Genomic DNA, 144,179 nt, shown 5'->3' on the forward strand with positions numbered 1-144,179 from the left:
CTCCCGCCCCCGATTAACTTTCGTTCGTAGTGTGACGCCTGCTGTATGAACCCCCCTCCCCCGTCATCTATTTTAGTTTCGCACCGTCTCTTCCACGCCCCCACGATACGCCAAGCTCCCCCCCCCCCCCCACGTCAATTATATTTAGTCTATTAGACGTCTATTTGCATTCACATGATAATTCCTTGATTCAGGGGCGGAGTGCGGATATCATCACAGAGGGGGCGGAGCATTCTCGATGGGCCCTTATGAAAGTCTGCATCGGGTAGTACTACTTCACACACAGTGTCCTGTACACTCTGCGGGTTTTGTGTGGAGAGTGCAAAATGGAGAAAAAGATTATCGTTGCCGTTTGTGGACAGCTATATAACACGGCCAGCTACCAATACCGGGACAAGAAAAAAAGAGACCAGGCTTGGAGAACCGTAAGCGATGAGCTAGGTATACCTGGTATGTTTATATTTATTTTATTTTTAATTTTTCTTTCTTTTTTTTTTTTTTTTTTTTACAGCTGTTGAACTTTACCAAGATGCCAATATTGTTTGCATTAGCACAGTGTCGGCCACTTGATTGCGGTGTTGAAAAATGCCATCATCGTCTACTACCAAGCGAAGCCCGTCCCCCCTCCGCTGTATGTGAATCAGCAGCTGTGGAATTAACGTTTCAAATTTCCCGTGGTCAAACGCCAGTGAATGCGAAACGCTCATCTACGATTGGTGTGAACGTAGCATTAGCCATCTCAGGGAGCAGCCACTTTGTCACTTCTGTTGAATGAAAATGACATCACAGTTGCTTAGGGCTCAGGTAACGACCAATCACAGCTCACCTGTTTTCTGAAGCTGAGTCATGATTGGTCGTCAGCAGAGCTCTGCGCAACTGTGATGTCATTTTCAGTTGACAGAAGTGACAAAATGGCCGCCCTCTGAGATGGCTAAAAAAGGGTGGATTTTGCTGCTTAAAGCATGTTCCACAAACACAATATTAATCAGAATGCCTTGTGTCAACTAGTGGACCTGCATAGAACACATTCTTGGAAAAAAATCTTTGGGTTGACTTCCACTTTAAATATACAATGTGTGTATTCCTTTGCTGTGGGTTTAGTTTTACAATAAAATCCAACTGGGGTGTCATTAAACAGTTTAAAGCAGGTGTGTCAAACTCATTTTTGTCGCGGGCCACATCGTAGTTCTGATTTCACTCGGAGGGCCGTTACGACTGTTAACCTATGTAAATGTGTGATCGCCTCATAGACAACTAATTGATGATCACTAGTTTTGAAATCACAAGTCAGTAAATGCTTTGTTCAACTATTTTTCAATGTATTTTAAAGGAAGAATTGGTAACAAAGGCTTGAAATATCGAATATATATATATTGTGTTAACAGTGAAGACAATTTCAAAAAACATGTCAAGTTAACACATGATTTGTCTTCACGGGCCACATAAAATGATGTTGAGGGCCGGATCTGGCCCCCGGGCCTTGAGTTTGACACCTGTGGTCTAAACATGCTCAGGAAGGGCAGAATGAATTTAACATCACATGCGGTCTCAGGTGGTGCATTCATCGTATGTCAGGAACTTGGAGACACACTGCACCGTTAGGTCCAAAGACAAAGACAGCCTCGCATGCAAGCGTGGCTCATTCCCCAATCGATGATGAGGGATCCACCAGGGCTGCCGCGCTATCCGTCCCCCGAATCCCGCACAGAGGGAGCGGAGGGGACACTAAAGCCCTTGCGTAAGCTTATTTCGAGCCTTGCTGGGCCCATAAGAAATTAAATGAATTGAGTGCAAGAGGTGTTCAAAAGAGTTGAAATCAGATTTGCTAACGAATCTGACATCATTTTGTGACGGATTAGCAAAAACGCACTTTTTGCATTACAAAGCATTTGGCCAAGATTTGAGCATTGAAGAGTGTTTAACTCTTTAAATGAACAGTTGTCGCAGCTGGGAGTTGAGGACCTACTTGTCCTTTTTGTCATATATGTTGAGGCCCAGGGCGTCCACTCCCAACCAGAGCTCTGTTCCTTTCTTGTTCTTGATGCTGAAGTAGTTGACCCCATACATTTCTAGATCCTGGGCTATCTTCAAGTACTCCACCATAGCGTCTTCCCTGTGACAAAGAGTCATGTCATGATGACAGAATCACTTATTTGCAGGGAAGAGTGCGTTGTCTCTGGTTTACCTTAGCACTGCCTTGTGCTCTTGATGCCACACCTGAACTTTTTCCTCCCACTGATTTTTATTCAGCTTGTGCTGCTCTAAAACCCTGGGTTTATCATTGAAGGTGACACACAGTTAGAATCCAGATGAGTGAATAAAGTTAAAGTTTGTATCCATGGGATGGAGTGACTACCTTTGGGGAAGGAGCTTCTCTCTTGTTAGGTAGCCTGGTACGTGGTAATCTTTCCTGTAGTCTCCAAGTTTGACCTGAACTGTGTATGAGGCCAAAAGCACTGCAGTCTCAGGTGGACAATAAATGTCGTCATTTAGGATGCTCTCCTTAACCTAAAGCAAAAACAATAGCAGCTGCTCACTGTTAGTATTTATATTATTATTATAACACACACGGGAAAACCCATGTGACTTCTGGGGTTTATTTGACGCACATGGATTCATTTTTGTGCTCATGAACTCCCTTGTGAAAAAACGAAGATAATAACCTTTTGCCTGAGCCATTGGGAAATCCCCAGAGGTTTTTGTGGCATTTATTTTAGTTGAGGTTCCTGGTTCGTATGTGCATCTACAAGGTACCACTATAAAACTAAACTAACTAGTTGTAGGTTTTTTTGTTAGTCTTGAACTTGCAGCTTTAATTAACATGAATGTAAAGTATGTAAAGCTAGTCATTTGGAGTACACTATAAGGTATAAATATTTAAAAAAGAAATTGCTACAACTTTTTGAATAATGAAATAGTAAAGTTAAAAACCTTGTTTTTTATTTTGTGTGCTTTCAAGATCACTGCCATTGGTTTTGTATTCACTAACCTGCAGAAAGAAGAGACGCTGTGTTGCCTCCTGGATAAGTTCTTCTGCAACATCCTCTGGGTAAAACTTTGCCCTGAACTTTATCAACAGAGGGTTGTCCCTCTTCACATCTTGAGCGGTCACCTGGGATTGGCACCCCCCAACAAAGGGATTTAACACAGCAAGTAGCTAATTAACCTCAATGGATCAACAGTCACGTTTGTGAGCATCTGTCAAGGGTGTGGGTAATGGGGCGGGTCATGTAAGAGATATGCCAACAAGCTGACACATAAACTTTCTTCTCACCCTTTTGTTGAGCTTTAGCCAGGTGGAAAAGCCTTTGCTATCCTGGTACTGGAGACCAAAGAACCACGTCTCCCTCAGCCCGATTGTTTTCACTATCTAAAGTTTAGATTGTGAAAACAATTGTTTAGATTCTAAACAGTGGCAATAACAATAGCATAACATTGCTGGTTAAAAAGGGCCTATTAGCAGGTGTTATACAATGTACCTGGTCAAAAAGTTGTTTGCCAGTAGTGCTGGGCAGGATGGCAAATTCCAGCTCAGCGTCCATGCTCGTAACCCGAACATTTATCTGCCGGAAAGTAACAAGAAACAGGAGGAAAATATTGCTGTTGCATAATCATCTGTGCTGTGCCACTGCAGAGGCTTTGGGGAACATGACGAGCAACAAATGAGTGGAAATGAACACTACGTATCTTTGTATGCTCTTTGAAACTACGGTCAACTTGATGGTTCTTGGGCAGAAAAGGGACCAAAAAGAGTGTTCCTTACATTCTTCTGTTCAACCAGGAGCATCCACTCACAAGAGGTTGGTGGAGGCTACAATCAAAAAATGAAGCCCACAGTAGATTTTTAGATGGGGTTCATTCGATGATAAATATGCTGTAATGAATGGGTCAAAACTATGGGTGGGAAAATATATCCGATATATGTCTTATTAACAAATCTTACAAAACAGTATCAATGTGCCAACATGTAACCCATTTTAATATGCTTCAATGAAAGTAAACACAATCCTGCACTTTAATGACAATTGTGTGTGTGATTCTCCTCCGTGTACTATACTGTAACTGTAAAAGATCTACAGTATTGTATATGACCAAGAAAAGAAAAATGGTTTGCTAGAGCAAGATACTACCAACAACAATAACATCCAGCAAATACAGTACAGCTACCATGCAATTATTTTCTCGCATCAACATGCTTTATTATATATTTTACCTTGCTCTATTCTATATTACAGTGATTTATTTTTAACCCAACAGGTAAGGATGCTAATTCTAAACCGCTACTACTAAATACATAAACTTCCTCAAACATACATTCACAATGTTGACCCAAACAATGAAAAGTTGCTATACTCACAGTTGACATTTCTCGTTTTCTTGTCTGTAGTCTGTAGTAAAACAATTGTTCTTAGGGGCGCTTGTCTCCTTTTCTCTGTGGAGTCATATGAAACCGCTTGCAATACCAACAAGGATTAGACGGAGTGAGAAAAGAGCATTGTATTGTTCCCAAGTACCTACCTCTCATTTAATCCAAAGGCAGCCTGAGGCCCAAGCATTGCTCAGAGGCAGACGAAGAACACGTCTCCTCATCACATTTTGATCATGTGTCACCTTGGACTGAGACGTAATCTTTGTCTTCCACAACTGTTTTGATTTGAATTTCCACTTATTTAAATAGACAGATACAGTAGATGGCTCTCAATGGATCGATTGATGGACGGATATACTTGGTAATTTATTCATCCCGTATGGTTAATTGAGTTGTCACAACAGCAAAATTCACACATACACAGGTGCATGGCCAAAAATTAGAATATCAAGGGAAAGCTAATTTATTTCGATAATTTGGTTCAGAATGTGAAACATGTACAATATATTAGTTCACAATAAGTTGAAATATTTTTAGTCTTTTTGATAATTATGGCAAAAAGACACAAACCAAATAAAAATAAAAAAGTGTTTCACAAAATTAAAATACTTCATGTGACCAACAAGGAAACACAGAAATGTTGGCCTTTTGGAAAGTGTATTAAAGTAATATGCCTTCAGTACGTTGTTGGGCCTCTTTTTGGATTGACAGCATAAAGGCAACATGCATGGTGGCAATCACTCTTTAGTACAGTTCAGGTGCTATTATAGCCCAAGATGCTTTGATATTGACCTCCAGATGAGCTGCATTTCGGGGTTTCTGTTCCCTCATCTTCCGCTTCACAATACAACATAAATTTTCAATGGGGTTCAAGTCAGGCAAGTTTGCTGGCCAGTCAAGTGTTGTTATTTCATGGCTAGTAAAACTGGTATTCGGTAGTTTTGACTTTGTGGGCAGGTGCCAAATCCTGCTGGAAAATAAATTAAATAAATTGGGGAAAAAAAATAAAGCTTGTTGGCAGCGGGAAGCATGAAGTGCTCTAAAGTTTTCTGATGGCCAGCTGCCATAGACAATGGACCCAAACCAGCAAATGACATGGCTCACCAAACCATGACAGACTGTGGGAACTTCACACTGGACTTTAAGAACTTGACTTTCGTGCTTCTTCAGACTCTGGGACCTTCATTTCCAAATGAAATGCAGTACAGTATTGGCTTTCATCTAAATAGAGGACTTGGAGCCACTTGGCCCCAGACTTTTTCTCCTTAGCCTAGCTCAGGCCCTACTGATGTTGATTTTGGTTCGGAAATGGCTTGAGTCATGGAATTCTACAGCTGTAGCCCATGTCATGCAGACGTTTGTGGTGGTCCTTGAATGCACTGACACCAGCCTCAGTCCACTCCTTATTAAGCTCCCCCAGATTCTGGAATCTCCGTTGCTTGACATCTTCTCCGACTGCATCCCCATCACTTGTGCAACTTTTCCAGCCACATTTTCCACTTCCTCTTAACACTCTGTTCATCTATTTTGATATAGCGCTCCGGGAGGATCCAGCTTCTTTTGCAATTTTGTTTTCAGACCTTTTCTCCTTGTGGAGGGTGTCAATGATGGTTTTCTGCACAACCATCAAATCAGCAGTGTTCCTGACCATTCTGAAGCCTACTAAACCAGACTGAGACCATTTAAAGCCAGAAGAAATCCTCCGCAGTTGTTTTGAGTTAACTAGCCGGCAAGATTCGGACACAGGGAACCTACAATATTGAACTTTGGCATGATATTTTAATTTTGTGAAACACTGGATTTTTTTTTTAATTCTTGTGCCTTTCTGCCTTAATCATCCAAATTTAAACAAATAAAGGATTGAAATATTTCACTTTGGGTGTGGTGAACTGATATAACGTACAAGTTACCACTTTTTTTAAACACATTATTGAATTAACTTTACCTCAATGTTCAAATTTTTTGGCACACAACTGTACACTTAATAACATAGAAACAAATTCCATCATTGGGTGTAGATCCAGTCTCTCTATAACCTTCATGGCATGTGAAGTCGACAAATATGTCGTCAAGACCAGGTGACATGGCCTTCTTCGTTTCTGTATTAGACGGCATAGCACAAGCACCTTTTCCTGCTGCAGACTCAGGTTAAAGATCTCATGCTGGATGCTAGCTGGTAGGTACAAGCCTTCAAGACAAAAACACTGGTGCAAACAGGTCCGGTAGCCTTATTTCGGTGGAGTTTCTCACGCTCTCTTCTCGCCTGGTCAGCTGTCAATGTCATGTGAGGTCATATTCATTTAGAGGAGGAGGAGGAATTTGGTGGAGTCGTCATCAGTGTCACACTGGGATGGGGTGAAGTGCAGTAGTTGCTGTGAAGGCTGAGGAGAGGTGAAGGTAAGATTAGGTGGGGCGTACAGAACTGAATCTGTTGAAAAAACATTCAAGTGATCAACCATACTGACAACCATACAGGGGGCCGGGAGGAAGGCGTGAGGGCCACAGAAGAATCCTATTACCCCTGAAACTGGCGAGACAAGGCGCCAGCTTTGATGTTGTGCAATGCAGAAGGGTAAGAAAGGAAGAAATTGAAGCAGGTGAAGAACCGGTACCACCGGGTCTGATGTAGGCTCAGTATCATAGCTGTTTGGATGTACAGTATTTAAGGTTCTTTTTGCCAATCCATACCAAAAAACGTCATTTTGTCTCTTCAAACTAGTGCCTCCACACGTCTTATACACCAACTTAGTGGCCAGCGGCTCCCTGTGGCCACCTTTACCATTTCTCTCGGCAGGTAACAGTCACTGTGAGAAAAAGGCTAGGATGGAGTTTCTGGTCTGGCTGGTACAAGTTAGCCCCACTACCACACCAGAAGCATCCACCTCCGTAAATAAGTGACGATCAGGATCTGATACTGCAGGAGCAGAGTCCAACCAAGAGGGTCTGAAATGCCTCTTTGGCGGCCTGACTCTCACTAAAGGTACCCTCGGGACAGGTGAGATGTATGAGAGTTGTGGAACTTATATATTAAACTTATACAACTTAACTTATATACATATCTATATATCTATATATATATATTTATATATATATATATATATATATAATTTTTGCACAATTACTGAAGAGTAGGGGTGTAACGGTACACGTGGGTGTATTAATACGTTTCGGTATGGCATGTTCGGTTCGGTCCAACTATTAGCGCGAGTTTACGCACGGGCGCTGCTGACTGTTGCACGCGGGAGAGGAGTGTAGCGGCACAAAAGAGAGAGCCAGAAAAGAGTCAGAGCTCGAAGGTCCCCCGTACAGTGCGGTCTCCTGTTTGGGAAAGTTCTGGCTTTCCTGTTAAAATCGCAGATGGGGAAAGGTACGTGGAGGAGTCCCAAAGTTGTGTGCCGACATTGCTACATGAGATTGGCAGTCTAACATGCACGGAATCATCCGACTGTGAATGTTTCTTAGACGAGGGAGCAAAAACGTCAAACTTAAATAGCGAGATTTATCATATTGTAGCGTCTTCCAGGAACACGCCATCAGACGTGGTTTAATTATCACGTTTTTATTAATCCAAGTACAACTGCTCGCGCTCTTCTTTCTCCGCTGCTCCACTCGCTTGTCGTACAATGCATTCACGAACCTCGGAAACATCACAACTCAGCAACACACAAATCTGACCACAACACAGCTAACCCAATTCGTTACAATATGCTGTTCAACATTCAAAGATTTCAATGCCTAAAAAGTAAATACAATTTCATAAGGACTTTTTAAAGTTACTGTATTTTTTCATTATAAAAAGAGTTTTAATATAGTTAGCAATAATTGTAACTGTTATTGTATGTTTTTTTTTTCATCACAAAAAGTGAATATATGTACTGTAATGACAACTAGTCTTTAACTTGAACACTTTGATGTGTCATCGTCACAAGTTGTTGCTGCTGAGTATTTAAAGATTTCAGTGTCTTAATTTACAAAATTAAGAGATCTTTATTGTTAGTGTATTATTTATTCTGGTGTCATTCCTTAGAATATCACCTGAATGGTTCAATTTTTATTTATTTTTTCAAAAAAATGTACCTTTACTTCTCACCTTTTCAAAATAATCCTGTCAAGAGTTGGAGAAATTAATTAATTTAATCTGGAAGTATTTGATCTAATTCATCTATTTTTAATCTCACTTAAAAATTGCTGAGGAAATCACCAAAGCCACCATTGTCTGTATGTATCTGTATCTGTATCTGTATGGTGTGTATCTTTTTTTCAATTACCCAGTCATTTTCCATCTTGCGAAACTGTTTCACGCATTTATCAGACAAGTTCCTGGTTTCTGTTTTCACGACAATCAGTGCAAAATGAGTTGAAGTTCCACTCACCATCAATAAAGTGTCCAGTCACTCCCAAATAACCGTGGTTGCGTGTTGAGGTCCAGTGATCTGCGGTTATAGCAATACATTCAGGGGCAGAGCCAGAACGTGGCTAATGGGTGGGCCTGGAAAAATCAGGGTGCGTCTGAATATTTCTCTCACTGAGCACAATCCTCCTGTACCTGCACATCGTTTATTCAAATAAAATGACAAACTGAATAATAAGAAGTTCAGATCTTCCTTAGACAACCGCGATTATGCCATTATAAATATTCAATAAAATAATAAAATCACAACGAAACATTCATTCATTCATTATCCATACCGCTCATCCTCACAAGGGTCGCAGGCCCATCCATGCCTCCGCCCCTTAACACATTTGTCCAAATACCCCACCAAAACGTCAAGTTTGTAGTTTGATACACTCTCCACCTCCAAGCGGAACATAAAATCCTCAGTCGGAGTGATGAAAAGATGGTAGTAGCTACATTCCATGAACATTTATCCAAAATGTTGTAAGGAATATATTTATGTTTTTCATGGTATTAATAGTCTTGACTGATTCTGACAATTGAACAGACTATTGTGCATATGATGACTTACACAATGGAATCATGCTGAAATGTTTTGGATAGAACAACCATTCGACTGGTAGGTTTAGATCAGCAACCTCTATTTATTTGGAAAATTTGCTAAATATGGGCTCATTGTACACAACCATTTGCAAAGATGCACTGAGGCACGTAGACATTTGCAATTTGATGAAATCAATGAGAAATAACATTCTGTTGTGAATGATCGCAAGGTTTGGGGATTTGTCGTGCCATTTTGAGAATGTAATTTCTGTTTAAAGAAATTAGCCAAACCAATGGAGAAAAACTGGAAAAGAAAATATTTTTAAAATATCTTAAAATATAATGTTAAATAAATAACAATCTGACCGTTCCATTCAATAATGACCATTAGTAGTTTCCTGATTAACTACATTTTGCTACAACTTGTTAAATCTTATCAGAATGCAAACAGCAGTACTGTTGATGAAGCAGATGTTGTGATACTTTACTCAAGTAAACATTTTTCCACAGACGTCTCCTTTTAGGTCTTCTTAGGGCCTTTTTGGACCTTTGAGGACCTCAGCCGTGGCCAACGGAAACTTCGCTGCGCACATTGAAGCCTCACCGCGAAAATAGACAATAGAGGATCACACAGACGGAATAAATGGGCTACTGACTATGCTCAGTGTGACATTTCTTTTCAGTTTCCCATCTATCGTTTATCGCCTACAATATGGGCGTGCGTCATAGGCGGATATAGATGCACCGGTCCGTCATATAGGCATCTGTAAATGCCTGAGGAATTATATAATAATATAATTATAATGAGATAATTTTCTTTCACTGTGCCACGTTAAAAAAACAAATGTTGGATATAATTGCCACTTGCCGGTAAAAAAAAAAAGTCATAATTTCACAGTCTGTGCAGTTTCATTTATTTAGATGAACCAAATCAGTAGGCCTACTTCTTTTTTCTGTAGCTCTACTTTGAATGTCAGTAGGCCTACTGTTTCCACCTTTTAGCATTTTACTTGACTTATGTTTTACTTGTACAACAGTAATATAGACAACTTTTGTCTGAGTAACCGTTTTACGTGAGTGCAGACTACTTCCTGGCACGCTTCAGCCACACGGCTTCACCTTGAGCGCGCACGCTCTTGTGCGCCGTCACGTCTGCCATTGTTTTTTTTTTTTTTTTTTTTTTAAATAAACTCGAGAGACCACCGGACAACGCGGCAACACCAGCTGTGCGACAAGCCAAGGGATCTATCTCCTCATCATGACGGACGAACAAGAAATCATGTGCAAGTTAGAAAATATCCTGGAAGTACGGTAAGGCTGGAAAACACGTAAAGCGATAAAACCCCTGATGTTTGCGAAAGGTGAGCGAATGCAGCACTAGACTAAAGAAGAGCCCCCCTTCTCTTGGCTGCTTTGTTACCCTATTAGCTAGCGGGGGCTAGCATTGGTTAGCAGTGGCTTTGCTGCTACTCCGCGAAACGGACAAAGCCAACCTTTGTTTATTTTCAACACTTCTTGGCGTAATTGTATGAATACACATAGGCTGCAGCTGACACAAACGTTATAATCATACGTTCGTCAGCATTCCAGATGTGTAGGAAGATCCAGAAGAGGGTTACGAAGCAGAGCTGTGGTCGAGCTAGCTACAGTAATTAGCCAGCTGTAGTCTGTCACTTTGTAACTCACTGTCCATCACTGCTTGCTGTGTGACTGGTTCACCGTCCACAGTATTGTTTTTATATACGGTAACATAATGTAGAATATTTACAGGCATCACTTACATTATATACACTGTACTGTACAAAAACTATATTCCTGCAACCCATTTTGTAATAATATCCCGATTTCATGACAAAGCCACAATTCCAATACTATTGATAATTTCCTTTCCCCCTTACTTACTACTTCTTACTACTGTGTGTATGTATAATAAAATAATATACTCTGACAGACCTGCTGAATCTTAAGTTGTGGCCATTGTGTTTGTAATTAATATATACCCATCTGTGGTTCTCAACTGTTGTCACCTTAGGAACAGAATTTTCCTATTACTGCCAAGGCGTGACCCACTTCTATAAAGTTTAAGAACAATAGCCCAATTTAAAATGTTAATAAACAGTAGGCCCCAGGATACTTTCGGGTGGCATAATGCCAGTCACTACTGCTGACTTGAATTGAAAACATTCATTATGCGCCATATGTAACCTCAATACGTCATATGTCAGCACCATCGTAAACTGAGGAGTTGGACCGCCTGCAATTTTTTAATTACCTTTTAACTACCGACCCACTTTTGGGCCCCAATCTATTTGTTGAGAATCACTGTCCTAGATGGTGTTGTTTACAGGTTAACATTTGTGCTAAGTGTCTTCTTGTGCCTACAGGAACAAAACAGTCCAAATGCAGAAGATAAAGTCTCGCCTGAAGATTGAGTTTGAGGCTCTGGAGTCTGAGGAGAAGCATCTAAAAGAGTACAAGCAAGAGATGGATCTCCTCCTGCAGGAGAAGATGGCACATGTGGAGGAACTCCGGCTCATCCATGCAGATATCAATGTGGTAAGTGTGTGCCACAATTACTGAGTCAGTACCATTCTTATCATCATCATCATAGCATGCAGTGTTGGGAGAGTTCATCCCTCACCTGAACTAGTCAAAGTTAAGGCCTAGATAGACCAAACCGACGTCAGTGGTCGTGAAGTGTCGTGGCGTCAGAATGCGCTGTCTGATTGGTGTAGTGGCGTTTATGCATGTTGAATCGGCGTAGTCAGTCGTGACATTTTGTCATTCTGATTGGCTGTTAGCTACCCAATCAGCACCTGGAGCACCAATGGGAAGTGACAAATACGGATAAACAATGAGCACGCCTTCGCTGCCTTAAAGTTCAGGGTGCAAACATTTTTCAGAGTCTGTTAAAATTCATATTCTCATTGGTAATAGGTTTTATAATACATACAAGTCACTTCCTGCAAGTTGTCAACCACAGATCGATTAGAAAATAACTTTTAATTGCTCATTCCGAGTGTTTCCGAACCTCATGCTCGAGGAATCGTGGCTTCTGTCGGCTCGTATTAGACTGTTCATGATTCGTAGTCACTGAATCCTCCGGCTACTGTGATGTCACATCTGCGCAAAAAGCCGAAGATGAGGGGGTGCGAGATTCAAACGGCAGACGACACATTCTGAATTGTATTTAGTGATTTAACTGCTGTTTACCAACAACCTAATCACATTTTAATGACAGTTGTGCATTGTAAAGGGGGTTCTAGAGGGCTACAGAAACTTTTTCAATGTGTGCACCCTGAACTTTAATCTTACAAGTACAAGAGCGAGGGTTGACAATTTAAGTATTTGACAAAATACCGTGTCAAGAACGTGATGGTTTACTTCGCGTGGGAGTTCATCGTGAGTGAAGAATATAGCTGCATGCATTGTTTACGTTTTTATAATCCGCCCCCGGCCAATAGCTTTCCGGTTGGATTTTTCTAACAATGAGAAATAGTGACTACCGCTGCCGATGGCATGGAAGGGTATTACATCACATGCGCAGTAGGTACTTTAATGGTCAGCGTCGTTGCGGTGTATTTTTCCAGCGTGACGTCCTGACAGCCGGCCCGACACGACGCCACAGGAGGTAAGCGTCTGTCACTGATGGCCAACGTTCGATTAGTCTATCTAGGCCTTTAGGCTCACAAATCTTAAAATTAACTAGTTCAATTCATAGTTCATAATTGAAATATTTTGAAGTTTATCATTCCAATAATGAACTAGTTTGTAGTTCTACTTGGTTTAATTCATTGAACTTGATTAGGTATAACACTGATCGCATGTGCTACTTGACTCTACACTTAACTTTAAATGGTTTAAACTTTAAGAACATTAAAAGCTTTCCGTTTACAGAGTTCAGGATTTTAGGTGTATTTTTTTTTTCCCCAAAGATGGAAAGCACAATCAAGCAGTCTGAAAATGACCTGAACAAACTGCTAGAAACAACTCGTCGCCTGCATGACGAGTACAAACCTCTGAAGGAGCATGTTGATGCACTGAGGATGACTTTGGGATTGCACAGACTCCCTCACCTCAACGAAGAAGAGGAGAAGCTCTCCCTGGAGTCAGTATAACACACACACCCACACCCCTAGAGAATTCTAGTTTATAGTACGGTGGACACTTAGCAATTTTTCTTTTTTTTTTTTTTTTTTTAAACCCCTCAAAAAAATCTTCAAAAAACCCCGTTAACTTGGATATATGTTTCCAATTTGTGTTTTTCTGGGGAACCCCCCTGACCCCAAATATATTGAGCAGGGAAAAAAAATCATTGAAAAGGTGAATCCGCAGTGGCCGAACCTCTAGTATGTGGGGGTTTCAGTGCAATACTCTCATAAATATAAGGAATACGAGGATGTTTTTTTTCCTCCCCTGCTTACGTGACGTCAAGCAAAAGGCTTCAAACGAGATAAGAGAACTTCTCTGCACAAAAAAATATGCATCCGAACACAAGAAATCCCAATTCATCAAATTACTATACGGGTATTATTTAGATTTTTGAACTAGGTTACCAGCAAATAAGGGGGCTGTATAATACATGAGTACAGAGAGAAAAACTGCTTTTGAAGCCTGGCTTTGTGGGGGGTGTATAAAACACCAAGTGCGTGTAATTCTGAAGAAGTTATCGTAAATGCATTTAGAGTAGGGGTGAGCAGAATGGGCTAAAAATTTACTGTTTACACACTCAGCTTTAGGTGAGCTGGGATTGGTCATTACCTGAGCCCTTAGCAACTGTGATGTCATTTTCAGTCGACAGAAAGTATCAAATTGGCCACTCCCTGAGATGGCTAAAAACGGGTGGCTTTTGCTGCTTAACTCATATTCCACAAACACAATATTAATCAAAACGGTGTGTTTAGACTAGTGAAGGTGCATAGAACATTTTAATGTAAAGAAAATTTTGGGGTTGACTTCACCTTCAAGCTCGCTCCCGTTCACTGATTCACACATGACCTGCTCTGCATTTTGGCAACAGAGACTGTGCTCTTGTCTATTTTCAGTGGCACATGTTGAAATAAAAATACTGTTGGTACTACTCTGTTTTACATGGAAAGGTAGAGAAGAGGAAGCGAGACATAAAGCTGAGGTACAGGGATGGTAAAACAATGCCGTTATGCTGCTGAACTAAGGATGACCCAAGATGAGCCTGAGTCAGCCCTGACTATAAGACACGGCCAGATGCGGCCTACCACACCATTTTATGTGGCCCACAAAAGTAAACAGTGTGTTTCCTTTTGTTTTAATTTCAGCTCAAAATCTGTAACGAAATTGCAATTTTCTTCATGTTAACAGGCTTTGCAAGCATTTACTTTGACCAACTCCTTTCTTAACATAAATTGGACAATAGTTGTATGTAGGCTATAGTCAAATATTTGCCTGGCGCTATTTTCCATGTCTTCTCATTTGAAATTCTATTTGGTGTTAAAAATATATAATAGCAGTCAAATGCAGGGGCAGTTGTGTGTATGGAATAATTTGATGAGGTTATTTTACATTTATATGGCTCAGTCATTACGACCTTCTGAGACTACCATGTGGCCCATGACGACGATTAGTTTGACTCTCCTGCATAAGACTATAGACTAGAAAGTGGATGACTGGGTGGAAATCGCTGGTCATCCAATTCTTTATTCATTTAAGGCATGGCTAATGTTTGGATAACTGATTGCTTTCTTTCATAAATTAAGTTGCACCTCCTCGGCATAACATCATAACAATCTATTCTAATATTACTCCCTAAACAGCCAGACTAAAAGTACAAGCTCAAGCACCTGTGGTTTGCAATCATTGACAAGAGGTTTGAACGATATATTTCGTCAATATTTCTTTCACGATCTGCGATTTGCCATTATCGAGTAGTAACACTGTCTCGAAAAGTAAAGACAGACGAGTCCATTTACTGTCTGCAAATTAGGAGAACGTGATGAAATCCTCATTCGGCGAATCAGTGGGCATAGACAGCAAAGGAGGAGGAAGTGATAAATCCTCATCCTCTGAATCAGCAGGCAAGATTCAGTGATGTGCCTCTGTGGGACCAGCTAGCTCAAGACGGCATTGTGTCAAATTTAGGAAATGGAGAAATGGAGGAATTGTTTGTCTCAGCGAGTATTTAATATCAAAATGAAAATCCGCGTCCCTAGCCTGGAAATTATTTGGGGTTGACTGAACTCTGTTGGAATCACATTGTATGATGTGCCACGTGCCAAAAACGGTCGCCGTGAAGAGCAATTCACCGACAAATCTGTTCCACCACGAACCATGTGGATTACGAAGGAAACTTTGAAACACCACAAGCATGCTAAAGAAAAAATCATCACAGTATAGCTGCACAACACATTAAGAAAACCCTCACAGAGTTGGGCAAACACAGCCTGAACCATTGGCGAAGCAAGTAAATGTTGGAGAGACATCACGAAGGCCGCCATCACCTATGCTACGTATTTTAGGCGAGCAAGTAAAACGTGACAGCCAGGATATATGATATTCGCTTAATGTTCATTCAGGAATGTCGGAAACAACACAACTTAGCAAAACACAAACGTCACCACAATAGAGATAACATAATTCGTTCCTCTGAGACGTTTGACAGCACAGGAAACCTTTTTTTCCGTTTTTTTTTTTTTTTTTTTTTTTTTTAAAGCCCATATCACACACCTCTAATTGCCATATAAATATAAACTGAAATTGATCATACAAGAACTTTGTAAAATTGAAAACACTTCAATGCAGTTCCTGATGTCCACTGTTAAAAGAACAAGATGGTATATTGTATTGAAGGCTGTACCCATCTAACATGAGGACCACAGAGACTAGACATTGTTTGAAGTAACAAGGATGTTATAAGTTACTTTCACGAGTGGTGTCTCAGCACCATGATGTGTTCAAGTAAGTCCTTGTTTTGTAGGAAGTCATTGTTTGGCAATTGCGTTTTTTGTAAGGAAGATTGGCTACGGGTCTATAATTAGCTTGGTCATCTGGTGAAAAGTACCTTTTTAAGAAGGCGTTTGATTACAGTCAGTTGAAATGACTGTGGTACACAGCCTGCGATCTGACAAACAAGTTGAGTTGAGGTGCGAGAAGACGGCTCTGAAGGACATGTCCAGGTATGGAGGACTCATTATGACCTCTAGGGACACTGCGCTTGAAAAAATTGATGGCAGGAGGTGGTTACGATACCAATAACTTCCTGCCTCTCCAAACCGATACCGATAACTTTTTCTTTTTTTTTTTTTTGTATACTACAAATATATCTGTTGTTGCATTTCAAAAGAATAAAAGATTTAAATCCCGCTTCCTACTAATGTAGCAGGGTTCGAGGATGACATTAAACAGCGCTCAGTGACAACTACAGTCGCATGTTTTGGTACTTTATAAAATCATGTCTCTATAATAATCTAATCTCTCTCAGTGACATTTTAACAATGTACATTGCACACACATATACGTGGCTGTACCCCAAAAGTTTTAGTGCTACTGATCATTTTCATATGAAGATGTTTTCATCCATCCATCCATTTTCCAAACCGCTTGTCCTCACGAGGTTCGCAGGCGCGCTGGAGCCTATGCCAGCTGTAGCTTCGGGCAGTAGGCGGGCAATACCCTGAATCACAATCATACCTAGGGACAATTTAGAATGTTCAGTTAGCCTTCCATGTTTGTTTTTGGAATGTGTGAGGAAACTGGAGTACCCGGAGAAAACTCACGCTAACCAGTCAAGCACCGTGCCGCGTGAAGACATTTTCAAGGACCAAAATAAAAACAATAATGGAAAATATCACATACTGCGCTTCAAAGAGCCGTGGCCATTTGATTCCTACAAGCATTCATTCTCATTATTACAGCAGGAGACATTGTAGTGTCATAGCGTTTGTTATCCATCCCTCCATTTTCGGAACCACTTATCCTATTCCTCACTTGGGTCGAGAGCATGCAATAAAGTTGTCGTTAGCTGTCGTCTGCGCATATTGGACATAATAATCTGGCAACGAAGCTTCACTTTGTGCCGTTGCCTTTTAAGTTCTTGTTGCGCTGAAGCGTGAAGAATCTGAGCATGTAGCCAGGTTTCTGTGAGTGATAAAATGCAACAGTCCCGAACATAGCAAGTTCTTGCTAGTTGCACTTAGTATGGATCTGGCGCTGGAGAGGTAGAGAGGCTTGTCAACGAAGGGTTGAGTGGCTAGCCATTACTTTAGCTCGGCTGCCCTGATTTTATGTTCCCTGCGCTGTCTACAGGGCCGACCGGACGTGACAACACTACACGCAGATCTAACTATCTCGTCTGGGATGTTGAAAGTGTGGTGAAACGTCCCTCCAACTTGTCAATGTGTACTGTGATCCCAAATCCACACGGTTATAGTACCCAGCATCAAAGGTAAAAGTAGAGTTAAAAAGGAAAAGGCACGGCTCGTCGTCATCGCTGTCTGGCGCCCGAGCCCTGCGGTGGACGCTCGAAGAAGACGGTCCCAGTAGTTGTTTCTCAGACCCGTTAATGCGGCGTCGGTTTTTTCCCAATAATGATCAGTTCAGTAGTTATTGTCCATCCCTAATTCGAATGTGCTAATTTCCCGAGCCTGCCTCCTAACATGATTTGCCCCAGAGTTGCATTGAGCAGATCAATGCTGCTTAGAGGAGTTGTGCAATACCGGAGGTCTGTGCGGATGTTGGACGGAACAGTTCATCTGCAGTCTGTTTATCTAGAGAGTTTGGTTGCTGGTTGTCTTAATTGGGAACATTTTAACTACTGGTAAGCATCCCCTGCAAATTGTAATTTGGAGGCTGTTGACCGAATCTGTTATCATCAATCGGTTGTTGATCAGCTCAATGTGTTTTTAACTGCTAGGCTGCTGGCCATCACTCTTTTTCTGTTCTTGGTGCCGCAATGCTGTCAGACTCCTCAGCGGTAAATCTTACTGATAGAAAAGTAATTCTGCAATCTTTTTTTTTTTTAACCTTTTATTAAGGGCCTATTCGAATTGGCCTACGAAGGCATGATAAAGCAACTTTGAAGCAAATGAAATCACACCTCATACGCCTATTGGGTGTTAGGATTTTCAAACCTTCTCTGGGAGAAAGTGACACATTTGCATGAAATGAGCTCTAACGCAAAGAAAATCAGTTTGAAATATAAATTTAGACAAAAATACATATTTAATGATTAATTGAACGTGAAATATTGAGGTGCATTGTGTTAATGGAATGTGTTAAGTGGTACATTGCTGGGATATGGTTAAAGGAAAAGCAACCCATTAGATTTGTTCTTCAGTTAATTGTACTCCATCACAAACCCATTCTGAGAGTAACCAGAGAGCATCATGAAATGGGATATCACTTTTTGTTGGTACACGCCAGTCAGACATAAATACCAAAGCAGAATTTTTTTTCCCCCCAACCCTCCGGCCCATGCACAAAAACACTCACATTAACTCAGAAAAACACTCTCACTAGAACTAAACTTTGGCCCAGAGTTGTACATTTAAAAAGGGAAAAAAAGGAACGTGAGCTTGTATTCTTTTGTGTTGATGCTACTGATGCGTGATGGGATGGGGTTTGTAAGATCCCAAAAATGAGACTCACAGCCAGCCCTGTGCCTGTCTTGTCTTTGCCTTCGACAGCTACTTTGAGAAGCAAAAAGCAGAGTGGCAAAAGGAGCCACATGAGCCGGCCATCCCAGAATCCCTTGCTGCCGCTGCCGCAGCGGCACAGCAGCTTCAGGTGTCCCGGAAACAAGATGCCCGCCAGACGGCCACCTTCAGACAGCAACCACCACCCATGAAGGTATCTGCCAGCCCAAAAGCACTCAAGAGGGGAACAAGTCTATTGGTGGGATTGTGTTTGAAAGAAGTCTAAGTAATTACAGTGTAATTAATTGTACTTCAAAGGTGAAGTCAAGTCAAAAATGTTCTTCCAAGAATATGTTTTATGCGGCCCCACTAACAGGGTATTCAGGGGGCGGACAGGTTGCCCCTTGCTGTAGACTGAAAATGACATCACAGTTGCTGGGGACTCAGGTAATTAAACAAAATTGCTTGCGAACGTCACATGGCCAAACTCTGAAAACAGTTGAGCTGTTATTGGTCGACAGTTGAGCTGTTCTTGGTCGTTACCTGAGCCCTGAGCAGCTGTGAGGTCATTTTCAGTTGACAGCAGGTGACAAAATGGCCGCCCCTTAAGATGATTGAAAACTGGTGGGTTTTGCTGCTTTAATTCATATTCCACAAATGCAATATTAATCTGAGTACTCTGTTAGTGGGGCCACATAGAACATTCGTGTAAAGAAAATTTCCCTTTCAATCTTAAATACTGGATTTTAAGATGTTCTTTTTAATTCAAAATGCAGCGGTGCCTTGACTAACAAGTTCAATTCGTTTTGTGACCAAGCTCACTAAATGAAATTTAATTTAATTTTTTTTTTTTTTTTTAATTGAATTTATGGGACTAAAACAAAAAGACCAAGAACAGTAGCGCTCGGACTTCCACCCCAAATCTCCATTCCCTAATTGCTGGTTCATATGGAAATACGCTCGGAACCCGCACTGCTTCACTCTGACGCTTTTGAAATTCAGAGTGTTGTTCAAATGTGTCGTTCGGTTATTCAGAGTGCATCCAAAAAAGGAGTGCCAGAGCCTAGTGCGTCAGGCAGTACTGGTAGAAACAGTTTAAGCACAAGCTGCTGATTGGTTTATAACATTGGCCGCGTTTGGAAACTAACGGGAGTGCACTCTGCCTCTCCGAACACACACTTTTTCAGAGTGGTCTTTCCGAATGCATCCTGTTGACGGCAGTGAACAAGTTCCAGTCGCCGTAACTTCTGCTTCTCACTATGGAAAAGTTTTTCTTTTTAGTATAAAATGGCCTTTCTTGACTGGAATCCTGCGTTGCAATGCGGCCAAAGGTAGAATCTTGGCCGGCACCTTTTGGTGCCGTCAATCCTTGCATAGCAAGTAGGAGCCACACGCTTAACTAGCGATACGTCACACGTTCTTAGCCATGAACACTACTACTTCTTCTGCTTCAATTTCTACTTGTACTTTCTTTTGGCAGTTGGCAAATACTTTGGTGCATTACCGCTACCTTCTTTCCACCGGCGGTAATGCACCAAAAGACAGTCAACACTTTTAGGGGACGGAGATTTCGGGTGCCAGTCTGAGCTCTAATAATGTATACAAGTCGCACATCAGTAAAAAGGTTGCAGGACCAACCAAACTAGGAAAAAAAGACTGACTTGTATTCCAAAAACTATGGTCATTAAAAAGGTACAGAAATAAACTGTTTTTGAAATGTCTTGTACCTTGGTAGTTTTTTTTTTCTGTAATTAATGTCAATTGACGTCTTGAAGTCTCAGCCCAGGTTTTAATGGCTGGTTTATATTACACAAGCTCTCAGCTAGAGTTAATTGGCTTTCATTATTCCATTTAATGAAAGAGAACAGACTGTGATTTGCTACATGTTGGCTACTTGTGCTACGTCTTAATAAAAGGTAGACGTTAGTAAATAATTAAAACTGAAAGCACATTTATACAACAGTGATATGTATTTTTGGAAGTTTCAAATATGAGCAATGACAAAATTGATCTATAATCAAATTGACCTGCTAAAATGAGTAAAAACAAAAATTGATAATCAGAAAAATGGATCATTCATGTGAGCCCAGCAGGCGACTTCTATGTGTGTAAGAACTGCTTGTTCTACCAGGTGTAAACTGAAAAATGTCTTTGGTGTTCCATTCCTTGATGTACTGCTGTTCGCGGGGATTGGGACTGAGACCTGCTACGATTAGCGAAAATGTGCAAGTAATTGACCCCCAAAACGTTTGTAATTGCCTGTAGATGCCACAAGGTGGCAGCAAAGCAATACTTCTTGCTTGAACAGCAAACAGGTACAATTTTCAGCAAATGACAAAGCATAGGTTACCCAAAAAATTCTGCCACTCTTGAAGAGTGAATACGTGGAGGTTCAAAGTACTCGCTAAATGTTTTTTGTTTGTTTGTTTTTTAAATTGATATTGCAAATGACACTTAATCCTGAGTTGGGCACTTACTGTACCTTATGTTGAGCAGCTAACCTGATGAGCTGTTACCTTCCACTGCCAATTTGCAATGGAGACCTTTCTCTGCATCTTCTTGGGAAGTTTATCACCCTGCTCTCTCCGGTGTCAACACTGTGCCTCGACTGCCTTTAAGAATTGTCCAGGAATCTTTCATCATGCTCCTGTTGGGTGTCAAGCCGGCCAGCTACCAGCTGGTGGCTGATGCTAGCTACCCCGCCGCTAACATTGCACCTTGGAAGGCGGCATCATAAGGCATTTCAGAAAGAGCAAAAAATACTGCAGCTTTTTGTGCTCGTTCTTCTGTAATGCCTTATACTTGTGAATTGGGGTGTTTTTCAGCTAATGTTTTTATGTTCAGTACAGAGATTCGGCGGGGGCGTTACTGTACCTGTCTGTTAAATCTTTGCGTGGAAACGGAGGATAATGGTGTTGCTTTGCACTTTGAGACCCATTTTTCAAATGTCTGTGTTTTCAGACTAAACACAATCTCCTTTATCGTCCCTCTAGGCTTGCTTGTCGTGCCACCAGCAGATTCACCGCAATGCTCCCATCTGTCCCCTGTGCAAGGCCAAGAGCCGCTCACGCAACCCAAAGAAGCCCAAGAGGAAGCCGGACGAGTAGATCTGTTACTCAGTTTACTAAAACTGGCCCAGTGTGCTGATCATGCGCGTAGAAGTGACGGAGCTGCACATTAGCAAGGCTCCCACATAATTTGGCTAAATGTATTATTGGTACTGTACCTTATTCGATATCAGTCTACCACTGAGCCAGGATTGGGTCATGTCTGCATTGTGTGTTTCTGTCTGTGCTCTTCGTGTGTTAATATGTAACTGTATGACTTCCTCATTAGGTTTATTATCTCTCGATCGTGTTCCTGCAATAATATAACAAAACAGTCATTGTATTTGTCATGTTTATTGCCTTAGATAAAGTACTGTAATTTCTGTTTGGTTTTTAATTCATTGCAAGCATGCTTCTGTGGTTGGTTGTCAATTGTGATTTGTGCCCAAAAAATTAAATACAATAGGCTTAATTGCTACATTAAATTAAATAATGTTGTTTTATGTTTACAATGTTACAAGTGACTACCGACCCAAATAGGGAAAAACAGCCAGACGTATTTGCTTTAAATTGTGTTGTACGTTTTAATACAGTGATTTGAGAATAAATGTCTCTTTTGTACAAAAATGTACAAATTTGTATCATTTATATTAGGAACATCCTCAAAATACCGGAATTTAACCAAAACTTTTTGGACTCAGGTATATAATGTATTCCTTTTGTTAGCTGTGTGGCTGTACCATCCGACCAAAGTCCTTCTAGTAGCAATGGTCAAAGACACACACACACACACCACATTAACTATACAACTAAAGAGCCACTGCAGAGTATAGAACCCCACCAAAGCCCACAACACTTCCATCAACGGGTGTCAAATGATGAGAAAGCAAAAAAATCATACAAAGTAGATCCGACTCAACACTGAAAAATAGTACATTGAATAGAAGGGGCTATAGACACAACAGCAGTGTGAACTGTTTTCACCCTTTTTTAAAAAAATGTTGTTTCTGTAAACTTTTTGAATCAGATTTGAACCTGGACTACAACACACTGAGAATTCTTTCTAACCCCTTTGTATGATGCAGCGTACGTCTACACCAACATAAGCACAATAATATGGTGGTGGCAACCACAACTACTATATTTCTACAGGACATCACATTCACCTAATGAAGCATATGGGTGGGTTTCCAGTGGACAATCGACTTGGTGTATTCAGTATATTAAAAATGAAGTCATAGGGACATATTTGACTCCACCTTAACATTGTCCCTCACACTGTACAAATGCTGCGCCTGTCATGCCTGCTGCTATCTGTCTGAAAAAGGACAGAGAGGTCCTGCTAAATGAGTTCCTGTAGTGTTTTTGTCACGGTAACCCCTCATTTCATCTGTTGCCAGGGCAACTCCACGTTCCTTCGTAGTTGCTACGGCGACCACAGGTTGCTGTGACCCGCATATTTCCACAAAATAGTTCCTCCCAAATCCAGAGATGGGCATTGGAGGGCGGCGAGGCGTTTTCCACAAGCGCAACTAACATGCACACTCTTAAAAGAAAGGAATTGTTCAAAAGGTCCAATGGCATCAGATTAAACGCATCGGTGTCTCCAGGAGACGTCAATATCAGAGATGTTTGGACCCAGGCCATATAGCTCATGGGTGTATTTAGTCTGCCTTGCAGTGTCTGGTACTGCAATTGTGTCTTCACACTGATAAAAGTTTCCAAGGCCGTAGAAACCTGTTACTCCTCACACTGACCACAGTGGGAAACAGAAAGCATACGCACACGGCAGTAACATGAACCAGAGCACACAGAACTACAGGAAAAGGCCAGACTAGACTCATTTGCTTTTTCTAAGGTTATATCTACTTTAAACGGCTCTTCACCTTCTCTAAAGTATTCCGACAGTTTCGACCCTCAGTAATTAAATGAACCGAAGCGGATCAGGCTTCATTTCAGGACCTTGAGAAGGTTGCCAAAATTTAACCTCCATGAAGGCCTCGCACTATCGCTGGTGGGCTTGGTTAAACAACCAAAATAGTCACACCAGTGGAGTGGTTTGCTATCTGGGCTTTCAATACCACAACTATCATGTCACTATTATGGAAACCATCAACACCAGGCAAAAATTCTAAATACCAGCATGCAACTGTGCTACATACATCATCTGGAGGATTTCAGAACCCATCCATCCATCCATTATCTATACCGCTTCTCCTCACAAGGGTCGCGGGGTGTGCTGGAGCCTATCCCAGCTGTCTTCGGGCAGTAGGCGGGGGACACCCTGAATTGGTTGCCAGCCAATCGCAGGGCACACAGAGACAAACATCCGCACTCACAGTCACAACTAGGGGCAATTTCGAGTGTCCAATCAACCTACCGTGCATGTTTTTGTAATGTGGGAGGAAACCGGAGTACCCGGAGAAAACCCACGCAGGCACGGGGAGAATATGCAAACTCCACACAGGGAGGCCGGAGCCTTGATCGAACCCACGACCTTTGAACTGTGAGGCAGACGTGCTAACCAGTCGACCACCGTGCCGCCCTGATTTCAGAATCAATATTTATTTAACAACAAAAGACAAAAGAATAACAAAAGTATTAAAACATACATCATACTCACCAGTGATGTTGATAATGAAATATCAACATGTAGATCGCTATAGATGTACTGTATTTTGCAAACCGAACTTGGCTTTGACAAGTTTTGCTGAGACTAACCTATCAGAGGAAGTAAAAAACATTGATGTCATTTTGGATGTTAGCCGAATTTGAAATCTGATTGGTTAAAAAAACAGTCACGTTGCAATAGTTAAAGTTACTCTATATTAGCCAACACTGTGTTATTATGAATTGCAGTTTTCTGGGCAGGACACGCCCCGCTGCAATATGATTGGCTGCTACATTCAGGTAGGACTACTGCTTCCAGGCGGGAAAATAATTATGAATCCCACTAACGTTCACCCACCCTGACTCTAACCATAGAAAAGTGAATGTGTTTATTTCATACAGATGAGATGCATACTTGGCCATGTCGTTGCATCAGCCAGGATATGCTCCAACGAAACAGCTGCCAACCATATTGCTGTAAAATTCCAGTGGCAATCGTAATAATGCACCAGCACTACTGATTCTTAAGGCCCTCGGCAATTATAGTAGATGGACATTGTAGCACATAGAGGCTTAAATCAGATACCACCCCAAAAAAAATCCAACATCCACATTACATAATTACTTACTTAGGCTATATCGAAAGTAGTGCAGCCAAGACAAACGCTACAAAATCAAAAGAATGTACTCATTGGAATTAATATAATTTCATGGAACATTTTTTATAATTTCGTTTGTAAATGTTAAGCCATCAGATCAGGCCTTCCTGGCCCTGAAGGTCTTGCGATGACAGTGATTTGTCAGCTGTAGGCCTACTATCCAAACGTTTTTTCAGAATCTTAGTAAAAAAAAAAAAAACCTCAAGTATATTATCATATATTATTTGACAACAGGGGGTCTTCGGTTTATAATGGGGCTTCATTCCTGCAACAGATATGTAACCTGATTTTATACTCCGGAACACAATCTTTGTCTTGATCAGTATCCTACGCTAACCAGGAATAAAGTCAATTACACTCAATGCTTATATGAAAAAAAAAATGTCAAGCAGTAAAAAATAATCAAATTAAAAACTGTGAGAAAAACTCAATTAAACACTTCCTTGCCAACAAGAAGAAGCGAGGACAGCCTACTACAGACATGGAGAAAAAATGTGACCACATGTGTCCTCATTTTTAATGCCTGGTGCCACTAGAGGTGTCTCGTGACCAAAAGACAGGAAAGAAAACATGAAGTGCGTAAAATCACAGTTTTTGGCAGTACAATTCCATAGGTATTGATTTAGGTAATTATCAAGAAAATCCTGAAAATTGGCGAGGTACCAGCTCATTAATTAAACACTTATGAGTAATTTTTTGTCATAAACACACCTTTAGTTGTACCTGGCATTTACATGAAACAAGAAACGTAAGATACAAGGGTGGTGTAACAACTCATCCATCCATCCATTATCTGTACCGCTTCTCCTCACAAGGGTCGCGGGGCGTGCTGGAGCCTATCCCAGCTGTCTTTGGGCAGTAGGCGGGGGACACCCTGAACTGGTTGCCAGCCAATCGCAGGGCACACAGAGACAAACAACCGCACTCACAATCACACCTAGGGGCAATTTTTTAGAGTATCCAATCAACTTACCATGCATGTTTTTGGAATGTGGGAGGAAACCGGAGTGCCCGGAGAAAACCCACGCAGGCACGGGGAGAACATGCAAACTCCACACAGGGAGGCCGGAGCCGGGATCGAACCCACGACCTCTGAACTGTGAGGCGGACGTGCTAACCAGTCGACCACCGTGCCGCGGTGTAACAACTCATGAAATGAAATTAATTTCCAAATATGTACTTTCCCAACATGTAAGAGCCCCAAAAAGCACTTTGTCTTGCTATAGTGTTTAGAACAGGGACATTCCCAGAAATCAATGTGTCACTATCGCCATCAAGTGGAGTAAAAAAAAAAAAGAGGATGCAAATTTAACCCGATTGACTTTCATTTGTCTGCTGGATGTTTATGACAACGGTGAGATTGTTCATCATTACATAAAGATAATATGGACGGGTTGAATCGCAAATACTTATTAAATTTTCACGTCATTATCATGTACGTTTAATCTTTAGGCTTTACACATTTATGCACTCACTGTTTTAACTACCGTGTAATACAATATACAAATATTTGCTATATCATCTATTCGTCCTGCCATCCTACCATCCATCGATCCTATAGGTTCGGGGCTGAGGCGTAGCCTATTGCATCTGACTTTTGGGTGAGAGGTGGGGCTCACCCTGGACTGGTCGCCAGCCAATCACTGGGTTAGCACAGTGATTCCTTAATATTGTCATTCATTAATTTCCAATACCGCGTGTCCTCAAATCAACTAATGGCACTTAGTAGTGTGAAAGGCTCCCCCAAGGCCAAACAAGCTTAAATTGCAATGGAATTTTGTTGAAATCAGGTGATAATGTGCCCATGATGGAATCAAACTATGATGAAAACATATATAGGATTTATTCAAGCAAATATAAAATGCAGCTGACTTTGGTTGAAACGAAAGTCATCTTGGACAGGTCGTCAGGTTGTCTGGTTGTGCTAGCCACTAATCCACAATGATATCATATGTCTTTTAAATACTTATTCCAGCATTGTGTCACAAAACGTACTGAAACCAAATTACAGGTACCTACATATAACTCATGACATAAAAGTAAGGCACACCCTCATATTTTTAGAATTGCTTTATTATATATTTTCATGAGCCAACAGTAAAGAAATGACACTTTGCTAGTAGTCAGTGTACAGCCGCTAAGAGAGTAAGTATACAGTCTCTCAAATGAACTCAACACACCACCATTAATGTCTAAACCACAGTGAAAATTGAAATGAAAATCTGCCATTTTCTCTCCCTGATGTCTTGTGACTCACACTCTCTCTCTCATCGTGGTCACTGGAAGCTCACCGTGGCACCTCATGGCAAAGAACAGAGGATCTGCAAAAAAGAATTGTTGCTCAACTTGTAGTCTACAGGCCGCATGCGGCCTGCGACCATGCTGTGAGTGGACCATTAATTCCCCCAACTGCAACACACAACGTTTTTTTCTTGTTTTTTTAAAAATACTTTTATAAAAAATACTGATAAACATTCAATATACATTTTCCATGAAAAACGTGAGGGAAATTGGGTAAGAATCCTGAATGGGAAATGGGATAAGAATCCTAAATAAAACATTGAAAAATACAAAATGTAAAAGTTGGGTTAAAAGGCAAAAAAATTGTGAATTTACGAATCCATGGTTGCCATACTGCGAATATGCAGGGATCGACTGTAGTTTGAATTTGTTGTATCATCAACCACCGCTAGATGGCAGACATGTCTTTTTTTCAATGACACTGAGTCTTAAGGCCTAGATAGACCAAAAACACGCTGGCCAACAGTGACAGACGCTTACGCTTAGGAACTGTGTGGTTCTATGTAGTCCCCCCTCCCCGCCGCCTATATAACTTATGAAAAACTGTGGCCTCCTCCACCATTTCAGTTGCCCATCCCTGGCCTAGGCTATAAGAAGACCGCCACAAAACACAATCCCCTCCATTGGAAACTGGGCTACAGTATTCCAATATGATAAACACCCTAAACACACCTTCAAGACTGTCCCCTGAGCATCTATGGGGCATCCTCAAACTGACGGTGAGGTGCACCAGGTCTCCAACATCCTTCAGCTCAGCAATGTCATCATGGAGGAGTTGAAGGGGATTTCATTGGCAACCTCTAAAGCTCTGGAGAACTCCATGCACAGGGTCACTGCTGGAAGATAATGGTGGCCACGCAAAACATTGAGACATTAGGCACAATTTGGACAGTTTCATATAGGGGTGTGCTTAGTTTTGTTGTGAATGGTTTGGACATTAATAAATAAATGACTTTATTTTGAGGGGACAATAAACTCACACAAGCGGCACACTGACTAATTTACTGTACATTGGCGCAAAGTGACATTTCTTTAGTGTTGTCCCACTGAAAGATAAACCACATTTACCAAAACGTGAAGTGTGTACTCATGTTTGTGACATACTGTATAATGTGTATGTGTTCTCAAATAATTGAATATGTCTCTTCTGTGTATTCAGAGAATGCTAGCAATCTGGACTATTCACCATCTGCACAAAGAATGTGTTGTTACATTCTATTTAGACATGGTTGGGTTTGGCAAAAGAACAGCTGACTGATGAACCGTTTCACAGTCACGCAGCTGACACTCGAGAGAGAGAGGATGATGGCTGCAATGCCAGGATTGTCTGTGATTATTCAGCTTTTACTCACACGTATCCTAACTGTGGCAAATATATTAATGCAATTTTGTTTTGGAAAACTTTCTTTCCAAGGACAAAGTGGCCATCATGCAGGATAACATTCTTCACACATTTAATCCTGGCATACGGACATAAACACATCTGTTGACCTGGACACCAATGGCAGACGCATGCACACGCACACGCACACACCAATGATAGAGTGGCACTGGTCTATCACCTTTCTAATTTTAAGCCTGAGCTTCAACGCTCCGAGAATGGAAGTTTAGCCAGGCCCATCTGTGGCCTAAATTTAGCCTCCACCAACCCTGAAGTTATAGCCCCTTAAACACACACACATACACACACAAATGCATGCACACAAACACGCTATCAGGCACCTTTCACAACTCACAAGTCTTTGCATGCGTCTCACACACACACTCGTACACACAGGACTTTCCCAATGTGCTGTAATGACATTGCTTTTGTTAAGAAATAGCCTCAGCCGAATAAGGTGAGTCTCTAATGAATTCTTTTTTAATCATGCAAAATGTTCACGATAATGTCTTATTTATGATGTCAAACTCTTTGTGGCTTTGAAAAATATGCACAGTATATCATAGCTCAATTATCAAATTGCAAGTTATGTGCTCATTTATTGTGGTGTTGATGGTCTAGTGGCCTTTGCAGGTGGAAAAGCTTTGACTTGCAACAGCCTGGAGGTAAATATGGCCGTGGGTGGAACTGTGGATATGAATTTGATGGACATCTCCAAGATCTTCTCACTGCTGCAGCCCAATGAGGAGGATGAAGGCAACGAGCTGAGCCAAGGCTTGAATAACGCCGTGCGCAGTGACGATGTCATTCTTCTCTCGAAACTTCTTTCTCAGGAGAGTTACAGGAGGTCTATCAACACTCGAAGCGGGTGGGGGGTCCCCGTCACCCCCTTACGGACTGCTGCTGCTCTGGGACACCTGAAGTGCCTGGAGCTCCTACTGGAGCATGGGGCAGAGGTGAGATTTGAAACAATGTTCAGCCTCCAGCATTTTACACCTGTTTAATATAAGCATTAATGCTGCATAATTATGCCATTGGACACCGACTTTTGTGCTGGATCAGATCAGTTCGCCTGAGCACTGAATGATCTTCATTGATCTAATGTTATTAGCGTTATCGACTGCGATAGATGCAGACACCAAAGCAACACGGTGCACATAGATCTTGCAACAGATACGTTCAGCAGCTACTTTATTTTAGAAATAGAATATTGTTGAAAAAAATAATGCTTACTCTTCATATGAGATGATCAGAGTTGACAATGGAACAAAATTAGGTTTGTTCAAGACTCTGCTAAATATTGTCCTTACACTGAATAAAATGGTTTGCATTGTTTACTCAGTTTTATTTAATCAAGTGGTTGCATGAAATATAATCATCTGAATCCAGATAATTTTTTAAATAGACTTTACATCGAAAACATGTGTCTGGATCTAGAGGATTTCAATTTGTGCAACCACCTTAAGAAATATAATTGAGTAAATTCAACTATCATTTTTTTTTCAGTGTAGGTGTGAATGTGAGTTTGAATGCCTGTTTGCTTATTTGCCCCGCGAAAGGCTAAAGCAACCAGTAGTGTTGTTCCAATGCCATTTTTTGGCCCCGATACCGATTCCAATACCCAGCTGTGCGGTATCGGCTGATGCCGATACTGTACCGATACCAGACTTCTGAAAAAAATATATATATATTTTCTTGTAATTCTAAAGAACTGCATACTCACTTGGATGTAAAACCATTGCTATCATGGCTTGGTCGGACATGAAACAGGAAAAAAATAAGAAATAATATACACAAGGTATCTTTGAGAGAGATTGTGTCGGATTAATTACAAAAGCTATAGGACATAATTATAAAAGTTTGTTTTGAGTATTAGTGACCCATCGCAACAACTTCCGCTCCCAAATCCACTTTCGAAACCAAAAACAAGCCGTAGAAAAATCCAACAAGTTCAACTCCAAAATCCAAAATTGAGCAGGGTTTGTTGTTGCGGTCCATTCCCCTTGTTCATGCTCGCTGCCGCTGCCGCCGCTGTAAGCTCTTGGTGCTTGTTCACATGTTTCGTCCTCAAATGTTTTATCAGGTTTGACGTATTGAACCTGGCCACGTTAGTTCCACCTCTTTGTTCTTTTTGTTCTTGGTCATTTGTAACCCTGGCAGAGACTCCTATATTTCCATATGTCGTAATGCTACATAATGTCATTTACGCCAGTTGTCAGCGCCAATGCCTATATTTCACACTACGGTCTAGAGCAGAGGTGGGCAAACCTTTCGACTCGGGATGTAAAATTTGACAGAGGGGCCGGGCCAGGAACATTTGCATCGAAAGCGTTGGCAAGCACACGCAAATAAACGAACAAGCCAATTGACTACCAGTGTGCACTGAGAGCTGTACCTTTCAAACGTGCAAAACAGCTCTCATGCAGGTAGTACGTTGGTGTCGATGACTATGCAAGATACGGCGTTTACACACCTGTTCATACAAGTCCTCTCTCCTTCAGCGACTCCGTGCTCAAAAGCTCCTCAATTATCTCAAAACCTTCCGTACTTTTTTCTGTTATCCGTGGTAATAAATGTTCATTTATTTTACAATAACATCTCCCAAAAAAACGTCACTATATATAATGTGACTAATAACAAAGCCACATCAATAATTTAAATCAAATGAGCCATGGGATGGTGTTGAATTTGTTGCAGCTTAACGTTGCATTTGGAAGAATTGACGATGGATGTAAAGAGCTTCTTCAGCCAAACCTGGCGTATTTATTGCAAAGTGCGAACAACAGAGAGCACAAAATGCACCCGCTCCAACAGACTCGCTGTCTCTTAATAAGGAACAAAAAGATGACGCAAGCCCCATAGTCAGTGTTCCAGCGCCTCACAGTGGTACAAGCACAACATTACAACTGAGGACATCAACAGTATTCCCTTAACACCCTCACTTGTACTCATGTTGTTGTCATTTGAACAAACAAAAATACAATAACAATGTGGACCTATGTCTTACGCATTTCAAACTCCAAAAGTAACACTTTCAAACTTCTTCAGTTTTGACTTTGTTGGCGGTTTTGTCATGATATCAACAACCATGTTATCAGTTGGACAATACATCAAAGTTACTCTCCCCTCATTCACAGTAGACCTAATAAAATGATATTTTATGTCCACGTGTTTACATCTCTGTCTGTTGACCGGATTCTTGGCAAGAGCGATTGTCCCCTTGATTGTCATCATGTACAATTGTTGGTATGTACTCATAATTGTCAATTTCACTTAGAAATTGGTCTAAGTATAGGCATTCCTGTATGGTTGAAGCTAGTGCCATGTATTCTGCGTCACAGGTCGAAAGTGCCACCGTGGGTTGTTGTTTTCCATGAAACTGGAGAACTCATTTGACTTAGAAACAGACAGTATCCTGCAGTACTGCGCCTGTCGCTGGTATCAGCTGCCCAGTCGGTGTCACTATAGGCATGTAAACCTAGTTTCTCACTGTTGTTCCTTTTGAAGCTTAATTGTTTGTCAGAGGCGCCTTTGAGGTATCTTAGCACATGTTTCACGGTAACCCACTATTCCACTGTAGGTTCAGCTAAATACTGAGAGCTTAAGTCTGGCCTGGTACACGCAGTCAGGTAAATAAGGCTTCCCACAGCCTCCCTGTACATTCTGACATCATTCATTTTTGTAGCATTCTCATCATATTGTATCTTTTGCTCACATGGTGTCTCTCTGATTTTACTATTCAGCATATCAAAACGCTGTCGTACCGGTCTCTTGTTGATGTATCTTTCTTGTGACATTTTTACACATCCATCATATTGATTGAAATCAATACCCAGAAAATGTTTGAGTTGTCCTAAATCTTTCATTTTGAAACTTTCTGCAAGCATCTCTTTCACCTCTTTCAAAAGATCTTCATTGCTGGCTGCAATGATCAAGTCATCGACCCATATGATTATTATTGCCTTCTTGTGATTTGATACTTTGGCATAAACACAATGGTCGGCTGGGTTTTGTGTGAACTTTTTGTCTGTTAAACAATCATGCAAAACTTGATTCCAATTTTGCCCCGATTGTTTAAGGCCGTACAGTGATTTTTGTAGTTTATACACAAGACGTTTTCATTTTCTTCATAACACTCGGGTGGATCGATGTATATGTCATAGTCAATAGGAGCATGTAGGTAGGCCGTTTTCACATCCATCTGGTGTAGTACCGGTAGTAGATTTACCTGTGCTGCTTTTTGAAGAACTACTCTTACTTGTCAGGTTTGCCGTAGGTGAAAAAGTCTCTCCATAGTCTACTCCCATTCTTTGGTTTTAACCTTTTGCCACAAATTGTGCTTTGTACTTACCTCTTCCATCTTCATCTCTTTTAATATTGTACACCCCTTTACCCCCCGCTGTTTTCTTGCCTTTTGGTAGGGTTGTCAAGGTAAATGTTTTGTTTTCGTTTAGCGAGTTAATTTCTTCATCCATGGCTTTTACCCATTCTTTTGTGTTATCTGATGTCGTTGCCTCCCCAAAAGTTTGTGGTATATTGCATACAGCTCTGTAGCAATAATCTACTGTGGTATGAACTCCAATACTCTCATCCTCTTCAATTATGAAGTTTTCCAAGTGTCTTGGTTTCCTCCTTTCCCTAGTTGGATACCTTCTACTTTCGGGTTCACCACTTGTCACTGTGTCACTGTCATTGTGCCCGCTTCTATCTGGACTTGACTCTGGAACATGTTCTGTTCTCTTCTTGACTTCCTGCTTGATTTCTCTCGTCCTGGGTAGTCCTACATCGTCATTATCATTACATTGATTTTCATCATTTGTTTGTGTCTGTTTTTCTGTAGCTTCCTTGTTCACAAACCGAACTAGCCTGTGTTTTTGTACCTTGTCAGTGTCTGGATGATATATTAAATATGCTGGGCTGTTTTTATCATACCCCACGAAATGTCCTTGGTCGCATTTCGCATCCAGTTTTCCCTTATCTTGTTTGAATGTGTTACATACAGAACCAAATTTTTGCATTCTGGACACATTCGGCTTCTTGTCTGTTAAACAGTATGATACAAAGATAAATAATTGTATTAGTGTTCGTTCCTTGTGCAGTTGTTTATCAAGAACGCAAGGCATGATGACTTCGACTCCTATAAATATATATATATTTGAATGAGAACAAAAAGAATATTTGGGATACCTGACACGTAATGCTCGCTACGTTTTGGCCACAAGCTTTTTTTATGCCGAATTCAGGCTTCTTACTGTACTTTGCGAACCGGACGACGCATGACGTATGCGCGCTCTCACGGGGGGTTGCAGTTTACGGCAGGGGTGCTGTTTTCGGCACAAGACCGGCGGCGGACCAAAAAGTATTCCCCTTCACGCTCAACCAAAGCATGCCAGGAAGTAAGATCTTCACCATCGCTACAATCCACTTCATAAAGTTGATTCATTTGTGGTGGCGGCGGGATAATCTCGCTCGCTTCCAGATCCGCAAATGTAATTTTAGTGTGACAGCATGCACCCTGCGCGACTGAATGACGTCATTACTAATTTCTTTCGTGCAGAAAGACAGTGGATGTGGCTTGCCAGTGCCACATACTGCAGTCCACAAAGGTCCACCAATGGTCAGTACGCCATCTACTGGAAAAACGTGGGCACTGCAGGAACAGGATGAAATCATTGAATGATTCAGATTTCTTTTTTTTAGTTGGACAAGTTCGGTGGGCCGGATTTTTTTTCTTTTCATGACGGTGTTAAAAGTGATTGGTTTCTTTTTTAGATGCCACGGTACTGTAATACCGCCTGGCATTGCCGGGCCAAACAGCTGTTTTGAATCTCGACTGTGGTACGGAAGGACGTTTTTTGAAGTTGATTCCACCTCAATCACAAATAGATTTCCCCTCTATGAGTGCAGTCAGATTGGTTTTATTATGAAATCCAGCTGTGCGAGAGAAAAAACGGCAAAATCAGAATCAGCAGGGAAAATGCATCTAGAGAAGTTTATTTGCAGCTCTGATTTTAAAAATGTGAAAAAATTATTGAACAGTGTAATTTATATTTTATACATGTGGTTAAATATATTGATCATATTGTCACTTAAAACTGAACATTGTTGTCTTGTGATTGCCTCAAATCTTTTTTTTATTTTTTTACTGAATTGTAGTCATCTGTTGACTTGGCCAGAGAATCATGCATTTTTTAGTCCTGTTTTTAAAAATGCATGTTTGAAATGTTTAAAATAAGCATTGCATGGAATGAGTCACCAGGTCTTTGTCAAGCTGTATTTGCTGTTGTGATCGTGTCCAGGTAGACAGCCTTGATGTAAAGGCCCAGACGCCATTGTTCACAGCTGTCAGCGGTAAACATCTGGACTGCGTGGTGGCTCTGCTGAAGGCCGGAGCCGACCCAAACGGCAGCCAGCACAACAACTGCTCACCGGTGCTGACCGCTGCCCGGGAAGGAGACGTGGACATTCTCCAAGAGCTGCTCCGCTTCGGTGCAGAGGTGGACGTTCGACCAAAAGTACCAGAGTGGGCGTCTAATGCGACAGCATGCAGAGGGCCTCTTTATATCTCAGCAGTGTATGGACATGTGGACTGCTTTAAACTCCTCCTCCTCCATGGAACTAATCCTAACTATAACTGCACAGATGAGAAGATGCTTGCCCGAATAAAGCAGCCAAAGACTGTGCTGGATGTGTGTTTGCGTTACGGTTGCGGTGTGGAATACATCCAACTTCTTATAGACTTTGGAGCAGATGTGTATCTGCCTACACTCATCATTGACAAGACAACAAAGCAGAATGAAGCCTTCGCTTTGCTGCTCAAGGAAAGGGGTAAGACCCACATGATTATCCATTTATTTTGTAACTCAGAATTTCAACTCATCTCTTGTAACTTTGGGTGTCTTTCTGCACCAGGTTGTCCCAAACCTCTGATGTCACAGACTCGCCTGGCAATCCGCAGACACCTCCATTTTGCGAACAAAGAGCATGCCATTGAGAACTTGGATATTCCTCTCATCCTGAGGAACTATCTGAAGCACAACACACAACACTCTGAACTCACGGAATGTTCCAGTTAGCATCAGAACAGCAGCAGCTATCATTTTCATGCCTGTCTTGTTTATGAAGTCCTCATTTAAAGGGATGGTCGGTCAGGATGGCCATGTTTTCACGAACAAGTTCATTTTATATATTTTTTGATCAGGAGAATGAAAACAGTTGTCATTTTCTATCTCATCAATTCATTTTGGAGAAATTAGGAAATAAGTGACGACTTGAAAAGCACCTTCTTTTAATGAGGAAAATGGCCGCGCCCCCTACCGTTCTTTCCATGTTCGGTCAGAGTCACTGGAGGGACCGATTACAAACTCTCCATTGGAAACTCATTGTACTTTCAATGCTTATAACATCCAAAAACGGTGATCAATTGGCACCAACATTTACGTCTGTGTCCGTCATTATTGACAATCGATCGCCATCCAAAGCTTTACTAAAAGCATCTTATATTACAGGATCGGTAGGTTGCAGTTTTCTGTATTTGCAAGAGTTGGGACATTTAACTTGAATGTACATAGGTACAGAGAAGTTGGTTGTGTTTTTCAGTATGTTGCATATACCAGATGTGTATCGTGTATAAAGATGTCATGTTACTTGAATAAGTATGTAAATGTCTTGATTGACAAATATAATACAGTGTGGATGGCACCGGATAACAATGGGATGAGCAGGCAATTGTACATGTTTGATTGTTGTACTTCTTTTTTTTTTTTTTTGTGAAATTTGTAAATAAATAGCCGATGAGACCTGGCGAACGACAGTCTACAAGTGTCGCTGGCTCCACTTTCAAAACACTTGAACCTGTTTTCAGGCGAACACAACTGTTACTTGGTGCCGTGTCCTGTTACCTGTAACAGTTTATTGGGGGCTCGCCCGGGATCAGCACCACCTGCTGGTGGGAAGCTGATCCTTTGATCCTGATACCTTTTGCCGGGAGTGACCTGATGAGCCAGGGAGCAACATCCGACGGAAAAGTCCACTGGTGAAAGTAGCGTCTTCCAGCCGCACCGACTTATGCAAGCTGCTTCATTTAATGTAGTCTAAGAAAACCTCTGTGCCAATCACCACATCTGATGAAGAGTAAGGATTGTGCTGTGTAGAGGGAACCATCTATACCGGGGGTGGGCAATTCCGGCCCTTGAGGGCCGGTATCCTGCCTGTTTTCCAACTCTCCCTGCTGGAACACACCTGATTCAAATGATCATATAATCAGCAAGGTCTGCTGAAGCTGGATAATGATCCTGATCATTTGAATCAGGTGGGTATTGATCCCAGGCAAAGCCAAAGATGTCCAGTAAATCCACATTTGTATTGTCCCAAACTGCTGGAACGGTCATCAGCAAAACGTTTGCCTCAAAGTAACACATGTTTTGGGAGGCACATTTGCTTTATAAATAAACCTCAACCACAAGCCTTTCTGGGGCTCGGATGTAGAGAGAAGAACTAGGTTTTGTTGTCCTTTGTGGACTCTGGTACAGAGCAGCTCCGATGGGCTTTTCTGGCTTCCGTGTTGTCCTGCTGTAAGGTTTGTAACTGCACAATTGTATGTCGGCTGAGGGTGGAGTTCTACTAAAAGGGGGCGGGTTAGTGTGTGGTTAGTGACGTATGTAACGCTGAAACGATTTGTCAGTGCTGATTGAGCTATGTTGATACAAACGGCCATAGGAAAGGGAAACATGGATAGTTTCTCTCACAACTTTGGGCACTTAGTCAGGTTGGGGGAATGCATATTTATGACTAAAACCATAACAAAAAGAGATTTTCGTATTAGCGGCCCTTCAAAGAGAAGTGTCCGGCCGCTGTGCAGACCGCCACCGGCGTATTCTTCCCTCTTCCTCCACATACAGTCCCCCCCCCCCCCTCACGCGCCGGTGCCGGAGAAGCGAGGCCAGCACCGCGACCAGAACAAAACAGGGACGCCTCCGCTCCGCCGAAGCGAGCGACATCGGCCGGACTGTCGTTATGGGACTCCTCCCGCAGTCACTTGAGTAGACTGTTTGCCTGGCCATTAGCGGAGGGTGCTACTGCACGTAGTTTTAATACTATGTCAACCCATTAATGGGACGGTGGGTCCGGGATGGCCAGGTATTCACTGACAAGGTCATTTTATATATTTTTTGATCAGGAAAATGAAAAGAGTTGCCATTTTCTCTTTTATCCATTCATTTTGGAGAAAATAGTAAATAAGTGACCATGAATAACGCCCCTTGTGAGGAGAATGGCCGCGCCCCCTAGCGTTCTATTCATGTTCGGCTGGAGTCACGCGAGGAACCGATTCCAAACCCGCCATTGGAAATCATTGTACTTTTATTGCTTATAACGACCAAAAACTGCGATCAGTTTTATTGGACATTTATGTGGACATCTCTACTAATGCCCACTTCAACACATCAAAAGGATTGACCTCTCCGTGGCTGAATTATATGAGAATGAGGAAATGTGGAAGTCAGCAGAGCTACATAGATTTAGGCTGGGACGAGCTTTTTGTTCGCTGTTCGATGAGGGCTTTCGTCACTCTCATGCCGCTTCACTCAGGCAGGTCGCGGCTGCAAGCAAGCAAGCAGGGACACCGCGCGCGACTGTGTGCGAGGCGACATGAAGACAAAGGCTCATCTTCACCTCCACACGCTGGGCGGACAGTAAGGAGCTAATGTTGTTGTGCTAACGAGAAGAACTATTTTAATTTTGAAAAAATCGAGTGTTAATTAATATTCTCGATTCCATTACAAAGACGTCAATATCGTCATTGTCTCCAAACCATATATCATGTTTGACTGGTTCCACTGGTCGTTTGCGTCGTCTATATATCACTGCCATTACTTATCAGAGCTCCCGGCGATTGACGGCGTCCGTCTTTAGCCTGCGGCTCGAAAAAATTCCACGACATCCTCCACGGTCTCGCGACACCGTCACGTGTATATTCTGATGCATTAAATTGGCTAAGAGACGGAGAATTGGATTAAAAAAAAGACACGGACGTATCCTCTCTCCCGGCTTTAAAGGTGGAAAGACGGTAGTGGGGCCGACCCAAGGGTGTGTGTGTGTGTGTTTTATCTGCCTGCTTACGTTGTGTTCCCGCATGCCAGAGTGCAGCGTCCTAGTGTGCCGTGACAGTAGCCCGACACAATAGTGCTGTTTTATTTTTCTTTACTGCAGTGTTTTATCTTGTGCGTGTAAATTTTAGCATGCCCTAACCCGCTCTTGTTTTCTCGAGTGTAGAGTTGGGTACTGGAGTGACAGACCAGTGTTGCACGTCCTTGCCCCCGGGGAGAGCCCGAACCCCACACGACCGTTGGCCCGGCCAACCACTGCCTTACAGATTCCCCCCCTCCCCTGTTCTTACGTTTTTATTGTGTTGTTGTTCTCTTAGGACATTTTATTGTCCAGGTCCCCTTGTTTTAGTTTCTTTTACGGACCCACTTGTGGTCCATGTGGTTCAATAAAACATTGTCCATCAAATCAACCAGCATCCCGTGTCCACCATGCTGTTTCTCAAGGGTGCCACATGGCTACATGTATTTCTAACAAAAGACAATAAGCCTAACTATTGTTGATTAAGTGATTGTTTTTTTTTTCCAAACGTTACAGTGAAGTGTGAAGACACAAAATGAGTACTGTGCATATATTTCTGAGAAAACCTTGTGGGCTGAAATGATGTTGACAAGTGGTTTTCCTTATGTTGTCATTATACACAGGTTATTTTAAAGATACACTTAACGATTTGGTGTAAGTTTAAGTGTTTGTGAATGTATTTTTTGTCAAAAGCCAGTAGGCTGTTAGTATCTTTTTTTTTTGTTAAAATGAAATGAAAGTGAATTGTAAAGACAATGTAAGTACTGTGAAAATATTTCAGTGGACTGAACTGATGTTGACATTGATTGCTTTTCTTATGTTCTCTTTAGATACAGATTATTTCAAAGCTGCTGTTCAGTTTGAAGATGCAGTATAAGTGTATTTGTGAATATATTTTTGGCAAAATCCAAAAGGCATAACTATTGACAAAGTATTTGTTGTCGTTTTTATGTTACAGTGAAGTTCTAGTGAAGTGAGAAGACACAATCTAAGTACTTTGAATATATTTCTGAGAAAAGCCAGTGAGGTTAAATTATGTTGACAAGTGATTGTTTTCCTTATGTTGTCTTTATACAGGTTATCTTGGAGCTACAGTTTAAAGTGAAGATGTAGCAGAAGTGTTAAAGACTTTGTGAATATATTTCTGAGAAAAGCCAATAAGATGATCTGATATTGACAGTGATTTCATTTTTTCTATTTAATTTTCATGTTATATTTATGTTATGTACTGTTTTACAATTGGGTGTATTTAATTTCTGTATATTTTCATCTAATATTTTGTTATAACTTTGTATTTTTGCAGTTTTAATTGTATATTTTTCCAATGTTACTTGAACAATTTGTATTTGAAAAAAGTTTTGTTTTAAATAAAAATGTGATCTATTGTGAAATTGCATCTCCTGTTTGTACATGCAGAAGTATTGTCGACTGGAATAAAAAGCATACATTGTTTTAACGTAAACAGTTTAATTTATTTTCCCCCATGAACACGTATGTTTTCCTAACATATAGCTACCAGTAGTGCAAATATAAAAAGTAGAATTTTGTGTCCTAGTGACAAACCTCTGTCATTGTACTTAACGGAAGGGCATTAGTTGCAAAATTATCCAACATAAGTTACTATGGCGTCAGAGGCCAAAATGCTGTGTTCTCCTAACAGAAGGTTGTTGGTTAAAAAGTATTTCAACTTAGTCGGATGTGTTTAAAAAACATACACACTGGCATTAATATGAAGAAGTAACACCAGTTTGCACAACACTTGTTCAGTGGCAAGAACTCATACTGTTATGTTGTAACAATTTGTATTTATGTTATGTACGTGTACCATAGTTTCTTCTTTTGGTTAAACAGACTGGTATGTGCGAAGAACTCAGCGCATCATGGCAAATTCTCCATAAAGACCTTTATGTTGAACGACCTCATTTTTTTTTTACAGTGTATGAGTCTAAGTAAATCACTGTGATTCATCAGCGCCAAGTTGAATTACGGTACATATTTCAGCGCATAGGAGGAAGCCCTTTTCTGTTCCAGCGCAAGACCAGGTCCACAATGACATGGTTAGATGGGTTTGATATGGAAGAACTTGTGCTGGGCCACAAACCCATTTAACTGACTGGTCCTCTTTTGTAACTCAATAGTCTTTTGAATAAACGGGCCACAGACAATTCAAGAAGGGTTGTTTTAGTGCAAATGCCAGTACCATTTTCACCACTGTTTGATGTTAAGACTGGGTCTTACTTTAATTAATCAATCCATCCACCATTATCTAAACCGCTTAAATCCAAGACAAATGCTTCCATGACCTTGTGACGTGTAACGCCATTGATGAGCACTAGATGTCGCAGTTGTGCTACTAATTGGTCTGACTCACTCTTTGGACTTGCCAAAGGCAATTAAGATGATCTATTTTCGTCTTCAGTCACCCTTAGCCATCTCTTTTGATTTTGCAAGTATGTTCTCACTCATGAACAGCTAAATCCCTTCTTACAAAGAGTCACAACTGGAGCAAACCTTTCGAAAAGAGACACCCACGCCACATCATGCCAGTGTCTTAACATCTTGGCCGAAAAAGTCTTGCATCTGTGAGCTTGAAAAGTAGAGGAAGAGGAGCAGTCGGCTGAGAGATGTATTTGCATAAGTCTCATTAGTTATTGATGGCATTATAGTTGCAATATCCACTCATTTTTGGAGGGCTTTTTTTCCGACCGACTTTTCATCAGGATGGTGCTGCTGACGTCAGCTATTGAACAATTCCGAATATGTGGGCATTTCTGGTATTACCCACGATGCAACGCGCCTTAGTGAAAACAACCCAGCGTATTGTATTGCTTTTGCCTGTGACTAGCATATAAAGCTTGCGGAAAATCATGCGTAGTTGTTGTGCGGTTGGATATACCAATCATAACATGATGGAAACTAAATTATCATTCCATATTATTGTGTGGACCATGAACGTCGGAGAAAGTGTGTAAACGGAGTGAAGAGACGCTTTTATATGACCAATATTCAGGTTAGAATAGCAGTAACCCAAAGGTCTCATTCGGGTTTTTAAAAACCTGATTAAGAGCATATTTGGGTTTTTGCATGTGTTTACATGGCCTTTCAAAACCTGAATACTGCTAATATTTGCGTTTTAAAAGGGTTCTTGACTGCATGTAAACATAGTGAGTTGAGATACGGGCAATGCATTCACTGACACACAAACGCCAGACACCATTCTGGAGAGGTTTTATTGTCAACAAAAGTACAGCTATATCAGATATGGATTCATTTTTATTTATTTTTACAGCGAAGTACAACATAATTCCAGTGCTTCTGAATACACCAAAACATATAATGTACATACAGTTGACATCTCCACTCTCCCATTCACAGTTTCTGGATTGAATAGGCATTATTTTTCATTTCTACATCAAATAATCAAACTCAAAATGCCAGCAAGAACAAAAATGACAAATGTTTGCATATGGAGACACGGATTTTGGGTTGTGGGTTAATTTTCTGCGGTAGGCAAATCTTAGACCTTGGACTATATGGTATTATACAATGAAACGTGTGTTTCTAAAAGTGGGACGTCAGTCTTCAGCTCACATTGCTGTCATTGAAAACCACATCTAATATGGCTCATTGGACCCTGTGGTACCCTGACTGTTCGGGTGATTGCTAGTGGTGATGTCGTCATGCTCCATGTGAGTGCTTTGTATACACTTTGGAACAAAAACGGGTGACTGAAAGCAGTCTCCTATGCATTCTGTTCGCTAACTTGGCTGGTCTCAGTTCATGATTGGACAACAAATGGGATAAAAACAATCTTCATCAGCACTCTAGGCCTCGAATTAAAGATAAGAATATATAAGGTCAACAAAACCAAACTATACATTGTTTGAACAATTTAGCGCCAAAATTATAACATTTAACACTGGCTACTAATGAAATAAATAGTGAACACGTAAAAGTGAGAGAATATTTTTTACTGTCAAGTCGGGATGTCACAATATCGGCAATATCGTGATATCGCGATATTAAAATTGAGACCGCTCAGTGATGGTGTCTGTGTGTGTGTGCCCTGCTCATAGGGTTGCGTCAGGAAGGGCATCCGGCGTAAAATGCTTTGCCAAATCAATGATGCGAATCGAGCGTGCACTTGATTCGCTGTGGTGACCCCTGAGGGGACAATCCGAAAGGATACAACATATAATCGTTGTCGTGTCATGATCTTAATAGCAGCAAATATGTTTAAAAGCCCAAGTTGTTTTCCATTTGTGCAGTTCCAGCACCATCCGGTGGTTAGTTTATTAATGCAGTTTAATTTGATGCATGACCAGCCAAGCCTGTTTCTTTGTGAATGCTGTTATGTACAAAAAAATATTGTGATGTTTTTTTTTAATGAGCTTTTTTTTTTTTACAATATCATGAGCTTTTATACAGTATCGTGAGCTTTTTATATATCGCCAACCGTCCCACAATATCGTGATACTTATCGTATCGCGAGGTTCGTATCGTGATATTATCGCATCGTGACATTTGAATATCGTGACATCCCTACTGTCAAGTTGTTATACTTCAGCGCATTATTGGGAAACAAGAGCATGATATGCATTGCAATGAAGTACTCTGTGTGTGTCTTCAGGATTATGGTTATTTTTAGCACATCCCTATAGAGTTCCTATGCATTCAGCTCTTCTGCTGGACTAAAAATCTATACACTACACCTATGACCAGTGCCAACTCCTTTAGTGATATCATAGAAAAAATATACCCGTTTTGCCTCAGATCTGAGGCTCAGCAGTTACTGGTATATCCATAAATAACCAGCGATTAGAGCTATGCCAGTGTTGATTGGAGTAAAAAAAAAAAAAGAGAATACATCTTATATTTGGCAAAGAGAATGCCCGTGCCTTTCATTTGATCGATTAAGACCTCACTCTGACTCCGTATGAGGATAAGTCCCTTTCCTCTTCCTGACATGGAATAAGAACAAAGGCTACAAGCATAAATGCGACACAAGCAGGAGACAGGTGGAAAGAGACCAGAACTCCCTCTGGTGAGATGGCAGTGGGATCACAACTGAATGCTTCATGGCGGAAAGAGCCCATCGGAGGTGAAATGAAACTAAACAAACCGTAAAGAGTTGTTTTAAGTCTCATGCAAAGTATTGGATGCCACAAGCATGCATTTACCTGGTACTGAGCTCTACCATACGCTAGAACTGGAACAACATTCGTCTCCAACGCAAAATACCAATATCCAAATATATGATCTGTTCTTTTTACAGTATTTACAGTGTGTAGCTGATAACGTTAAAATAGATGACTTTTTCTTGTTTAATTCAGAACTCATTGCTTATAATATTCTTTGAACTGTATACTCTAACTCGACTAAGCAAAACTAATGATTTCTAATACATATTCCAAACAAATCCTCTTTCAACAATAAAGGAATTCTATGTCATTTCTATATACTGTATCTAAAATCAGAATAACTTATATTTGTGCAAGGTATTGCAGCTACGCAAGTGTGACATAGCAACAAAGTAAGTGTTTTGAGTGCGCCGCGTGCACAGCAACAAATCATGTGGAAGAGATCCGTCCGAGTGGATCTCGTGCGAGAGAAAGGAAGAGACCGTTGCAAGTCCCACACCGAAGGGAAAATACATGACAAATTCAAATCTGCCTGTGAAACGGAATAGATAATCACTAGTGGAATGCTGGAAGGCACTGTTAGATAGCATCACTCTTCTCCGCAGCACAACGGGCCAGTAAGTGCGCATGATTGTGTGTCTCTGTGTGCGTTTGCATCTGTGGGGCTAAGGAGGTGGGGTGGGCGCAGCACTGGACCTGAGGTTATCATGCTTGAGGAACCGTATGTTGTTGGTGAAGGGAATTATCTTCCAGAATAATCTGACTGGGAGAGACACCACTCGTCCATGTCGCAACTTTCTTTACTGTAACAAAACACACATTGTACAACATACAAAGAAATTCGACGGTCTTTTCCCAGGAAGTTATAAGGCCTATTTGAAGGCAAACAAAGGACATAGAACAATATACGGAATAACTCTTTCATATTGAGTAACAAAGTAATGATGGCACATTGCTCAGATACCTGCACGTGCTGTCCATTGAATCCAACATGAAATGTGTCCGAGGTCAACAGATGCTCACAAACCGCGGCCAGATGTTCCGCGCACATTCCAACTGTAGCGACGAAAACAAGCCTTCCCGAGATCTGTTCTTCTAACTGCTCTGCTGGAGAAGCATCTCGTTCATTGTGGGTTAAACAAATCCATCCGATCAGGCCACGGTCTTCCCAAATTCTGTTAGTACAGTAGTAGTGTGGAGCTCTGTGCCAGAACATGGATCAGATCTGAATAAACATGATGGGAGGGGAAAGCCGAGATTTGAAGCGGCAGTCTGTGGGGATGCATGAATCACAATCAGAAAATGCCTGCATGCTACACATTATATCCACCGTTGTGCCTCCGTACTCATATTGCACTTCTTTTCCACTCCTTTCATAATGTCAGCTTCTTTTGACCTCCTTGTGGTGATCAGGGGTCGAACTTATTTTACTACAGCCATCCGTGCACACCAATCTTCCACCCAAAAGTACTCAGCCATGCACTACCCTTTCCTAGTGTGAGCGATACAAAACAAGTCCAAATATTTTGAAAAGAGCTGCGAAAAACTAAAACAAAAACCCAAACGTTTTAAAGATCAACCTCGCTGCTCGCTGTCGGTGCATTTCCAGAGGTGGGCCTTGCTCTTTCCAAACAGTCCGTGAGCTGCCGGCACAGTGCTACGGGGGTGGTCTCTGGGGAGAGAGGGGAGGGGCTCTGGCACTAGGCGGCTGAAACGTAGCCTGCCTATCTCCTGCTCCCAGCAGGTTCATCTGAGCGGCAAGCTCCCCACAACCCACAGCCCTTGACCTTCTGCGTGATGGGATATGAATACCCTGTCGAAGCTACTTGGTGAAAGAATGTTAATACACTATACTTTTGACATTCCCACTACCGATCTGATCCTGGAGCCGTCATATCATGGTCGCTGGCAGGTTTCGGAAGGATTGAAATGCTCCCTCTGACTCAAATAGGCTGAGCAGGTGAGCAGAGCGATAAAGATGGCGGCATGACGAAGAGAGGGCCACGCTGCAGAGCAAGTAGAGAGCAGGTTCCAATGCGCGTAAATGGTCTGTAATGGGCGGCGGGAGAGGTGATGCCCAACAGGGTCGAGCTTCCGGGTACTTCGGACGCGTTGGCGAGTGGCATCGGCCTGTCGTTACTCGGACACACATTCACAAGAATGCAACACGCAGTCTCACATAGCAGCACGGCAAGATCTTGGACACAATCGTACGGCGACATGGCGACGCCCGCTTTGTGTCTTCAGACAATGGATTTAAAGACAACAATCTCTACGAATTCCTGGACATTCAGATGGTGTGTTGATACAGGTAAGTGTTGCGGAATCTGAGTGAGAGTGCAAGTGACGGTTGACTCAGCTGGCCAAGCATGATAACTAAGAATGTTTTCCATGTATGAATTGTTACGTTGGATCCCCAAACAGCCCACCCCCACCCCTTTCTCTTAAAGTCTTCAGTCCTCTTGCTGCTTTCAACCATACCCAATATTGACATTGGTCCTTAACTTTGAAAGTCTCAAGTCAGTGCGTTTTTGTATTTTCTTCATTGTGTGACACGATCATCCAGTGTTTAGTGCTTCTAAGAAAAAATAGCTGGTCCTTCAGAAGAGTCTCTATTTCTTAAATGGAGCTAATCTACTAAAATTTTGCCAGAAAGGAGCCTGGCCTCTTTTGGATTGACTGAATTCAAAAACCTCTCCTTGTGCCATGTCCTCCGTTACCTCATACTGCCCCGCACTGAGGGGTTCCTGCGGGGGCGGATATGAGGGGGGCGTGCACCTGTTTACACCTAGAAGAGCAGCAGGCGCAGAAAAGCAAGAAAGGGGTACGGGGGCGGGGGGACGGGGAGGCGGCATAGGCAGAGAGCAAAGAGAAAACAATTGTCAGAATGGTCACCGAATTGCTTGACAACACAACATCTATTCATGCTGCCACAGCACACAGGCGCACGCTTAAAAATGAGATTCCATTTGTAACATTCCTGCATGTTAACCCTGAAATATGATCATATGATGACTGTTGAAGAGGATGAGAAGTGGAATTCAGCGTCAGTCATGACACAAGGGAGACTAAAGGTGCTATTCAAGCAAAATCTGTTGCACGCATACAAGAGAACTGCCATCACATCCGATGCAATGCGCCGACAGGCTTTTGGACAAGAGACATTGTTGCTCCACTTTTGTTGACCGCATCTTTGTTTGAATAGCACCCTCAACACATGAGGAACACAAGAGTGGTGAAAAGAGAGCCCAACAGAAAGCTTTTTAAAGTGCAATTAACTCGATTCTACCATGTCATTTAGCTAGTCTACAAGCATCACAAGTATGCCGGGCTAGTTACAAACTACTACTGTATATTTGGAGATGAAAGATTCCAAAGTTGCCATGGCATCTCAGAAATAAACAAAATGATGAGAAACAGTGTGCTTTGTTACAGGTATTTTTCCAAACACTGTTTCAGCAGCAGTGAGAAGGGTTTGATCTATTTGTGACAGAGGAAGCTGTTCCTCTGAGACTCTTGCATGTGATAATGCTTATCAGCACATTGGAAAGTGACCGCATGCTCCAGGGCCAACGTTAATGACAACACCTCCCAATGTTGTTTTAGCGGTTGCCATGGCATCTTATTGTGCTAAGCTCGAAAGAGAACTCTTATGCATATACCTTTAGCATTTTCAAACCATGTCCATACAACATGGCCCTCTTTCTCAAGATGAAATCTATAAATGAATCTGAAATTCAAGAGAGTACTTCACCTTGTGCCAGCCATGTACACATACAGCACGTACACAACATTTACTTGGAAAAAGACATCTACGGGGAGCCGTCAAAAGTGACGCCAGAGAGAACATTCAGAAGTGGTCATTGGTTAATTCAGACTTTAATGGATGATCATGCGTACTGTGCCACTGGCCATAGCAAAAACATCAGTCATGGAAAAAAAAAACATCTAGACTAGCACTAAAATGTCTACAATGCAAAGGATGACACTAGCCGTTGTGACATGTGGGCCCAGTGTTTGTGTTGACAGGTGCTAGCAATGAGAAAAGAAAAACGTTTGGCATGTCTTTTTTCTTCACTGAGTTGTAACGCTGTCGGCTTTCACTCGTGACTGTATCTATTGTTCCATCAGACTAAATCAAGCAGAAAACTGTGTTTATTGTTTCAATAGGACTTTAGTTCTGACAAAGACAATAAAAGGATTCTGGCTTACATAAAGGATAAACAATGCCTTGAAAAAAAGAATAGATTCCCCTTGAATTTTTTTCCCACATCTTGCCACCTTTGAACCGCAAACTTCAATGTGTTTTTTAATCGAGCTTTTATATGATCAACCAATACGCATTTGCACATAATTGTCAAGTGGAATGGAATACATAGCTGTCTGAATTTTCGGAAAATACAAATCTGAAACATGTGGTGTGCATTTGTATTTAGCCGTCCCACCTTTCTCTGCCATTACAGGTGCAAGTCTTTCGGAGTATGTCTTGACCAGATTTGAAAATCTAGACGCTGACGTTTTTGTCCATTCTTCCCTCAGCCAGATTGGATGGAGAGGGTCTGTGAAAAGCAATTCTTGCCACAGACGGCTTAATGAGATTTAGCTCTGGACTTTGGACTACTCTATCACATTTAACATCACGTCTATTCTTTCGCAGGGCACACACAGACACCGTCATTGAGCGGGAACCGATCCCACGCTGCCCGCAAACAACTCAGGCGTGTGTACCACTACACCATCAGCGACCATGACCTGCTTCTGAAAAACCATTAAAAAAAGCCTACAACTTTTACCCAAGATGTACAAAGTCTTGAAACCACAGTCATTTGTATAAACGCTAATAATAACTAACAGTAATAGCTCAAATTGTGAATTTGTTCATGAGTTGAATAGTGTTTTAAATAAATGTGAAATAGGCACTTCTAACATGTACCCTTGCTTGTATGTACAAATGTAGCGTATGAGTGTCTCCGCTGCGCTGTCTGTTGGCGGCTGTCACTCAAGAGCACACCTTGGTCGTACACTGGAAGTAGTGTTGCATTTAACACCGGTACCAGTACCGTACCCCGATTTTTCGGCGTCAAAAAGGGCTCAATACCATTTTTTTTTTAACACCGATATTCCAAAAAAAAAACATGCGGCTCACCAACTCTGTCTTAAAGGCAAGTTTACATACGCGCAAAGCCGCCTGTCTACCGGAATGCGATTAAGGCCTTAAGTGGCACGCCTCCTGCATGTGTGAGGAAGACGGCTTCAAGCAGTGAAGCGCCCGCAGCTTCTCCGCTCCTCGTTGAAAAGAATGATGCCAGAAGTGCGATATGGATTTTTTTTGCATACATGCAGTCAAATAGGTCAAGAATATGGCATGTAACGTAAAAACTTGTAGAGAATAAATATATATATGTACATACATTGACGTATGCATTATGCTTATATAAACATACAGAATAAATGCAGGCATTGATCTCATTATTTAAGAAAATAATGATCTTAAAATCAGAATTGGCTAATTCTGTGTCCAAAAAGCACAGAGGCTATACAGCTGCATATCTGGCCATCAAAATGATCATAACCGGCTCAATCCTGCATTACAATAGATGTCACACTAATGGCTCTAGAAACCTTCTGTGCACATTTTCTATTAGTGACGTTTAAGTACAATACACACCACATTTTTGAGACCGATATTTGCTCACAATTTTGAAAACTGTCCATTTTCATTCTAAATCATATTATGCAATACTTTGTATTGGCCTATCACAAAACCTCAAGAAAATACACTCAAGTTTGTGATTGTAAGGTCAAAATGTGAACTAGGTGAAGAGGTACGAATACTTTTTCAAGGCAATGTACCTGTAATCTTTAAATGGTGGCTCCTACCCTACCAAAACACAGCAAAAACTGTATAGACGGCTGTGAAGTACATGATGAAGTTCTGGATTTTAAATTCAAATTAAAACCAACAAACATTCACTTTAGGTCAGTTGAAAAAAGAATGTTGCTAATCCTAACCCAAACGGTTGATGGAGGTTGGAAATTGCTTCAAGACAACTATGACACTGGATCCAGATGCCATGAAGACAAGTGTCATCTTTAAAACTCAATACTTCATGCAAACAGTCCCTCTGTCTTTTCATTGATGCTTAACAGCTGCTTTACTACGTGCGGCAAGTGTTCTTAATGCGAGCAAACAGACATTTAAGTCAAATGAGAGACCAAAAGTAAACTTTAATCTACTGTACTTTTCCAATTTACTCAGTGCACCCTTCAATAAAATGCATGTTTGTGTTTTTAAGGAAAGTCAATGAAAGGAGATAAGAAAAAGCAGGTTGAACGAATGGTAAACAACGATGAGAAGACAGAGCACACCAGCGAGGAAAAGAAAATGGAAATCACCTGATATCTTCTTGTTGCCTCACCTTTCTGTTTGGTCACCTTTCTCACTGTCATGGCTGCCTGCCGTTTCTGGTACTCTGAGATCTCAAAACCTAAACAGCAAACAACAAAGCCTGTTCTGAAAAATAAGCTGTGACACTCCAGCTTGCAGAGTCCCAGATGCCATGCCATGCCATTTCATATCGCGGCAACATCATGTCATAATTCCAAACAACTATGCGAGTCTGGGGCTGCAGAGAACATCTGAACAGTCTGATTGCATGCTTAGTAGGCGCCTTAAGTGATGTAGTGGCATCACTGTCATATGAGTGTTTGTCAATTATCCTTCCTCTGGTCTTGAAAAAAATGTTTAGGAACTGATACATTTTTAGGCTCGGAAAACTAAATGTAATTTGATCGTATTTAAATCATCGGAGCAATGGTACTGTTAAAAAGCTTGACACATACGGATAGTTTGATGAATAGCAACATAAATGTTTGTTTCACACGATTGATAAAATTGACAAATCTTTGAAGTTTACATTTATCATTTCACAAAGAAGCTGTAGCCTATAGCAAACTGTATCATTATGCATCCATCCAGCCATGATCCGAGCCACTTTCAGTACACTTGAAATAGTTTTGTTTTGCAGAGCAACTTGTACTATATAAGAGCAACGACTGAAGCTATACCTACTCTTGCCATTGTGAATGAAGCAAATGCTGTCAAAAGATGTGACTAACCGATTTTCTCATCCTCCTGCACCATCTTCCTCTCCTCGTGGAAAGCCCTGAGCCAGCGGATCTTCTCCTCCGGCTTCTTGGCCAGGAAGATGTGGATCTCGTCGCTGTCTTTGTTGCACAATTTGAAGGCGTTCTTCACACTTACATTGAAGTCATCGTCTCTCCCATCAATGGCATCCCGCACCTCATAGCGATCCATGTCGATGCGACCCTTATAGTACAGAATGTCCCGTCGTATCAGATCCTGGTGAGGTGCAGAGAAAGATGAGCTTAGTGTAGTGCAAGTATGTGGTGTGTGTGTGCTTCAATCTCTCCTAAGGTGCCAACAAGCCACTTTTCATTGATACCCTGTCTTATGAGACCCTTTCCATCTTCTGCTCAAATACTATACTAACACCCACTTTGCACAAAGAGAGATGTCAGTTTTCTGATAGATACGGAAAACTACACGACTTTAACACTGGCGTTGATAAGTATACTGTAGAAGCACTTGTACAAGGTAAAGCAGTTACTTAGTTCCAACTCTGTCAGCTTATAACAATGTTTGAAGTAAGACTTTACTTTTGATTGGGGATGGGCAAGTAACGATACCAGCTATCAGTATTGGGCCGATACCAGCCATATTTCAAGGTATCGGGTACTTGCGCCGGTGGGCAACCCCAGTATCGGCCACCCTTTTGAGGTCGTTTTACAATAACGACTAAGAGGAATACATGGTTAATAAAATGTTTTTCTCAGTAAACTGCAGCGTTAGTAATAACGCCGTTTATACTAACGGCGTTAGGTAACGCCATTTCTTTTTTTTTTAATTAATGGCGTAAGCTAAGAATTATTTTCCGTCATTGAAATGCTGTTACCTGCTATTGTACGTTAAATGCCATGCGTTACAATTAATTCATTAGTTTACGACTATTGTGTAATCCTAACACACTCTGGATCCACTAAAAGGGCTCATCTCATGTCTCTTAATCGCAACGTTCCCAGCTCCTCGCTCCTCCAAACATTGAACACGACCCTGTAGTTGTTCTCACGCCGCCATATTACGGAGCGTCTGAATTGTCTTAAACGCACATCAAGGTGCGAGGACCGAGCGTCGAGGAGCTTAAATCGAGGGACGTCCGATGTATCCTCCGTGGAAGTCCAGTAGCTCCTCGATGTTGACATATGAAAACGGACATGTACCATCAGGACTGTCAACAACTCCGGACATCAAATTAAATGTATGATTTAGTGTTATTTATTAATTTTGTTATTTCTGTTCCTCTTCGCATGTAACAATGTGCAGCCTGACTAGCAAAATAATTCCACAAAGGTTCACAATGTCCTCAAAGCAATTCTTTTAAAACCGTGTCCCAGGCAAATCTTTGCAAAGGTAGATTGAATTTTCGTCAGAATTCATTCAAGGTCACAAAAACGTTTGCCAGACATTCGCCAACAGTTATAATGGTCGCCAACACATTTTCTTGTCGCAAGGAAATTTTGAACGGTTGGCGACCATTAAAATTATTGGCGAACGTCTGACAAACGTTTGCGAACTTGAACATACCCTGACGAGAAACCAACATTCGCGACCTTCGCAAACACTTGCAAACGTTCGCCCCTCAGTGGGATATGGGCTTTACATTTGACGATGAAATCATTGTAATTCACATGATATTATTTTAAAGGTGAATTCAGTCACCTGTTCGGACTCGGATCATCCAAAAACAAGGCTTAAATATTTGGGTCACCTCAATATTTCAAAAGATGTTAAATTGTATTTCAGCTACACTACTACATATTGGTTGCATAGATCTGCAGATTGTCTTTTTTAATCAATTGACGTAGCGGAGTATTATATAACACACGCATTCACAATCTCAGAAAAGGCAGAAGCCAAAATGTGACCTTGCCAGCAGTGCATCCAGCGTAAATAACCTTAGCCAACGTAGTTTTATTTACTTCTATGTACACGTAAACTAATCGCCACAGCACTATTGCCTTAGGACCTAACGACATCCAGTCGCATGATGTGGTCAGCAGGGGTAAAATGAGAAACAGAACAGCTAATGAGCATGCAGAGATAAACCTGCATCGATGTAGAATACTGATAAGAACAATAGAAGAGGAAAAGATGGAGGGCTAACACCCCCAGAGGGCTGCCACTGGATTTAGAATGCTGGAGGAGGATGTATAGAAACAAATTGCGAAAAAAAAGACAAAAACAAATACAGTAATTCAGCACATCCTTGGGTCTTTTTTTAGGTAGCACTGTAAAAACTGAGATCTGCCCACATATTGGAATTGCTTTGTGGTGCCAGGAATGATCAGCAGTGATAAATAGAGGGCAGATGACGTCAATAAATGATTAATGAAGACATCACTAACAGTATGTAAGCCATACATGAACTATCCACTGCGTGTCTGCGTGTAAACGGTGAGATAATGGTTTTCGGTTCACATTTGGATGCACGTGAGGATGCGTTTCCTCCGCCTCGGTGAGACAGCGTGTCCAAGTGTCTCACTGCATTCGTGCCTGTGCCTCCGTGTACATGGATAGTTGAGTGTAGCCGAGCATGAACATTCGTCTGACAGGGGAGCACAGCCTCGGTGCATCGAAGCCCAAACCACCGCAGTTACATTTTGAGAAATGTGCTGAGTATTTGAACTTAACCGAGGGCTCATGCGTCTTGCGATGCCTGCTAATACAGTAAATTTCCAGCCTAGGCAAGAAGTCGCATTGACTTCAAGCATCCCTGCGGTCAGCATGGGACGCACAACCTTCAAGCAGCGGACTTGGTTTGTGTTCTCCCTTATCAGCTTGTGTTCGAGCAAACAGAATCAAAATGAAAGGAAGAAAGTGAACAAAGACGAAGACATTCTACCTTCTTACAGAGAACCAGCTGGTGATCAAAGAGGAAGAAGACTCGCTGCTGGCTGCGCCCATATGGCTGATAGATCCATGACAGCTCCCCAGTGTAGATGAGCTCGGAGCTTCTGTCCAAGATATCATCTCCCTAGACACATTCAAACAAATACAAAAATCAATAAATCAAAAGTTTCCTCTTTGAAAAAAAATAAATAATACGCAGCATTAATTATATTTGGATTCAACCCTATCCTATGTGCAAGGACTTGTGCTATGCAGCCTTTGGGCATGCTTCCAGTAAATAAAGAACCTACCCCCAAATTCTGAAACAAACTGCAGCAGTTGCATGTGGTTATGGCTTCAACCCCCCAAAAATGTTTCAAGTCACTCAGCAAATGGTTATTCGATAAAACAATTAAAGATATGCTTAACATAATTTTTACCTTATCTAATTCTGAAAAACAAAAACAATCATCTCTCAGGTCTTTCAGATTATGAGTATTGCACACTCATCTTTGGATGTCTTCTTTTTTTTTTAATTCTTCTATGCTGTGCCCAGAATCTGTATCTATTAATAAACACTTTGTACAATTGTGATATGCCAAGTGTTAGAAAACAGGCTGTTGAGAAAAGTTGCAACAAATCATATGACAGTAACTACAATTATAAGACAAAAAATTGATGTGTGCATGCTGTTAATGTCTGCTCTGTTGATGTCTGGAAGTGTGAGAGCTCATGCAATTAACTCTTATTGAATTGTGGGGAAACGATTTTATTTGTATGAAAATGAAACTGAGCACCAAGTCCATAACTTGTTGTGATCACAAGATGAAGAGGATGAAGACAGACAGAATGGATTTAGTACATAAACCAGCATACAGTTACAAGACACCACCAGGGTTTTAAATGATTAAATGATTTAAATTTTTTGAACACCAGCAAATGTGGCTCTGAAGTTACCAGCCAACGAGAGTTTCCACTAACCACTTTTTATTTATATATTTTTGCACTTTAGCTCCGCTGTTTTTGTCTCCCTCTCTCACACTATCTTTGTTTGTTTCACAGGCTGGTTGCACTCTCAACTGTTGTGGGAAATGCAGGCGTTTGCGCTGCCAATGGTCATTTTTTAGAAACATGACATTGTATTTACTGGAAATGTAGGAGTCACTGCCAGAAGTACAAATGACCAAGAACAAAACATAGCGTAGAGTAGGGTTGGTCATCGTTCGAATTTGAACGATTCCGGGGTCCATTTCCTCTCCATTGTTTTGATTCTCGATATCAATTCTTTTTGGGGTGTCCAAACTACGGCCATTCATTTTTAGCAGCTTGCACAGAGTAAATTAACATTTGATATGGCCCGTGTCATTTTCCTGCATTGTACTATGGTAGTTACACTGAGTGGCAAGGCAAAAAATCAGAAGATGTTGGTTCTCATCTCTCACTTACTTGTTTTCAACCAATCAGTCATCATTCGATAGGGCCACGCCAAAATCTTGAAAAATCATTGATGTTTTGTTTTATTACCTAGGTATTATTTTCCAACTCTAAACTACATATACAAATAAATATAGCTTTGCATATCTTTACCTAGACTTGCCTCCTTTGATTTTTCCCGATGTGACTGACCCTTAAAAATTCAGACACCCCTAGTGGTTGAAATGGAGATGCTAACCAGTTATTTATTTTACTTTTCATTTTTTTATTAACTACTATGAGTTTCTCAAAGGGTTATTTTTAACAAGTATAAATATCAAATTTATGAATGTGAATTTTTAAGGTATTCATTTTTTACTAAAATTGCGTTGATTTCATGTTTGGAATCATGTGTCCATTCAAGATGGCGACCTCCGAGTCAGATCCTTGTTGCACAGAGGCTAAAAGATTGCTTCTCTTTGTTCCTTATATTCTGGGGACCTGACACTGTTCAAAGCAGGCGTGATCTTGCCAATGATCAATTAATTTAACCTCCAGTAGAGCCTCCGAAGTGTACTCACTGGACGTCAGCATATTTGGTGTATGAAGAGAGCATGCGCCGTGGGTAATTGCAGTGTGCCAAAGGTTGGCTCCTTTGCACCGCACACTTAGCGCCGAAATTATCAAACATGTCTGATACTCCCCAAAAATGCCCCCAAACACGAGGTGCGGATGGTGAAATACCGAGCGTGGATAGCAAATGAGCGCCGCTGCCGCCTCGTGTTCAGCAGGCTTTATTGTAAGCGTTGCACTGGGGCGACTCTTCATTTTGTTTGACAAAGTTAAGCCACACTTTTGATCGGTGCCGGGCACCCCTGCGTGACCCATGCATGCGCGCACTTCTTCGGTAGTCTGAGCAAGTTGTTCTTCTGGTTGGCGGACGAGGCACCGCAACGTAAAAATTTAAATGTGAACGATTCCGTGAGAATAGTACCGTCCAATCGATTGTCAAGACTCGATGCCCAACCCTTGGTATATCTCTGACTGACACGATTGCCTCATGCATCACCGGCCAAACTGGCCGTTAAGTTTTATCAACACCTGCCAAAATGAATTTCAACCCGCATTTGGCGGCTAGGCGGGTGTTAATTTAGAACCCTGGACATCAAGCTGTCAGAAACAGGGGAGTATATTTTTTCCCTCAAGGTACGTGCTACACCGATGTACCCGACCGATTGTTGTGTTTCCACTTCATGGTACCAAAGCTGAAAAAGTCAAGTGTACAGGACACGAAAGCTGTAGCTCTGAGGAGTGTACAGACCCAGTGAGAAGACATTTGTACTTTGAACACACGCGCACACGCCCACGCCCACGCACACGCACATACGTACGTACCTCCCAGTCCAAAACAGATGCTTGCCACTGGGCAATTTTGTCAATGTTTTCCAGCCTCCTCTTCCTCTCATTGATCTGCTGGGTGACGTTTCGCATTACTGCCAAGGCTGCTGCCACGTATCGATAGTCGCTACAGACACAGACACAGTGCACACATATTGACTCTTGGGGAATTAAAGGGTCAAGTTAAGCTCTTTGAAAACCACTCTTTTACAAACAATTCTGGTGATGTTAAAGTAATGAAAGACACAGTCTGAAATAATAATGGTAAGCCTGCTGGAACAAGGTCCAATAGCAAGGCAGTGAGTCACTATCGAATTCTAATTAGCCACTTGGTCTAGCGACTGTAAAAACGACTGCATCAACGCTATCTGATTGGGGTTGTTCCCTCTTTGCCGCTGACTGCAATAGATCGAAATATAGTGCGTATGTGTTTGACAGAGGGATGGCCTATACTTGGCAGATTCTCTGAAGTCAAACACTGTGAATTGGCTGGCAGAGCTGGCACCTGTCCCTATCTGGCTGAACCGCGCCTCGTTTGTGAATGACCTGGCTGAGTTATGCTAAATCTCTTGCACTACGTTTCTGTGGGCTTGCACGCAAGGGTCTACACGTCTCAATTTTCATGTACCGTACACTAAGGGAGCCCTTCTTCAAATACTTTAGAAGAGAGCTATAAAGCGCCGATTCTTCAAATGTGCTAAAATGAACATTTGATAATATGCAACAGAACACAAGATAAATTCACAACAGATTATTTTCAAAGGACTAAGGACTTCTATCAATGCATCATACCTGTGCTCTTGTGCAGTGTATTTGAGAAGCTCAGCCAACTGGAGGGGATATTTGCAGATCTTCTGGACAGGGGTGAGCAAGAAGCCGTCTATGGCTATGTCAATCATTTGCTGAAGGAGTCGACAGGCCTCAAAGAAGTGCTGGTACCTGCCATCCCTCATCAACTTGCTCAGCTCCATGCAAGCGTCCAGGTGGTTATTACAGTATTCTGAATATATCCAGAAACCATCTTGCTGTAATAAAGAAGAGCAGTAATATCAAGTAAAAAGTCAAATGAATTAAAATGGTCATCTTCCAAGCTTAATGCACTCAAGAATATAGTTTTTATATTCATGATTTATTGTATGTTTAAGATGTGAGTCATGTACATTACTGCTTCCTACAGGACTGAAGCAAAATATTATTGCCCAGCACAATGAATTTTCATTCGAACAAGATGTTCAGGAGTCAAAACAGAATGTTTATGTCTTAATACTACAATGGCTCATGACTCATAGACAAAACAAAAACACAGAGCTGGCCATTCCGTCTATGTGATAGACCGGTTCGTCTCTCCGTCAAAGAAGGAGGCCCGTTTTGCTGACGGTTGACGAATGATGGGATAACATTTAAAATAGATGGACTAAGCATAGACGGAAAGCCCTTTAATTAGTCCGCCATTGGTCTGCAGTCCGTCATTAGTCTATTTTTTGCGGCGAGGCTTCAATGGACGTGGCGGGCGCGGCGAGGAAAATAGTGAGTTGTTGCTTGCGGGACAGATTTGAGTGAGAGACCAGGTTTTGAGCAGGCTGCACAGCACGGTGAGTCACTATTTTTGTTTGAATATCAGCCAGTGGGGGGTTTGAATTGATTTGACTGGTAGTTTGAAGAATGCACCCAGTATTGCTAATGTAATTGGCAGCTAATCAAGTGGGATGGGTGGGACTTTGGGGGCGTTTGCTTTGCTCAGGGCTCCGGTAACAACCAATCATGGCTCTGTGTCAGAAAACAAGTGAGCCGTGATTGGTCGTTACCTGCAACTGTGATATCATTTTCAGTCGACAGAAAGTGGCAAAATGGCTGGCCCACAGTGGACCACAAACGGGTGGGTTTTATTCCACAAATGCAATATTAACCAGAATGCTGTGTTTAGACTAGTGGGCCTGCATAGAACATGTTCTTCTAAAGAAAATCTATGGGTTCATTTCCACTTTAAGCAGGACAAAGAACAGGACAGGCACAGCAGAGTGAGATGTGAGCACATGTCACGTTCTTTTACTCTGGTGGTGCATGTTTAAGTCTACCCATTTGTATTTTAATTTAAAAACATATATTTGAAAAGTGCACAATGAACTCACATGTTCCAAAAAGCATGGTCCAATTTCAGAAAGGTGGGGCTCCTCTGTGTTGTACTGTTTCTCCAAGTCTCTAACAAATCCCATCTGGAAGCGGTAGATGTCCTCAATGTTTCCAAAGATGACCTTCAGTTGGTCATCATTAAACATGTCCACACGCTTCCTGCACTGGCGAAGGTAACCCTGCAAAAAAATAAAAAATAAAATAAAAATTATATATATATATATATACATATATATACATAACACCATTGATAAACATTCATTATGCATCATCCACGAAAAAAATTTAATATTCAACTATATTAAAAAATATTGAACAAAAATGGAGAATCTGCAGGTGCCAAACCTCAAGTATGCGGGGGTCCACTGTACTGTATTGTATTATATCTTTATTATGTATTATGTATTGTTTATTATCTTGCACATGTGTAAAGAGACCATAAATGGTAACAAGCATTATAGTGGCTATTGGTCACACAATTGTCAAACTATTCACTGACAACTAATATTCAAAACAATGTAAAACAGTTCCCAGGTGTTTTTCTGTGCGTCTGTGGAAGGCTTTTATCAAATTTGAATCTACTGGCTGAAAAAGCAGATCATTTAGGTGACATAAATTGTACCTGGAACAACCAGTGGAGACTTTCAAATGCACTGTAAATGCATTTTAGATTCTTGTGCCAAGGGTGTACCTCATACAGTATGTTTGGCACCCATTGATATTTAAAATAAGTGGAGTACACAGTTGTAAGTGTCCTTGCTGAAAAAAATCTGCCAACAATTGACATTTGCCATATGTTTCAATATTCAACAATATACATGTGCTGTTGCTGTACACATACTCACAGTTTAAAAATAAGTAATAAAATTGTCCTGAGTGTATTTAAAGGAAAATATATTATTCTCGACGGGGCGAGTGGTTGTAAAGGGAGAACCGGACTAGATGCGCGACAGTTTCGGCCAGCAATGGACCAGCCATTCGGGAATCTACCGAAATTCTCGATGGCCATCATAGATCCCTTGTATGTTATGCATCCACAATTTAAAACAGATCCCACGTGTCTTTATAAAAAGACGTGTTGAAAAAATGACTGCGGGAGGATTTTTAGTTTATAATTTTGGGAACAGTAGCTCATCTGTAACAGTGGGGTAGATGTACAGAATGGCCCATAGACACACTTTCAGAAATAGACAGGTAACTCAAGATTTTCCTGATAGATTGATTTTAAACTTGATGGGTGGGTATGCACCTCAAGAAACCAACATTAAAATGTTGATTTTCCATCATTTGTCCCTTTTAAAGCTGTATGTATTTGCTGTCTAGCAGCTAATAATGATATCTGATATTTAGCTAGTTTATATGCATTTTGTACCTCACAAATGTCCTTGAGGTGTTTGATGTAGTGTCTCTCCGTGCTCATGATCTCATTGATGACGTTAGCTCTCATCTGGTCACGGTTCTGGAGAGGCGAGCCCAGACACAAACAATCGTTGGCTGGGTCCAGGTGACCATTTTGAACCTCGCTCGTCCCTTCGGCTGGTTCCCCTCCTCCATCCTCTTGATTCACCCACAACTAAGGACAAATACATTTACACGCACAAACATGGACACGTGATGGCCAGGTAAATTGTGTGTTAACTACATTTGATGAAAAGGTTTTAACAGACAAAACTCACTCCAGACCCTTAATCCAAAATTGAATCTGACTTATCCCACATACAACAGCTACATCAGACACAGATACTATGGCGCACGTCATAGCATTTCAAAGATTAGTTCCCAGAGGACATCCTACTTTGTGTGTGAACCACCCCCCACACAGACACACCACTAACATATGCACACGTAAAAAGGGATATAGACAAGAAGTGACCACACCACTGTTAAGAGGATTCCTGAGCAAAAAATGCCATTGTAGATGATGTTTAAAAAATTCCACTGTACGTGTGATCTATAACCTGCTCAAATCAGTTGAAAAAAAATATACCGGTACTGTTTATAAAAACAACCACACTAAACCTGGAACTGTGGTTTGTTGAAGCACATTTGTTTCAATTACAATATTCATTTTTTGGGGTAGGATGTTAGCATTGCACTTCTTGACTAATGGGCCACGTTTGCTTGCAGAAGCATTCCAAATTTGTCCAAATGTAACTGCATCTCTTGTGCACAGCCCACCGCCCACATATTTTCAGTTGGATTTAGTTCTGGGTTCTGTCTGGGCCAATTTATATTGTCTTTTGGCGAAGCTATTCTTCTCTTAATTTGGATGTGATATAACGGACCAATCACGAGAGAGAATGCGCGCGGCGTCGTATACGCAGCAGCAATTTCCGACATGTGCGCGGCATGTGATGCAGACCTGTCGCCAACATGTCGCACAGCACAACGTGTCGGTCACGTGATGCAATGCGTCAGTTGTCGCTCGCGCCGACGCGGGAGTATAAAGAAGCCTTTAGACCACAACACGCTGCCGGGAATAATTTCAAAGTAAAGAATAAACAATTGTAGCGCAGTTAACTTGACTCCTTCTTCCTGACAGTGTAGGCTACACGTGAATATTCTTTTACCGATACTCAAGGCAGAAAAAAATTCCTCAAGCATTTGTTTTTAACCGAGGTACTCAAATTACTCGGGGGCGTTTCAACCCTAAATATGACACGATTACGGAGTAGTTGAATGTAGGGTTGTAGCTATCGAATATTTCAGTATTCGAATTTCCTATTGAAAATTATATCAAACAATCAAGTATTCAAGTATAATGTTGTATTTAGATACATTTTTAAAGTAGATGTATAGTCTACTTAAAAATTTATCTGGATCCAGATGATTTTATTTCGTGCAACCACTTGATGAAAATTCAACATACAATTTTTTCAGTGTATATCATTGCTTGGTTAAAGAGCAATTATAAATACAAAAGAGAAAATAAGACATTTAATAATTTATGACCAATTGGTTTCCTTTTTAATACAATCAACATTTTTTATTTCTTAAACTCACATTATGCTTAGCAGCAAACTGTATTTTTATGTCTATAAACATTCCCAGTAGGGAAATTTCTAACACAAATACAATTTCAGTTTAAATTTGCAGTTTAAGATTTCTTGCTTCAAAAACATAAGGCATTCATTAAAAAAAGTCATGAACTGTCCTTGTGCAACTTCACTTGAGCAGCAAGCATTTTAGGATGCGACATAATACAGTATTTTTATGGCTGTGCCTTTATGAGCTTAGACCACCTGACTCAGAATAAGACAAATATTCTTTGTACGACTATCGCTGGCGTCGGTTCAAAACCTTGTTTCTCCAAAATAGTCACTTTTCAGGAGACCACAAAGATGGAAAGTTTGTTCAACCATTAGCATTGCGTCGTGAAAGACAGCAAGACATTTTCAACACTTTACATTGGTCAATAATGTGTAAAAGTAATACCCACACGTGTGGACTGACCAACAGTATCGGTTTTTTTTTTTACCAAAATATGACTTATGAGGTATTGGCCTGAGGCCAGCGTTACACATTTTGGAAGTGTTTAAACTAGACCAGTCCTTCTCAAATATGGGGGTGGTGTGCGATGCCGGGGAGGGTAGCGTGTGACATGGGACCATGGTTTTTTTTTTTTTTTTGCCGTACAAAAGTAAAGTGTAATAGCACATTCACTTCAGCAGTTGAGAGCGATGGTGTTATTTATTTATCTATTTAAATTTCAAGCAAATTGATACATTTCAAATCTTTTCTGTGACAGACTGAAAACGTTAATGAAGTTATTCTTTGATGTAAGTTGGTCTATAATTCTTTCTTTTTGGTTTTCCTTTAAGGTAGAGGTGTAACACTTTTATAGACAAAAGATATTCTTTGTAGTTCCAGCGGAGAGTTGAGGGGGCGTAAAAAGGTTTTCTTCTTCCTGATGGAGGCGTAACAGAAAATAATTGAGACACACTGAAATAGACTTTGCACTGATCTGATTGGCTATTTTGGCTTGGCCAATTTTTCTCATTTTATGCACATTTTGTGATCAGCTGTAATGTCTTAATTCACTCGTCCGATGACACCATTGATCGGCTCCGCAAAATAAGACATTATAGCCGCAGTTTGCCACAAATGAATTTTGGCAGTCAGTTATAGATTTTGGCGCCACCTGTCAATGTGTAACTGTGGTTTTAACTTCTTTTTGCGGCACGGAGAAGCCACTCTGCTCCTTGGGTGGTCATTGTGTGAATCTGCTAATCAATACCCATGCCCCTTTCCTTTCTGGTACCATACAGCAAATATAGCGCCTCAACTGAAGCATCAAAGGTATAAATATCTAAGTTTGAGAATGGATCCTATTGGGATCAGAGGCATGGACAGCTCAAACAGTGTTGATGCCCCACACCACTCCGGCAGGTATTAATGGCCATCTCATCACAGCAACCTTGGTGCTGTCTTTGCGTGTATTTTTGACTGGACACACTATTCCATTGTTGGGCAAAGCCGACGTGCAGCAGTCAGGATATTCAGAGTTTTGGATTATACTGTAAAAAGGATATTACGTGAAGCGAACCAACCAGGAGCACGGCGAGTGTTTCACCCCACCCATATTTGAGAGAGTGTAACTCAGTTTCCCCAATTGTCCACAATTATACAATATTAAAGTTGTGTAAATTATCTTTGTGAAACAAATATTAATACATCTGTCACTAAATGTGATGACCTCGCTTCATAACGCTCTCAGTGCCTTCAACCAAAGCCCAATGTCCATCAATATAGTATAAGACCAGTGTTGGGCATGTTACTTCCAAAATATAATATATTTCATATTATTTGTTACTTGCATTGAAAGGAATAAGTGTCTTTATATTATAATATTACCATCTATGTAGAGTAATAAATTACTCATTACTTTAAATATTTTTTTTTTTTTTTTTTTTTTTTTTTTTAAATCGGGGATCAATGGATTCATGATTTCGACAATTTAAAAGGAAAATGCAAAATTTGCAAACATAGCTGGTAAAATTAACTTGTAACGAGGATCTTTAACTATATAGTGTGGGGTATAATGTTAATTGTTATGACTATGGTGGGCGATCACTGTCTTTGATTAATATATGTATCAATGACAAGATAAAAATACAAATATGGAAACTGAAATTTGGTCCAATAAATAATCCCAGACTTTACACCATAAATAAAATGATCAACATACTCAAATTACTTTACACACATGGGAAGATACGTTTATATTGCCACTACATGTTCCTATGAATTATCTATTGATAACGACAGAATTCACATTCGACCCCTGCTATTCGCAAATATCTCCATCATTTGACTTCACCAAAACCCTCCTCTAATGGGTACATGACCTCATTTACTCTGCAGTCCTCTCTGACCACCTTGACCACCTTCTGCATCCACATGACTCAAATTGTAGCCACTTACAGTACTGCACTGGCCATATGTCACAGTGCCTAGTGCACTAATCAAAACTTACAATGACAACTTACAACTCATTATGATTGCGGGCCTATACATATTGTACTTGTCACCATGGTAATAAACAAGCCACAATTAACAGAAACCTAGCCCACCACAAGGCAAAGGTTATGTAGTAAGGTACATTAACATTAATCTCACTGATCTGCACTACGTTATTGTTAGCTTGTTTTGTGCCCTACGTGGCTTCATACCGGCCGTCTTGGGTGGAGAGCAAGGTCCATGTTACTACGATTACACGTCACTGTGCTCGCCTTCCATTTCAGCCTGAAATGCTACCACACTTTGGCTATTTTATCTTTTTTTCCTGACATTGTTCTTCTTTTTCATGTTCGCACTCCGTCAACATAATACATTTGCTTCCGCCTCCGACTTCCCTGACGTAGGTAATGTAACTTATGTCACATAAACGCCCGTTCACAGTGTTGCTTTTCAATATTAGTATGAGGTTCAAAATAAAAATTGACTTTGCAATACAAATCGGATTATTTCAAGTCTTGGTATAGTAATCCCTTGCATACACGTGGGTGACTGGTTACAAAATGTACTCAAACACGTTTTTTTTTTTTTTTGAGGGTTGGCTGAAACATAGCCCTCACTATTTGCTAAAAAAAACCACTCACTTATGTTATAAAATGAGTCGGATAATTTGTGTTTCATTTTCAATGCAAAATATATTTTTGGGAAGTTTATTGTATTTACATTGTGACTATATAATAATAACAACACACTGTAAATAAAACAAAATATAAAAAGAATAATAATTGCATTGTATTTTTCTTTTATAAAATACCTTACATGGATAAAAATGGATGCATTCATCTGGTTAATTCTTAATCCTTATTCCACAAATGCAACATTAATCAGAATATTGTCTATAGACTAGTGGGGGCGTATACATAATATTCCTGCGCAAAATATTCTGCATTTCCTTACACTTTTAATGGTACAGCAATACTGTAAAATACAGTACACGAACCCCAATTCCAATAAGTTGGGACATTGTGTAAAAGAGAAATAAAAACTGAATAAAATTATTTGCAAATCCTTTGTCACATATATTCAATTGAATGCACTACAAAGACAGGACATTTAATGTTCGAACTGATGAACGTATTTTTTTTTTGCAAATATTCTCTCATTTTCAATTCGATGCCTGCAACATGTTCCAAAAAAGCTGGGACAGGGGAAACAGGAGACTGGTAAGGTTGAGAAATGCGAGAAAAAAAAACCACCTACTGTATTTGAAACATCCACACAGGTGAACAGGTTAATTGGAAATAGGTAAGTGATTATGATTGGGTATAAAAGGAGAATGCCCCCCCCAAAAGAATCAGCTGTTTACAAGCAAGGATGGGGTGAGGTTCACCTCTTTGTGAACAACTGCCTGAGCAAATATTCCAACAGTTTAAGAATGTTTCTCAATGTACAATTGCAAGCAGTTTAGAGATGTCATCATCTATGATCCAGAATATCATAAAAAAATTCTGAGAATCTGCAGAAATTTCTACACATAAGCATCAAGGCTGAAATCCGACATTGAATGCCGGTGACCTGCATTAAAAACAAGCAGTCTTTTATAAAAGATACTGCCACATGGCCGCAGGAGCACTTCAGAAAACCAGTGTCAGTTAACACAGTTTGTCACAACTATTGCTGTTATTGTATTTATGTTTTTTTTAACAGTGATGTGTTCACTTTCTAAAACCACTGTAGATCTTTGCAAATTTACTCACATGCACAACCCACACATTTATGCCCACAGGTTCACACACATAAGATACAATCCCGCTAATAGAAAGGGCACAGTGAGCGTGACTTTAAATGCCCAGCAGCCAACACCTGACGACACACACTTTGCCAATATAACACTGAAGAAGTGACGGGTAGAATGCCAAACACAAAATGAGAAATGCAGCGCCACAGACAAGCAGAGTGACGGGTGGGAGAGCACTGAACTGCAGAGACGAGAACCAGTAGCGCAGCCTTACAACTGAAAAATAGTCAGAGTCAACAGTAAATGAATTGTACTGAAAAAAATGATAAAAAAATAGCAATTGGCATCGATATTTATGTAAATTTTACATTAATAGTAGTAGTCACTCAAACTGCCTAATATCTTAAATATTTTGGTAAAAATCAAGAACTTTACTTTTGACTCATCACTACGACCTAGTATCTATGACACCTGTCAAAGGTGATTGGATGAGGTTAATGATTGGTAATGTTGAGGGTGCGTTGCGTGGTGGGTTGGACAGGCTAGATGGTTGGATGAGGCTGGTAAAAAACGCACCTTTGACGTGGTGTTTTGGAACCGTGGAGTTGCTATGGGGTTGATATAGAAAACCTGTTTTGTTTGGGGCTGAGGAGGGTGGGGTTCCACCTTGGAGAGAAAGAATGACACAACAGAAAGATACTTTTTGGTTGACAGTCCTGCCCTCTTGGGAGTGACAATGGAAGGGTGGACAGGTGGGAATGGCAATGAGGGGTGTCTGGAGGCGGAGGAGGTGTTCGGCTGTAAACCTCCACCGACAACAATGCTAAATCTTGCTTCGTTGAGCCCTCAAATAAATAACACACAGTTGCTTCATCAGACATCATTTCAAACAAGAGCTGGGTCAGTTCTGTTCAGATGTGGGTTATTTTATAATCACAACTCGGGTAAAAAACCAAAAACAAAATAAAAAATAAATCAATTTTAAAAAATAGCGTAAACCAGCCTGGTTTAGTTATGTTTTCATGCTGGTGTCTTACTGGGAACTCCAGCAAGACCAATGGAAAACAGCCAAGTTTTAAACAGCCAAACTTTCGGTCACTGGGCAACCCGCTCTATGAAGTGAGCCACAGCCGCGTATGTTTCTGGGGCCCTGTCTGGAGCTGGTGATAGCTGGTGACCAGCTGGTGTCTTGCTGGTGTCACCAGCTACCAGCAGGGCAACAACAGCACGCAGGTCTTGCTGGGTGGCTGTGAGCAGATTGCACAGTGACCAGCTCGAAAAGACAACAAAACCATGCTGATCTATGCTTTTATTCCTTCTTCTTTATTAGCAGGGAATGTGAAATGACGAAATGGTGAGTGCATTTGAGAGAGAAAAGACAAAAGGGACATCCTCAGCATTTATTTTTAGTGGGGCAATATGTATTACATGTATTCAAATAAATGATTGTTCACCACTGTTTATACAATATGTGTGAAGAGCCAGTATAGCAATGTTTGTTTGTTGGCATATGTTCATGTGCCTCCAGTTGTGTGTGTGGGTGTATGTTATGTCTGCAGTTGTGGGCCAGCTGTGGCTTCAACAGACTCACCCGCACAAAGCTGGCAGGGAACCATCCCTCCTCTTCATCAATCTGTCCCCACCACCAGTCCTTGTTGGAGGCATCCAGCACTTTTATGACGTCACCGGCCTTAAATGCCAACTCCCGGTCCGCCATGGTCACATGGTCCCATACCGCCTCAGCGTTGACGATTGACCCTCCACTTATCAACTAAAGAATAGGTGAGAATAGAGAATATATCTCAATCCATAGCTCATTAAAAATGGTCTACAACTGTGTTGACACCAATGACAAAACACTGCAGGATTAACAAATTGCAAGATAAATTTCATCTGAACTGAACACATTATAGACTAACATCTACACTCAGTGTATTATACCACAATCTGTTCCTCAATTATTTGTTCTATTATGCATCTTAAAAAAATAAATAAATAAAATTCACATGGTGTATGGGTTTAAGTTATTATACATCTTAAATCTCTTTTTAGGCTTCTTAAAGAATAATTTATTTATGAATTGTGTATCAATTGAAATAATTTATTAAAATAAATATTTCAGCAACTGCAATACTTATCCTTTGTGTTGAAACCACTCAGATTACAAATGAATTCAAAATACAAACCCCTCAAAGCCCACTGTTAGCGCTAAGGACTGTAAACAGCATTACCCAGTTGCTATACACAAACCACAGCACAATACAACAAAGTGCACCAACACAAAAAGGGCAAAACTGTGACAGGGTAAACAGACATGCATCAGTCAGTAGGGGGAGATCATGGCCTGTGAGCTGATTGTCATTCTTTCAGGGATACAGGTAGCTAAAAGAAACAGCGACACTGCTTAAGTGGGACCTAGTAAACAAATAATCCCAGACTGTACACCATAAATAAAAGTACCAAACATACTCCAAATAATTTACACACATGGGGAAGATAAGTTTATATTCCCACTGTGTTCCTATTATCACTAACATTTTTATTTTTGTGTATTGAAGTTATACTTGAACATTGGTCCAACAAATAATAGTGATAGATGAAGTGTAATTGATCATTGATGTAACCAGACAGATAGGGAATGTGTAGTAAAATTAAAAATATCCATTGATAACGAGAGATCCGAACCGAGCACATCTTTTCTTCTTTTCCTTTACAAAAAAAAAGAACAAAACACAATTCAAAGTTCAGGTAGTTGTCAGTCTCTTGACTACATGGAGACAAAGGTTCAAGGTGATTGAGCGAACAGATGGAAAAAATAAACAAGCAAGTTAGTCCAATTGGCGTTGCCGTACCATGAGGTAAGCGGCCAGGCGAGGTCTTTCGCCCAGAATCGTACTGATTTGCATTTTGCTTGCTAACAACCAATCAGAGTGGTCCCCATTTTGCATACTGCCATAGATGGTACATTCATTTAAATCATATCTAAAAAGCAAAATACTTCTTCACAATTCTAAATGCTGATTTTTACTTAGGTTTATTCCTGCTTGTATTTTGAATGTTTTGTATTTTTATTTCATGAAACCATGACAGTGATTGGTCTCTCAACCAATGACTTCTCAGCCATGTAAGATGCTGACTAGCCTGGAAAAAATAAATAAAGTGTTTGTAAGAAAGACTCTCTGAACTATATGCGCATTTTTTTTGCGATACTCTATAGGCAAGTAATAAATGAATGGTGATTGTTTCAATTAACAGCTTGTGTTGTAAATTAACTAATGGATCACTTTCTCCTATCATTTTAGTGGTTAATTTTGTCTTGTGGTCTCAAAAACGTAACCTGTTACAGGAATCGATAACTGAAATAAGATTGTAAAAATATAATGAGTAACTCATATTTTACTTTTTTTACTGCCTAAATGTAATCTATTACAGCAATGTGTTACTTTTGTAACGCATTGTCCCCAACACTGCTAAGCAGTGATCGAGTGTGAGTGTAAAGTGACATGATTATTGTGGGAAATGTGTAAAAAAAATATAAAGGGCAAGCAAGTGACAGGTGCAGATGGATCATTTTTTAAAAAGTCCTCCGGAGTTCCACAGGGTGCCACTTGCACTGGCAAGACTGTCACGCCAAATCCTGGCTTATAAGTAAATTAATATGAAAATGTTTACTTTGAGGCAGCATGGTGGCGACTGGTTAGCACATCCGCCTCACAGTACAGAGGTCCGGGGTTCGAATACGGGCTCCGGCCTTCCCGTGTGGAGTTTGCATGTTCTCCCTGTGAATGTGGGTGTTAGACTTGGGTGCTCCAACATTCCAAAAACATGCTAGTGTTAATTTAACACTGTAGATTGTCCCGAGGGAAATTGTGGGTGTGAATGGTTGTCTATTTTTGCCCTGCGATTGGCTGACAACCAGTTCAGGCCAGTGTACCCCGCCTACTGCCCGAATACAGCTGGGATAGGCTCCAGCACGCCCGCCACCCTTGTGAGGATGAGCGGTTCGGATAATGGAAGGACTCACTTACTTTGAACTGAGTGTAGTGTTACAATACAACAACTTTAGCAAACTTAAGTGCTACTTGCAGAGACGTGCTTATCACTGTCAGGAAAAAAAAGAAAAACAATTGTCGACTGGCGTAAGTGTGGGCCGATTACCAGAGCAATCAAAGGAATAACTGATTCTAAAAAAATTGTTGGTGAAAGCCCTAAATTTTACTTCAGTTAAAACTTTGCATACAGTAAATAAATAAACAGTGTATGATAACACCAGTTGGTTGCTGGAACTCATGCAACAGAACAAGCATAAAAAAGTTACAATTTGCTTTTTGGGACACATGATTAACCACCCCATCATATTGGAGTTCTAATGAAGCATTTAATGCGCAAAGTTGTTCACATTCTCGGTAAACTAAGGCAATGTATCTGGAGAAACTGTGAAATTCTTCCTTGCATGTCATGCAAAAAGCACCCATTTTTGCATGCAGGTTTTCGCTCAAAGATGTCACTGAGTAGGTTGATTAAATCGGCAATCACACAGGGCTGTGAGCCGCTGCAACAATAGCTCCAGCCTATATCGCAAAGCTCTTCACTTCAGGAAGAGAGGAGGATTACTGCAAAAACATGTGTCACGCTGCCATGGAAACAGCACGGATGGAGGCTGCTCAAAAAGATTAAAAATCTTTGTTCATTCAGGAAGAGAAATTGGATTTATATCATTCAGACTGAAATGATTACAATGCAGAAATACATCATGGCATGATCGACCCAACTTGGCCAGCACATACAGAACAGAGGTCAGCCTTGATGCTCCCTTATTAAATCTTATCAGGTTCACACCACTGCACTACACCATATTCTGCCCAATTCACCACAGTGCAGTTCCTATCAATCTGCTGTAATACAGGCAACAGACATCAGGAACAAGGGGGAGACAGCGATCCAGTCACTAGCCCAATGCTCCTTCCTATTCGGTTCCCTCCTTCCCCTCTTCCCATCACCCTAATGAGATCAGCACTCTCCAATATAGTGCATTCATTTCCCTACATGTCTGAATAAATTAAAAGTATTATGTAATCAATCCCAACAATTGCCCCTGCCTTTGCTCAACTCAGCCATACAGCGGCTTGATCAAATAACATCAGGACGCTCTTACACACAAACACTCATGGCCTGAGATCTGACAGCTGTAATGACCTATACAGTATGGCCAGTTGCACGTTGCAAGATCTGCATTTAGGTCAAAGCAAACCAATGCAGAGGAATGTCTCTCTTAGTGTGGACTCATGTGGCAAGTTCAAGCGACATGAATTAACACCGAGTTAGAAACACAATGGCTTGAGTCCTTCTATCTTTGCACCACAAAGCATCAGCATTCGCTGCGCCGGCGACGCCACTGCATTCTTCCTCCCTTTGTAGTTGTAGCATAGTTGCACTAAAGCACCGACGGCATTCCTAAGCAAATACATATGTCTCAACAAGCCTTACCATGTTCGTAGCATGTAACTGTAAGGAGAGAGTATGCATGGAGAAGTCCGGCTCACAGGATCATGACTGATGATCCCTTCCAATCGAGCTCAAAATTACGGTTGTTCACGAGAGCGGAGCCCAAGCTGTCTATTAACACGGTGCTATATTCCAGAAAGAGGCTTCTCTTTCTGACGCACAGAGTGAGTCTCGTGGTCCGTCCTCCCTGCGTCTGCCAACCTTGTTATGTAATACACATATACCCCGAGTCTGGGAGCCAATCAGAAATAGCTCTTCCTCAAATCAGTGAGAAATAGCAGCCCCTCTCTCACACACATGGTTTTGTCACTCACGCACGCTATACACACATTCACACTTTGCACAACATTTAACAGAAAGCTGTAAGAAGGCACCTGCCCTGGAGGGATTACAAACGTGTGAATGCCTTCCGATTCAATAAAAGACTACAGAGTCGATACAAAGGAGTTGTATTACATGCACAAAAACAAACCACTGCAGACATGGACTTGCTAACGTGTGAACACGTGCCGTGCTGCTTACTTTAAGATTGTGCCATAGCCACAACGGTATACAACATCATGATGCTCTGCTTACAACTACTGTGTGGCCTCTGCATGGAAGTAAGCTCAAGCTTTGTTCGACGGTGAAGAGAACATCGGCCCACATGCCATGACAAGTGAAAGAGTTACCTGCCCTTGTAATACAAATGGCTGCCAAGTATTTGTCGACACATGCAGTGAAACGTTTCCACCGTCACAAAACAAACACATATTATCTACAGGGTGAGAGAGCTATTACAGTATATCACATATCTAAAAAAAAAAAAAAAAAAAAAAAAAAAAACTAGCCTGCCCACCATCACTAATAATAGGAATGCCATGAATAACAGTGAGATGGGCTTTTAGCATATCTATTTATAAAATCCATTAAACATTTATGACACCTGCCTCCCATCCTTTATTGGCTCATGCTACTGCATGCGGAAGAAATGAAACAGGCATTTTTCCCTCCAACATGCCTTTTCACTTGGCGGATGAAAAAAAAAAAAAAAGAAGACCTGTGAGCCTCAGTAACATATGCATTGAAGTGCAAATATTACAGAGCTACAAATGGGAGCAGAGTTGAACTGCATCTAAAATAAAATGGGGGATACCTAATGGGGAGCCCTCCTTTTTTTTGGGCCTAGCCATTCTCCACAACTTATCAGTGTTCATGTACCATGATCTTGCAGCGTCTGCAGCACACATATCACTTGCAGGCCTTTGCTAGGAATAACACGTTGTCCTCAGTAGGGAGATCACATATTTGCTGCTATGTTGTGAATAATGAACAATAAAAATCATCCGGCAGCAGGATGAGGTTAAAAAATATCACCCAGTCGACTAATAACAGTGAGAGAAGTAAATAACTCTCATGCTCATAAGCCATGGAATACAACATGGAGGAGAGAAAAGAGAGGAGGTCGACGAAAGGGACATGTTTAAATGCGGGCATAACGCGAGTGACCACAGAAAAAAGGTTACAGCATCACAGGTCTAATGTGTCCGCACCACCACCAAACAACGTAATCTATCACAAACGAACGGTGAGGACACAATACACAACGAAGGATCGGGGGGGGGGGGGGAAGAAGGTTGGGGGTATAACACAAATACATTATGTTGTACCAACGTCATTCATTTCAACGCGTAGCCGTGATGGAGCGCCGGGTGTCCCCGCTCTCAACCACCGCGCACCGCCTGTCTCTCCTCTCCTGTGTGACAGTGAGGTGCGCTGCGAACCGGGCCCCGACCGCAGATCCATTAACGAGTACCGAGGATGAACATCAACAGCACGTTCACAAGCACCAGCAACGCGATCACCGTAAACACCGCGCAAGTCTGGACATCCAAGGCCATGGTGCAGCACTGCGGGCCGTGAGAGGCGTTCTCAGTCGGGCGCTATTCAGCTGTGAAGACCCCAGGCAAGCATGTAATCCACCTTTACGGTTGGGCAAAACGTGGAAAAAAAGATGCCGATACGCCTCCTCACACTGCGCCTTGTAATTCTTAATGGCACAGGAAGGGATGCATCATCCTCACCATCATCATCGTCATCAGTCTGCACCGCGATTTCTCCCTGCTGGTCAACACCTGATGGTGTTTTGCTCTAGCCGACAAACGAGCGACTCTCCGGGCTGCAGATGAAAGCAGGCGGGGGAGAGGCGGTGTGCAGGCTGTTCGCAGCTGCAGAGCTGCCTTCCTCGCGAGCGGGGACCAGGCAGAGAAGGGCTCAGCGTTGGAGAGGCGGTCCTGAATTAATACTCATCAGACTCCACTGCTAGACTACCGGCATCAGACATCACACCAGGCGGGGAGGGGCACGGCCAGCCCCTCGCTGACTTCATTGACCACCGACCACCGCTGAAATCACAACCATCTTCCCTTCCAACGTGCCATGCACTGCGACGTAACATTTACGGGAGGGTTTCACGACAAAGGACGCATCTTTGTTCAAAGTGTTGAACACCTTGTCATTTGACTTGATGTCAGCATTTTCCACCCTTCTGTTTGAAGCTAGTGTGGCTATATCGATCCCGTATAGTTAATTTTCGCATGGGGGAGACAAAAACACTCAGTTCAGTCCAACCCGTTTTTCTGTTTTTCTCTGACTGCCCTGTCACAACCTGTTTCGTGTGACCAGATGTGCACACCCAAATAAAGTGAAAGAATTGGCATATAAGAAGCCCTGTTTAGTGAATTTGCAAACACATGGATATTTTTTTTTCAAAATTGCTATAAACAATATCAGTTAAATATACAATGTGTGTAATTAATTTTGGTGTGCGTTTAGTTTGGGGTGTCATAAAAGAGCTTAAAGCACGCTCAGGGAGGGCAAAATCAAATGACGTCACATGCCTGCTGCACAAGTAACATTGTGCAGTCAGTGTACTGTACTTAGATAACGTCGGGTACATGCACAAACACACATCATGCGGCTCTGTTGATTAATCATTTTTCTTCAATTTGAATATTTTTAAGATTGAGAGAAGCCAAAATCGAAATCATGATTACATTTCGATTGATTGCACAGCCCTACTACAACATGGCTCAAGATGGCCCAACAAAAAGGCTTAGTGTAAGACCCTGAGCCATGTTATTCTGAAGTAACAGTACTATTACTGGAGTACAGTTTTTGGCTACTCTACCCACCTCTGTAAAGCACATTTCAAAGCAAATCTCAAAGTGCTACGCAACGTTAAAACCTTCAGCCATAATGATACATTAACAAACAATAACTTGGAATGTATTTTTTTTTTTTTTTACAGTTGAAGGCACACAAGTACCTTTTAATGCATATTAGACAGCTGTAACAAATAGTCCCACATTGAGGAGGGCGATATGTATCGTTATCGATATCATCGTCAATCTTGCTTTCACGATGTGTAATTTTACATGATCGAGTATTAATACTGCCTCGAAAAGTGAGTCAGCCGACGGCCGCAAAGTATGAGGAAATGCTGAAAAATCAGTGTGCATTGACGGCAGAGGAGGAGGAAGAGATAATCATTCGCCGAATCAGCGGGTCCCGGTCACGTGACAGTCCTCACTGCAGCTGATCTGATTTCCTCCTCATTTCATTGAGGAGTGTCGACTGTCGAGCGGGGATTCAGAGCGAGGTGCGAGTCCACGTCATCTGTAAATGGTTTAGAGTTTACAAGACTGATGCCGGTGGGAATAACATTGTTAGATGTGCCAAAACGGTCACTGTGAAGAGCAATTCTGTTGCACCACGAGCCATATAGATTACGAGGAAAACTTGGCGACCGAGCAAGCACGCTAAACAAAAGCTTAAACACGCACACACACTCAGAAAACCGTCACCGATTTGAACCAACAAATATAAACGCACGCACGCACTCACACACTCAGTACTTTAGCGAGCAAGTCAAACGTGACATCCTGGATTATCGGTTAACATTCAGTTTACACGCTTTTATTCCGCATCATTCATAACTAGCCTGTACTCCCGAGACACGTTGCACAAACTACGACGGTTTATTAGTGTGCCGCCACCATACACCCAAACACGAATAAAGTGACAAGCGTACATATCACAGCGATGAATGAGTGGGTAAATGCACTTTTCGGGGAATTTGCAGTTTTGTTATTCAACTTTATTCTGAATACGTTGGCCAATGTATGAGAATGGGTGTTGTCATGACGACGTCTTTTTTTTCTCTCGCTGGGTGACACTTCGTCACACGTCACCTATCAAATACATTTTTTCTCATTCTGATTGCTGTAGTTAACACATTTTTCTGATTCTGATTCCTCTAGTAGTTGGCAGTGGTACACCAGAACTTACTGCATCTGAAAATGTCATATCATTATGGAATAACAGCAGAGACATTTAAATGACATAAATATTCCCAAAAATCAATGTAAGTCTATACATATTTTTTTGAATATCATTGTGTTTTGCAGAAGCTGTATTTAGCAATTTAAAAGAGATGTTGTTCAATTCAAAAGAGATGTTGTTCACAAACGCTGTCTATTCACAATTGGTCTGTGAATCAAGTGCAGATATTTTGTAGAATATCGTCAAATTATCATTGAGTTTTTTTTGCCCATATCGCCCACCCCTTGTCCCATCTCATACTCATACTACCTATCTTTTCACAAAGGAAATTGGTAACTAAGAACTGAAGCCTTGGTTGATTGAGTAACATCATGTGTACATAGTCATACATAGTTATAACAACTGTTTAACCCGTTAAAGCCTAAAGCTCCTGGCTCAACAACTTCCCATAACCTAAGGTCATCTTTGGACTTACCCTTGAAAACCTGAAGTTTTCCCAGAAAATCAACACCTACAAAATAATTAATGTCTCAGCCCCTGTAGCAGGTAGAAACATAATTCCAAAAGATTTTGGGACTTTAGACATGTGGCTTTCACACAGGCCCAAGTTTATTAATCTTTGCTATTTCAAGAGAAGGAATATTTTTAATTTAAAAAATGGAGTGGTAATTTCCATCCCCTATTTTGTTACAAAGATGTCAATATTGTCGTTGTCTGCAAACATATACCTTAACCATATATCACATTTGACTGGTTCTATTGGTTCAAAGTCCACATATCACTGCCGTTACTCATATCAGAGCTCTCGCGATCAACGGCGACCGCCATTATGACTCGAAAGAATTCCGGAACATCCTCCGCGGGCTCACGACATCGTCACGTGTATATTCTTATGCATTTCATTGGTTAAGAGACCGAGAATTGTATTAAAAAAAAGAAAATTACGTATACGCTCTCCAGGCAAAAGCGCTCCCTGCTCTAGTGGTAGAAATGCGGTTATGTGCTCCCGGCCTTAATGGGTTAAAGAAGTTTCGAATCCACTATAACTTCTGAAAATCAATAGCAAGAGTACCTAGCTGATATCTTGGGCATGATCATTAGGTACTGTCCTAATATTTGTGTCCTCATTGTCATGAAGATTATGATGGGTGCTCACTGTGATTGTAAATAATTTCCAATGCTGTGTTTGGTTCAGTTCAGTCAAAACATTCCCAAACCAGTTATCAAATCAACCACTCAACACATCTTCACGTAGCGCTTTGGGTTTGGATCAAAGATCTAAGAATATGTTTGAAAGAATAACACCAAAAGGAGTGCATCAGTATTTTTAAAGCCATAAATAATTTCCTGGGCACTTTCCGCACATACATTCAGATAAAAGCAAAGGCTCATGAAAGTGAGGCTTTCAGTGAATTGCAAAGAGCTGTACGAAGCATCACAGCTAAGATATGACAACCCTTCTCAAACAAGATCCAGCTCTGTGCTTGCATATGTATGTGTGTGCATGTGTGTGAAAGGCAGAGGGAGCATATTACATAAGTGTGCCCTTCCACTGTGGGCTCACTCTCCAATCTCCCTGACATTTAGACAACAAAGGTCACATCTGAAAGTCTAAATCTGCACAGACACCAATGCTAATTTACTCATGCATATATATAGAAGAGCGATAGTTTGTAAAACAGTCAAATTGTTCACAGTATTACACCTGTTAAAATACTAAACTTATTTTTTGTGAACAACAGGCACTGAAACCCGACTCTACATGTTCTTCTCTTTGACTGACCTAGCCCTCATCTTGTTTTGACACATTTTCATCCTACTTAAAACTGGATAGACCGGTTTATCGTTTATTCAATCTACGTAAGTTGATAGGATTACTTGCAAAAGAGTATTGCTTGGCTATTTTCCAAGCAGTGGCTACTGATGCTGGGCTGTAGGCTATATTGAATTGCTAACAAGGGTGGTACTTCATATCCACACATTTGTCAGTGAAAATGAATAGAGTTTCATGAAAACAGCCCTTGCAGCAAACAAGACTTGTCTGTACATGATCTGTCTAGCATGGTACATTTGCTGGTCCCACCGATTCCTGCACCAGTCATTGTTCAACTATGAGGTCCTTCAACATATCATCACAGTTAAAAAGCATCGACTCATAATGTAAAGACATTCTTTTAGTTAAAAATCATATGCCTCAACAAGTCTGTAACGAGGACGACAAAAACACATAATAGCAAATAAATTGATTTTTGTTTAGTAAGCTGAGCCTATTTACTGTCTACACTTGTTAAAATAACCCTGAAGCCCTTCCCAAGTATCTGATCGCACAGCACAAGAATAGACCAAATTCATTCATTAAGGCATAACTCCAGTGCACAAAGCTTGGCACTGTCCGAAAACAGTGCCATTGTGATCTGGGAAAAGAAGAAGAAGAAAAAGAAGGAGAATGAGAAGGAGAAGGAGAAGAATCAAGCAAATCAGTTTACATCAAACTGGACTCTACAGATGTTACTGTGCTCAACATCCTTACACTGAATGTCACACAGACACTGTTATGCAGCTCATTGTTTACCAACAGATTGACTGGTGTACTCATATTGCTGCTGAGAAACACTAGCTCACATTATATTCCTCAGAGAAGCAGAGATACATTTACTGTATCCTCGTAAATGATATTGGTATTATTATCCATTACCACCTATACATTACCTACTATGGGAGCAATATAAGGACAGATGCACTTAACAACTCTTATCTTATGGAGTGAGGTGTCTAGTTAGCTCTCTATTAGGAATCAAACCATGCTTGGGAACATAAGTGGATGGCCAAAATAATGCCACACGCCTCACTAATTTCAACAAGAGTATCCATAAAGTGCAGACCTCTGTCAAGACAGCAATGTCAGCTAGTTATATATCTTTTGCTCCATTTTTTAATTTGAACAGTCTTTCACTGCAGTACATATGTGCAGAGGTGGGCATTCCGTCAGACTGAAAGTCTGACTGATGAATGCCCGTTTAGCTGACGATTGATGACACCTTTTACAAATGACGGACTGACGAATGTGTTTTTTCATCCGCCAGTGTAATCGTCACTAACCTCGTCCATCACTGACAGACCTTTAGTCCATTGCTGGCTGACGCCCGTTTTTTGGGCATTTTCTTGGGGGGACCGAATGACGGACCAACCTCTGCATATGTGCATCCAGTAAAAGTTCATCATTGGTTCACAGCTGCCAGAATAAAATTAAGAGGCCAAAAACAAGAGGAAGAAAAAAAACTTACCTTGCATTGTCTTATTTAGAGGTAGCCCAAAATGCTTGACGTGATAATGCATCATTCTAACCAGGGGCGATTTTAGGTTCAGAGCTTTTTCTGGGTGCTGAGCACCCAGAGTGTCTGGCTGGTTCAATTTTTTTTTTTCATTTCACTTAAAGTGATTTAGGATCATTCATTAGATATGTTCTAATTTTCACGTTAATGCTGAAACCACATTCACGTAAAAATAAGAAAAAATAAAAAAAGAATTTCACAGGACAGCGACTCACCTCATATGAAACCTCATATGAAACCACAATTTGGCTCTTTTCATCAAAAAACGGGTGTAAAAAATCTGAAATGTAAAAGAGGAGTGTGACTCACCAAATTGATTTTTTTCCATGGATATTTCTGGCTGCTTTTGACTGACTCAAGCAGTCTTCTGTCATTTTGCAAGCCAGAGAGAAGTCCTTACATGACAGGTGGAGTGATTGCCGCTTGTTCTGAGATTGACGCTTTATCTGATCTAGGATCAGTCATGTGTAGTGCCGAGAGTTTAAGAACCAGCAATGTATGTTCGAGCAAATATACAAGTAAAAGACAAGACATAGAGCTGCCAACCCGTCTATGTCCGTCGTTATCAACATTCTAAACGCATCTTATATTACAGGATCAGTAGGTTGCAGTTTTCTGTATTTGCAAGAGTTGATAGTCAATATGCAGGACATTTAAGGTCCCGTATGGGACAAACCAAATTAGCCCAAAATACGTGACGTCCCGGCTAATATGGCACAGTTGGCAACCCTAAACCACACACATAGCTGACACACACGTAACAATTAAGCTAGGCTGATCATTGTTGCATTCGATTCAATGCAGCTGAAATAAGGACTAATATCTGTTGATGATAACAAACTCATGGTATTGGGTGGTAAAATAGTTGTTCAACATAACCACTGTATAACATACTCTCACCGTAATACACCGGAGCATCCACAAGGCTCCGCCAATATGCCACATCACTTGCCCAGCGAAGGAGGAGCGGGGAGGGGGGCAAGAGCGGTGCTGGGAATCAATTTTGAACCATTTCGAGGCAGGGGGGTATTTCCGATGCTGCGTTGTTCACATTTTTGTTTTGTTTTATTTTTTGTGTAGCGTTTTTCATCATATTTAAGCATATCCTGTCCTTTATTAAGGAATAGAGTTTTAAAAATGCTATAATTTATGGGGGTGCTTGGGTTGAATTTGGGGGTGCTTGAGCACCGCCAAAAACGGGCTGGTTGCGCCTATGATTCTAACCCAAGAGTTTTTTTTTACTTGAGTCAGTCTCTGTGAAACCACAAACATTTTTAGAATGTTCCTCTCTGAATAAGAATGTCTATGTGATCAAATCTGTTTGTGGCCGGAGGGCATTTTGCTTATTGAGGCAATGGCCAACACACCCATTTCCACTCCAGTCTGCTCCTGTTCTTTTGTTTCCCTTCTATCCCCACAGCAACCACACTGATTTCCTGCTTTCTCCCAGGGCCTGTATGCCTCAGAATGTCTAAAATATGCATTTTCTTGAACCCAGGTCTTTAACCATTGTTCAGAAAGTAAAGGTATGAAAGCATGCATCTGTGCAGCATTTGTTGGTATTGCATTTTGCTTGGAACAAAAAGCTTTAGTACAGTAACAGTAAAGTAAAAAATGGTATGGATTATCAGACTTTTTTTTTTTATCAATGGTGCCTTTTCCTCTGCTTATTCATCCTCATACATTTAATTTAATCAGCATTTCCAATTTAGGCGAGCACAATTTCACAAAGGTAACTTCTGGGAAAAAAGTACAGTATGTTATGTTTGAATAATAATAATTGAAACATTTTATACGGCATGTGTGTTTGTTTTTACATAACCCCCAGAAATAGGTATTTATGAGGCAAAAGGAAATTGCATGACCTGTTTCAGCTTTGATTTGTTGCAGGCAAGCACTGCACTGCTGCACTTGCATTGTGCCAGTTATGAGTGTGTTTACTAGTGTCACAACTCATCAGAGCACTGGCAGCCACCTGGGGCCTTAAACATTGGAATCCTGGCTGTATTTGATGGTTTCTGGCTCCCTTTTTGCATGCAATGTCTGTTAGAATTTGGTAAATTGACTAAAACAGAACGCAGCAATGCATTATGCACGTTGCCAATGATGGTTACGCAGCGCAAGAAGAAGCTGCTCGTCCATGCCATGATCATTCGTATACAGAATAGTCTGTGAATAGAGGTGTAATTTTGCTTTGAAAATGTCGCGCGTAACCCAAATTGTTCCTAAAAAGGGCCGTTCGTAACTCAAGGTTTCACAATAGTAAAAATCAAAGTAAATTAAAAATGTGCTCTCATCCTCACATCCCTAAAATGAACGTACAACTAACACACACCCAGTCCCTTCCAAGAAGCGAATTCTGCGCTCTCACATGCCTGGAGGGAGGACCACACGGAGAGAATACAAGTGAAGTGAGCTAGTTGAAAAGGAAACATTGAGAAGTTATAAACAAATTGATGTAAGGAGAGAGAGAAAGAGGAGATGCTAGTGATTGAGCTCTAGCTCTCAATTTGGAACTTAAAGGGAGAGGCAGGGTGAAGAAGAAGCACTAGGAGTGAAGTGGTTGCATAATACGGTACGTGTGTGTGTGATGGAGAGCTTTCTTTGGTGTAGCAGGGAGCCTGAGAGGTCAGAGACAGAAAGTATAACAAAATAATGTACACAGGAAGTGTCAGCTGCCAGGAAAATCTACCACATATTTCACAAGGGCCTACAGGACACAACTCAAACTAGAACACCTTACAGCCAATTATATTTGTCTCATTATTTTAGAATAGGGTCATCACCACCACCACATGTGCACAATTCATTGAAGGGTGAGTGAGCTTGAACTCCGCAGAGAATGTTTGCCTTGTATGTTTGTCTAATAAGATTTGCATAGGTGTTGTGTGCACGTTGAGTTGTCTTGTGAATGAAATGTACTATATAAATGAAAGTGCCTTGCCTTGCATTGCCTACAGCACAAACCCTTCACATCAAACGTCCCTGGAGCAGTTGACTAGTGGCAGCATGAACCAACCACTTCTGATAGGTCCAAGCACCTTGTCTGTTACACAAGAGTTTGTCACAATTATAGAGCTTACTTAAGCAATCTCTTGTGTGGGAGGTTTAAATAATATATTAGCATCCACTGCCATGCCTTAATGGGATCATTGCAAGAATGGAATACATTTGCACCGTATAGTTGTGTATGCTATATTGAAGCAGATGAACATAGCTTTAACAGGGACGTCATCCATCCATTCATTATCCAAACCGCTTATCCTCACGGGGGTCACAGGCGTGCTAGAGCCTATCCCAGCCGCTAGGAGTGATACAACTCTCTGGGAGGAATATAGAAAACCATTTAAACATCTTCAAGTGATCTTTATATATCTCTCATTTCTGTGCGTCCAAGAGGTCAGCATTTGCATCAGTGCACAAACAATCTAAATGATCTTATCTAAAAGCGCCTTGTGTTTGCTAATTGTTAATCATCAACCACTTGTGCATTTTATTAACTGCTAATTATGTCTCACAATTAGCTTACTTCACATTTTTAGCTCCCATGGCATTCTGCCAATAAAGGTAAAGTTCCAGTGTGTCGGATTTTGGCCTGAGGGTGACCAGAGAGATGGCTGAGGCAGCATCCTAAATGTCAAGTACTTTGTGCACAGTCAATAAAATGGCAACTTTTAGATGATGACAACATTTTTGATGTTGTTTGCATATCCACTTAACATTGGCAAGCCCTGTGCCACAATACCCCCTCAACAATAATTAGAACTACCGGTACTTAAATCTGCATTAAGTATGTAATGAGCCGCTAATTATGTCAGAAAATGGGGGAGGGCGAAACAAACGCCACTGCATGGAAAAAAGTATGGGGACACCAGGCACCATTATCTCAGTCTTTTGAAAATGTTTGCTACAATATTTTGGAATGAGTCTGTGGCAATCTCTTTTGCACTTCTTCCTAAAGGAGTGGCGAGGTGGAGGTCGAGGCTCTGTGAGCTAATCCCATTATTTCACACAAACTACATCCATCCACACCTTTATGGACTTTGCCTTGTGCTCTGAGGCACAGTGATGCTGCTACAGAAAAAGGCCTTCTTCAATCGGGTCCCACACAGTTGGAATCGGCTGAATAGCCCTAATGACTTGGTAAGGGGGAGATATCGGGGGTACAATCGCAAAGAAGTAAGTCAAGACGGAGGTTAATTTTTGATAGAGGTTACCTAATCAAACAGGCAAAATGAGGACTGAGATACAGCCGATGTTGGATAAGTAGTGCTGCATGGTCTGAAGCTGTCCCAAAAGAAAGATTACATAACACATTTGTCACACCATCTACTGAATGTCCTCAATGTCCTAATATGACATCAACATATGATCGCTTCAGAGATGAGGCCGAAAAACAAACACACAGCCCTCTGGAAGCATATAATATAACGTGCAACAAGAAAGCAAAAAACACAAACATGCACTTGCACAGACATACAAGATCTTGAAAGCTATAGAGGATTATTGTAATAGAGTTACAGTAAAGCAGGCTACTCCAGTGAGTCAGATCAGAGAGTTACCACAGAGTCTCTGGCAACATGCAGCCACATTAAATAAATGTGGGAATGGCTTTCATAGGGAGCAAAGGAAACTCTCTCGACAATTATATAAGAATACGGCCCTGAGCCTCTCTGTCCGCCAAACACACACACACACAAACGCACGCACACAAGAATACACAACATAAACACATGCTGTGCATGCACCAACAACACACATGAACACACCTGACAGGCATGAACCCAGTCAGAAGGGGAAACAGCCTCGGGAGGCTGTGACACAACTACCTGCTTAGATTCTATCAGCAGCACTTTATAAGAACGGTTCCAGCTGGTGGCTGCAGGAAGTCACAGTGCATATGGGTTTGCACCTTGCTAGTGCGGTGTTGCTGAATAAACACCAATGACAGGTTCGAGAGCACGCGTGGCTTGCATTGCACGTTTGTACTTCTTCATTGATACACTTTCACAGTGTTTGACAGAGACATCCCGATTTTCTTCTTAAAACACTGATGCCAGTGGAATGAGTCATCTATCCTAAACAATGCATTTGGAATACGTTCGATCTGAAAAAAATGTACTTACTCTCTATCTGAGTGTATTGTGCTTTTGGGTATATCACTGAGGCTGAGGGCTAGGCAGCAAGTCTTGTAAACATAGTCATTTAAATAATGTACGCTGAAAGAGCAAAGTCAACATATTGAGAACTGGTGCCCCAGCATGTGTCTACCGTTGCGTGCACAAGTAGCGCCTTCCATCACTGGCCTCCTCTTTGCCCAACTAACCACTGCCTGCTGACTCATGCGTTCATAATTAATAGACAGCGTTGCATAATATGATTATGACCAAACATACCCGGCTAGGTCTTACACTTAATCATGTAAAATTTCGGACTTAAGTTTTAATCAGCGTGAAGGCCGTAATAAATTTGCGTCTCTCACAACTAGTCAGTACAGATGCTATCACAGCATCAGCACCAAACCACAGCAAACTGTCCCCTCAATCTCAAGAAGAATTAACAGGGGTGAGGAGAGGAGAGAAAAGGGAAAGTGAAAGGAGAGGGGGCAGTGGCTGGGAGGGAGAAATCCATTTAAATGAAATGAAGAAGAGAGGCGTCAGCATTAGCAGTTAATCCACTGCAGTGAGGATGCATTCTTTCCGCCTGCGGCCTCCGGGCACAAGTAGTCATCCTAATAGGAACAGTAGCACACACTGTAGTGTACTTAAAAGATTTCCGTCAAAGCCTCAATCCGTGTATGCTGAAATAAGACGTGAAAAATGTGTAACATCTGCAGATGCTTCACATGAATGTCTCTCACCATTCAGCGACCTTTCCAGCGGCGCGTGTCCCTACCCTAGGGCAGGCTACGACACAAACATGCACACAATAAAGAAAACATCTCCCGATTTCTCTCCCTCTCTTTTTTCTCTACCGCCCCCTTTTCCCTCTCTCTCACCCACACACTGTCTTCTTTTAGCGCTTGCTTAAAAAGGCTACCTAAAATAGAAGCAAGTAGATGAACGTGAGACAGCCGGTGTCATGGCAACATTGTGCAGTGGTTTGCAAACACCATTTAACATCAAGCGCTCCTAATGCTTAAGTCAATCTTGAGACTTCATGAAAGATATCACAATCTTTTTTGAGGTCCCAAAATATGTATATCAATGATCATTAACAAACATTTTTTAGAATGCCGATAATGTGGATCATATTGCACTTCTCCCAGTTTTGAATTTCAAATTAAGATAACCAAGTAGATTCAACTTGAAATGTTGAATGCCCTTGCACAGAATTTCCTCCCCCAATGCCATTGCCTCTCCGCAAAACCCACCAACCCACCCACCAACATACATCCACACACCTACTGTTCACCCACTTTGTATCCACTAACCAAGAATTCTCCCAAGGCCACTTGCACATCAAAGCAGCTATTCTGCTCTCTGATTTTTTTTAATTGCTCAGAAGGTAATTATATTTCAATAATAAAGACTTGAGCAGAGTAACAGCAAGATGTAAGATATCTCCAGTATGAGATGAGGTGAATTTCAAGTCAATAATAAAACCATTGTCAAGTCACCTTTTTAGTATAAACTGCAACGTTAAGTGATATAGACTTCATGTCAGTAATAAGCAGAGTTACGGTTGTTCCTGAATTTCCTTCAGTATCAATTCAGTATCTACCATGAGTAAAACTTGATTCTAAAGTGCAGGTTATTAAAACTGAAAAAAAAAAGATTATGCTGAGAATACCCTGTGCATGTGCATTTATATCGAAAATTGAATTTTAATACCACCCTAGTTGCCTAGTTTAAGATGAGTAGTGGCTTGAGAAGATTGGAAGAAATCAATCTACACAACAATCACCACATTCATGCATCAGTTCCTACACTGATGATGAAGTATTGACTCCCCCCTCGTGATCTCCATATTACAACATGAAGTGAAGGGATAGTTATTAAAATTGCAATGCGCACCCACAGTTTGATGTACAGTATCGTGGTAAGTCAAAATTCAAATGTCACAAAAGTCTTAACGTTAATCAAACCAAAGAATTCTGAGAAAAAAATATGATGCAAAGACTTCTACAGTACAGTGTTCCCTCGCTACTTTGCGGTTCAGTTATTTCAGCTTCACTATATCACGGGTTTTTATTTGTAACCATAACATCGTCCATTGCAGTTTTGCCTCGCTATTTTGCAGGTTTCTTGCTCATTTTCTTCCTTTTAAGTCAGACCAGTCAAGAAATGCAGGTTTTTGTTTTGTTTTGTTTTACAAAAACCAAGACCATTGAGAATAGGGGCGCTTTCTGAAATTACTTGTCTAGAGTGTGCATGTTCGGAGAGGCGGAGCACACTTCCCTTTCATTAGTTTTCGAACGCAGCCCATGTTTTAAACCAGTGATTCTCAACCAGTGTGCCGTGGCACATTAGTGTACCGTGAGATATCATCAGGTGTGCCGTGGGATCTATCCAATGTCAATTATTTTGTGAAAAAACATATTTTTTCGAATTTTTAAAAACTCTTTTGTTATTTATTACAATAACAGGCAAAATAATAAAATGTTCTTCCACTAGATGACAGAAGGTACATAATGACCCTATATAGCAACTTTTTGTGACTTGTTTTGCTAAGTGATATGCCGTGAGCCACAGTATGTGCCTTGGCTCAGTAAAGATTGAGAAACACTGTTCTAAACACAAATCAGCAGGTCGTGCTTGAACTGTTTCCATCAGGATTGCCTAATTGTGAGAGAAATCGACAGTTACAATGATAAATAGGAGGGAAATGTGAGAGAAATCGACAGTTACAATCATATCAAGTTTATTTCTTTGATACTCCTCTTGTGACATTTAGTTGAACTCACCCACTCAGTTTCCATCTGAGCAGAATGTGCTGTGTAAAGTGTGAAACAGGATGTCTGAAATAGAAGACTGTCAGCCCACAAACAGGTGCAATGTGCAGGAAAGAGGAAGTATCACTGGTTTCGCATGTCTGTATTTCAAAATGCATGTTGCCTGTACTGAATAAAAGGCGAACGAAAGGGCACAGAGGCGATGGTCTGGAGCAACCACTTTTTTGCTTCGGCCGCCCCTCGCGAGAGCGAAAAAGCCAATCTTGGCTGGTCTTAGTTGCTTTTTACAGTCCTCTAAAAAGGCTTGTCTTGGTCTTCCCAGTTGAATTCCCTGTCATTCTAAACGTGGTCCTTCGAGCCGGAGGGTTACGCCTTCTCTTTGGTGGACGATCGACGACGACTTAAGAAAACGGTACAGTCGGGATCCACTGGGTCCTGGAAGTCCTCCTTTCCACGAGGACAGAAGTCGGACACCGCTCACTGGAGGAACGCAAACGCCATACAACGAACCAAAGTGACTCGGCCAGTGGAGAGATTGCAGGAACCTAAGGTCAGTTTATGGTCAAACTGACAGGATAGTAGGAATCGTTAGAGTTAATAATTCTGAAGCAAGATAGTAAGGTGAAAACCTGGAGATAGATAGTAGGAAATGAAGCTAATTTCCGAAGAGAAAGCTTGGGTTTCAGGACACAGAAATCTAAAACTGGTGAAACGGTCGCGAGTATAAACACCCAGAAAATACCCACTCCAATTGGGAGCAGAAGCTCGGTATTTGACACGACACCAGGCCCATGGCATTTTTCTCTGAACAAAGGAAAAATACATAAGTAGAATGGTGAAATCAAATAAGTCCTCCGATGAAGGGGTGACCCCCAAGGAGGCAAGTGAGTCAACAACTTGTTGTTATAGTAAAGAAGAGTTGAAGGAAAAAGTATGTTGTGCAAAAGTGGATTATAAAGGGTCAACACAATTTGTACAGAAATGGAAAAATAAATAAGTTTTTTCGGGCGAGGTAGATGATTGCGAGGAATTCGGAAAAGTATTGAGTAAATTGGCAATGAAAGATAAAAAGAAAAGAAAAAAACAATGAACACGGAAAACAATGGTATAAATGGGAGGCCTTCGTTGACCGGGCTAGACAAAAACGGTCTAAGAAAACATCAGAAAAGAGGAAGAAGATGGATGAGGATTTAACAATGGCCACAACAACAGCCACAGCCCCAGCCCAAATTGACCCATTAAATACTACGCCATCATCCTCAATAAAAGGAGGGCTGTATCCAACCTACCTTCATATTCTCAAATAACAGAAGAACAAAATTCATTATCTACTACATCCTGGGGAACAAATCAAACCCCTGTAACATCCCCTAATCAGAATTCAGGAAGTAATTGGAATCCAAACACTTCCTTCAAATTGCAAAATACTTCAACTCCTGGACTTTATCACGCCCGATCCAAAGGTCCAGAGGGGACTGGAAATGCACTATTATTTCATCCTCTCCCCAAATTCAAAATCTGAGTGAATCTGGATATGAAAATGACCAAGTTCAGGCATATCAGATGGTGGAAATGACAAGCCAAGGGGGAGAAGATCCTCTTTTTGTATATCGGTCTTGGACTCCTACTGAATTCAAAGATGTAGCCATATCACTCCCAAAACCACAAGAAAGCCAGAACGATTTTGTAAATGAAATATCAGACATGGTACATAGTCACAGGTTAAATGCAGGAGAATTGTTGAAATTACTCGCATTAACAACTGGCTCTAAATGTGGTGCAGTAATTGGTCCCTTTAATGGGAGACAGGTTGCGGGAGGCTTCATCCCATATGAAGAAGTCTCACTACCTGGGGGTCCCCTTGAACAAATTATGTTAAGATGTGCCCGAACCGATAGGCAGCCCCAACATCCCAAAGAAATAACTAAATGCATTCAAAAAGTCAGATGAGACAACTGATGATTTTTTTCATCGCCTCAAACAGTGTTCAAAACACATGGGAGAATTCCTGAGGGACAATTGGAGTTGTTTAATTCGCATTTGAAACAACATTTGTTGAACCAGGCCCGGCCTGATATTGTCCATTACATTAAAAAACACAATCTGAATTGGCCAACTTGCCAGATTGAGGAAATTTAGAATTATGCACAAAATTTCGAGCTAACTTGAAACCAAGAAAAAGAAGACTTGAGAGTCACGTAACTAACATTTACTACACCGGAAAAAATCAAAACCCAAGAAAAGTCCTCATTATAAAAATGACAAACAAAAAAGGCCATTTGTCATGTCATGTCATCTTCCAAACTGCTTATCCTATATAGGGTCGCGGGGAGTTGCTGGAGCCTATCCCAGCCATCAATGGGCGAAGGCAGACTACACCCCGAACTGGTCGCCAGCCAGTCGCAGGGCACACATAGACACTGTCACTGAGTGGGAATCGATCCCACGCTGCCCGCACACAACTCAGGCGTGTGTACCACTACACTATCAGGGACCTAAAGGCCATTTGATCCCTCCAAATTGACCCCAGAAAAACAACAATGGCTTAAAGAAGGCAGATCTTTTAATTGTGGCGACACAGGTCACATTGCGTGACAATGCAAAAAACATCACAAAGATAGATGCATGCGAATCCAATATGAGGACTCCTCAGATGAGGAACAATGACTAGAAAGGGGAAGTACAGAGGGAGCAGTCATGAATGTGGTAAAGCCCCCTGCCCCCCTGTCCCCTGATCAAAGTGAAGATGAAGGTGATATTTTGGCCGACAGTAACCACATGTTTGACATGGAGGGTTACTTGCTAAGACATCAAACCGTCCCCATGACCAAACCTGAAGTGACATTACTGTTGCAAGGAATCCCAACCGTTTTCCTTGTGGACACAGGCGCTGATATAACGGTCCTAGGGCGCTGGGATCATGACACGGTAAAGCCAGGCAAAGGCAAGGTCTGCATGAAGGGCGCCCATGGCTCAGTACAGCCCTTGCCATTGTCACAAACAGTGACAATAACATCTCTAACAGATCCCGAGAAAAAGGCTTCAGTGGAGGTAGTTTTGCATCCACGCTGCCCACATAATTTGTTAGGGCGAGATGTGCAAACACAACTTGAAATTTACACCATTGTTAACCACAAAGGCCAAATAGAAGCAGGCATGGGAAACAGTAAAAATGATGCTCATTATTTCTGGACCCTTGACCTGCCAGATGATGATGTAACTCGAACCTCCAAATGTCTGATCCAACTGGCAGCAAAAAAGGTGCAACTAGGAGGAAGTATTCAGACAACAAGCAACCTGCATGTGACCAAAAGATTCAAGCTGACCCCAGGGCCGGACCCCGACTACACAAAAGTTTTCCTAGGGCTGGGCCCACAATGTGTTGTCATTGATTATGCATACTGGGAAGATAGAAAGACACAAACGTCAATCCCAAGCTATGTTTGGAAACCCTCCCCCTCCAACCCAAGGTGTGAGGAATCAGAATGCGGCTGGTTTCGAAAGAATATTAATTGGAAAGTTACAACTGGTCCAGCAGTCCACTTTAATCGACAAATTGACATTTATGTTTTGACTACAGAGGAAAAGGCTGTTGAACACCTCCCATCCAAATTATGGAGCACAGGACCATCAGATGTAGGCATAATTAAGGACACTCCACCAGTATTGTCATGTTGGTGACAACAGAATATAGGCCCGTAATAAAACAGTATCCTTTAAAAAAGGATGCAGAAGAAGGAATTCAACCAGTGATTAACGATTTGCGAAAAGCAGGCGTATTGAGGCCATGTCCTGAAAGTCCTTGTAACAGTCCGATATTCCCAGTACGAAAAGCGCAAAGAAACAAATGGCGATTAATACAGGATTTGAGGGCAGTGAACCAAGCCGTTCAGTCAAGGGCACCTAACGTCCCCAACCCACACACGCCGTTAAATACACTTTGACCGAAATCTAAGTGTTTTTCAGTTTTAGATAGATTGAGCAATGTGTTTTGGAGCATTCCAGTGCATCCAGACAGCCAGCATTGGTTTGCTTTTACATTCAAGGGAGAAAAACTAACCTTTACCAGATTGTCCCAAGAATTTTGTGATTCCCCTACTATTTTTTCCAAGGCCATCACACGCTGTCTAGCCTCCTTCATTGCCCCACAGAATAGTCAGGTTCTGTCTTATGTGGAGTATCTTTTGGTGGCTTCCATGTCTAAAGAGCAATGCAAGACTGATACTTTGGCATTGCTCCTTTACCTGTGTGAAAAGGGAAATAAAGTCTCAAAAGACAAAATGCAACTTTGGAAAAAACAAGTGGTGTACCTAGGTCACACTCTCTCTGAGAAAGGGCGCGGCGTCAAACAAAAGGAAGCAGTCGCTAAGGCCCCAAAACCACAGACAAAGAAACAGATGTCATTTTTGGGCTTGTGCAATTATTGCAGGGCATGGATTGCGAATTATTCAGAAATCACCAGGCCGCTGCTAGACATCATCTATGACAAACCTATGGCGATGTAAGACCAAGTAACATGGTCACCGAGTGCTGGCATGACATTCGAGAAAATAAAGCGGGAATTGATAAAGTCATCAGTACTTGCTTTACCAAATTATGACAAACCCTTTGAGCAACCAGTAACAGCGAAGCAAGGTTTTATGACATCAGTGTTGATGCAAAAATATAGAACAAAAATGAGGCCTGTAGCTTATTATTCACAACAACTTGATCCTGTGGCTAGAGCTAATCCTGAGTGTGGCCAAGCAGTGTTGGCCGCACCGTTGGCGGTCGAGGCATCACCGGAAGTAGTGTTGTTCCATCCTTTAACTTTGAAGGTCCCACACGCAGTCTCTGTGCTGCTCTTAGAAACGAAAATGCATTTTTGTCACCAGCACGACACCTACACTGCACCGCGCTTCTCCTATCACAGGGACACATCAATATTGTAAGGTGTGTGTAAACCCAGCGACACTTGTGCCCACACCAGTAGATGGCACGCCACACGACTGTGGTAGCCAAGTCCAAATTTCCACTAAACCGCGACCTGGCTTAACTGACATTCCTCTCCTGACTGGAGAAGTTGTTTTTGTTGACGAATCAGCTACCAAAGGAGAAGACGGCGGCAACAGGTGGGATATGCAGTTACGACACAGACCAAGATTTTATTCCAAGGAACGTTGAAATCAATGTGTTCTGCACAAGCAGCTGGATTATCAGCATTGATCCAAGCATGCAAAATGTTTCAAGGGAAAGATGTAACCATTTGGACCATTTGGGGTTCAATGCATGTGTTCTGTCAACACTGGGCAAACTGAGGGTTCAAAACCACAACAGGAAAAGAAGTTGCCCACAAGGCATCATTTCAACAGCTACTAGAAGCAGTGCAACTGCCTAATAAAATTGCAATTTGCAAATGTGAAGCACATCTGACAGGAAATGACCCAATCACAATTGGCAGAGCGGCTAAGGAAGCAGCCCAGGGGATTTCCCCAGTTGACACAGCATTAGCACATGAACATCTTACAGCAGAAACACACAACACAACACAACACAAGACATTTTGAAATCACGACAAAAACAAGCGCCATATACAGAACAACAACATTGGGAAAACAAGGGGGCCAAACCAGATGACACAGGAATAGGAAAATTGGCCTACGGTAAACCATGGCTACCTAAATCCTTATTTGAGTGGGCAGCAAATTTGACACATGGATTGAGTCATGTGTCAACAGGGGGTATGATATCACAGGTACACCAGCACTATCACACACATTTTGCAGACGTTGTATAATTTGTTTAAAAAACAATGCACAAGGTTATTTGAGGCCACGAAGGGGCGGATTTCCAGATCCACCAGGACCATTTCACACGATACATATGGATTATATTGAATTGAACAAAACACAAGGGAAATGATATTGTCTTGTTATTGTTGATGTGCTTTCAAAATGGGTTGAACTGTTTCCGAGTACCCACAATGATGCAAAAACTGTTGTAAAAGCTTTGTGTGAATGTATAATTCCAACATTTGGTATTCCGTCTGTAATCAGAAGTGACAATGGGACACACTTTGTGAACAAAGCAGTTACCAAGGTGGGTGAACTGTTAAACATTGACTTGAAGCGACATTGTGTGTACCATCCACAGTCAGCAGGACTAGTGGAACGAACCAATGGAACAGTTAAAGCCAGACTCATTAAGACCATGAAAGAAACAAAGAGACAGTGGCCTGATTGCATTCCCATTGTGGCCACAAGAATGAGGATAGTACCTACGGAAGGAAAAACACTGTCCCCATTCGAGATTCTGTATGGGCAACCATATAGACTTCCTGACCCGAGAGCAGCCAGTACCAGGGACTTCTATCCCTGTCCACATGAGGAAGCTGTTTGACCAAAAAGAAATGCATAAGCGCAATGACTTGCCAGTGTGTTCTGCTCCACAGACGTGACAGGTCCAGATTGGAGAAATGGTCTTTCTCAAGGTGCTGAGACGACCCCGTTGGGACAGTGAACGCTGGGATGGCCCCTTCCAGGTGATTGCAGCAAGTCCAACTGCTGTTAAGATCGAAGGGCGTGACGGCTGGATCCACCAGTCGCAGTGTAAGCTCCTTCGGTTCCCTGTTAACGGGCCTAGCGACGCCAGTCCCTCGACGTAGGATCAGCACACAGTGCGCTGACTGCCCACCGTTGAAAGACCACAGTAGGAGAGAGGGTTTTCCGTGCTTGCACACCCCTCTCGGGAAGATGGAGCAGACCACAGGCCGGAGGCTGACCGCAGTCTTGTCAGCTAAGTACATTGTTTGCATCCTCGCAGGATTGTGCCTGGTGGCAGTTGGCACATAACCTCGCGACCAAGGAAGCACCAATACAGAACAATCACCTAGTCGTAGACAGCTGTCTATGTCTATTCTGGAAAACCTACAGCTCCTGACGGACAAAACTGGAACAACGGTTAATGTGACTTCCCTTTCTCAAGAACTTTCCATTACCATACCTATGAACCAATTGCAGTCCCGCCAGACCAGGTTTAGCACAGTCTCAGCGGTTCCAGATATGTCGGTGGGAGATATGAAAGAAAAATATAGTGAAGTGACTCAGATGAGTCAGTGGCAAGATTGTTGGTTCAATCTAATGAGTGCCCATGATGCAGATAATAGAGAATGGATGTCTTGGTCAAACAATATAATTTCGGTTGAAGGTGAATATTGGTCAGAATATCATATATTCTATCATATATTCTATATATATAGAAATCAGGGAGCGTTAAATTGGCACAACAAAATATCCTTTACAATGATGAAGTCCAATGAACCCGCAATAACCTTTGTATTGCAGCCAATGTCGTCCCTGCCTAGCGAGGACAAAGACAACTGTACCATGCTCACGCTATGGGCGTGGAACAGATCCACATGTCCCAATTCAATTGTGTCGTAATTTGCAGCCACCCATCAATAGTGATCAGTCAGAGAAAGAACATCCATAAATTGTCACCCCCCTGTGAGGGGAAACGAAAACACAGGCGCGTGGTGTTAAAACACACTTTAAAGCGAAAGTCAACCCAAGCATATTTTTTTCAAGAATATGTTCCCAGCAGGCCCACTAGTTGAAACACAGCATTATGATTAATTTTGCGTTTGTGGAATATAAGTTAAAGTAGCAAAATGCACTTGTTTTTAGCCATCACTGGGGGTGGCCATTTTGTCTTCTGTCGACTGAAAATGACATAACAACTGCTTATAACAACCAATCACAGCTGACCTGTTCTCTAAATCTGAGCCGTGATTGGTCGTTGTGAGCAGTTGTGATGTCATTTTCAGTCGACAGAAGACAAAATGGCCGCCCCCAGAGATGGCTACAAACGAGTGGATTAATTATTCCACAAGCGCAATATTTATCAGAAAGCCCTGTTTCAACTAGTGGGCTTGCATAAAACATATTCTTGAAAAAAATATGTTTGCGTTGACTTCAACTTTAAGGGGCAAGATATTGAAACCGAGTTAAAAGAAGACACAGGTGTTGGGATCAACGATAACCTCTTCCTTGAACGAGTGGTGGCAGTAGCTAAATCATTAAAGAAAGATTGTGTTGTCCGTATGAAACCACGTGCTGCTCTGCGAGTTGTTGAGGTAGTTCCATCTGAATGTGTTCTCAACATTACCCAGGGTTTGTCAAGTTCCTCTTTTTGTTCAGCATACTCTGCTCATTTTCCTATTGGGCAAGTAGAGACCAAACCGATGCTGTTTCACCCCCCAACTTCCGGGAAATTCACATGTTTTAAACAAGACTGTAGCCGCACTAGGTGCACTGATCATGGCAGTATTGACCCCACCCTGTGCAACACCACTGAGACTTGGCGAAAAGCTCTCACTAAGTTCATTCGACAGTCTCAGTTGTGGTGGTATTGTGGCGGAGGAACATTGTACTTTAGATTATCTCCATATTGGACATGAACGTGTGTTTATGTCACTGGAGTCCAGCAAACAACTTCCTACGTTGTCAATGATGATGTATTGACATTTAACAGTACACCCAGGGCAAAAAGAGATTCAGGCAGCGCTGATTCAAAAATTCAGATTACACAGAACACTCCTGTTTATTTTGATGCAATTGGCCAACCCCCAAATATTGCAGATAAAGATAAATTATTGGATGAAATAAGCGCAGCGTTCACACAGTTGCCATTTATAGGTCATCTTTTGCCTATCACCACGTCCAAGCATACCAAACTAATCAATTATCTGAATCACAAGGTTAACACTTTAACAAATTTCACAGAAGCATTATTTACGCATACAGCTTCACAATTGCATGCAACTTCACTTGTGGCTTTGCAGAATAGACAAGCATTAGACATGATATTGGCGGATAAAGGAGGGCTTTGTCAAATGATTAAAACTGGTGATTGTTGTACCTACATCCCTCTACACACATTGTCTAATGGATCGTTAATAGAAACGCTTACACTGCTTAGAGCTTACAGGGAGAAAACTCAGAATATGAAAGGGGTTGAACCAAACGCCTTTTTGCAATGGCTACAGGGTACATTTGGAAATTGGAAAAGTATAGCTGTTGCTATAGTTGCAGTTATTATCTGTGTTCTATTAATGTCCTGTTTGTGCATCTCTTGTGGTATTCCCCTATGTAAAGTTTGTACTGCCAAGATGGTGGATGCTGTTGAATTGAAAGTTTATTTCTTTGATACTCCTCATGTGACATTTAGTACAACTCACCCACTCAGTTTCCATCTGAGTAGAATGTGCTGTGTAAAGTGTGAAATAGGATGTCTGAAATACAAGACTGTAAGCCCACAAACAGGTGCAATGTGCAGAAAAGAGGAAGTATTACTGGCTTCGCATATCTGTATTTCAAAATGCATGTTGCCTGTACTGAATAAAAGGCGAGCGAAAGGGCACAGAGGCAACGGTCTGGAGCAACCACTTTTTTGCTTCGGCTTAATAACTAGGTTCAATTTTTTTTGTTTTTGTTTTTTTATCTTACCCAGAATCCTGCGTCAGAGCAATCCTGGTGGATTCTTGTGCCTTGTAAATTGTTGTTGTCTAAATTGAAAATTAGTTGCCATGACTACGGTAGTCTTCTACTTGTGTAATTCTGGCAGAAGTTGCTTCTTTGTTTTTGTCGAAAAAGACGATGACGAAGAAGAAACAATGGCAGTCATGGCAACTAATTTTTGTTTTTGCACAACAACAATTTACAAAGCACATTAATCCACCATGATTGTACCCTTTAGCTAAAATGCGACACGGGATTCTGGTTAAGCTAAGCCATTTTAAGATAAAAAGAAAAACTTTAACAAAGTTATTAAGCTGATGTTTCGTCATCGTCGTCCTTATATGGTGCCGGGGCGCAGAGCATGCTTCACTTATAATGGCTTAATAAAGGTGTAAATCAAAAACATGCAATCTTTACTTTGCAGAAATTCAACTATTTCTTACTCCTTGGAACGTACCAAAAGTGAAAAGTGAAGTAACACTATCTCACGCAAGGTCAGTCAACCACAATCAAAGGAGTGTATTTAGCTTTTCTTTAATAATAATAATAATAATAATAATAATAATAATAATAATAATAATAATAAAAAAAAATAATAAAAAAAAAAATAATAATTTTATATAATTAACTTAATTATTTTGCCTCACAGTTCAGAGGTCGTGAGTTCGATCCCGGCTCCGACCTCCCTGTGTGGAGTTTGCATGTTCTCCCCGTGCCAGCGTGGGTTTTCTCCGGGTCCTCCGGTTTCCTCCCACATTCCAAAAACATGCATGGTAAGTTGATTGGATACTCTAAATTGCCCCTAGGTGTGATTGTGAGTGCGGATGTTTGTCTCTGTGTGCCCTGCGATTGGCTGGCAACCAATTCAGGGTGTCCTCCGCCTACTGCCCGAAGACAGCTGGGATGGGCTGCAGCACGCCCCGCGACTCTTGTGAGGATAAGCGGTATCGATAACGGATGGACGGATTTTGCTAATTAATACAAAAGATGGTCCAAGCTCAACAAGCCGTATGTATCAAGAAGATGAGAAGAATATACTGTATAATGGAATGATGCACGCACACTCACATTAGAAGCGTGCCCTAATCGAGTGTCAATTGGAGATGATGTGTTGTTGATCCAGAAGTTAAGCACCAATAACCACGAGAATGAAAAAGAAAAATTAGCAGTTTTCAGTTAATTTCAATTATTTTATGGGGAAAAATGTGAACAATTTGGGAGGCCTATGTGCACGGCCTCTGTGGTTTCATTGTTGAGCTGTTGCATTTATCTATGGTTCTTCAGACGTTCAGAGACAGCAAAGCTATGAGTGTTGATGCTGGGTGTGCTCAACTTACAATGTTGACCCGCAGTGGTTCTGACCCAGGTCGTAGCAGCCTCTTCCTCCTGCAGCTACTGCCTTCAGATCGCAGACGTACTGATGATGATGATGACTGACCCACATCTGTTGGACAGGCATAAGTAAGAACGTAGGGAAAAGATGATCCCATCTGATGAAACAAACATATTGATATATGGAAAATCAAATCGATGTAGTACCTGAATGAGGCAGGAGAAGAGCCAAGGTAGTTATAGTACTGGGGGGCAGAGGTAAGGAGCGGCACCGCTGCAGAGAAGCCTTCAGGGGCGGTTCTAATGGAGACACCCCGGGAGGGCGAGAGAAGGCCTAAAGGGTACTCAGGAGTTAGGACAATTCCTATATTCCCTTCAAGGCTGCTTTGATACATACGCTGGTTGAATGTACTCAACATTTCTACCAAAAATCCTGCCTCTTTGCTTGTGTTCAGTGAATTCAAAGTATTTCCCATCCACCATGCCATGTGTGTTAGTGGTGCATGCCTGGCTGCAAACTGTCAGAACACACAGTCCATCAAGCCAGCCAGGCAGCCTCTAAGGTTCAAATGAACTGACTTTGAGTTAGGTTAACAAGAAGGAGAACTTATGGGAGCAATGAGGCAGAAAATTGGACATAGAGGAAAAATGAGAGAGGGAAGGAGAGGCAACAAAGAGAAAGACAGGAGAGTGAGCGGAAGATGTGAGCTGGTGGAAAAACAGCGTCCAGAAATAAAGGCCTTTCTTTCTAAATGGGGCAGCGCATGCTTGCATTGTTGCAGCTAACGGTGACTAGTGCATAAATACTGGGTTAGGGACAGGCTGACCTTCAGCGTCTGTAGTGAGTTCATTCATGATCGCCTTGTGCTTTATTTATCAGTGAGCTGGTGGAGACTATAAGTGGGACTCAGACCTCTTTTTGCCTGTTTTCAAAGTGTTCATCTAAAAGAAGGGAGATGCATTTACTTTAGGCTGTGCTTAGGGGGGAAATACCGAGAGTACATATAAATATCGATGCCAAATGTAGTGAGAGGATGCACAAATGCCTGTGTGGTAATTTAACATCTTACTCTGTTGTGCAACTCCGTGGACTGCATGGCGCTAGTAACACTGGCTTCAATGACAGAGCAGGGCCTGGGACGAGCAGGCATCCATCTACGCCCCAGTGAGTGTTGCATGGTGGGATTAGATCTGTGCCTCCGTCGGCATAGTGAGCCAAACTCACTAGAATGGTTGTCGAGATCTCGGTCTGGGTTAGGCCTCCACACATCCAATACAGCCGATGCCGGGCGAGGACGAGGGCGCAGCCGCTTCTGAGGTACAGAGGTCTTCTCTGTGTTAGAGTGGAGCAAGGCTGGGCCTGGCAGTCTTACACTGCAGCCTGTCTGGCTTGCAATCTGCTCACACAGCTGCGATTGGCAAAGATTCTCAGAGGCTTGGCCCAGACACAACGTGCAACAATAAATGCTCACAGGACACGACATAAGTACAGCTGAAATTAAACCAGACCCATTACAAGACTGTGCCTTTAAAATACAATGATTTTTTTTTTTGCTTGAAAGTCAGAAATATATTACTTTAATCATGTTTTGAGGATCCGCATCTTATTAGTAATTAACTATGGGCAGGATTAAGGATCAATTAGTCAATGTTATATTTTAATGTACTTTTTAATGATCAATTTACAAGCTAGAAAACATTCAGCAAAGCGTGTTTTACCAACTACACGTCTACAGTTCAGGTCACTGCACCGGTGGTGTAGAGATACACACGACTGACTTTTGTGCAGCCAGCGTGGGATTGATTTCCCACTCAGTGACTGTAGGTGTAAATTTGAGTGTCAGTGCATGGATATGTTTCCCAGTGTGCCTTCAACTAGCAACCAATCAGGGGGAAATCTGCCTTTACACTCACAGTCAGCTGGGAAAGACTCAATCTTATTTGCAACATTAAACAGGATAGGCAATAGAAAATGAATGGCTCCTTAATTGAGTTAAGTATCAATAATTAATGGCATAATTATCCTTCACAGAGTAGACCACAACTACTTCATATGATAAAAAGTAAATAGCACTGATTAAATGATCAGAATTACCCTTATGCAAAAATGAATTGAACAGTTATTTGAGTAGAGATTTTTAAATGTCTTATCGGGTTTAATGCATTATAGATGTTCAAACTGTGCCTAATGTTACAGTGGCTTACAATATTAAATATACAATGCTACTGTCATTTACATAAATGGGCCATGATGGTGGTAATTGAAGAGTTAAGTATTTTTTAAAGTGGTATTTGGTGTCAAAAGTTGGAAAACCACTGATCTAGAAAGTGATTTATCAATATTTATTTTCTTTGCAAAAGAAACACTTAAAAAAAATGATGTCAGGTGTACCTCAATTTGTGACTCATGAGTGGACAGCTCTGGTTTACCTTTTGAGGATGTGGGAAAATGTCATTAAATTAGAATGTTTATATTTTGCACATGCTCCTGTTTCACCAAAGGATAGTGGGGAACAGCAAACACAATATTTGGAATTGCCCTTAAAACAAATCAGACAAGAGAGAACAGATGGGCAAATTCTACTAGGAAGCAATGTTGCTATTTTAGCGGTGCAACAACCACCACAACAACAACATTCACAGCATATGGCATTGCATAACAAACCCTTACGATATTGTGCTGAGTATTGCGATGACATTTCCCATTGGATTTGGGCTACTGTGTCCTGACTCAATGTGTCTGGCAGGGACATGAATAATACCTTCACTAGAGCACAGAAAAGAAGGATTGCCACCATGAAGCATGGACATCACCGTGCTCTAGGGGAGTCACACAGCAAGCTTCATGGGAAAAAAGGGCTGTCGTTGCAACAAGAGGCTGGCAGGGCAAAGGTAGAGCAAACGTCTCTGGTTAGAACTCATCAGCCATCGCAATTACTACCGCCTCTTGCCAACAGATGGTGCTAAAGGATAACGCTACAATAGCTGCCATATTTATGACAGCTCAAGGTTAGTGAATGGAATGCTTTTAGTATTCCCGATATTTATACCACACCTAGGAGGACTGAAATCATGGGGCCATGACAGCTTTGATGCTATTTTTCTACTCTGTTGCTGTTACAGGAAAATGAATGTATCTGGTTAAAATTGTTACATGAACCACATTTTGAACATGGACAGTAATTGCATGCCTCTGGCAGTGTTAATGATTAGGAAAAGTCTGCGTTGGAATGAGGTTATGGCATCACTGTTAAACATAATAACACTGCCTTCCTACACATTTATAGAAATTCCGTTATCGGACATGAATGTTAAATAGAAACATACTTTACTATATGCTATACTACTATTTACACTATAGCTGCATTTAAATAAATAATGTACATTACCTTAAATATCTGCTCTGTGGAATCAGATGATGGTATGCTATTGGTCGTGCTCTCTTTATCATTTATCTGTAATTGAGTATTCACTTCCTGTATCTGCTGTGAGTCAGGTGGAGCATCCTTGGAATCCTCATCATTTCCTGTGTCTTCCTTTACCGTTTCTCCTAGGTGCAGACAGTTTAATGGATTCATTTCATGCTCAGCACGAGTCTCAGTGTTCGTAACTGAGTGAGGAATATGATTCTCTACAATGGTGGACCTGTGGTTTGGTGCCGTGTCTATATGATTGCCTGTACTCTCCGAGCTTTGAAGGCCATTCACGAATTCAGACACTGATTGCCGACAAGCTTTGAAGACCATCTTAGGAGATCCCCCACCTGTCACAGGTGCTGGGACCTCACGGTCAAAGCTACTGGATTTTGAGGATTTAGTGGTCAATGGTGAAGATTGTAAATTCTGACAGTGCAGAAGTCCTTCGCTGTGGAGCTTTAGTGGGACACTGTGAACGTTGTGTACTGTGCACTGAGGCAAGCTATTTGGGGTCTTCCCTTCCTCAGGAGGGGAAAAGGACCGGGTTGTTGTCCGCCATTTTCTGGCTGTTTCAGCTACATTATTGAAAAATTTAAACAGTCCACCAAAATGTCCCTTCATGTCTGGATTTTTTGGAGGCGCTGCTTGGAAGTCTTTGGCATTCTCAAGTTCGACAGAACCATAGTCGGAGTCAATCGTCTTGTCAAGGTAGTGAAGCTCAGAATCAAAGCTCCTCTCTGAATAGACAGGATTTGTCTTTCCCAAAAGAGAGATCCTCCTCAGGTAACTCCACACATCTTTGTGTCGTCTCCCTGCACCTTGGGTGGTACTTTTGCTGGCTTTAGCGCAAGCCTCCTCACAGCCTGCAGCTTTGCTACAGTTAGTTGAATTGATGTGGTTTCTTTTTGAGAAGGAAACTCTTTCTGATGCTTTACAACCATTCTGAACGGTAGTTTCTGGCACCGCACTGGGCTGATGGTCATCCATCGGAGCTGGGAGGTCAATGTCTTCAAAAGAACAGTCAAACTCTGCTGTGTAGCCAGCATATGAATGCCTCTTGCCACGGTGTCTAAGGGTGTCCCTGCTGGATGGCTGTGGAGTGCCAATGTCTCTGCAGAAAGAGTCCTCATCCACCAAAGAGCTGCTAAGCTTGGCACTAGACAATTTCCCAGCCTTTCCTCTGAACACAGAAGGGGATTTCAGTTTCTTAAAGGAGCGAACTTTATCAGCAAATGAGAGTTTAGGGATGGAGGCTTCCCCAAGTAGGATCATGGAGTGGGGTCTTCGCTCCACCTCTGAGACGCCTCTTTTCCGGTTCAAGATCTTCCAAATGCCCCCAGTGGCACGGGGTCGCCGGTTGACCTCCTGTCGGTCCTTGACAGGGGCCTGGAAAGATGGGGCCTGGGTTTCAGTCTGCATCTCTTCAGGCCCTGACCCAGTCTCTTTGATACAAACACTGCTGGTCTCATTCTCCACATCCAGAGAAACATTAAACACTCGGTTGACAAACCCATTAGCGTTGTTACTCTCAGGGGCAGGATTGTCTAGTTGCTCCATCATCTCTCATTCCACGATGTCAGCTATTAGCTCCAATGACCATCATGTCTTGGTCTTCTCTCTCTCATCAATACCTAAAGGAGTTAACAAAAACAGTTTTGTCAACAACCATAATCATCTCCCACTTCCCTCCCCTCGCACTGGAACCGTCTTATTCATTTAAACCGGGAGGCAGTGTTGTCATTGAAACCCTCTAGTCAGCTATAGTCAGCTATGTTAATTGACGCTAGTTGTGACGTCAAATAAACTGCTTCAGAAAACTAATGCCAAGAAAGTGAACTGCAATGGTCAATGTATATGTATCATAATCCATTAATGATGTACTGTATTTGATGTGTGCAAAGCAAGCCCGTGAAATGCTTCAAATCGCTTGTTTTGATGAATGTGGTTACCGATTTAATAATTTAGACAATACTACACATTAGAATTCTAAGCATGAAAAAATATCATCCAGTACACATAAAAATACATTTACAATGTTAAGTATGTTATGATGAATACTTTCATGCAGTTATCATTTCTTCAACACAATTAGTACCCAATTTATGTACACATTTATGTACATTCAAAATAAAAAGCCATTTATGAAAGACCAGTTACTTGTCAGACACTTTGTGACACTGCCCAGATTAATGGTGACACTGGGCGTCCACTTAAAAAACGCAGATTCTTCAACACAGTCACTTCAAACAAGATAGTTCAAGATAAAGTTGTTCGCTTACTTCCCAGTCGTTGGTGAAGATGGCATTGACGCTTGAGTCCTCAAAGTCAACAAAAACTCCGACTTTCATCCAAACGCTAAACTTAAATCCGTCTGTCTGTTAGCGGTTTAGCTGACATGCATGCGACAAGCAGCAGTTCAGTGGCGGGCAGCGACTCCCTTCAAGATCCTTTCCTGCTCGGTTTACACAACAAAACCTCGCCTGCGCGAGTCTGACCGAAGCAACAGTGTGAGTTAAGCCACACACCGGTGAACTATTGGCCTGCGTGCACGCGCGCTGGTTTCAGATCTGTGCATGCGCACACGAGAACGCACATGCACTCACTGCTGGTAAATTCACCTCACCCGCCACTAGACAACTACTTGCACTGTTTTAAAAGACAGTTTTAAAACACAGAGATGACATTGGTGATTTAGTTATTACCGAGTGGTAACCTAGTCGTCTGAATTCATGACTATAAGAATATAGCCTATTAGTGCTTGTGAACAAACGAGCCACTAAGAGCGAATACGTTTTGAGAATTTTGTTGAATGTGCTGCAGTATTTATCAAACGTATTAGACAACCACCCACTACCGCAGCTTCCATCCAGCAGTGAATCGGTCTAATGTGGACTCCAGTTCAGTGCGCTGTCCACGACTCAACTTTTTGAACAGAAACAAGGAATGTCAAACTAAATTCACCTCTTTAATACCGTAATTTGAGCCGACTGCCTAATAAAGGAATCAAGCATAATTTCAAGCAATTAAAATGCAGTAGGCTACTTACTTTCTGTCAAGAATGCATGTTTTGGCCCTAGAATGTACTTTACTGTTCTGAATTTTTGGGGCAAAACAATAAATATGAAAATTCATCCATAACGATAATTGTATTTTCTCATTAATAATATGTTTTTATTTCTACATATTATTGTATGAACAATTACAGAAACAGAAAAAACACAATCCTGGTCACCATGACAAGTGTGGTTAACACCACAGCAAAATTACATTTTCATTTACATAGACTAATATTATTCAAATAATTCCCCTAAAACTCCGGTCACTGATGGTGTAGTGGTACACACGCCTGAGTTGTGTGTGGGCAGCGTGGGATCGGTTCCTGCTCAGTGACTGTGTCTTTGTGTGCCCTGCGACTGGCTGGCGACCAGTTCGGGGTGTAGTCTGCCTTTCGCCCATAGTCACTTGGGATAGGCTCCAGCACCTACCCGCGACCCTGTAGGATAAGCAGTTTGGAAGATGACACATGACACCCTAAAATTACATATTCAAATACAATTCTGTTTTATATAAATGTGTTACATGCAGAGGACTGAGAAAAAATACTAAATACTCTCACTCTGAAATGACCTACTTGTAACATTGACATTAACACAAAACTATTTGTTGTTTAACAAACATAATAACATAAGGTAATGTGTAGTTGTAATGTTAAGTCTATAAAATATTTAATACAAAAACACTAAGAATTCTATAACACAAAATGATTATCCTATATGTGAAATATAAAAACAACAACACTAATCTATAACTAACATTACTCCAGTAAGGAGATACAAATAGTGTATGATCATTTTTTTAATTTTACAATTTTGTAAAAATTGAGAAATAAGTTTGTAAAAATTGAAGTTTTTGGTAAGCTGGCGGCACAGTGGTCGACTGGTTAGCACGTCCGCCTCACAGTTCAGAGGTCGTGGGTTCGATCCCGGCTCCGGCCTCCCTGTGTGGAGTTTGCATGTTCTCCCCGTGCCTGCGTGGGTTTTCTCCGGGCACTCCGGTTTCCTCCCACATTCCAAAAACATGCATGGTAAGTTGATTGGATACTCTAAATTGGCCCTAGGTGTGATTGTGAGTGCGGATGTTTGTCTCTGTGTGCCCTGCGATTGGCTGGCAACCAGTTCAGGGTGTCCCCCGCCTACTGCCCAAAGACAGCTGGGATAGGCTCCAGCACGCCCCGCGACCCTTGTGAGGAGAAGCGGTACAGATAATGGATGGATGGTAAGCTATTGAACATTTTGCACATATGTCCTACCAGAGTTGGCCATTTTACAAAAATGTCCCCGTCCGTTTATTGCCTTTCACTTGCAGCGTGGGTACCCTTCCGCCGTCTTCCTATCCACCATTTTGTCCGGCAAGAACAAATAGTAATCACCTATAGGCTGGTCCGCCTATCATTTTAAACAGCTTCCGTTTGCATTTCCGTCTACAAGCTTCGACCACCTTCCCCTCTCCCCAACACCCGTGAGCGATATTTGAAACGAAAGACAGTGCGAAAATAGACGATGATATAGACTGAAAAAAATGGGCTTTCCCACTATGCTTAATGCATTTATTTATTTTAAGGTTACCGTTTATCGCCTGCAAAATGGGCGTCCATCATAGGCGGATAGACGGACCGGTCCATCACATAGGCGGAATGCCCAGCTCTGTGTCCTACTATTTTATACCGTATATTTGTACAATAAGCATTTTTAACCGCAAACAAAATACTGCATATCTAAGTTAAAACACTTTTTGTATTATTTTCATCTGAAAGACAAAAGTCAATGCTTCTACCATGATTGTCTGTGTGTCTATTTGTGAGACAGATTCACGCTAAAGCGCGTTTGTCAGTGAAAACAAGTAATTGACTGCACTCTGGTCTTACTGGCTGATCCTCCATTGGGATTTGCCTTGAATGTGAAAATCCTCCCATTGAAAGGACACAATGGGGAGAGGGAGCTCAGGGGGTCGGGGAACTAAAGGAATTCACAAAACCTAAACAGCTCCAGAGCTCCATAGCCGATAGAAAGAGGAGATGGTGGAAGAAGGGACCTAAATTTAAACATTTCCTCTCTGTCCTGTTTTGGGCCCATTGTCATTGAATGGCGTTCTCCCTTCTGCACAGGAAGGAGTGGATCTGACATCAATGCTCTCAGGCTGACAATGCCAGGAAGTCTGTCTGACTGTATGTAAATATCTCGATGTGTCCATGCTTCCCTTGCTGCCCATGGAGCCACATTTCGCTCCCTGGTCGTGGAACAGCTATATGTGGTCATATACATGCTATACCCCGCTATGACTCATCCAACAAGAGTCACAAGGAATTACAGCAACATTATCTTCAAATTCTACGGCTAAGCCTTCACTTCTCGTTCTTTACAGTATATTCATTTGTAGTTATGTACTCACGTTTTGTCTATTTTGTCTTTCTGCCCTCAGATTTTCCTCATGACTTTCTTCCATTCCCTCCCTTCCCTCCCTCCACATACGCAGTCACTTCCTCAGGACCCCAAGCCGTCTTCCTGCTGTCCCCTCCCATCACAAGACATTCTGGCCCAAAGTGTGAGGCAGTACTCTGGCTCATGCCCACATGAAACACTTCTGAAATATCTGAAACACACGTAAAATGCAATAAATAACATATATACATGTTATGAAATGAAGTGAGATGTATTTTGTATTTTGAGGCAAAGAGAAGGCGGGTCATAAATCGAGACAAAGATTCAAAATGTATGGACTGTTGGCATGGGCCTGTGACTAAAATGAAAAGTTTTGTTGATGTTTGAGCCGTGTACATTACCGCCAATTGCCTATTTATCCCAAGTGTTGAACACTCTCAACAGTGCTCTTTGAAATGATGTCATTGAGTTCTCATTGTCAGAACAATCAACCTCTTCCTCCTCTTCCTATGACACAGTCCTCACTGGTGGAGATTACGGTACACAAACACTCGCTGAGTTTCAGCCCAGCTGTAATTATTTCACCAGTCTTTGTCAAAGCTGTTGAGTGAAAACAGGCTGCCTTCAAAAAAGTTGGCCGGACTGGGTCAGTGGGGGTGGGTGTATGGCAGTAGGTATGTTGATATCAAATGGGAGGCTTACTAAAGTGTGGGAACTGGGTTCAAGAGGTGTATGTCTTTTTTTAAAACAGCTGCGATCTCCATATTATTTTCAGTACAGGTGTTTGGGAGCACACTTTAAAGCTTCCTGGATTGCTGAGTTGAAGAGGACGAGAGAGAGAAGGTGTCCAAATCCCGTGTGCGTGTATTTAATGCACCTCTTATTCGTTTAAAAGATCTGTGCTGAATGATTAAGCACTAATTATTTACAATAATATGTTCTATGCGCCTTGACTAGTCTAAACATGGCATTCCGATTAATATTGTGCTTGTGGAATATGAGTTAAGCAGCAAAATCCATCCATTTTTAGCCAGCTCGGGGGGGGGGGGGGGGTGTATTTTGTCACTTCTGTTGAATGAAAATTACGTCACAGTTACTCAGGGCTCAGGTAGCAACCAATAAAAGCTCACCTGTTTTCTGAAGCTGAGCCATGATTGGTCGTTATCTGAACCCTGAGCAACTATGATGTCATTTTCTGTCGACAAAAGTGACAAAATGGCCGCCCCCCGAAGATGGCTAAAAATGAGAGGATTTTACTGCTTAACTCATATTCCACAAACGCAATATTAATAAGAATGCTGTGTTTCGACTAGTAGGCCTGCATAGAACATATACATTTAAAGAAAATTTCGGGGTTGACTTCCCTTTAAACTGATCCAGGTAGCAGTTTTCTTTCGTGGTCAAAAAGAGTTTAAATTATCCTAACATTCCAGACATTCCATCTGTGCTGACCTGCGTTCTACCCTGGCCAGACTGCGCATGGCACTATCATTGACACACACACCCCCCCCCCCACACACACACACACACGAACACGAATGCATTCACTGGATTTTCAGTCTCCCACCAATTCACACTTTTCCTTTTTTTCTTTTTCTTTTTTTCTCACTGCATCTACATATGGGACACTTAGTCAGTTTTGTTTATTTCCATAGAGTACAAGACATGCTGTACCAAGTTAACATAAACATCGATAATATTAAAGATGACAACTCTGAAAGTCATAAGTAAAGTGAAGATCTACTAAACAAAATAACATTCCAAAGACAACAACAGGTAAACAAAAAATGTGTATGAACGCATGGGGGGCCTTCAGCTGGGGACTTTTAGCCTTTATCAGGGGGAATCTAAAAACAGGAAGGCGGGTTCCAACAAACAAGGGGAATGGAAGACAACCACAGTTCTACTTCCTGTTTCAGAGCAAGAAAGGAAACAGCAGATTTTTTAGGAATTTAAATCCGAACTCCGTGGTCCTCACTTAAAATGTACTCTTGTTAGTAATTAGCTGTCATGAGTCATTCTTGGTTTCTTTTTTTTGCCTTTTGGTCTGTTTGTCTGTTCTTATGGTTGGTGTTTGTTGACTTTGGATGGTTTTGGACTTGCATATGAGAAGTCAAATGAAAGCATAAACCAGAACCTGTTTATTCTTTATCTGGTGTGCTATCTTTCTGCACAAGCCTTGGGCTGAGCTGTACTTGGCTTTGTTTGTGGGTCAGAGCAAAGAGAGGAAGCCAGCCTGGCACACAAAAAAATGTTTCCGGTCTTTTGAATGCATCCATGCACTTCTTTGGCAAGCAGAGCTTCTCACTGAACCCCGCAAGAGAAAGAGCGAAATCATCCAGCAGATGAGGCTGGGATATTTTCTAAATATTGCAACACCACGTTATACGGCTTAGTAGTGAGAGAGGTGATGGGAGGCCACTAATTTGTGTGTGATTGATAGAACACTGTCGGTCCTCTAAGCGATTGTTTGTTAGGAATGTTTGTCTTCTTTATCTCTGAGATGAATGCTGACCTCTCACCTCTGGATTGTTTCTGTCCTGTTTCTACTTCAGTTGGTAACGCAACATTATTGTAGCAGTAACATATGAGGCTACAATGAGATGTGATTAATTTTATCAAGTCACTATGATGAATGTTGTTCTACGTTTAGGGAGATATAATCCGCTTTTTTATTTTTTTTTATTTGATCACAAATGGAAGCACAGAAGCGGGAAGGGGTATACTATATGTTCTTCTGCAAGCTTACATTGATCCCCTAGCGAGTCGCGACCCTAGCTTTAAATGTGTTATAAGGGAATGGAAATGAGAGAGGTACCAGTTTGCAGTGCATTCACTACATAATTATAAATATCTTGTCTTCAACATATCCTCTAAAGCAGACTTCCTTGCGAAAAAAATAAGTACATGTGGCTCAAATTTGTACACACGCAGCGTCTGGACTGTGAGCTTTGTATATAATGACTCAGACTCCAATGTTTATCCTTCCACATACTCATGTGCAAACTGCACAATTAACACGGCTGGTTTCCTTCCTGTTATGGTGCAAGTTATTGCATAGAAAGGCCTATAGGGGAAGCTTCAGAGTTAAACATGGGAGAAGAGAGACATCTAGAGGTACCATTTGAAACTGTTGCCTTGATTTATTTGTAATCACACTGGGTGGATGTTTTGCCATGACAGAAATGACAGCTATCAAGCAGAGCCTTTGGCATTTTAATGCTTCACAATAACTGTCTGGGGTGCAGTTTGTCTTTCGCACCAATTCAAATTGGTTAGGCTTCAAACCTTGCTGTGACCCTGCAAAGGATGAGTGGTCTAAAAATGTGAGGGTGCAGGTGCTAGGTATCAAAAAATACAATATGTAGTATATACAATACATTTCTAGTGTACATTATATTCTTAATTTATCGTTTTATCTATCTGCTTGTCCATCTGTATCTAACACCGAAGACTAAAAATCTTGGCCTATACAGGTAGTGTAACACAAATGTGTAGTGAAAGCTCCTCACCACATGATAGCGCTCTGGGCCTTCCAAATGAATAATGCTGGTCTGGTTCACAAGACAATTCTTTATTATTACAAATCAGATGCTGTGCACATCTGAGATGTTTTTTTTCCCAGAAGCCACACAATACAGACATACTGTATCCAGGTTTCTGTGGAATTTGCACCGATACACTGGAACTACAAGCTTTAATCTAAAATGATGAAATGATATGGGCCAAATTTGCTGTCAGGATTTTAATTAACTGCTTGAGTAGGTTCTGTTCACTCTTTTATTGAATGATTGGTGAGTAGTAGATGCATGTTTCCAATAAGTTACTGCTCCCAAGCCTAATAAAGGACCATGGCTGGCCACTATACACAACTCGGTGTCTGAATTCTACCGTACATACATGGCACAATGAGGCTTCTGGTTCACATCCCTGTAATGGGTGCAGTTGGATCTGGTACCATATATGGTACCAGGGAAACTCTCTGCTGAGACCCATCTGTGTCATCCAGTGGATCGTGGTTGTGATACTCAAGATGTGAATCACCCCAAGCGTTTTGTCTGTTTTGTGTGTGGACCTTGGGCTGAAAAGTAATTTCACTAAAAAAGTAAAGAAAAAGATCGGGCTTGACTAGCATTAAAGTCATATGCGATAAAAGGCATCGACTGGATTTCCACTGTAAGGTTCCAATCTTTGAGATGTTCTGAGTTGAATTACTGCATTCACTCTCGTGATTTACACTGTAGCAATATTACATGATTTCATTGGCCTTGCACTTGTACTAAAATGGCTAAGGAGAAAATGTACTCATCTCATAATTTTGCAAGGAAATTTAATACAATCTGATAATAGCTAATTGATGCAAGTTAGGTAATGACTTGCTCTGAATTATAAGATACAAGTCATGTGGAACTTTCTTATTTATTATTCAGCGAAGCATATCATCCCAGTTAAAGGCTTTGAGAGGAGAGATAAGAGCCCCTTTTAATCTGTATATAGGGGAGACATACATCTGTCGCATCTCTCTTCGCCCATCAGTCATGACAAGGTCTAATCATTGCATTTATGCTTCATGTTTCCACCTTTTAATACTTTTTCCCCACGTTCAGATTCACACATTCATGGGGGGTTATGGGTGAAAAGAGAAACTGTGACTATTAGGTGACTGTCGACTGTGAATATTTTTCAGCACTCCTAGCCAAAGCCCGTCGCCTTCATGTTAGCAGCTGTCTGAGCCAAAAATGGCCAATTACCATCATTTTCCTGCTGGTGTGGTAATGTTAGCGGGAGCATCAGGCAGAGAGAAGAGACCCGACGGCAGATGAGGTAAAAACGGCAGAGATAAGCCACAAAATGAGACCGTGGAAATCAGACAACATCCACCATGACAGGAGTTGAATCCATCATTTGCAAAGGAAATGGATTCAATTAAATGGGTCCCTCTGGTATGTGACTACACACAGGAATTGTTTTTATGATAATAATATTGCAATTGCATCACCTGGTCTGCTCACATTGATTATGCAGTGTAAATAAGCAAGGCCTGAGAAAGAAGAAAGACAGGAAAAGTTCATATGTAGCATCAGCATACTGTTAGTGAGAGTGAAATGAATTCTGAGACACTGGTAATCTGATCTGATCTGATCTGACCAGATGTCGTATATGCATTGGTTTTCAATGTTAGTATAGAATAGGTGCCCTGGAAAAAATGCTGTTTATGTTTCATATTATATAAACATATATAATATGTGAGAAAACCCATGCAGGCACAGGGAGAACATGCAAGCTCCACACGGGGGGGCCGGAGCCGGGATCGAACCTACGATCGCTGAACTGTGAGGCAGATGTGCTAACCAGTTGACCACCAAGCCGCCCTTATACAATACATCCATCCATCCATCCATTATCTATCTATCTATCTAGCTGTCTTCGGGCAGTAGGCGGGGGACACCCCGAATTGGTGCCGTGCCGCCCTTATACAATACAATACAATTTTATTCATACAGCGTATTTCACAACAGCTACAGCTGTAACAAAGCACTTTACATACAACAGCAAAATAGCCATAATACAACAAGTGAAAGCAATAAATTACACATAAAATACTATACACAATAGACACCGCAAAACAACAGAAAACAGTCAGTCTCAGGTCAGATCAAAAGCCAGAGAAGACACATTTCTAGTGTCTTCAAACGGGTTTTAAAAATGGACAGAGAGGGGGCTTTCCTAACACTCAATAGAAGGTCATTCCAAAAGGAAGGTCCAGCAACAGAGAAGGCTCGATCCCCTCTGAGGCTCCGCTTCGTCCTCGGCACCTCGAGCAGCGCCTGGTCCGCAGACCTGAGGCTCCGGGAAGGTGCGTAGGAGTGGAGGAGCTCCGAGGGGTATGCCGGGGCGAGGCCATTTAAAGACTTATAAACAAATAGAAGCATCTTAAAATTCCTGAAGCGTCATATTGCTTTAAAACCAGTGCAACACTCTCCGAGTTGATGAGCAGAGGCTTAAACAGCATGAGAGTCTAGGATGGTGGAAGGGAGTATATATTTTCTCAGATGAAATATCTCTGCCTCGCTTTTCATCAGGTTTGATATTGCAGCTCAGTGTCACATGTGGGTGGCTTTGGTTGCCTTTGAAAAGGGATACAGAACGTCTTTTATTTCATTCGCTCAGTTAGACGTTTGAGGTGGACTGACAAAACAAATGTTTTGTCTAGGAGAAATACACTGTGTTGGATACAGATTTTAATCAGATAATAAAAATGACCGGTTGGCAGAGAGTTGAAATAAAGTCCTGGACATTAATGATGCCTAGATGGGATGCATGCGTTTGCAATTAGTTTTACTTTTCAAAAAATACAAAAATGATGCTCACTCTACTGAGCCTTAATGCACGAAAGAGCTTTGACATAATTAAGCACTACAAATTACTTTCTGATTCACATGATTCACCTGATTATTTCCGCCGAATACACCGGATGCTATGTTGTTGGTTTTTTTGTTATATAAATGGATGTTTTGCTGTCCCTGATAAAAGACAAGGTAGTGACGGTCCTAAAAACCACATGCTGATTTTCAGACTTTGGAGGGCACATAACTTAACATTGCCGTCAACTAATTACTCGCCATGTGGCCAGTGATGAACATGAAGGTAATGTCTCTTACTGGTGAAATTTCTGGGGATGTATCTAAAACCAAGCCCTGCCTACAGACAAATACTCTTTGCGTTTCGGTAGTGACATGAAAAGTTGGGACAGGTTTTTTTTTTACATAAAAACTACATAAAAATCTACAAAATCAATGTAAATCTTTCACAATACATTTAAAAGCAACCAAAATGTTCTATTAGAGTAAAGTATTTTGTAAATAGGCAAAAATCTTCTACATTTTTTTTTCATGGATTGAAATTCAGGAGTTAGAGATTGGGACAGCCACCTCCCAATAGGAAGTGACATATAAAAGATGACTTTTTATACATTCAGTTTAATAGTATCTCAATTAATGCCTTGTGGTAAAAAAGATCATAAGAAGATATTACTAAATATGCAAGGTCTGAACACTTCATTGTTTTTTAAAATTTGATTTTCATTGTGGGACAGCAATTTCAACCAATTTGGTAGAAGGGCTCATATATAAAATAAGTATATGTGATTGAATAAGTCACTGATAGTGTAGTGGTACACACGCCTGAGTTGTGTGCGGGCAGCGTGGGATCGATTCCCGCTCAGTGACGGTGTCTGTGTGTGCCCTGCGACTGGCTGGCGACCAGTTCGTGGTGTAGTCTGCCTTCGCCCGTTGATGGCTGAGATAGGCTCCAGCACCTCCCCGCGACCCTGTATAGGATAAGTGGTTTGGAAGATGACATGACATGACATGTGATTGAATGTCTGGAAGACAAAAATATGGGTTTGGGATTGTTCAGAACCTTGGTGATTACATCAGCATTCATTTGCCAAACTATTTGAGGTATAAAAAGCCTCCTTTAAATTTACATGTAAAAATGCACACTGTTATGACACTTCCTCAAGGTGGCAAGGAGGAAGGCCCGAACATAGAGTTGGAAGGGGTAAATGAAAAAGTGCACTAACACAAAAGACAGCGGTTCCAAACACAAACGAGCAAGGACTGGCTATGTCACCCGCAGCCAGCCCCGTCCACCAGCAACCCAGTCCCTCTTAAACTAATTGTTTGGTGTCACACTTGAACATAATTGACTAAATTGGTTACTCTCCCCTGCTCTGATTGGATGACAAAGGCCACCAATCAGGGAAGAGCAGGGGAGAGCACCCACACAAACAACTTAAATGGCCATGACTCAACGTGGGCCATAACAACACACAGGAAGCTACAATCATGCTACTACCCATAATCTCATAGGTGCTGAGAGCAGCATCGGCTGGGCTGATCAACAATGACTGAAAACTATACAGCTGTCATTTATTTAGATGTTTGATTAAATTTGTCTGAATCATATATTATAGTTGGGTAGTGTTTGTGGTATTGGATTTACGTATCCTTGTGAGGATAAGCGGTTCGTATAATGGATAGATGGATTTTTGGAAACTTGGCCATTACAGCTTTAGGAATTAAAAGTAGATTATAGAATTATCCAAAATGTTGTGGTAAAATAGATAACATCTGGGGTCAAGCAAGGGGTCTAAATCAATCCCTAATGTGGCCCCAAACTTTCGTTCATATAGTAAAGTGATTCTCACTCTTATTTTGTGTGATTAATTCTTATGTTCCTATCCCCATTCTGGTATAACAATGAGTTTTACATGTCTCATTGCCTCCATCTGTCCCAAAAGAACATGTCTGGGAACAGGATATCACCAGAACAGTTAATCTGCCTTATTTGCTTCTCCCAGTATGGCAGCTTTGTTGCACACATTATTTGTTCTCCAGGATAAATATTTCCACAGTGTTGGTGCACACTAAATGTTGATTTATCCTTGGCCTGTAATGGCCAAACTGCATATGGCATGTTTGTGTTTTGTCAGAATTCCTCATCTGTGACAATACACTATAAACTTTAATTATCAGCTAAGTGTGACAGCAGTGCTACAGTCCATCCATTGGATTTGGATGTTGTAGTGTTGAATTAGTGTAGTCCTCTGTATATTGACAACATTTATATGGCCAAAGCTGTGATTTGAGGGGTACTGTGTTTTAGGTCATTTAATTGTAATAAAGTTGATAATATGAATAATATTAAATAGAGAGCCTATTGATAACTGATATACAGACAATTTATGCAGTGACAACATAATGTTCTCTTCTTGTACAAACAGGCCAACCTGTTACTAATTAGTATAACGAATTAATTTAGGTATCCTCTCCCGGACATCTCATCATCCCCAAGAGTCTTCATAAAATGTCTATTGCAGGGATGGGCAACAGTTAGCCCATCGGCCAATACTCAGAGTGGCCACCTACAACCATCTTTCAATACAGAGAAGAAGATGGAAATGCAGACTAACATGTTGTACACAAAGTAGTGACAACTTTAGTTTTGCATTTAATGAAACAAACCGGCATGGTACAGTCACGGGTTCATTTTACCAAAGAGCAACATATATTCAACCCAACAGTTAATTGTAGCACACATTCAATGATGTAGCGTAACATAAACACACTTCAATGATAAAGATTAATGCCCTTATTATGGAAAAAGGCGAGAAGTGCAAGGTCGCAAAGCATCCTGGGAACCGAAGAGTGAACAATCTCAGAAGTACACAAACAACAGTGCATGAGGGTGTTTTGTCCTGTGCGTCCTACAAAAAAATTGACATACTTAAAGCGGAAGTCAACGCATTTTTTTTTCAAGAATATGTTTTATGCAAGACCACTAGTTGAAACAGGGCATTCTGATAAATATTGTGTTTGTGCAATAAGTGTTAATCCACTCATTTTTAGACATCTCTGGGGGCGGCCATTTTGTCTTCTGTCGACTGAAAATGACATCACAACTGCTCACAATGATCAATCACGGCTCAGATTCAGAGAACAGGTCAGCTGTGATTGGTCGTTGTAAACAGTTGTTATCTGAACCCTGTGGGTGTGTGATGTCATTTTCAGTCGACAGAAGTGACAAAATGGCCGCCCCAGAGATGGCTAAAAATGGTTGGATTTTGTTGCTTAACTCATATTCCAGAAATACAAAATTAATCAGAATGCTGTATTTCAACTGGTGGGCCTGCATAGAGCATATTCTTAAAAAAAAATGTTTGGATTGACTTCCGCTTTAAGTAAATTTGTATTCCTACGTAATTAACAGATTAATGTTGAATGGCAATGTGAATTAAAACTTGCATGGGTATGTAAACAGGTAAGCGTCACATCTGCCTCAAATTTACAATCAAAGGTTAATCTTATGACACACTGCACATGAAACAGAAAAAAGTACCTGATATGAAGTCATCAGAGCAGATCCTTATATATTTGATGGTGTAAAGTGGTCACATCGAAGATTTGATAGGCATTGTGCTCATGGTCTTTCATACAATTTCGACGTTCTTTCCCCCTGGTTAAGAATCACTGTACCACAAAATAAGATTTTTTTTATCTGTAGTTGAGCAACCGTCAACAGCACAGGTGCTCATCATTGCTATGAACACACAACGGACTTTGCAACTATTTTGCCTATCGACCTCGATCTCACTCGACCGCCTGCCCTCAGGCATGGAAGCCTTTGCACACGGCGTACAAATGACTACAAACAGTATAATACTCAAACCTTTGAGCGAGTAGATTTTTGTGAAAAAAATGCACAAAATGAGTTGCTTTTGGTCTGCAGTTTTGTGTTATTTTTTAATGTTAATTTTTATTCACAAGAGCCCCTTGCACCGAAAAAAAAAAAAAAGTCATGCTTCTATCCTTTTGTTGTTGAAGAGTGGCGTACATTGGTTTAATTAACAAAATAAAAGCATGCACATATTTTATCCATATTCAAATGGCATATTTGTTATACATCTGGTTAGGAAAGGTCTTGTCCTATGTGGCCCATTGGTATTGCGGATTTTTTTATTGCAGCTATTAGAATGTCATCAGTTCATTGTTTCGATTTTTTTAAACATCACATTCTATTGACACCATCATGCAGAAGAATCAGCTAATCCTAAACAAGCTCTCTCTACCAATGTAAAGAAGAGACTACAGTTTAATCCCAATGTAAAAGCCTTGATTAATCTTCAGACTTCATCGCTGAGACTTATCATTTATGCCCTTCAACATCCTTTGTTGATTTTGATATTCATACAGGTTCACTATCGCTTTGTGAATCATGGCTCTCGATTTCCTCAGTAAACCAGACAGTCAAATTGGATCCTATAGTACACAAATGTGAGAGAGGTAAAACTGAATTAAAAGGCCGGAACAGGATATTGCATTGTAGGATTGACCGGGGAAGCTTGCAACTGCCAATTTGTATCATAAGGAGATTTTTTGTTTAGACAGTCCATCTGAATACTTTCCAGGTTATAAAGACTCTTAATATACATTATCAAACAGAACAGTATACTGCTCCATAGAAAGACACCGCTATACAACTTTGCATTCATTATGTTGTAAAGTATACCCTTGTATGTATGTCACTGTGATGCAGTATGAGTGCAGACATTCATATCTTTCTTTCTTAGAGTGTCAATCCAAAACTAATTATATCATCCACGGAAAGCCACAAACTTTGATACAGCTCATTTACAGAGCAAGGCATAACACCTATGTGATTGACGGGTCCGCCTATCCGTCTATGACGGACGTCCATTTTGTAGGCACAAATAATGATAGAGTCATACCGGCTCGGATTTAGCCCGGGTCAAAAAGGTCCCCACCAGCTGTTGGCGAACCAAGACACACTGGTGAGATATGGGCTACTGAAACAAGAACAAGAGGAAGGCATTCATAGAGCAGGGCAGAGAACAAGTTACTGATGGAGTGCTACTGCAGTATCCAACCCCAGTCAGAGAGGATCCATGCAGAGAATATGGGCGGCATGGATTCTTTGGAACCGCACCTCCACAACAACTCAGAAACAACTCAGGGTTCAGTGTTCAAACAACAGCAATAGGAAGTTGTTATCACTGCTGGAGATGGATGAGGTACAATGTGCTGCGATACAAAGATGCAACAAGCCAGGACACAACGTTATTAGTAGGGTGGTTTCACCATCACCTCCAAACATCGAGAGTGGGTTCTTTATCCCACAAGCAGAACAGCGCAGCACAAGAGTGATTGACCTGATTCAACTACCCTCTGCTTGCCAAGGCTAAAGAAAGAATTTGCATCAGAATCACTACTGACTGATGTCAAACCAGCGCTGATAAGTATCCCCACCGAGAACATCACAGAAACCAATGGACTGATCTATGCAGTAGTATCAGTAATCCTAGAGATGCTTGGCTACGAGACGAACAACTGGAAGGGGTATGGGCCACCTCGATGGAAGAGAAGGCTAGAGGCAAAATTAAAGGGAACCAGGAGAGAAGTTTGCCTCCTAACAGTTAAAAAAAAAGGTGTGAAGCTTAAGAAAGAACTGCGCAAGGAATACAGCAAGATGTCCACAGATGAGACACTTGAGACTGCCAAGCAAAGACTCACAGCCTTGGCTACTCGCCTGTAGAGGAACACAAGAGAGGTAGAGACCAGGAGAATAAACACAATGTTCTCCAACAGCCCAGTTAAGGTCTACTCTCTGGCAATGTAGCAAGACTGAAACAGACCCATCCAAGACTGCGATAGAGCAATACTGGAAGAGTATCTGGGAGAAGGGAGCGTCACACAATACCAATGCCCAATGGCTGGCAGATTGACAAACAGTACAACAACGTCCCAGAAAAAGAACCAGTCATCATAACAGTGGCAGATATCCAACTATGAGTGACGAAGATGAAGAGCTGGACAGCACCAGGGCGCATCATGATTCATGCCTACTGGTTAAAAGAAGCTAACTGCGCTACGTCAACATCTGGCAGAACTAATGAATCAGCTGCTAAGATCAGGGATCAACCCACAATGGCTAACCCAACGTGGGACAGTCCTCATCATGAAGGACCCCCAGAATCAGAGGTGGGTAATCCAGGTCCAGAAAGTAAAAACCCTGCCACAGTTTGGCTTTAACCACAGGTGCTTCTACTCAACCGGCAGGTAAACGAGCTCAGTTGATTAGAAGCACCTGTGGCTAAAGTCAAACTGTAGTAGGGTTTTTACTTTCTGGACCTGGATTACCCACCACTGCCCAGAAGGGAGCAATTCCATCAAACAACTGACCTATAACTTGCCTCAGCACCACATAGAAGCTCCAAACAGGCGCCATAGCAGCCAAAACAAGTAGGCATATGGATCAGTACATGAACAGAGCACAGAAAGGCATTGGTAATAACACCAGGGGTGCCGAATACCAACTAATGGTTGACAGTCAGCAATCACCCAAGACTGTGAAACCAGAAGCACCAACCTGTGCACTGCCTGCCTTGACTACAAGAAAGCCTATGACTCAATGCCGCACACATGGATACTGGAATTCATGGAATTGTATAACATCCACAGGATTCTAATAACCTTTATCAAGAACTCAATGAGGCTGTGGACTAAACTGTGGAGGCCAGCTCAAAACCAGTTGCACAGGTAGGTATCAAATGTGGCATATTCCAAGGAGATGCTCTGTCCCCGCTGCTGTTCTGCATAGTGTTGAACCCACTCAGTCAGATTATAACCAAGAGTGGTTTCGGGTACCAGTTCAAAAGTGGAAGAACGATCAGCCACCTTCTCTACATGGATGACATCAAGCTGTATGCTAAGAGCGAGCGTGACATCGACTCCCTGATTCACCTCACAAGCATATACAGCAATGACATCGGAACGTGATTTGGACTAGATAAGTGTGGGCAAATGATATCTACACGAGGGAAGATCACAACCGAAGGGATTGAACTACCTGATGGCAGTATAGCAGATGTGCAGGACAGCTACAAATACCTTGGAATTCCACAGGCAAATAGCAATCATGTGATGTAAGCTCGCAGGGCGGCTGTGACCAAATATCTAAGAAGGGTGAGGCAGATCCTGAACAGTCAGCTGAATGGCAAGAATAAGATCCAGGCCATTAACACCTATGCCTTGCCAGTAATTAGATACCCTGCTGGCATAATTCCCTGGCCACTGGAAGAGATGCAAGCCACTGACATCAAGGCAAGAAAGATCCAACGCACGGAGGGTTCCACCCTAAGTCCAGCATCCTGAGGCTGTACACAAATCTGAAAGAGGGGGCCGTGGATTAGTGAGCATCCAGGGCGCTATCAGGAAACAACAGGCCTCCAAAAAATGCATTAAGATGATGGCCCCCAAGGGACGACCTTCTTAGTGAGTACCTCAGGCAACAGAAGCCCAGTAAGGAGAAGGAGCCAGATGGACTGTCATGGAAGGACAAGCCTCTACATGGCATGTACCACTGTCAAAGAAGAAGAAGTGGCTGACATTAAGAAAACATACCAATGGCTGGAAAAGGATGGACTGAAAGACAGCACAGAGGCGCTAATCATGGCAGCACAAGAACAGGCCCGAAACACAAGATCAATAGATGCCAGTGTCTACCAATAACTGGGGGTAACCTATATAGTAGGATAAACCTGAGAAACAAAACAGATCTGTGTTCCAATGCTTTTATTAATATTCAAAAAATGGTTGAATCCAAACAAAAGGAGCAGTATATTGTGTAGTTGTGTACTGGAATATCGTCGCTGTCCTGTGAAAAACACATTTGTCCCCAAATTTTTTTTTTTAATTAATAATTTTTTTTCCACGTTAATGGGATGTATGTAATGCAGAAACCCCATTAAGGTAAAAATTTAAAAATGAGAAAAAATTGATGTTTTTCACAGGACAGCAATGGTATGATGTATAGCAAATACCCAGAATACCTAAACAAAAGCTGAACTGCCGCTCTCTCGTTTTATATCCATTTTTTATGTCAAAGTTAAATATTCACAGCAACATTAAAGGAACTGACCAGATATTACCAATGCTTTTAGAGGTGACAAAATGAAAAAGTGTTGTCATATGCGATACTGTATGTAATGCAGACTGTGCTTTTTCAAAGTTAAGATATCGAGATCTTAAAAAACACTCCTGCTGACATTTTACCTGCACCCTGTGATCTTATTGTTGACAATTTTAACCTACATCTTAAATCATCATTAGATTCAGTAGCTCCACTTTTAATTAAAACAACAAAAACAAAGACTGTACCCCCGTGGAGAAACAATGCTATCAAAATATCAAAGAGAAAATGCAGGAGTGCAGAGAGGAGGTGGAGAAAAAGTAAACTTACAGTACACTATGAAATTTTATGCGAACAACTGAAATCTTACAATAAAACAGTAAAACTAGCAAGATCTTCCTATTTCTCAAACCTCATTACAGTCAATAAAAACAACCCCAGGGTTCTCTTCTCCACCTTTGAACTTTTAACTAGTTCTGATTTTAATAAGTCCCCACAGAGACCAACAGATGCTCTCTGTGAGGACTTTGCAGACCACTTCAGAAGTAAAATCGATGACATAAGATCCAGTCTTTTAGCCCGTCAAAACACAAGTTTTAATAAACCCGGACAATCATATTTACATGAGGAAACACTGGAAAGTTTTGCCCTGGTTGATGCAAGGACACTTGTTCGAGTTTTCTCCCAGGTAAACCCAACAACCTGCCTTTTGGATCCAATTCCCACATTTCTTTTTAAGACATTTTATGGATTTTTTGAAGAACAAATTTTAAATATAGTCAATTGCTCTCTTCAGACAGGCGTCTTCCCAGCTGCCTTTAAAACGGCGGTGGTGAAGCCCCTTCTGAAGAAGAGCGGTTCTGACCCGAGCGTTTTTAATAACTACAGACCCGTATCCAACTTACCGTTTTTAAGTAAGATTTTAGAAAAACTGGTTTTCATCCAGTTGAATCATTTTTTAAATACAAATAATATTTTGGAGAAATATCAATCTGGTTTTAGGATGAACCACAGTACGGAGACTGCTCTTTTAAGGATCTTAAATGATATTAGGTGCACTGCAGACGTGAGAAAACTCACAGTCTTGGTGCTACTGGATCTAAGCGCTGCTTTTGATACAGTAGATCACCAAATTTTATTAAATAGACTTAAAAATCTAGTGGGCATCTCTGGTACTGTTTTTGACTGGTTTTATTCCTATCTCACAGACCGATATTTCTTTGTAAGTATGGATACTTGTTCCTCTAAAACTCATGAAATTAAATGTGGGGTTCCTCAAGGTTCGATTTTAGGCCCCTTACTTTTTAATCTTTATATGCTTCCCCTCGGGGATGTCATCAGGGGACACGGCATCAGCTTTCACAGCTATGCTGATGACACGCAGCTGTATATTGCCGTGTCTCCTGATGACACAGGACCCATTGATACCCTTTTAAATTGCATTTTAGATATCAAGTCATGGATGGCAGATAATTTCCTACAGCTCAATGAGGACAAGACTGAGGTCTTAGTTATCGGTCCCGAAGGTCAGAGAGAGAAGCTTTTACCAAAACTACACATTTTTAATCCCTCACACTGTGTGAAGAACCTTGGCGTCATTTTTGACTCTGAGCTCAGTTTTATTCCTCATATTAAAAATGTAACCAAGATTGGTTTTTATCACCTTAAGAATATCGCCAGAGTCCGCCCGTTTCTCTCTCAGGCTAACACGGAAGTGCTGATGCATGCCTTTATTTCCTGTCGTTTAGATTACTGTAATGCCCTGCTCTCTGGCCTCCCGAAAAAGAGCATTTCACCACTGCAACTACTGCAGAATTCAGCCGCTCGGGTGCTGACGAGAACCAGAGGGCGGGAGCACATTACGCCAGTTTTGAAATTGCTGCATTGGCTCCCTGTGTGTTTCAGGATCGATTTTAAAGTACTTTTATTAGTTTATAAATGTGTTAATGGTCTTGGGCCATCTTATTTATCTGATTTGCTTTTATCATACCAGCCCTCGCGGATCCTGAGGTCCTCTGGCGCCGGCCTTTTATTTATTCCAAGGGTGAGGACCAAAATGCATGGCGAGGCTGCATTCAGCCATTTTGGTCCTCACCTTTGGAATAGCCTGCCAGAGGATGTCAGGTCTGCAGAGACTGTTGATATTTTTAAGAGGAAGCTCAAGACACACCTTTTTAGTTTGGCTTTCAACAACTTTTAAATAATTTATCTTTTCTTTTGATTGAAGATAATTCTATGTTTTGCTTTGAATGTTTTAAAGCACTTTGAGTTGCATTTTTATGTATGAAAAGTGCTATATAAATAAAATGTGATTGATTGATTGATACCAAAATGGCATTGAAGAATTCATTCACCCCCTCCTACTTCATGAGTCACCTATTGCAGCAAAATTACAGATCTTTAGTTCAGCCTCGATCAAACAAGAACAAGATGGTGAGTGTGGCTGAGACACATTCCCTGGCGAGACAGCAACCTTGATAGGTTTCAGACTTTGTTAGCGTCTTCTTAGGTATGTCTCTATTCATGAAACTCTCTGAAATGACAGCTCAAACTAGCCTTCACGCTTCCTCTGCTTGATGATAGAAAATTAGAACTAAATAAAATATGAGAAGGCTATGGGAAGTCTGTGTGAGAAGTTCATTGTCAGATTCATGAGCACAGGCAATTGCGAAGGCCACATTTGCCTACTTGCCATGCCCAAATGAGGGGTAATTTAAAATTTCAACCATATTTAGATTTTGTAGTAAAGCTGCATGAAAAAGTTACACCAGTGTGGTGCCGAAATCAGTCTTTCACATTCAAAGGAATAAATGGAACACTACTTTTCATCTTGAGCTTTATTTAATAGGCTCCTTAGCCCACTTGGCTGCAGGACACACATGGGATCTAAGAAACTGGTCTGATTCTAAGAAAATGGTCCAATATGTGACAATTATAATTGTTCCATATTTAAATAAGCCTAAAAAATTATCAGAATGTATACCCTCCTGCAGATGCTGTCATTATGTGCAATATTCACTCTTTGATTGCATATGCATAATTGAACTGTGCACGCATTTGCGTGGGTACATTTTTATGTACATACGTGTATGTGGGTGTGTGCCCCTCTGAGCCAGGATAAACTAAGAGTTTTTTTAGAATAGCGGCCATCTGCTAGCGAGAGAGAGGTCTCTAGGCTCTTTGTGATGAGACATGTTTTCTTCCTCTGCCTTTTGCTTGTATTACTTTTCGCAACATGCTTGAATATAGTTGGACCTTCAGATAAAACCTGGGTATGAAAGTTCACGTCTCTTGGTTGTTATCCCAAATAAGACCCAGCTCAAACCCTCTTAGAAAAAGTTTGAGAAATCTTTTTGCCAGATGGACGGATACAAACTGTCCTTGCATTTCCCTCTGTTGTTGTATAAAGCAAAAAAAAGAAAAAAAAAAAGAAGAGTTTTTATGTAGACTATTTGGAGTAGGTAGAGCATAGAGGGAAAAGTACAACATGCACATGATACACTCATGGAATTGTTCAAGCAAAACCTAACATAATGAGTGAAGAAGTATTTCTGTCAACTGATTACATCATGTGAGACGATTTTCTGTAATTAATCACAATTAACTACATTTTTCCACTTCTACTATTTTCTATGAAGTTTGCAACACATATTTACTTCTTTTACTTATTTTTAGTAAATTTCTTGCTGTTCATGTAAAATCATTAAATATAAAGTACATTTAGATTCATTGACTGTCCTAATAGCTTCTTTTGATGCTTGAATACAATTCTTCTCCTGTAAAACACAACTGTTGAGCAAAACGATCATAACTGACTCAGCTTTCAAGCATCTTTCTTATATTCGTCCGTCCTCCATCCTTATCCATAAAAATTATTGTCCTCCGACCCCGTCCGTCCTCGTCCTTTGAAAGCGGTTCCGTTCACGTCCGCCCCACCCACAAAAAAAAAAAAGGGTCTGTGCATGATGCCGCGGGAGGGATGCTAACGGCAGAGGTTCATTTAAAGTTCATTATCTGGCTAATTTACTACTAAAATCCGGTTACCTTATGGGCAGCCAAATCTGGGTTAACGGTTTGACAAACCGCTTGCCAGCACACGTTGTGCGTAAGGAGGCGAAGTGAGTTGAGGGTTGCAATGTAACTGCTTTATTTAACAGCAGTCATTGTTTATATGTCAATATAGCGGATGTGAGAGAGATCAGTCTCTGAAGAGATGGGCGGAGACGCCCGGTTCAGGGAGCGCTTCCATTGGTCGGCCCTTTGGGTCGCTGATTGGCTCGCTGGTTTCCCCTCCGCCTCCGGAGCGCTGACTGTAACACCATCAGTCCGTGTGTGGGGAAACAAATCGTGTAGGAGCAGTTTCAGTGCTGCTACATGTGAATGTTCAATTGAATCTGGCGGCTAGATGTAGTTAGCATGGGTTAGCATGGTTGCGTGCGCGGCGGCGTGGATGATGCGTTTGGAGCTGTGGGACACGGAGCGAAGTACCGAAAATCCGCCCATTCAGCGCAGCTAAAACAAATGAACCTTTTTCCCTCTTCGCTTCACGGCAGCCAATCAGCATCGAGGAATACAGCGTTCTGTAAACTTGGCGGGTTTTATGTGGGATTATCTTTGTGGTTTGTGGACATCCCGAGCTATATAACATGGCCAGCTACCACTATCGGGACAAGAAAAAAAGAGACCAGGCTTGGAGAACTGTGAGTGAGGAGCTTGTTATACCTGGTATGATTTTTCTTTCTTTCTTTAGTTTTATACAGTTGTTAAACTTTACCAAGATGGCAATATGTCTTGCATTAGCTTTAGCATAGCGGCCGCTTGATTGCAATGTCGAAACCTTTTTTTTTGGTTTTGCCAGTCGTTGTCTAATATCAAGCAAAGCCCCTCCCATCTCCGATGTGCGCGAATGAAGTGGCTGTGGCATTCAGGTTTCAAATTTCCGGTCAAACACTAGAGCTCCTTTTTCTTCTCCTTCTTTTTCTTAGTCTCATTCTTCCTTATCGTCTCCCCTCTGTGCTGACCGAACGAGTGCAATGCACTCTGTACCTGCCAGGGCGTTCCCAATGCAATGCAAGTACATACAGTTGGGTAACTAGTGGAGCGTTTGTAGTGTTCTGAGGCAATTTTTGTCATTTGCCCATTTCGCCGAGTAGGTTGGGATGAACTTTGGCTGCCTTGCGACCACATCACACGTATAAGGGACGATTAGTGGGACGGACTAAAATCCACCTCCCCTCTTGCTTAGTCCGTCCCTTAATTAAAACTTGTCGTCCCCTGTCCTCTGTCCTAAAAATGTGCGTCCGCCCCCGGGACGGAATGCCCATCTCTGTATTTGAATTTGGTTTCATATATATATATATATATATATATATATATATATACACACAGTATATTAACCTGCACACTTTCTGTGAATGAGTTTTGTGGATAATGTAATGCTCGATGCACAAAATACTGGACTTTACACAGCAGACTAAACTCTGTTTAATGTCCAGTCTGACTGATTTAGGCTGTTGCATTCACAATTGCACATCTATTGGGAAATATCTCCATTCAGGTGTGCAGGGTATTTTCAATCACGTCTTGTAAAAGGTTCTGCATGTCATATGCAAGTACTGTGATGACATAGATAAAATTGAATTGAGTTAAGAGAAACATTGCAGAGACAAGAAGACATCACCTTGCAAAGTCAAGACCCAACGTTTGCGATGTGAATTGACAATATTGATTTTCCTTGACAGCTATTGGCAGAAGGAGTAAGGAGGACGGGGCCCAGTGTGCGGGTCCATGGGAGCTCGGTGAGATCCGGGCAGCATTATGCGTACCAAGAGAATGAGGCTTAGCATATATTGAGTGTTTATGCTGCAGAATGAAAAGTGTGGAGCACCTTGCTTAAACCCACTGAGTGTTAAATTGGGCTTAACAAAAAATCCCTCTTCGATACCAACACAATGTGATCCCATTTTTTTTTTTTTGCATCAAAATCTATTATACGTGGTATTTTTTTGCAAAGTGCATGTTTTAGTATTGATAGTTTTCTTGGTTTTACATTACAATTCACAGATAAATACGTTGTGGTAAAGGAGAGCAAGAAGGAGATTGACTGTGGCACAACTGATGAAAGGTAATGTGTTGAAAGAGGTGATCTGAAGGAGACTGAAGAATATCCATTGTTTGCCTTCTTAAGGGCAGGGCACACAAGAGGGACCAAGCTGGAGTGTATGTGGATTACACCAAGGCACTGTCCTGAATATATAACCAAACCAATGTCTTCTTCTCCTACCTGCTCTGTACCAAAGAAACAGTTTGAAAAATAAAACCTTCGAATACATAGACAGCTTTAGGGGTGGGCAATAACTCAATCTATAAATATCAATATATATATATTTTGCGATGCGGAGAGTGCAGTATGACGTTTGATTGGTGCCACAATTACACGCACCTAAGAGTTGGTTGTGAGTGCAAAACAACCATTTTTGAGAACCTTGTCTGCCGAACCAGCGGAGAAGACATGCACGCATGCATGCACGCACACATGCACCCACGCACGCAAAATTAAAGGATAGATATTGAATGTTGAAATAAAATTACCTAAATCAGCCTTTTTACTCTGGGTCCTTGTTTAAAATAGTACAAAAAAATCTATAATTATCAATATTGTCCAATTTGAAATATCTATATCGAAATATGATTTAATTTTAAGCCATATCACCCAGCCCTCTTTCATATAAATGACTCTACTTGTACAGTCATAGACAGGGCAGCTACGCTTGAGCGTTAAAACTAAGTTTTGTGCCGACGCAAGTCTCGATGCACTTTTTGGGGGAATTTGGTTCATCTCTCTGAGCGATGCTGGTCATTCCGGCATACCAAAGACATTTCTGTTGACATGCGCCTGATGTACCTGACAATTTGGTAGCTAAAAGTAGACGAAACTTTGCGCCTGCTGCAACAACGTTTAACTATTGGCACAGGAAATGTAATGCGATTTTGATGAATTTGATCGAGGTGCAAGAAGACAATTTCTGATCTCCACAGACGTGTGGTGAATGTCATAACCGGGTGCATCGAACGTTCTGAATCGCTGCAAAAATCAATTCACTGAATGCCTTGTTATCATTATTATCATCTTATATTTTTTTGTTAACTGGCTGCATCACTGATATGGATTCACACACGGACATGTACAATCGGGGTGGAAGGCTGTCTCCAAGTGCCCATTTCACATATCTATGGTCTGATCATCTGCCCATGGAGGTCTGCTTGCACTTTCTTATAAATGTACTTTGTGCGCCTCAAACTACCACATGACTATAGGCAAATCAGTGTCACCTTCCGCCATGCAGCACACCTGTCGCACGCTGCACTTAAAGGGAATCAGAGTCGCTGCTTCTAATGGCGGCGAAACAAGTCAACTGTGTTCTCACCCACAACTGCACAAAACTCCCTTTTTAAGAGACACCACACTGCATTGGCTTGCACGGGTCTGTGAATATACCAAAACTTAGTCTAGCCAGCCCCTGCGCGGATTTACACCACTGGACAAATAGAACTGTAACTGTGAATTGCCGTCTCTGCTGCATTTTTTAGTGGTGAGTGTCATGAAAAAAATTATCTATGTCAAAGCATGCACAATATTGCCACATCTAAGTTCTGGAGACCCAATTCAAAACATAATTCGGAATATGCTACACTAATTCAAAGAATATCATGGAATACTTTTCACATACATTAGTTATGGCTGCAAGATCAATTAGAGACATTGATCAAACAGCACAAAGGTATTATTATATTGCTGGAATTGATTTTACCCTGCACTGTCAATTTAAGTTTCTGGCATGTAGTAGTAACACAGTGTCTCTCATCGTTTGCAGACTCTTTTTGCGCTATGAATTTGAATGTGATAGGTTCTCTTGTTTGCTTATAATTAGGATCTTAACATAGAGAATCATTGCTTTGCCTGTGTAGATTAACATTTAATGTGCAATGGAACGTGTTGGGTAAAAATGCTTCTGATGTACAATTCAGAATTGGGGGAGTTAAAGACACTGTATCCCCAGATTTTAGCAATCCTCAGTTCAGTAAGCATCAACACTTTGGGCACTATATTCATGTAAAGCGCAAGTCTAGCACAAAGTGCAGTCTAACTGTGCGCAAAGATGTAATTTTCTTTCTTTTTTGGCGCTTTAATAGACTGGTGCAGTTACAAATTGATGTTTGTGCTGTTGCGGGACTGAACGCGGCCAACTTGATTCCCGGCCAATCAAGGCAGCTCCCCTCATTTCCTATAAATTCAGTACAGGTGAGGTGCACAGTCTACATGGCGGAAGCAGAACCGAGTCCGCAGGAGATCGATGTGCGCAAAGTACGTTTATAAGGAACTGCAAAAATATCTCCACTTGCGGATGATGTAAAGTTGGCCGCTGTTAAGTCGACCCTTGACAGTCACAGTGCCAGAATTTTTTTCTCTTCCGGGGATAAGGGGAGGCTTGACAGATGTGTTGGGGTGCTGAGAAAAAAAAAAAAAAAAAAACATTTTCATGACTTTACTTACTTAAATAGGAACAGGTGTGTGTGGCGGTGATGGCAGTTTCTGTGGAGGTCCAGGGTGATTGCTGGGCACACGCTGTGCTCACCCACACCATGCTTCAGCGTTGAAATTGTTTGGACCATATGAGGGTTTGGTGCCAAGGATTAACCCTATAGAAGATCTGTTGCTCAGGTCAATAGGGTGGGATGTACCGGGGCCACTGGGATCAAACACTATAACTTCTGTTTTATTTTCATTGAAATTCAGGAAATTCAGTGCTATCAAGGCCTTGATTTCCTCCAGACAGGACAAAAGTGGTCTAAAGAGGAAAGTGTCTTTTTTGCTCAGCGGGACATAGATATGACTGTCATCCACATAACAGTGGAAGGAAATGTTTTCATAGGATGGAACCTAAGGGCGGCATACACAATGAAAAAACAGGGGCCCCAAAATAGAACCTTGCGGAACGCCATATGACAGAGGGGCAGAGTGGGACTCATTACATCCAAGGCAAACACAAAAAGTTCTGTCTGCCAAATAGGATCTACACCACACCAGAGCGCTACCGCGAATGGCCACCTGGTGCTGTAAACGGGCCAACAGAATACTGAGGTCCACTGTATTGAACGCCGCAGTCAGATCCAACAAAACAAGACACACATAGTTTCCAATGTCATTTGCTAGGAGGATATTAAAAACTGTCTGACTCTGTGCTATGCGTCATTTTAAAACCTGACTGGAAAAACTCCATGATGTTATGTTCATCCAAGAAAGATTTCAACTAAGTAAGCACTACTTTTTCCAGATTTTTTTTAACCCTTTAAAGCACAGTTGTCACTACAGTGGACATCTATTTAAAAGTTGCTTTCGCCTATATTAATTAATCTAAAAAAAATCTTTATATTATAAATCATATCATCAAATCATAATCCATGCATGAAAAGGTTCAAATAAAAGGCAGCTTGGAAATGGGTGTAAAATTAGACAGTACATTTTGATAAAAGGCCAGGTTTCTTGACCATTGGTTGCACCAGAGCATATTTAAAATGTTAGGGTTATTACACCAGAAGACAAACTACCATTGATAATGGACAAAATCTATTTTCCAATCTCCATGAGATCCTCCTGAAAGCAATGACGAGGAACAGAGTCACTAAGGTGAGCCACATCCCTTAAAAAACAGATCTGGCCATAGCCTAACTGTCACATAGTTCCAGTCTGCATATGTAAAGGACCCACGTGGTCCCAGTCGGCCCGAATCAGCCAAACGGCATCGAGAATGGACTTAACTGGTACCAAGTCACACGGAGGTGCCACACTCCTGAAATGCGGCCGAGTAAGGGAAAAAGAAAAAAATACAACAGCGTTGTATACCTTGTGGTGCCACACATGCAATGACATGTGCCCCATATTGTTTTTATTTCACCGATCACCACGCTGTGTATGTGTATGTGTGTCAATTGTTTTTGTTTGATATTTTTTCTTTGTTAGGCGGCGTGTCTGCTCGTGCGGTGCCTGCGTTTGACGTGAAGATTACGTTCTCGAACCGACAGTTTCAATTGAATTTTACACCACTCAACAAGGGACATGGATAGATGGGTCAAACGTGGTGTTTGAAATGAGAGCTCAAGATGTAGCAACCTTATCAATGATCACCACAAATATCAGGATCACCCTGCCTGTGCCTGGATCAAATCCACCAGAATCGTGTTACAGCATCTGTGCCACAACTTAGACCTAGTTTCACCTGGTATAAAGTGTAGTCTACTTTCTGTCACCAAATTGTCAGGGGCATGCAATAGAAAACACCCTGAGTTCACCGTAATGTCCAGCGAGGTAGACTTGCCCCGGCACAAAATTGTGATCGAACTGTAAAGGAGTGCCAGTTTTTACGCGAGCGCACATGTGAGTGTCAACGAAAAAAGGGTCCATTGCGGTTTTCATCTTTGTTTTTGTAGCTGTTTTGCAACACACAATCTACAAGATGGACAGCTGTCAAGATGACAGAAAGATTGCCTGAAATATCACTAGCCCCAAAAATGTTTTATGATGACAACAGTTTTACCTTGGATTGGACGATTGGATATTTTAATTCTTCGTGTGATAAAATCCCAATCTTTTTGAAATGATACAGAGGTCAGACAGCAGGTTTCCACTTCAGGCACTGACCTCCTGCTGTTGGGACAATGATTTGTGTAGTCTGCACTGAAATAAAAAGTCTTTACCCATTGCTTTACTAAAGGAAGCGCCTTACAAAATAACTCATTAATGGGCATTCATTAGTCAGAAAGTATTCAATTAGAATGGAGAAAGTTCTTAATTTAGCAAATTACATTATGTCTTTCTGACACCTAAAATTGTTGTTGATTTTGAAATTAGCACACACAGACAGATATCGCTATTTTAATTTGTGTATATGAAGTCAATTTTTTCTTCTTCTGACTTTCTGGCACTTGCATGATTAAAGTGTCAAACATACCTATTCACTTCACATGATTTCTCTAGAAATTAGCCTGCTAGATTCGAATGAGCTCAATTGGGTATTACATGGATTTTCTACTTGAGGACTGGCAGGTTCAAATTAAATTGTCACATCCAAGGGGTTTGAGACAACCTAATGTTTGAGTTACTGTTAACTGCAACACCGTGGGATTTATCTGTGATAATCCAAGCGCCTCTTATATCTCAGCGTTAAGAAACAACGGCATGTCCACCTACCATATTTAGCACACATAAAAAAAGCTTGTCAGAGCTAGTGATTGAAACATTCATCACCTGACCAACTGATGGGAGCTTGTACTTCAATTAACAGGGGGCTACAGGCACTCAATTAAAGAAGTCATGAAAATCCAAATCTTTAACACACACACACGCACACACATCCCCACACACGCAAAGACACAACCAAGTTGACTATAAAGTGATTTCCTCAGTATCATGTATGGACAACACAACAACAGCACTCACACAATAATCATTGGAGTGAACACATCTGCAGACAAACAGCATAATATCTCAAAGTGTTAACCAGCTTTAATATTCTACGATGTGGTCCCTGGGGGAGATTGTTGTTACCCACCAACTAGTACAGCAGATGAAAACAGTACAGCAGGGCTCAATGTTTTATTTTTCATGCAAAATGAAAAAACTCTCCTGAGCACATCAAGCAAGGGTTGGTAAAGCTGTGATAAAGGCAAAGCCTAAAGGCAACACAGGCAAGAGCAAGTAGGGGAAGAAGGCAAGACAATGTGCCGTGCTGTGTCGGCAGTAAGGTATAAAGATTAATTGCAGTTCCTTCAAAGAAACGGATCGATCATTTTGGTGTAAATTAAGCAATGTTACCAATAACATACCTCTGTAAAAGTTTTGCTTTCATACAAGGGCCGCAGATGGGATTTTGGAACTGGGGGTGACGGGGACTATATATACTGTATATACATAAAAAAATAAAAATCATTGCCTAGCCCACGTGGGCGGTATCTCCGTCAAGCTAGTGTCCTCTAAAAGAGGCCTCGGAGCTTGAGGGTTCTTCGCAGGATCATAGCTGCTGCTTTTGTTTTACATTGTTTACATTTAGCCTATGTCTATAGTTGGTTCATCTCTGTATGTCTCTCTCTCTTTTTCTCTTTTTTTTGGTGGGACTAGCTATTCAACATTTTGAAAAGATTAGACTAACTGCCTCAACAGGCAACATAGTCACAATATATATAAAAGCCTATTACATTTTTTTTTAAACGCTGTTGTTTCTTCATTTTTGCTTATTTCTACACACAACAGGCATCACATGCTACCTGTTCCTCGTAGGACGTTGGCTGCCCTTCTTTGCCAATGTAATAAATGACTCAAGTGTTGGCTCAAAAGAACACGTGCCAGATATTTTTAAAATTCTGTATTTCAGTTCAGCTAGTGGGGAGTACATGCCATCTAGCTAAGTAGAAATAAGTAAATAAAGTAGGCTACAATGTCTTACGGAGAAAAGAATATTTTTTCTTAATAATTACGTTGAGCAGACATCTCATATTTTACAATGTGAGGTTAAGTTAGGTCAACTGCATGACGGTGTGTTCAAATTCCACTGAGAGTGGGAATTTAGAGCTCTGAACACCATAACGAAGGAGTTGTATGCTCCCAGTGCTTCCCAGCCTTACCAACATACAGGAAAACATGTCAAAAATTAAATCTATGTCGGACTTATAAGATTCGTCTGAATTGCCGCGTTGGAGGTCTGTCTTCAGAAAACTAAATACAAATCCTGACATTATTGCATCAGTAGTTGAAACAGGACATAACCGCCTGGACATACACAAGTGCAGTGTTTTTCAAACTATATGTGCCGTGAGATATTGTCAGGTGTGCCGTGGGAAATTATCAAATTTGTGTGCCTGTGCGGTCTAGCGCCGGGCAGCGTAATCACGTCTTTACTACATTGTAGTACTTTTCCATACCAGCAGGTAGCAGCAGCAGCAGCAGCAGATAGCTAATTGTCTTTGTTTAGAGACAAGCGATTTAGTGACGCATGTTTATACAAACAGGTCCATGTTTCACACTGAGTAAGTATCGATATGAAACATTATAAAATACTTTTTTCTTTGTGTTTATTTAATTCCTATTCAAGATGTTATAACGTCATTCTCTAATTTAAAAAAATGCTTACATAAACAATGTAACACATATTGTTGAAATAAGCTTTTTTTTTTCACAATTTCATCCGGTGGTGTGCCGTGGGATTTTTTTCAATGAAATAAATGTTCCTTGACTCAAAAAAATTGGAAAAACACTGCACAAGTCCTCTCTGTTTCACCGCCTTTGCCACCTTCCTAGCACAAGTTGAGGGGGGAGAGAGGGAAGGGGGACGGATCGAGATCGTTTTGAAAGGGGGCGGGGGGCATGTCACCCCCGTCCCCAGTGCCATCCGGGCCCATGCTTCTACTTCATACTACATAAACTATACAATGGAATCCTGTTTATTGACCAATGTGTTAATTATTGTACAGTAGTACAATTTTACTTTGTGGGGGTTTCCATCTTATTTGGGTCGTGGAGAAACTGGCCTTTATCCCAGCCTATCGTCAATCAATAGAAGCCATCGTTTATCGAAATAAACTGAAGCTAACTGGTTAACCTGCTAACCTGGTTAAGGTGAGATAACAAAAAACACCGCTTCATAAAATGCAGCTGTACTGAAGATTTTGGTAAGGGAGAGTAAATATGACTCATACATATAGTACGTCACAATATATAAACCCCCTTTTGTCTGCTTGTCACTGAAGTGGCCATGTTTTTCAGCAAGAATGTGGCAGGTAAAGCATTCACCCATTGCAGTTCTTTTCATCTGAGTGACTTACATATCACTTGCTGGATATATACACATTTGGATGCACACGGTGACACAAGCTGAGAAACTCCATGTGCTAGACTCTAAAGCATGGAAGACATTTAGTTTCAGATGATGCTGGAGGCCTGATAGTAAGACACAGCTTACCCCCAACTGAGCAGGCATGACTTCGCCTGAGTCTTACAACCAGTCTCATTGATTTACTCATTATCTTCTTCACAGGCGATCCTTCTGTTGGGAATCACAGGACATCTCTTTACTCCTTTCTTTTCTGTTGCAAAAGAGTTCTTGATCACAGCAAACCTTACAAAGGATCACATCACTCAAAGTCATCCATTTGAGCAGGATAGATCATTTACATTTTACCACTTGACATGTTGAGATCCTCAACTCGCCTATAAACATAGTCAAATAAAATGAGGAACGCCATTAAAAGCGTGTTCATGCAAGCCACATTTTTTTTTCAAGAAATAAATGTCTTTCTTTTCGTTACAAAAGAACACATTGATGGTTAATATTGTACCTATGTGGAGTTAACATGGTCTCCACATGCTTGCATGAGTTCTCTTTGGGTACTCTGGCATTGTCTCAAAAAGTCTTTGAAAGACTTGTATGTTAGTTTCATCAACTACTCTAAGACTAAAGTGATACAAAGAAATAACAGGATAAAGATTCAGGATGGTCGTGTGAAAGGTAGCACTGGTGGAACTGGCGGGGGGGTGGGGTGGTCAATTGGGCTCTTTTTACTATGTACTGAATATTGTATGTAAATGCATTGGAATATACCATGCCCAAATAAACTAAACTAAACAAAGCTGTACATAATGGCGGATAATACTGTTGACTGGATCATTTTCTTGAAAAGGAACGGAAGGTAGAATTTACATATAAATGAATAAACACGGGGCGGCACGGTGGTCGACTGGTTAGCATGTACGCCTCACAGTTCAGAGGTCGTGGGTTTGATTCCGGTGTGGAGTTTGCATGTTCTTCCCATGCCTGCGTGGGTTTTCTCCGGGTACTCGGCTTTCCTCCCACATTCCAAAGACATGCATGGTAGGTTAATTGAACACTCTAAATTGCCCGTTAAGTGCGATTGTGAGTGTGAATGTTTGTTTGTCTCTGTGTGCCCTGCGATTGGCCACCAGTTCAGGGTGTAACCCACCTACTGCCTGAAGACAGCTGGGATAGGCTCCAGCACAACCGCGACCCTCGTGAAGTTAAAGCGGTATGGATAAATAAACACATTAATTCATATATATATATATATATATATATATATATATATATATATATATATATATATATATATATATATATATATATATATATATATATATATATGTATATATATATATATATATATATATATATATATATATGTATATATATGTATATATATATATATATATATATATATATATATATATATATATATATATATATATATATATATATACATATATATATATATATATATATATATATATATATATATATATATACATATAATTTATACACACATACTATTACAATCTATTTCACATATTCAACAAGTAATCACTTTCCCGAAGTGAAATCCTGGCGAGCGACATCATTTAAACACAACAGTGAGAGAGCTCAACATGGAAAGTGTACAAAGCTAGTCAGAAATTGTCTCAGAAAGTGATATTTTAAACTCATCTGAGGGGATCCGGGTGTATGAAAAGCTGGAGGAAGTGGAGGATGTTGTCATGGTGTATGTTGGACTATACATGTACGAGCCAGATGCTCAGGATGCCGAAAATGTTGTACACAAACAACTGGACATGGAGTGGAGATGAGACCATCCGGGATTATTTAGATCTGCCAGTTAAAATTCTGCGCCAGTGTGCCAGCTCATAGGGTAGTGCACTGGTGTCAAAGTCAAATGGACGGAGGGCCAAATACAAAATTTTGCGACAAGCCGAAGGCCGGACTGATGTTGATGTTCAGTGAAATTTTTTAAAATATCCAGATTGGATCGGGTCCTTCGCGCCTGCTGATGATGTCACGCTTTATATATCTGTAATATATTTCTTTGCGTCGATGTTTGTCACCCTCCTGGCTGTTGTGTTTTTATCTTCGGAGTTACTAAATAAAAAAATAAAATAAAGTACATCACTGCTACGCTGCTTTTGCGAGGCAGCTCGTATGTCACTTCCGTTTGATTTTCTCCTGCCAAACTGAAAACAATTTTCTGGTTGACTCGGGCTGCAAGATTGTATGAACTGTACATAATGTGAAGTAAAACGGAGAGGATCATATGATTGGTATGATGTCTCCAGCTGACCCTATTTTAGAGTGGCAAGGTATGAATGTGGGTGATCCTGTCAGAAAACACAGGCCTGTATTCCACTTGACACGTCTAGTTATTGTGGTTTGCAACAACACAGACAAAGAATAACCTAGCAACATCATCCAATGCATATCCATTTATTAACAATATGCCTAAACATTACAATTCACTGTATTAAGAAATTAATCAGCCAAACAATACATACAATACACATTTACACGTTTCATCACTAGAATAGTTAGCATATGAGCCTAAATAACTAACTAGTGTTCATCAACGTGACATCACTCACGAGAACATATCTAGGCTATTATGTACAGCAGTTACCTGACAAGAACTTGAATGATTAAGCTCACCTTTTAACATTTACACACAACAACAAACGTGGTGAAACACGGGCAATCTGCAACTACTGAGTTTGCTGGCACGAACAAACTACGAGCGAGCTGTGTCGAAGGAGGAAAGAGAAAAAAAAAAGTCACTCACTATCAACACTTAGCGTTCGAATAGCGTTCAATGCCTGCTCACAGTGTGGGAAATCTCAGCACTATGTCGAAACTCAATGAATTTATCAAATGCCAACAATTACTAACAATAAAACAACGTGAGATTTCTAACATGAAGTATTTCTAATAAAGTGTGTTTTCCTCCAAATAACATTTCACCACAATACGATTCTGAAAGCCACGAAAAGTGACGTGAAGTCTTCAGTCAGCATGTAGAACAGCCATGGGGTGGCAATCATTGATGCAAAGAAATATATTACAGCAATAGTGTAACGAATTGGGTTATCTGTGTTGTGGTCGAATTTGTGTCTTGCCAAATTGTGTTGTTTCCAAGGTTAATGAATGCAACGCGCGGCTCGCTGGATGGGAGGGCATGTGAGCGAGAGTAGCTGAAGACAAACAGGAGAGCCGTTGCTCTTTTTTGAATTTGAAAAAACATTTGAAAAAAAGGGCTCGACTAAGCAAGGGCAGAATTTTAGTCTGGCCCACTAATCGGCCCTCATGTGTGTGACGCGGGCACGAGGCGGCCACATTTCATCCTAGCCTACTTGGCGAAAGGCTTCTTTAGGCCTCTTTATACTCCCGCGTCGGTACGAGCGACAACTGCCACGTTACATCATCACATTACCGACGCATTGTGCTGTGAGACATGTTGACGACAGGTCTGCAACACATGCCACACACACATCAGGAATTGTTGCTGCTCTTGTGATCGGTCCGTTATGTCACATATTGTGATGACTACAGTTTTCCCCGGCACGTAGGGGAGGATGCACCACGCAGCTCGTTGCTGCTGCGAAGCAAACTGGTTTGGCAGCGGCGTGGGTTTTATGCCACGTATGTACGTGTAAAGAAGCTACTCACGCACGTACCGCCTTTGCCGCCACCTTCCAGATCATTTTTGCAATACAATTACATGCATCGTCTAGTCATCTCGGTCCCTTGCGCACATCGGAGAGGGGAAGCAAACAAAAAAGGTTTCTACATCGCAATCAAGTGCCAATGAAAGTAAGTACACGCAGCTGGGTATCTACTAGTAGCGCGTTTGAAACGTGTCAACAGCGGGTTTGAATAGTAAATTAGCCAGCTAATGATCTTTTAATAAACCTCTGCCGTTAGCATCTCTCTCGCGGTGGCCTCATGCGCGGATGCTTTTTTTATTTTAAATTTTTTTTTTATGTAAGGGGGTGGGGGGGTCTGGGGGGCTGATAATTCTTATGAATAAGGGTGGAGGGTCGATGGCGGAAGGGTACCCAGGTCAAGGGCAGAGGGGCGCGGCCCGACTGGCAAAAAAGGGTCAAGTGCCCAGCTCTGGTATTGACATCATCGATATTTGAATCAAGCCACCCACCACTAATTACAATATCTCCAGTGGCCATTACAATGGCTAAGTCTAATTTGATTGACAAGCTGTTGAGCTAACTCTACTCCCCTATTCCTTTCTTTACTGTTCAGTCTTTTACATCTCTCTGATTTGTTTATTTCATCAAAAATATTGCACACATAAATCGTCTGACTCAGGCTGAGACTCAACGTGAGAATCTCTTGTTTGTGCTGAGGGTGTTAACAGTCAGCACAAATCACATCAGGAAGAAAATGTGTCAATGTGGAATAATTGGAATTATGCAAATAGTAACAAGGTTGCACTCGGTAATAACAATGCCATACTTCTTCAAAAGTTTCTTTTTTTAATCATGAGATCAATCTTACACATGATCCTGCTTTTTTTTTTTTTTTAATAGATAATTTATGTGACACCTTTATTTTATCACCACCTAATGTTTTTTTTTTATTGTGTCAACTTGTAAACGTGGGGGCATGAAAAGGAAAGGGCAATTTCTATTCAAAAATGAGTGGTGGGACTAAGTTAAACCGTCAAACAAGCTTTTCATGCATAAGTGTTGATTTCTCAGGAGGATCAGAAGGCCCTCTTTTTTTTTCCCTTCTAATTCGATCCACTCCTGTGCAGCTGTAAAGTTCTGCACTGAAGAGACTGAAGAGAAATCCATACGTGTCGTTGTTTGGCCATTGATATTCTCCTTACTCCTCTGTTTTCCTCAACACCTCCATCATCCCATCTTTCCCTCTCTTGTTCTGGCTTTCTATGTCGGTCCGTAGTGGCCAATCCATCCTCGTGCCCTACACTGGCCTGGTCAGGACATCCAATATCCCATACATTCACACTTTCTCTCCCATGGCCACATCCAACCAAATACCTACTGTTCTTCTCTCCTCCAACCTCACATCAATCTTTTGTTGCTCAACTTTTGTCTTATCGGCCTCTGTGCTGTGATGTGTTTGCTGTCTAATTTGTCTTGTGGCCTTTTGCATAGGCTTGAGTAGTTTGCCCATATTTTACCCTTCAAAAGAATAGTGAAGCCTAACCACCAGTTACCTTTGATTACCTTACGGAGGGCAATATAATTAGGGTTGGGTGATTATATGATTGAGAATTGTGATATTACGTGACCAGCTGCAAGCTGTGAGCATATTTACTCCATCAGATGTGGCGGAAATGTGCGCGACTGCAGCCAATCAGAGCCCAGCTTTTCCTTCTAACTTTGGTTTGCAAGTTAAAATAAACAGAATCCACCAATACATGAAAGAAGAAGCAGTAAACTGAAAGTAATAGTAACAACGACCAAATGTGCCGCTCACAATTGTGCAGCTCACTGTCTGACAGCTTTCTCATTCTGTGACTTAAAGGGACGGTGGGCGCGGGATGGCCATGTTTTCACAAGTTCATTTGATATATTTTTTGATCAGGAAAATGAAAACAGTTGCCATTTTCTATTTTATCCATTCATTTTGGAGATATTAGGAAATAAGTAACTCCATGAATAACGCCTCTCATTAATTAGGCCAATGGCCGCGCCCCCCACCATTCTATCCTTGTTCGGCCGGAGTCACGGGGGGAACCGATTCCAAACTCTCCATTGGAAATCATTTTACTTTGTACAAAAACGGCGGTCAATTGGCACCAAAATGTATGTGGACATCCCTACTAATGCCCACTTCAACATTTCAAAAGGATTAACCTCTCCGTGGCTGATTTATATGAGAATGAGGAAATGTGGAAGTGAGCAGAGCTACATAGCTTTATGCTGGGACGAGCGCATACCGCTTCTTTGCTTAAAAAAATAAAACAAAACACTGCTTCTTTGCTGATCACGATTAGGACGGGCGAGGCATTAAACACCAGTCAGGATATTTACAGAGACTGAAGTGGGAATGAGTAGACATGCACATTTATTTGGATGAGGAATGGCCCCAGTTTTTCGTCCTAAAACACGGCGTCCAATTTGGAACGTAACAGCCGAAATTGCACATTCCAATGCGGCCACATTCGGCTGTGGAGTCAGCCTTGCTGAACTTTTTGTTCGCTGAACATTGGCGCTTGTTCGATGAGGGCTTACCTCACTCACACGCCGCTCCACTCAGGTAGAAGGTGGCGTCTGCAAGCAGTGTCGGACACTGCACGCGACTGCTTGGGAGGCAACCCCGCAACATGAAGACACAGGCTCATGTTCACCTCCACACGCTGGGCGGACAGTAAGGAGCTAATGTTGTTATGCTAACGCCTGAAGCTAGTTGTTGCTATTAGCCATCCGTTATCCTACCTTTAGCCGGGGAGGGAGGGGGTATAAAGATCCTATATGCCTGCCCTGCTGTTCGCCTCCCCCCTGGGAGTTGACACGAGTTTAGCGTATCTAAATGTCCAGAACATAACCAGTCGGGGTTTGTGTGGCGGCACGGTGGTCGACTGGTTAGCACGTCCGCCTCACAGTTCAGAGGTCGTGGGTTCGATCCCGACCCTGCCCTTCCTGTGTGGAGTTTGCATGTTTTCCCCGTGCCTGCGTGGGTTTTTCTCCGGGTACTCCGGTTTCCGCCCACATTCCAAAAACATGCATGGTAACTTGATTGGGCTTTCTAAATTGCCCCTGTAATTGTGTGTGTGTGTGTGTGTGTGTGTGGGTGTGTGTGTTTGTCTCTGTGTGCCCTGCGATTGCTGGCAACCAGTTCAGGGTGTCCCCTGCCTGATGCCCTTTGACAGCTGGGATAGGCTCCAGTACGCCTGCGACCCTTGTGAGAACAAGCGCTATAGATAATGGATGGATGGGGTTCGTGTGTGCATTCATGCTCTTGTCCGCTTCAGCTTGTGAAAGTGGAGGAGCAATCGCCACGGTATTTTTGATTGTCTGGAGGTGATCATGATGAGATCACGTCTTATGTCAATAAATCCAATCTATTGTGCAGAACACTTTTATACTTTCACAGGTTAAAGTGGACAAAAGTAGCAATGTGCATTTGCATTTTGTTGGCGATCGGTCGCCGTTTTAGACAACAGAACTGACAAAGCGAGCAATATTACCACGCTTGCCTGCCTCCCGTGACGTAGACCGCTGAGGCCGAAAAATAACATAAGCCACGCCCAAAAGGGGGCGGGGCAATTTGGCATAAATCTAATCACAAAAAAAGCCCTTAAATCACGACAGAGTCTTGGGGGGTGTGGGGGGTTGGCACTTTATTACTGATGTCATTTTTTACATGCAAACCTATTATACAAGTGCCAATGTTAAGCTCACCCAAGTGTATCTTTAACAAGAATTTACCACTTGGATCAACAAAATTATTGAAAAATAACAGAAGGTTATTTTAGAAGGAGGAAACAAAAGACTTCCACCGCCGCGTCGTTTAAGTGTACATCGGCGCTGCAGCCTCGAAGAGATTTTTACGCTCTCAAGATGTCCCACAAAAGGACATACCTAGCATGCAAAGGGATAAGGTATATGTACTAATTTTAACAGTTAACAAAACAATATTGACAATCACCATTTTCCTACGGCCAATACATACCTTGTCCCGGATTACACACACAAGGCAGGCAGGGCGTGTGTCTGTCAGTCGTCTGTGAGTGAAAGTCCTGTGGCATAATCCATGGTATTACATGTATTGAACCACTAGAGGGCAGACTATTCCTGTACAATGTTACTGCAGTAATCAACATGAAAAGTGAAGTGAAAAGGCAGTTAATTAAGGCGGCTCCGTGGTGTTGCAGAAGAGAACAGCGGTCTTTCTTTTTAAAAGAATCCAACACAACACGTAAGTCGGTACTTGACCCGGTTAGGGACGACTAGAATGATGCATGAAAACCCGCTTCTGTCCTTGCTTAGTCCCTCCTTTTTAAAAGATGTCTCATCCTCCGTCCGTCCTTCCACAAAATGGGCGTCCGTCCGTCCGTCCTTGGGAGGGAACGCCCATCTCTAGTTAGCTCAGTTTGATTGTTCAATCCAATCCCTGTGTGGAGTTTGTATTTTCTCTCTGTGCTTTTTTTTTCAGTACTCAAGCTTCCTCCCACATTACAGAAACATGCTTCTTAGGTTAACTGAATACATTAAATTGCCCTTAGCTATGAATGTTTGAAAAAGAACAAGAAGAAGTCTATTGTTCCCACAGAGGAGAACTTCACTAGTACAGCAGCAAATTATAGAATACGATATACTTAATAAAAAGGACCAGCCATATCAAAACAAACCAGATGAGAAGAAAAACGATATCAACAAACAGCATCCATTTCAAAGAAATGAGCAACAATGTGTGTGTTTTGTTTTGCACATTATGTTTTTAATGGACAGAAAGAACAGCGTTGCACATAAAGTGACGTGAAAGTTAAGGTGTGTGTGTGTTGTGTGTGTGTGCTGTATAGGTGTTGAACAGTCTTATTGCTGTGGGAAGGGAGGACCTGCGGCAGCACTCCTTCCTGCACCTATGGTGTAACAGCCTGGCACTGAAGGAGCTGCTGAGGGACTCTACAGTGTAATGCAGGAGGTGGGAAGTGTTGTCCATGATGGATGTCAGCTTGGCCAAGATAATTTCTGTCTGCTACTTCCTTGACAGTTTCTAGGTGGCATTTAAGTCTCTTCCTATCTCTGTCTGTGATGGCTCCTCCCCAGCACACAATGACATAAAACATTGTA

At 41.4% G+C, this 144,179-nt stretch overlaps 4 protein-coding genes across 9 annotated transcripts in view; 2 read left to right on the plus strand and 2 right to left on the minus strand.

Moving 5' to 3' along the window:
• The window catches only part of LOC147152057 (moesin a-like), a 16,616-nt gene extending 12,145 nt beyond the window's left edge, over window positions 1–4,471 (minus strand). The window contains exons 1-8 of one of the 2 annotated variants that reach the window (XM_086023926.1): window positions 4,358–4,471; window positions 3,764–3,811; window positions 3,480–3,563; window positions 3,275–3,370; window positions 2,990–3,112; window positions 2,357–2,508; window positions 2,186–2,269; window positions 1,967–2,113 (exon numbers count right to left, since the gene is read on the minus strand). In XM_086023926.1, the coding sequence (XP_085880052.1) occupies window positions 1,967–2,113; window positions 2,186–2,269; window positions 2,357–2,508; window positions 2,990–3,112; window positions 3,275–3,370; window positions 3,480–3,563; window positions 3,764–3,811; window positions 4,358–4,366 (743 nt within the window). In that variant the 5' untranslated portion in view covers window positions 4,367–4,471. The remainder of the gene's footprint in view (window positions 1–1,966; window positions 2,114–2,185; window positions 2,270–2,356; window positions 2,509–2,989; window positions 3,113–3,274; window positions 3,371–3,479; window positions 3,564–3,763; window positions 3,812–4,357) is intronic. The other variant, XM_086023927.1, reaches the window with a different exon arrangement.
• A 5,929-nt stretch (window positions 4,472–10,400) lies between these two features.
• zc4h2 (zinc finger, C4H2 domain containing) lies at window positions 10,401–22,576 on the plus strand. The gene is made up of 5 exons (XM_086024411.1): window positions 10,401–10,619; window positions 11,693–11,864; window positions 13,244–13,416; window positions 18,965–19,127; window positions 21,907–22,576. The coding sequence occupies exons 1-5, from the start codon at window positions 10,567–10,569 to the stop codon at window positions 22,018–22,020; spliced, it is 675 nt and encodes a 224-aa protein (XP_085880537.1). The 5' UTR covers window positions 10,401–10,566; the 3' UTR covers window positions 22,021–22,576.
• Window positions 22,577–29,241: 6,665 nt separating this feature from the next.
• On the plus strand, window positions 29,242–36,009 carry asb12a (ankyrin repeat and SOCS box-containing 12a). The gene is made up of 4 exons (XM_086023596.1): window positions 29,242–29,368; window positions 29,545–29,867; window positions 35,211–35,739; window positions 35,824–36,009. The coding sequence occupies exons 2-4, from the start codon at window positions 29,583–29,585 to the stop codon at window positions 35,985–35,987; spliced, it is 978 nt and encodes a 325-aa protein (XP_085879722.1). The 5' UTR covers window positions 29,242–29,368; window positions 29,545–29,582; the 3' UTR covers window positions 35,988–36,009.
• A 6,238-nt stretch (window positions 36,010–42,247) lies between these two features.
• On the minus strand, window positions 42,248–104,113 carry arhgef9a (Cdc42 guanine nucleotide exchange factor (GEF) 9a). 5 transcript variants are annotated; one of them, XM_086023591.1, is made up of 15 exons: window positions 103,862–104,113; window positions 101,556–103,213; window positions 99,237–99,575; window positions 98,374–98,500; window positions 98,172–98,278; window positions 67,875–68,054; window positions 66,860–66,949; window positions 60,461–60,661; window positions 59,088–59,267; window positions 57,751–57,983; window positions 56,956–57,085; window positions 54,161–54,292; window positions 51,297–51,540; window positions 50,597–50,665; window positions 42,248–46,965 (listed from the first exon to the last, which is right to left on the minus strand). In XM_086023591.1, exons 2-15 carry the CDS (start codon window positions 103,140–103,142, stop codon window positions 46,790–46,792), a joined length of 3,795 nt encoding a protein of 1,264 aa, XP_085879717.1. In that variant the 5' UTR covers window positions 103,143–103,213; window positions 103,862–104,113; the 3' UTR covers window positions 42,248–46,789. The 5 variants fall into 5 exon arrangements, with proteins under 5 accessions (XP_085879717.1, XP_085879719.1, XP_085879718.1 ...); XM_086023593.1 differs by having other exon boundaries at window positions 99,237–99,479; window positions 103,862–104,112; XM_086023594.1 differs by having other exon boundaries at window positions 46,818–46,965; window positions 50,574–50,665.
• Window positions 104,114–144,179: the final 40,066 nt, after the last annotated feature.

The sequence above is a fragment of the Filicampus tigris genome, chromosome 2, assembly GCF_054856515.1.
Source record: "Filicampus tigris isolate MCC_2025a chromosome 2, RoL_Ftig_1.0, whole genome shotgun sequence".
Taxonomy (NCBI): Eukaryota; Metazoa; Chordata; class Actinopteri; order Syngnathiformes; family Syngnathidae; genus Filicampus; species Filicampus tigris.

Bases quoted from the DNA above. Each gene is read 5' to 3' on its own strand.
- asb12a (XM_086023596.1), top strand. From the start codon at position 29,583: ATGGCCGTGGGTGGAACTGTGGATATGAATTTGATGGACATCTCCAAG. The intron at 29,868-35,210 runs GTGAGATTTGAA...GATCGTGTCCAG, and splicing joins TACTGGAGCATGGGGCAGAG to GTAGACAGCCTTGATGTAAA. The intron at 35,740-35,823 runs GTAAGACCCACA...TTTCTGCACCAG, and splicing joins TTTGCTGCTCAAGGAAAGGG to GTTGTCCCAAACCTCTGATG.
- arhgef9a (XM_086023591.1), bottom strand. From the start codon at position 103,142: ATGATGGAGCAACTAGACAATCCTGCCCCTGAGAGTAACAACGCTAAT. The intron at 99,576-101,555 runs GTAATGTACATT...TGCCAATCGCAG, and splicing joins CCACAGAGCAGATATTTAAG to CTGTGTGAGCAGATTGCAAG. The intron at 98,279-98,373 runs GTACTACATCGA...CCTGTCCAACAG, and splicing joins TCTTCTCCTGCCTCATTCAG to ATGTGGGTCAGTCATCATCA.
- zc4h2 (XM_086024411.1), top strand. From the start codon at position 10,567: ATGACGGACGAACAAGAAATCATGTGCAAGTTAGAAAATATCCTGGAA. The intron at 13,417-18,964 runs GTCAGTATAACA...TGCCTTCGACAG, and splicing joins GAGGAGAAGCTCTCCCTGGA to CTACTTTGAGAAGCAAAAAG. The intron at 19,128-21,906 runs GTATCTGCCAGC...TCGTCCCTCTAG, and splicing joins AGCAACCACCACCCATGAAG to GCTTGCTTGTCGTGCCACCA.